Source organism: Neolamprologus multifasciatus, chromosome 3 (assembly GCF_963576455.1).
Source record: "Neolamprologus multifasciatus chromosome 3, fNeoMul1.2, whole genome shotgun sequence".
NCBI lineage: Eukaryota > Metazoa > Chordata > Actinopteri > Cichliformes > Cichlidae > Neolamprologus > Neolamprologus multifasciatus.
Window position 1 is genome coordinate 34,797,629 of NC_140441.1, and position 111,425 is coordinate 34,909,053.

Sequence of the window (111,425 nt, forward strand, 5' to 3'; positions counted from 1 at the left end):
AAGTGGTTCGAACTTTGCCGCGAGCTATGACAGAGATATAAACCCCTCAGACTTCATTAAAAATGTGGGTGTTTGATGGAGAGTTGCGGTTAGTGAGAGTTTGGAGACAGTTTGGAGGTTTATGACAGTGAGGAGAGAAAGTCAGGAGAGAATGGAGCCAGCTAAGAAGAGGAGGATGTCCTCCCCTGTGTGGGAACATTTTGATCTTATTCCTCCCAACAAGGTGTGTAAATTTCTACAGAAGATGCATTTTCATAATACTGATGGTGCAATACAATTTATGTTAAGCTGTCTTTACTTTTGTACAAGGTGAAGTGTTTGCTATGTGCCAGGGAGCTGGGATATAACAACAACACCTCATCCATGCTTAGGCACTACAGAGCTTTGCATGAGAATAAGGGGAACACCGATTGTAGAGCAAGACCAGGTGAGCCATCAAATGCCATGATAATATAGCATGCAGTAATGTAACTAAATGATATAACAATATTATACAAGTGCAATAAGTTACGTGTGTGATATTTATATTTGTGCTTTGTCTTTATTGTCTTTCCTCAGGAGAACAATCTCAAATAAATGAAGACCTGGTTAGCATGGTGATTGAGGACTCCCAGCCATTTAGCATTGTGGAGGACAAAGGATTTAAAAGATTTGTTAAATCATTAGCTATGTTCTCCCCACTAAAAAGGCCATAAAAGCAGTGAAAATTTAGTTTTTACTGAATAAAATGTGAACAGGCAGGACTGAGGCCTCAGTCTGTAGCTGTCTATACCTCAACGTTACAAAAGCACAACCACTGTCCATACCCCAACCACACCTCATCTCATGGTAAATGATCATTTCCATTTTAAGCATTTCCAAATAATCATTTTCCATACTGCCAGTATAAATATACACAGTATACTGTCGTTGCTTCCAAATTGGCATTTGATGCGTCCTTCCCCTGAATGTGGACCAGCCATCCTTCAAATTCAGGAAAAGGACGCATTTGTCGCCACATTTGAAGGACTCTTTGAATTCCGACAGCCCTTCGCTGCAGGTGAGCCCATCTCCCCTGCACGACACTGCAGACTGTGCACCACAATCATCCTTAGATTAAAAAAAAAAATCAGATATAATTAATTTAAACTGTAAATACCATCTATCCATCCTCTACTTCTTATTCTTTTCAAGGTTGTGTGGGAGCTTATCCCAGCTACCACAAGGTAAGAAATACAAAGAGTTTACAAAGAACAGAGATGACAAAGTTCAAAGGTAACTGAGAATATTTTGGTATGTATGTTTATGCAGAAGTGTTTGATTTTAATGTTATTAGTGCACAATGCTAAGTAGATTTATTCAAAAGTCAAATAACATACCAACATTGGCTTTGATGGTCTGATGTTTGGGGCTTTCCATTTCTAAATGTTACAGATGAGATTTGCATCCAGCTCCTGTCCTGCACACAGTTTGGACAAAATCACCCCATGAAACCATCAGAAACTCCAGGCTGGAAAACAGTTAAGTTATAAACTTTTTAAAAACAAAAACAAAACAAAGAAAAAAAAAGCAAAAATGTAATAAATGCAATTTTTAAGAGCGTTACGCAGAGAGATGTGGTGTGGAACACATCAGACATCACTCAGTCTAAACTGAAGTAATTGGTACTTAGTTTATTGGACAACTCTTACACATACAAACAGCAACTTCCCAAAATGCCCCCCTATCTTCTTCTTCTGTCATTTTTAACGACAGCTTGCATCCATGCATCATGACTTAACTGATTAACCACCTTTTCAAACGTTAGTTCCATTACACCACCCATTTCTACCCTCAACACTCTCTTACATACTTCCTACAACTAATAAGCACATGTTCAACCGTCCCCATAGCATTACACCAATCACACAATCCAGTCGGATGTTTCCCCATCCTAAAAAGAGTACCATTTAGAAAGCAATGACCTGTTTGTATTCTACTTATAATAACCTAGAATATCCTGTCTATTTAATCCACTATGGCTCTTAACTTCTATTGTGTTTTGTATCCTATATAAATGTCTCCCTTTTACTTCATTATCCCATGCCATTTTCCAGAAATTCTTACTTTCTGTCCAAACTGTATTTTTCCCTTGCTTTGCTGTGTAGTAGAATTGTCTTGAACGTTCCAGCGAATAGGTTTATGCTACGAACCTATCAATGTATTTACAAGTTACACTTGTGTTTGAATCCTGCAGCTTATCACACATTTGATTTCCATGTGTGACAACTGCAAGTGTCCAGAGTGAGGACAGACTGAGGGACCCACTGCTGCACATCATCTGTGAGGCTTTGCACCCCTGATGATCCACCAGGACAAACTCAGCAGTGTGTGAGGAAGAGGAGGAGGAAGAGCCAGCAGCAGCTGACAGATGGAGAGAATAGACAGACTGTTCCCTGTTTGTGAAGGACTGCTAGGAAAGTTTAGAATAACTAATTGTCTGTCCTGAATCAGTCTTATTAGGTAATGTTCAAATAATTTTATCATTCCAGTGTTTTCAGTGTGGGAGAAAGTACTCAGGGCCTTCAAGTTAAACACTATGAAAGGCAGCAACAAGTTTAATATTCAGAAACCTAAAGTATGTATCAGCAGCAGAATGGAGCTAAAAATGGTGGCCCCTAGAAACAAAGCACGTACAAACTCCAAAACACATTTCTAGCGTTAACTGAACTTCCAAAACAGCTACCTAGATCACTTAAATTACACAATTGAAAGCATATGTGTATTGTTTGTGTATTTATACACAAGCACTCATATATATTCAAATAATTTTTAAAAAAGTTCTTTTACCTGTTACTACCACACACCTAATCTAGTCGTTGGTATTTGCTGGCTTGTGTAGCCACTAGACAACAAAAGCTCAACGCTGTGCCTAGCATTCTGGAGCACTTCTGTTGTCTTTTGTACGTGTTTTGGAGTTTTTACGTGCCTCTGAGTTTGTATGTGCTTTGTCTGTAGGGGCCACCGTAAATACCCTTTCATTTATTCACTCCACATAAAATGTAATAAATAAATCATATTATACAAAAACCAACTGCTGATACAAAATATATTTATTTGACATTTTAGTCAGAATAACAAAGAAATAAACAGTTGGTGAGGTCATGTAAATGCTGCTTCTGCTGTAAGTCACAGACCTATAAATGTATAAATGCTCCACGATTCTCATTTCTATCCATCATCTTGAACACTGACTATAAATGTGTTCACTTCATTATTGTGTGATTTGGTTTCTTCACGTGTCTCCTTCAGTGCAAATAAAGGACTGTTAGAGTGTGTGCTGTGTGTTTTTCTGAAGCATAACAATCCTTTCCAACAAGTATTTCCAGCTGTTTGTCTCCCCTCTGCACTTTAGTCTTTCTTCCAGTCATGTCTGTGTTTGTCCACCAGGTGTCTCCCTCAGCTCATTTTCTTCAAATCAGAAGCATCAGATTAATGGAGACGCTCTGCCTGCCAGACACAGCTCAGGGCAATGAAACATGTTTAACCGACACAATGTACAGGCCTGTGTTATTTAGTATTTATTTTTCAATGTATAAATGATCGAGTGTGATCAAACTTTACATCCCAAAAAATAGCATTAAATGTCATCACTCTAGACACAATAATAATGCAATATCAAAAACCTCAAGGATTCAAATCTTACTACATTGGAACATTTAAAAACTCAAAGACATTACGTTTACAGTCATATATGATCAAGGAAATCAACAATCTTCACATTTCAGAAACTGGAACCAGCTTTAAATGTGACTAAAATAATGATAAAACAATAAATTCTCTAATCATTGACTAACTGATGAATCACTGCAGCTCCAATATATTGTTGCATTTGACAACCCACTACAGCAACTACAGAATAAAACCACTAACCAGACTGATGACAGATTTTAAACATGCTGAATATGAAGAGTAGTATCATTTAAACTCACATGATTATCAGCCATAAGAACAAATTCAGATTTATATTGATGTAAGGTACATAAATGTAAGTACAGTTTGAATCAGTGCAATATTATTTTCACACATCAATGGACCACTGAACTTCTCAGCTTCTAAAATGTAAAGCCTCATTTAGAAACTACACAAGTACATATAATGGTCAGGGATCAACATGAACCTGTCTTCTCTATTTGACTTTAATGAACTCTGCAGTGTCTCCATCTAACCAAAACCGAAATCCAGCATAGAGCGGCTGAGTGAATGTGGTCTGGACTCTGTGGAGGAGAGTCATGGTTTCAGAGACGCTGTAGAAAGACAGAATACCTGCTCTGTGATCCAGGTACACTCCTACTCTGGAGGACTGAGGACCTGAGAGGACAGTTTGGACTTTGTTGTGAAAGAATTGAAAACTGTTAGTGTCACAATGTAATACCCAAGATTTGTCATTGTTTCCAAATAAACGTTCTTTACCCCAACCAGCTCTGCTGATATTCTTGTATGCAACCGCTACACGAATGCCTACACCTCTCCACTCCACCTCCCAGTAACAACGTCCAGTCAGACTCTCTCTACTCAAGACCTGATACCACACAGTGAATCTGTCTGGATGATCAGAGAAAGATTGTTGTTCTTTCATTACTTTTACTTTTCTGTTGCCCTTGGTTAATAACAGATATTTGTGCGCTGTGTTTGGATCCAGTGTGATTCCACATGAATATTTTAAGAATCCAGCTCTGGTCTTTGGCTCTGGTGGTGACAGTAAAACATCCACTTCAGTGACTGTCAGTGAGATGTTTGTCCATTCCTCTCTCAGAATGTCCTGTAGTTTATCTCTGGTCTCTGACACAGCTGCTGTCACATCCTCAAAGTACCTCAGAGGACGAATATTGATGCTGGATGAGTGTGTAGACTCACTGAGTGCTGACAGTGAGGGGTAGTTGTGTAGAAACTGGTTGTGATCCTCTGTGTGTGAGAGCTGCTCCAGCTCGCTGTCTTTCCTCTTCAGCTCAGCGATCTCCTGCTCCAGCTTCTCCTGAAGCTCTTTGACTTGACTCACTTCAGTTTCCTGCTGAGATCTGACCTGCTGCTTCACATCAGAGCTTCTTTTCTGGATGAGACGGATCAGCTCAGTGAACATCTTCTCACTGTCCTCCACTGCTTTATCAGCAGAGCCATTGATGGCCTCCACCTCCTGTTGAAGCAGCTTCACATCTTTCTCTCGCTCCTGGATTCTCTGCTGGATGTTTAGTCGTCTCACCTCGAGCTCCTTCTGCTTCTCAGTCCTTTCTGCTGCAGCTGGGACTGTTTCATGGCCTTTATGTTCATCCACTGTGCAGAGATAACAGATACTCTGCTGATCAGTACGACAGAAAATCTTCATCACCTCATCATGACGAGAGCAGATGTTCTCCTGGAGCTTCTTGGAGGGGGCCACCAGCTTGTGTTTCTTTAATGAAGGTGAATCATAGTGATGTTGAAGGTGTTTCTCACAATAAGAAACTAAACAGAATAAACAGGACTTGATAGCTTTTCGCTTCCTCCTAGTGCAGACATCACAGGCCACATCTTCAGGTCCAGTATTGCAGTGATCAGCTGGAGCAGCTTGGAGTCCAGTCTTCTTCAGCTGCTCCACTAAAGCTGCTAAAATAACATTTTTTTCCAGGACAGGCCTTGGTGTGAAAGTCTTCCTGCACTGAGGGCAGCTGTGGATTCCCTTCCTGTCCTCTTCATCAAAGTGGGTTTTAATACAGTTCATGCAGTAGCTGTGTCCACAGGGAATAGTCACCGGATCCTTCAGTAGATCCAAACAGATGGAACAAGGGAAGTTTTCTCGGTCCAGCTGAACTCCTTTCTGTGCCATTTCTCCTCTCAGTGTCAGTGACTGTGTGAGTTTCTCTTCCTTATAACTGAAACTAGTCTGAGCTCTGATCTCAACAACCTGTATTTCTGCAGTGAATGGAGCCTGTCGGCTCTTACATGTCACCACATGTTGGTTACACAAAGTGCAGATCTGAAGAGGAGGGAACGAGGAAACTCGTGGACAGATTGGAAGTGCTGTGTTTAAGAGCAGGAAGAAGCTGTTTTGAGAGTAATACTGTGTCTTTAACCCTTTTTTATTTACTGCTCACCTCAACTTTTAAGCTTATTAACCCTTTCTTCTATATAAATACACATAATTGTTGTAATATGTCAGAGTTCTTACTGGTGCAAAAAACAGTCTGTCATGGTCCGGGTGAGTGGCTGTGTTTTTCTACATTGCTGTGGTCTCCTGCTCTGGGCAGAGTCCTAATGATCCTATCCATTGTCCACACCTCAGTGGGCTGTACTTAAGACCAACACACACAACTAGTCTTTGCCAGATTGCCTGCTAACGTATGTTGGTGTTTGGCCATCTGTGTCTCCTGTGAATCATTGTGCTTGTTTCACTTATCTTGTGTTCTAATCCTTCCACGGATCATCTACACACCCTCACTGTAATATTCACGCTTACCTGGATGCCAAACTATTCAGTGAGGCACTCTTTTCGATCATCACTCTCACGCATGAAAATAAGTTGTCACTCTCAGGTATAAAAATAAATTGTCAATATCAAGTATGGAAATAAAGTAACTTGGATAGCCAGTAGTTTGAAACTCGTAGCTCTAAACTTAAATGTCTCGGTGTAAACGTAGTCTGTACCTTAAGTGACGTAGATGATATCCTCGTCCTCTATGGAATCAGCGTATACTGTCCTCTTGTCGTGTCAATTCACTGCCATAGTGTAGCTCGTGACAGATGCTCCATCTCCGGTCCCAAATCCGTTGGATCTGCTCCTGGCAGCTGCACGGTGTATCCTCTTTTTCTCAACTCAAGCGCAGCTTTCCATGGGCTGCCATAGATGCGTACACCTGTATCCCAGTGGATACAAATTTTGTAGAGTGGTGTTTGCATCTGACGCCTTTTTCTTTCAATGCTCTTTTGATGCTTCCGTCCCGACGCTTCTGGGCCACCTCTGTGGCATAGTCATGGTCGAATGATATATGCTGACCTTCGTACACAACTTTACCAGCCCAGGCTCTTTTTAAGATGTCCTCCTTGCGTATATATTCCTGGTAGTTTATTATTATTGACCTGGGTGGTGCGTTGTGACGCGGTTTTCCCGTCAAAGCTCTGTGGGCTCGGTGTATCCGTAGGCACATATCATGTGGCAGTGAAAGGGCTTTTTATGTGACGCACACCCTCCCCAACAAATACAGGATGGGCTATTTGCTTCCCTTCCCAGCAGCTCTCTCCTCAATCGTTTGTCCAGGAACAACCTAAGACCATCTAGCTTAGAAGTCCCATGAATCCCATCACTGCCCAGAGGCTGCTGGGTAATGTAGTTCACACTAACACAGGCTTTTCTACAGTCACCCCTGTATTTGTGCAACAAATACACATCATTGCAAAAAGTCTGTGTTGTGTACTATGCGGAGGTCCCTTCCCCTGGCATCTGAGGCAGGGTGACCAGCTTAACAATTGGTTGTATGTAAGTATGATCCTTTACTTGCACCTCAGCTGATCGCACTATACCATCTGCTCCGGGAAACACCTTTGAAATCTTCCCAACTGGCCGCATGGCCCTGGAAAGTTGCGAGTCCACAATCATGACGACCTGACCTACAGCGAGGTTGGATGTCAGATCCCGCCATTTTTGTCTGAGCTAAAGACCTGGGAGGTACCTCCGAATGAACTGGCTCCAGAAGTGGTCAACAATTACCTGGCTTTGTTTCCATTTTCAACTGGTGATAAAATGACCTGGTCCGTAAACCACCTACAGCAGTGAAGCGTCCTGCCGCCCCATGAGCAGGAGATTTGGGGTGATGGGGTCAGGATCAGCAATATCCGAGGATGCGTAACCAAGAGGTTTTGCATTAAGGATCCCTTCTACCTCAAGGAGAGCCGTGTGGAGGACTTCTTCCATCACAATCTGATCCTTCAGGATGACCTGGAGTGCCCCCCTTAACCGACCTTATCTCCCTTTCCAATTCCAGTTTTCAACAATGGCTGCAGCTACTTAGTTTTAATATTACTCTTATTACTCTTTCTGGGCCACAAAATAAAGTTTTCAGATATTTTCAGGCGAGAATGTAGCTGTGTAAACTTCAAATATCTGCTCGGTTTATCAAGACATCACATATTTGCAAAAGTGCTCCGACGTTTTCGGAGACGTCTGTTACCCACCAGCTCGATAGCTAGCCAGGGGTTCAAGGCTCACTAGAGCCGGTGAAAAACACCAGACTCCCAGCACATTGTCTTCAGATCCCCCGCGGTCTTTTCCTACTCAGGTTAAACATGATAAATAAGTCACTTAGATACCTTAAACATGTTATTGTTTGGCTGTTTTCAGTGTTTTATTTGTTCCTGACTAATTCTGTTTGGCTAAGAATAAAGTTATAGTTTTCACACAGTTAAATAAACATCAAACAGAAAACTGATTAAACAGAAGTGTGAGATGGTTGAGTTTACTCCAGTGTTCTGTTATATATTAGACAGCAAGGAGCAGACGGCTGAGTTTATTAAACTCCACCGAGACAATCTTCAAATTTTCTTAAAAGTTTAATAAACTGTCATCTTATCTTTATTTTTAGTTAGCACACACACCTTAAACACTTCAAGCTTTAAGCTGATGATAGTTATATAACAGCAGATGTATGCCGGTGCAATAAACTGTACGTTTTATATCCAATGGATGCACGATCTGACTAGTCGACTATTAAAATAATCGTTTGTGGCACCCCAGGCCTTTCTCGCCTCCATTGCCACTATGTGCCCCCTTTACATTTCTATCTGCCCCCTCATATATGCCTGTCTAGAACCGGCCCAGTTCCCTACTGTTTTCTTTTTGCCTGATATTTTTCAGCAGGTCGTCAATCACATTTTCTGTGTCTTTTCTCTCTCTTTCCCTCTCCTTCTGCTATCTTCCCAACTTCTGTTTTCTTCTTCCTTCTTTCCTCTCCACCAGTCCTGTCCGTTCTGATTTTAATATCAAATATAATAAACTATGACAATCAAGTGGACTAGTATAGCAAAAGCCATAATAGTCAACTTGGGGAAAATACATCTGTTGGACGTAGGTATAAATCCCCTTTTTAAATAAAGCTAAAATTATGGCGTGGTGGAGGTTTTAAACTGTGAAATTGCAGAATCAGCAAGTAACATGGACATGTGAAAATTTGACAGAACAAACAGAAAGAAATCAAATAAACATAAATCTAGTTAAAACAAAGAAAATAAAGTCGGGATCAGCTGGCTCAGACCTCAGAGACAAACCTATTACACTCACTAAGACCAGTGAGTGGGTTCATTTCTCCCTCCATTTTGTTTTAAACAAGAAATCTTTCTTCAAACGGTTTGTTAAAGTGCTCACCTGACCTTGGTTCTCTTAGTGAGAGACTATCTCTCCACACCGTTACATATTCCCCATATGTACGAGGTACGACCCCCCTTGGTCGTGGCGTGTGGATTTTTTTTATTAAGACACTCCGGCATGCTACACTCCACAGCTCACGTATAAAACAGCTGTGCAGACGTGACACCGGTGATAGTTTGATCGGAACGCGTCTCCGAGCGGCCTGATGGTGGAGAGACTGTCTCTCACTAAGAGAACCAAGGTTACACCGTAACACCGTAACCATACGTTCTCTAGCATTTCGAGACTATCTGTCCACACTGTTACATATTCCATATGTACAGGGTAACTGTGTAAGACACCCCGCAAGGAGACTGTGCAACCGAACTGCCGAGAGTCAAGGTGCCAGGAGTCAGTGACAAAGCACCAATAGAGACACCACCCTGGTCAGGGCTTCGCAATGCGAAGGCCGAGCCAGGGGGTGGAGGTAGCAGTCTGCAGATGCCAGAGTGGCGGAGGTAGCAGTCTGCAGATGCCAGAGTGGCCTGAACCAGTTGTGCAGGACTCAGGACTGCAAGTGAGTGGCTGCTCGAGGTCAGCCCGGGAACCGCGAGGCAGACCGCCAGAGAACGCAGCACACCGAGCTGCCAACTAGCATCCCGCTGGTCGTATAGGCCTACGACATGCGGGCAATGCCAGACAGAGAGTCGGCGCTACAGGCTGGAGAACTCTCACTCGCCACAGCGAGGTCTGACTGGCGTGTAGGCCGGCGAGGTGGGCAACACGCCAGGGGAACACAGCCAGCAACCGCTCAAAGCCGAAGCCACCCCGAGCTGTTCACAGACTGGGAAGGGGGGGCTGGCAGCCTAGCCTGTGTAAGTGGAGGGCTGAGGAAGGCGATGACCTGAAGGTCCACCCCCAGCACCATCACCACGTGCATGTCCGCAGACAGCCTCAAGAATCAACTCGCAATGAGACACTTGAGGTCAGACACAAAGTCCTAGCTACTGTGACACACAAGCAAGCACCAACAGGGAGCCAGCAGGCTGGGGACCTCTCACTCATTGGCCGAAATGTCAGACACAGCAAGGTCTGACAACCGCCACCCGTGGCATGTGTTTGGAGCGACGGAATGCCAGAAGCATGGGCGGTCGGCTTGGACGAGCCTATGCGTATGCCCCCTAAGGATTTCCAGCTGGGGCCTTCGGTGCCCAGGGCCCGAACCTGGAATCCCAGGAATAGAGAGAGGAAAGGGGAGCCGCAAGAGTGAACTCGAGGATGAGACACTTGAGTACATCCGGCGACGCAGGCTGGAACACAACACACTCGCTGGCAGGCGTATCAGACACAACGAGGCCCGGCTAACGTGTAACGGATGAACCGCCTGAAGGGAGCCTGGTGCTGCAGGTTGGAGAACACTCACTTACTGGCTGAGCATCAGACACAGCGAGGTCCAGCTGGCGCGTAAACCAGTGAAGCGCGGGCAATACGCCAGGGGAACACAGCCTGCAGCTGCAGCAGTAGCAGCAGCAGTGGTGGCGGCGGCTTAAGCTGCAGTCAGAGCCGAGAAGCCGCCCCACTCAAGGAATGACAGGAGTCCTGCTGGCCATGTGAACCACGTACTGCGGGCAACACACCAGACAGAACAGGCTACACTAGGCTGGAGAATCCCACTCGCCGCAACAAGGTGAGACTGGCGTGTAAGCCGGCGAATGTGGGCAAACGCCAAGGGAACACAGCCTACCAAGACACTCGAGCACAGCAGTTACTACCGCTGTGACAGAATCCGGGATTTGCAGGTGACGCTCCAGACGGGAAGACAGAGCCGCCAGCTGGAGAAGTCAAGTCACAACAGATCCCCACCTGACACTAGGCAGTGACACCGTGCCAGGGAGAGAGAGCCTTTTGCAGCAGCTCGGCCACTCAGTGGATGGCCGAGGTAGGACAAGGCCCTGGGCCTGTCCCAGGAGCACCCACGACACAGGGGCAACCCACTAGACAGAGAGCCAGCGCTGCGTGCTGGAGAACACTCAGACTCACTGTACTCACAGTACAGCTGCAAAGACGCAGGGTCAAGGCAGGGATGCAACCTGTTGGGTCCATCTAACCACGGAGCTGCCCAGCCGTTCAGAGATGGGGGAGCTGGCAGTCTAGCCCGCTGAAGCCAAGTGGGGACTTAACCCGAAGGTCTGCCCCAGGGCTGAGCAGTCGCTAGCGCTGTCCGCAGACAGGGGAGCAGCAAGAGTGAACTTCGAAAACACTCATGACACTCATGCACAGCGCCGCAGGCCGGAAAACACCCACTCGCCAGCCGAAGAAGCAGACACAGTGAGGCCTGGGTGGCGTGTAAGCCGGCGAATGCGGGCAATATGCCAGGGGAAGACAGCCTGGAGCTGCAGCCAGGGACGTGACTCGCCGGGGGTGTCAGCTCACTGAGCAGGCCCTGCCGGCCACGTAAGCCCGCAACATTTGGGCAGTGTGCCAGACAGAGAGCCAGCGCCGCAGGCCGGAGAAATGTCAACTGCTGGCCGAGCCGTCAGACGCAGCAAGGTATGACTGGTGTATGAAACCGGCGAAGCACATGCAATAGGCCAGGGAAACACAGCCTGCAGCAGAGCTGGCCACTAGGCCCAACTCAAAGGATGTCAGGAGGGAGGAGAGCGGCTGGAGGACAGCTGAGCCTAGGGTCCGAGTCCTCCCCACCTCAACTGAACACGGCCGTCTCTGCATGCCTGCATAGGCCCCTCAGCTTCTTCATAGCGAGGTGGTTGCAGGGCAAACAGGCAGTTCCATCAAGCAACCCTAGTCGTCTGACCGGAGCCAACCGTCAGAGACATCAACCTCCTGATAATCAAACCCCCACCAGCCCAGGCCTCAAGGAGGCGGGGCCATGGGAGGGAACGCTGTGGGAGGGTCCCGGAATTAGGCGACCCAAACATGGGTACACCCGTCCGGGCCCCACTCCAGTGGTAACCAGAGGGGATGGAAGTTCTTCAACATCCACCTCACGATGATCAACCTCCACCGGCCTGGGCCTCGCAGAGGCCTCTCCACGCCCAGCCCGCCTGCAGCTGTCATGTCAAGCTCCATCCATAGATGGAGCAAGAAAATGGCCACCAGCAGGGCATAAGTAACCCTCACGCCCCTGTTAGGGCATGCTGCCCTGCCCAGGGAAGGCCCGAAGGGGCAACTAGGGACCAGGGGGGGCTAACGGGGGAGGGGCCAAAGGCAGCTACTCCCGTGATGCCCAGCAGCAACCAACTGCAAGCAGGGGACCATAAACGCCAGGAGGCAGGGCACACACGGCCTGCAACCAGGCCAACCAGGCAGCAGTGGCACCTTAGGCAATAGGTGCTAAGGCTGCGTGATAGCAACAACCTTGAGGTCCACTCTACTAGATGGGACCTCAGGAAGGGCTAATTCCCACACCCGGCATGCTCCAATCAAGAGGTGAAGGGACCCATCTCGCCCGACACTGTTCCCGGGGACCAGCAGGGGGCAGCCCAGGGACAGGTGGGCAACACCAGAGGAGAGGATGGAAGCTTCTTCGACATCTGCCACCTGGCAGTCAACCTCCACAAGCTCCGGCCTCACAGAGGCGGAGCCATGGCAGGGATGCTGGGGGAGGGGCCAGCAGTAAATCAGCAACAGGTGTGTGTGTGTGTGGGGGGGTATCCAGCCCATGGCCTGCCTTACTGGTGTCACAGCAGTGGCAGACATGCTCCCCATAGTAGCCTGCTCTCTCATTTTCTGAGGCAGGAGAAGGGGGAGGGGCGGTCCATTTAATGCTTTTAAAACCAAGCACGGTCTGTCTAGTCGTGCTGGCAACATATCAGTGCATGCAAGCATCAGCTACTTCAGCCAGCACAGCATGCTCTAGGCTGCTTTCATGTTAGTCATTTATTTGTGTCACGGTCTGGCTGGCAGACCGTGGGGATGAGGAAAGTAGGACCCAAAACGCAGGACTCTGCGATGCCACAGTGCGCTTTATTTACAGTGAATAGACAGGTAAGTCCAACAATTAACTCAGAGATGTAATTTGCCAATGGTGCTCATCCCTTGCTCCCAGTGCATCCCATGCTGTAGCTCCCTTAGTTTGTGTGCTCCCCAACTCGCTTCTTCGCGCACGACTTTCCTGGAGGAAGAAGGAAAAACCACAATTAGCCACACACGCTAGCCGACTACCAAGACCACACGCCTAGCACAGACTATACCGGTCAAGAGTAATAATCCCACGTCGACTGTCGCCGCGAGTCCAGGTTAAATACCTCTTCCTAGCCGGGAGGGATGATTACCACCAGCTGGTCAGGTAATCAGCTGCAACAGCAAAGAGGGACTCCTGATGACGACAGTCGCCCGGACACACCTCTCCCACGACGTGCGCTTCCGTTAACAGCCCCGAGGACACACGCACTCTACATACAAACGTGGACAGAACAGTAGACGACACAGACCCCAAATAATAGTCGTAATAATAATAATAACAATAACAATGATAATAACCACTGCTCACGGACCCTGAGTCCTCCAGAGCCGGGTCCGTGACAGTACCCCCCCTCTAAGGGTCGACTCCCGACGACCCCAAAACAAAACACACACACACACACACAAAAAAAAACAAAAACACAAAACAAAACACTGGAAAACCAACCCAGGGCAGGCGGCACAGGACGGTGGGCCAGACCCAATCCCTAAATAAACAGGACACCTGAGTCCTCCAGAGCCGGGTCCGTGACAATTTGCCCTTTTTCACCCAGGCACAGCCACACTACTCGTGCCTATCGTAAAAAGGCAAAAATGCCATACACAGACATGTTTGGGAGTGTGGGCTGCCATACTTCTGCTACCAAGCAGAGGGGCGGGGCCACACGCTAACCAGGAAGTGCTAACAGGCAGCCAGCAGTAGCCGCCACCTGAATTCCCCTTTCACTGTTTATTAGCTCCTGTATCACATTGCTAACACATTGCATATGCTTGGAACTCTGACACATTTCCCCAATGTAGCTGAGCTACGAGCGGAGCCCTACTGGCCGCGTTAACCTGCGAGCTGCGGGCAACACGCCAGACAGGCTAACCGGCTAGAAGAAATATCCACACGCCACGACCAAGGGGGGTCGTACCCCGTACACATAGAATATGTAATGGTGTGGAGAGATAGTCTCGATATGCTAGAGAACTTCTGTTAATAATATGTAAAGTTAAGGTCAACATCACAGCTTCTGCAGGTCTGTTAGCCATGACACATTATCAGGTCACTCCATAGTGAGAATGTCTCTGACATTTACCAGTGAAATTTAAAGTGCACATATGTGACCAAATTTTTGGGCATCAATGCAGATGGCTGTTTAGTTCTGGCTTACTAGCAAAGTTCATCTTCATATGTGGATGTCTGTAATGCTGTATGTGTATGACATGTAAAGATGTTGGTGAACTGTTGTTAAATATCTGGAATTGGTACAGTTCTAAAGCATGCTGTTCAAATTTAGCATCCCTGCTAGCAGACACACAGACAATAGTTGCTCTGTCCCTTTCATTTCTGCGATGTCAGGTGACTTCCGTGTCATGAGGCTTAAGGGCAAGTTTAATACAGAAGATCTGTAATCGCATAACCGCCTGCTTTCAGGTATGGTGCTGGTCCTATGGTGCTGAGTTGCATCAAAAGAACACCATACCGCTGTGAAGCAGAGGATGGAAACATCATGCTTTGGGGCTGTTTTTCTGCAAAGGGATCAGGACGACTGATTCATGTAAAGGAAAGACTGAATGGGGCCATGTATTGTGACATTTTGAGTGAAAAACTCCTTCCCTCACCAAGGGCATTGAAGATGAATTGTGGCTGGGTCTTTCAGCATGACAATGATCCCAAATACAGCACCCGGGTAACGAAGATGTGGCATCATAAAAAGCATTTCAAGGTCCTGGAGTGGCCTAGCCAGTCTCCAGATCTCAACCTCATAGAAAGTCTTTGGAGGGAGTTGAAAGTCTGTGTTGCCCAGCGATGGGCCCAAAACATCACTGCTCTAGAGGAGATCTGCATAGGAATGGGCCAAAATACCAGCAACAGTGTGTGAAAAACTTGAGACTTAGAGAAGACTTTGAGAAAACATTTGACCTCTGTCATTGCCAACAAATGGTATAAAACAAAGTATTGAGATAAACTTTTGTTATTGAACAAATACTAATTTTCCACCATAATTTGCAAATAAATTCTTTAAAAATTCGATTATGTGATTTTCTGGATTTTTTTTTTCTCATTTTGTCTCTCACAGTTGAGTAATATCCATGATGAAAATTACAAGCCTCTCTTATCTTTTTAATTGGGAGAACTTGTACAACTGGTGGCTGACTAAAAACAAGTTACTGAAAAAGTATTCATGCTTAAAGTGCTTCACTGAGCTGAAATTTAAACTTAAAACATCAAGATATATAAAATAAAAGGAAAATCAAAATTAAAAGGACCTCAAAGGCTTCAAACTGAACATCTCAATATCTGAATAGCTTGATATATTATGGACTATACTCCATTGCAGTCACATGCCTCTCCAGTCACATACCCCTTGAAGTCATGTTAAGGAGAGACACGACGATCAGCAGTGTGGCTTCATGTTGAGAAAAAGCACTACAGATGTGATGTGGAAATGTGTTTATATTAATGAAAACTCAAAATCAAACCAAAGAGATAAATTCATGCTGCTTATCACAGTTGGACCATCAATTCGTCAAATGTAACTTTGAGCTCCTATATGTGTCATATTCATTGTTAAGTCATAGTTTCACATCAAAGTTTTAAATACCTATACTATGTAACTTTATCTCAGGTTTACAGAAGGTCTCAAACACGTTGACACACATTTGATGACTCCAGATGATAATGCCTTGAGCCTTGTGCTTGAGTAAAAGCTGATCTCCCTCCTCACTGCTGCATAGTTCCTCCTGTTCCTCTGTAATCTGTGGAGGCTCTGGGTCCTCCTGGTCCAGACTGAAGTTTCTTGCCTGGTTACAGACCATCCAGATCCTCCTCTTCCTTACAGTCCTGTTGTTGTGGGAGATCTTGAGGAACAAAAAAACACAGGAATGTGATGAAACAAGAACACACATTCAACCGTACAGAGTTAAAAACACGTCCATACCTATGATGTGTGAGTTTCGGTTTCCGGCTGATATCCAGCAGTCTGTGCTGACGGTTGATCTCCTCCTCATACTGGACGATGGTTTTTTGAACCTCTGAGAAGATTTTTTCACAAACAGCAGTTAGTCTCTCCTTGATGAACTCTCTCAGATACTGAACTGAACTCATCGCTGCTTCAGCTCAGGCTGGACGGATCGATACAAGCATCGATACAAGCATCGATAGAAGCGATATCGATGTTGGTGTTGGTACCAGATCCACACTGACATGGAGGGATCGCTACTTTAATTTGTGTCTCTCTTTTAAGTTCAGTCCACTTTATCAAACAGCAGCCATGTCTGCTCCATTAACACAGTCACTCTTTGCTCCTCTCCGTCCTCACGTCTTCTCAGCTTGATGGCAGTTGCCAAACCAGCTTACAGATGCATTACTGTCACCTATTAGACTGGATGGTAGACAGAGAGAATAGCAGGGGAAAAAAAACTATATTCTTTCCAATAATTCTATAATTTGAAGAAACTGAAATAACAGACTGTAAACTTTCTGTGTTTCCATCCTTAACAAATTCCCCAGTGTCACATAGACAGCCACAGACAGCCAAAAGTCCTGTGCTGTCATTTATATTTGATATGAATGCCACAAATAATAAAGGACTTCAAGGTGATAGGTATACATCAGGGGTCTCAAACTCACGGCCCGGGGACCACTTGCAGCGCTCGTCATGCATACATTTATATCGACGTGAACAAATATAATGAAATTTGGCCATTGAAGTTACTTTTGTGTTAGGGAGGATTTGTTTGTTGTTGAGTGCAATGTTAAAATAAGTTCTTTAAAAAGCAAAAAAAAAAGATTTAATATGAAGGCAATATGAGCAGAGAGTACAAACAAGTTGAGGAATTGGCTGTGTTAGTGCAGTGAGAGAGTTATTCGTAAAGAAAACAGTTTTCACTAGCGGTCAAAAACACTTACACCTGTATTTTTATTTTGGTAGATAGGAACAAAACGATAGCAGAAGTGCTGCCATGTGTTTGGCCCAAAAAAGAGGACCAATTAGCTTATTTGGTAGTTGAATAAAGGGCTTCAATTAGTTAAGAGTGAGGGAAAAAAATAGTTTTATGTTTGAAGTTTTGTCGTGGTATACAATATTTGAAATGTTAAAAAACAAGCAAAACACTATATTTTCAGAAATATTAGTGAGTGTTTCCTTGTTTGTTTGTTTTTGTTCACTAAAGTGGCCCTCTCATCACCTCAAATTTCTTGGGACCTCGGCCGAGTACGTACTAAAAAGTACCTGGTACCAGGTATTACCAACTAATGGTTAACCCTTAAAATTAAGTCAGGTCAAGTAGATACTAGTGGAAAAAGGCTACCATTCTCTTCTTTCTCCCTCATCCTTGCTAAAGATGATCAGTGCATGTTTAACAGTTTCTGGTGCATTACCATAAAAGCTGAGACCTATGGGGAGGTTTTCCATGCAGTGTATGAGAGTTCCTTGTTCCAGTTCTTGCCCTGCATTCTGTTCAAACCTACACACTTTTAGATACTGTGTAGACATATTCCTGTGTGAACTGTGTCTTAATATTCCTGCCAAATTTCTACATATGATTCTTAATGATAGTCTAAGGAGCTGGGAAAGAAAAGCATCTGGACTTCTTTAAGTTGCTTGAGGACGTTTCACCTCTCACTCGAGAAGCTTCTTCAGTTTCAGGGTCAAATGGTGGAGAGTCCTCCCCCCCCTGAGAGGGACAAAGGACCCCCTGTTGATCCTCTACGTAATCACATGAGCCAAGGTGTAAAAACGGGTGTGGATCACAAACAGCCAGGGTTTCAGTTGAGCTCATTGTGAAACCTGGCCCCACCCTATCATGTGATTTCCTGAGGTCAAGTGGCCCAGGGTGTGAGTGGGCGTTAACACGTCTGGGAAGGGATCTTAAAACTGGATTATAGATGGCAGACAGTTGGTGTTGTAAGCCACCACCCCTGTTCAAAGATGGTCGCTCACAGTGGAAGTAAATGAATTCTTTCACTCCTCTTTCAAACCATCTGTCCTCTCTGTCCAAAATGTGAACATTGGCATCCTTGAAAGAGTGACCTTTATCCTTATCTCTTACTGTCCACATCATTTGAGGAAAGATGTGGACACTTCCATAAGGCAGGTTTATCTTAAAAACATAAATAGATGTTACCCTGTCAATCAATTCTTCTAACTTTATTAAGAAAGATACGTTTGGACTGCTCATTCTGTGAAATTCATCCAGAGACCTTGATGCACGTGGTTTAGTAGTGTCCCTACTCGTGCACCTTCTGGAATGATCTAGCATGACTCATTATTGAAAATATTGACTAACTTTTCTTTGTGCTGGAATAATGTATTGTTTGCTTTCCACAATGATAAAAAATAACAACCGGAGAGAATTAAATTTAAACAACCTATTAATAATCCTAGGTAACTCTCACTGTTGAAGTCAGGGAAGCAATTCCACCCTCTTGAGCCCAACACAGAGAGAATTAGGAGGAGCTTTTTCTCCCAGGCTATTAAGGCCCTGAACCAGGTGTAGGACTGGACTCTCTACATATCTCTACTCACCATTGCACATGCACTTAATAACAACAACAATGATGTACTTCTGATGTGGTCTGTCTCATATCACATCAGTGTACATGCATTTAATAACAAAATAATGTACCTCAATGACACACCTCATAACTGTTTTTGACTGTTCACTGTGAATCTAAAAACACTGCTGCTGATTTGCACACCTTGTTAATTTTGATTTTTTAACATTCATTTTATACTTGATTTTTAAAAGATAAAATGGTCTCGCACACTTAACACTTAAAAATAACACGAAACTGATTGAAACATTTAAGGTGTACTATTCCCCAATCACATATTTTGTATGTAAAATCTAAACAAATAAACAAACAAAACAAAAAACACACACACATGAAATTTGGGCAAAAGCCATCATGGTGCACACATGCAGAGGGACAGTAAGCATCTTCATCATGGAACCTTAACATTTAACCTTGATAATGACCTAAAGCGGGGTAACATTTGCAGTGAGTTTAAAAACCAATACTGAGAGCATTCATTTCATTGAAAATAAAGTGAACCTTTGCAAAATTACCTTCTGATTTTCCTTCTTGGTCTCAATCTGCAGATACAGCCTTACTGTGTGGGGACCTAAAGACAGCTGGTCTTAAGAATCAGAATACTTTATTAATCCCTAAGGAAATTTTGTGCATTACAGTTTCTCCAAGACAGTAACAGTAACAGACTAAAATATTTAAACGATACAATACAATTCTGAATATGCCTGTTCACAGGGGTGAAAACGAGAAAAGGGCTCATATGCACTCACACACAAAACAGAAAAGGTAATATAAATTTAACTTGAAAAATGACCCAGCGATTTTACTGGCACATCAACGCCCTCATCCTGTTTCAGTGAACTGCTGGAAGATCACCTGATTTTTCTCCAACACAAGCAAAGTACAGTTTATAAAGTTCATGTTTATTCAAGGCTTTGCCAGTAAAGAAATGTAATCCATTTATGTTTGAATATGGGAGATGATCTAACACCAGCCCTGCCATGAACAAAGAAACGTTATTGTTTAATCCTGAGGTGTCTAAGTCATCATTGGTGATGCCCTTAATCCTGACCTCTAAGAAAATGCAAAATCTATTTTCAGTTGTTCCCCAGTATTGTAGTAATCAGGTTGCATGGGGAGCTGTCATTCTAAATGATTATTTAAAAGTATTTACATAAAAAAAACCCATAGAGTTAGGGTTTTGATCTAGGTTGAAGTCTTCATGACATCAGGGCAAAAACTAAAGTAGTTCAGTAAAGACGGATTAGCTATAACTTTCCAACGTCATGACTGTGTGACTACCTAACAGAAAATGACAATTACTTCACACGTCCACATCTATATCTTTACAACTGCTCGACTCAGCCACAGTAATTAGCTACATACATCCCTGAACATGGACAAATGTCAGCGGGTATTTTTTTTAAAGTAAGGGAGAATTTAAATTAAAAAGAGATGTAAAGAAAAAAACTTAAAGGTAGTTTAAAAAATGGACACACCAGTTATGTCTTTTGTGTTTATCATGTCTTTAATTGCTGAATCAATGTTATCCCACTAGACTTCACGTTCTACCTTTAGATGGAGCATAACACTCAGGAGGAATGCAAAGCTCCTTTGAGAATGAGGGTTTCTACAAAAAAATTTTTTTTCCATGGGCTTCCCGGTGTCACCTATTGTAGTCAATCTTTACATCCAGGAAGTGGGAAGTCAGGCTGATTTGAAAGTCCACTATTATGTCCACTATGAACGACTACCCTTGAACAGAGGAGGTGGTTTATGACACCAAATGTCTGCCATCTATAATCCAGTTTTGAGATCCCTTCCCAAACACTTTAATGCCCACTCACATCTTGTATAAGATGATCTCAATAAGTCGAGTCTTCAAGAAGTCCAGTCACTTTTCTTTTCAAACTCCTTACATTATGATGACCTGAATGACTGAAAACTACACAGTCACAGTAATTGAGACCACTATGGTTGTTGCATTAGAAATTATCTGTACTCAAATCTAATGATTATTCAGCTTGAACATCACCTATTTGCTCTTTTTATTTATTTTACTGACTTTCTGAGAACTTGTTTAACCCATCAAGAAGAGTATATTTCAAAATAGAAAACCATTTGCAATGAGCTGTTTCATGCTGAATTCGAAATACTTTAAAGCAAATTTTTTCTGTGAAATGAAAATTTGAATAGTTTGCCCTTACAAAAGCTCCTTTTTTCTTCTATTTCGTTTTATGCTATGCAGAGTACATCCATGTCTGAGACATAAATTATTTGCTGTTTTAAAGGAGTGGTGTTGCCACCATCGTTGACATCGTTGGCAGGCAAAGGACAAAGGTGGACAATAGAAAGAGAAAGAGGACTTTAAGTGCAGCAAAGGAAATGTTTACATATCAGCTAACTGTAGGACAATAGTAGACAAGCAAATAAGTGAATGAGTCTTAGCTATATACTTTATGAAAAAGGAAAGTTTTAAGCCTAATCTTAGAATTAGAGAGGGCCTTCGTCTCCAAACTCAAAAGTGAAAGCTTTTCCGATATAACAGGGGCCTGAAAGCTGAAGGCTCTGCTTCACATTCTACTTTTAAATATTCTAGATACCACAGGTATACCACAAGCTCTATTAGAGTGATATGGTATTATGAGATCTTTAAGATAAGATGGGGCCTGATTATTCAAGACCTTATATGTGATTAGAAGGATTTTAAACTAGATTTTGAACTTAAAATTAAATTTAACAGGCAAAAAAGAGACGCCAATATAGGATATGGGATTCTCTCTCTTTCTAGTCCCTATCAGTACTCTTGGATAAACCAAATGCATTTAATGCATTTTAATGCCTTTTTAGGGCAGACTGATAATACAAATTAGTCAAGATGAAAAGAAAACAAGTCCATCACTGAAGTAATAACTAAGACATAAAAAGCTATTTTTTCAGCATGACCCTAAAGTGAAGATGCTTTTTTTATAGACATTGCATAAATGGAAGAAAGCAGTCATACATATTTGTTTAATATATGCATTGAGGTCAAAACAAATAAAGTGTAGTATGAAGTTTGTATTCCTGTTTAGGTCTGGCTATGTTACAGTATGGCACACAGCACATTTAAAAAATATGTTTCATTTCCAGTAGGTGGCAGCAGTGTGAAAAATGTGCATAGAAACTCTGCAACCAATTTTTATGGATTGTTTTCCTGCTGCTCTTTATTTGATAACACATAAAATTTACTTAAATTAAATCAAAACCTGCTGAGAAAAAATGCAAAAATGAATAAATCTTCTGGCTGCTAAGCATGCATGTTCTGGATGCCACAGTTAAGCAGCATCTGGGGCAAGTTCTTTTTTTGATTTTACTTACTGTCAGTTTATGAAAAATGCACCACCACCTAAGTTTGAAGGCAACTTACTGCACTAGATTTGTTCGCAAACTCAAAATCTCAATTTTAGAAGACAAATACTGATAACTGTGGCAAATAATTGATTATCTTAATGACCTTGTAGTACCATATCACCCTATTAGAGCACTTCGCTCTCGCTCTGCAGGCCTACTTGTTGTTCCTAGAGTATTTAAAAGTAGAATGGGAGGGAGAGCCTTCAGTTTTCAGGCCCCTCTTCTGTGGAACCAGCTTCCAGTTTGGATTCGGGAGACAGACACTATCTCTACTTTTAAGATTAGGCTTAAAACTTTCCTTTTTGCTAAAGCATATAGTTAGGGCTGGACCAGGTGACCCTGAATCCTCCCTTAGTTATGCTGCAATAGATGTAGGCTGCCGGGGGATTCCCATGATGCATTGAGTTTTTCCTTTCCAGTCACCTTTCTCACTCACTATGTATTAACAGACCTCTCTGTATTGAATCGTATCTGTTATTAATCTCTGTCTCTCTTCCACAGCATGTCTTTTATCCTGTCTTCCTTCTCTCACCCCAACCGGTCGCAGCAGATGGCCGCCCCTCCCTGAGCCTGGTTCTGCCGGAGGTTTCTTCCTGTTAAAAGGGAGTTTTTCCTTCCCACTGTCGCCAAAGTGCTTGCTCATAGGGGGTCATATGATTGTTGGGTTTTTCTCTGTATCTATGAAGCGCCTTGAGGCGACATTTGTTGTGATTTGGCGCTATACAAATAAAATTGAATTGAATTGAATTATAGTATGTTGCATTGTTTTGTTTTTTTTGCTTGTTTTCTATTCTTTTTCTCTCAACAGGTGATCCCGGAGATATTTTTTCTTCCCCCTTTCTCACTGTCCCTCTCCCCTTCTGTTTTTCTTTTCCTTCCTCTTTCTTTCTCCCTTTCCTATCCCTCACTCATGTCTGTCCCGTCTGTAACAACTGAAAATAAAATAAATAATAAAAACAAAGGTCGATCAAATGGACCAATACGGCAATGCCATGATGATCCATTTGGCAAAATAAATCCATTGGGTATCCTTGTTGGTCTTCAGACAACAATTCTGACGGCTAAAGAACCAAATGGGACAGGCAAAAAGAAAAAAAAAGAAAAAAAAAAAAAGAGTGATATGGTATTATGAGATCTTTAAGATAAGATGGGGCCTGATTATTCAAGACCTTATATATGATTAGAAGGATTTTAAACTAGATTTTGAACTTAAAATTAAATTTAACAGGCAAAAAAGAGACGCCAATTTAGGATATGGGATTCTCTCTCTTTCTAGTCCCTATCAGTACTCTTGGATAAACCAAATGCATTTAATGCATTTTAATGCATTTTTAGGGCAGACTGATAATACAAATTAGTCAAGATGAAAAGAAAACAAGTCCATCACTGAAGTAATAACTAAGACATAAAAAGCTATTTTTTCAGCATGACCCTAAAGTGAAGATGCTTTTATTTATAGACATTGCATAAATGGAAGAAAGCAGTCCTACATATTTGTTTAATATATGCATTGAGGTCAAAACAAATAAAGTGTAGTATGAAGTTTGTATTCCTGGTCTGGCTATGTTACAGTATGGCACACAGCACATTTAAAAAATATGTTTCATTTCCAGCAGGTGGCAGCAGTGTGAAAAATGTGCATAGAAACTCTGCAACCAATTTTTATGGATTGTTTTCCTGCTGCTCTTTATTTGATAACACATAAAATTTACTTAAAATAAATAAAAACCCTGCTGAGAAAAAATGCAAAAATGAATAAATATTCTGGCTGCTAAGCATGCATGTTCTGGATGCCACAGTTAAGCAGCATCTGGGGCAAGTTCTTTTTTTGATTTTACTTACTGTCAGTTTATGAAAAATGCACCACCACCTAAGTTTGAAGGCAACTTACTGCACTAGATTTGTTCGCAAACTCAAAATCTCAATTTTAGAAGACAAATACTGATAACTGTGGCAAATAATTGATTATTAATAAGTTTTTCCTTCAGATGCCAAAAAAATAAGCAGACCCCCCTGTCTGAGAAGATTTACCACAGTAGCTAATCAGTTTAAACTCTTGTTTGCTGTGTTCCTCCATGCTTTATGTGTTTGCTCATACAGCACTGGCAGAGATTCCCTACCCCCAGCTAAACATCCAAACACTGTTAGTATGCAAATGACCCATGTCAGGTTTCATCAAAGTCAGCAACTGGTGAGATTACTAACAGGATAAAGGAGAGTGGAGCTGTTTAGTTGCAAACAAGGAGTTTAGTTCCTCGCAAAACAAACAAGCTTAAAACAAGACAAAAAAGAAATAACTTAAAATGTTCTGTTCTCAATCCGTTGTGTTTGGCTATGTTGAGAGGTCTTATTTTAGTCTTACTTTATTTTGCAAATTTATTTGAGAGTTAGTCAATCCAATGAAAATACATTTTGTCATTATTATTATTATTATTATTATTATTATTATTATTATTATTATTATTATTATTATTATTATTATTATTTTGTTATTATGATCCTTTGTTCTAGTTTATGCTGACTGTGTGTTTGGGTTTACACCCTTTGGTTCTTAGGGTTTTTGGGTCTGTGTTCCCTCTGTTCTGTCTGTACCGCATCTCTGAGTCCAGTCTGTGCATTTCCTGTTTTATTTTGCAGGTCTGTGTCTTACGTCAGTGTATTCAATTGTATTTCTCCCTGTCTCGTTAGCCCTTATTTCTCCCAGCTGTGTCTCCCTCCTGTTTCCCATTCCCTGATTAGGTCTCTGTGTATATAAGCCCTGTGTGTTCCTTTGCTCGCTGTCTCACTGTTAACGTTTACTCACCTGCAAACTATTCTGTGGGTTCGGTTTACCTGTTTTTCTTGCCTCTTAGTTTATTTTCCCCCAGTATAGTTAGTCTCCTCAATCTGCAACCTGCAACAAAGCTGTTTATTTCGAGTTCACCTTTGCCTTAGTGAGTCCTGCATTTTTTTCGTCCTGCACACAGCCATGACAACTTTTATGTTGATGGTTGTAAAGATCTGGATGGATATTTTGGGGGGTTGTTTTATTCAATTTTTTCAGTTTTATTTTTCAAGACTTGGTGAATTTACTTTTTTTTCATAACTTGGCCTACCCTTCTTAGTTTCGTTAATATTGGCAACAGTGGGAAGTGTATTGTTGGGTTTGAAAATATTTTATAAAGGCCAGCCAATCAAGGTACATGTCATGTTTTTAGTTGTTATAATTTTCGAGAAATTGTTTTATTTTTCAGTTTTCCCCCTGAGGAATTACCACCTCAGCGTGGTCAGGGGGGTTGTGTGGCTCAGTGTCCCTAAGAGCTAGATCGGCAGAAGCTTAGGGCCAAGCTGGTCAGGTCTTAGAGTAGAGGCCTGACAAAGTGCAATCCGATTACACAACAAAAGCAGTTTTCCAGAGCACCCCACCACCACCTCTTTCCTGCCTCTGTTACCACCATGTGTCCCCATTACATTTCTGTCTGCCTCCTCATACATGCCTGTCTGTATTAATCTTTAAATAACAATGTTATTGTCAGAGGCTGGGTCTGAGACCCAGTGTGTGTGTATATATATATATATATATATATATATATATATATATGTGTGTGTATATATGTATATGTATGTGTGTATATATATATATATATATATATATACAGTCTGCTTGCCTCCACCCCGGAGGGAAGGGTAACATCTCTTGGGTCTGGGTGCCGTTTCCCCCTCTGGGGGCGAGGGTACCTGGACCCGGGGTATAGAGTATGTTTGGGGAGTGTGATTGTGTGTACATGTCCATTTACGTTTATCCCTACGTTGGGTGAGTGCTGAGTGTTTGTATATGTGTGCATGGGGGTGGGAATGCATGTCTGTGTCTGTGTGTGCCTGTTTGTCTGTGTCTATATGTCAGGTCGGGTCTTAGACTCCACCTCTCTGGGAACTCCCAGGCCCTCCAAAGTGTGGAGGCCTATCTCCCCTCACCACACTCCCTGCCGGTGACTGCTGCCCTCAGGGGTCGGTGCATTGGTGGTTCTTGGTGTCCGGGGCTGGGCGCTCAGGTATGTACCAGCTCACTCCCGGTGGCTACTTGGCGGTGCCTGGCGCCTGTTGCTCGGTCAGGCCTCTTCCGGGGCGCCTCCGGCCTCTGTGCCTGTGGCTCGGTTCAGTCTGGCACAGCTGGCTGCTGGCAGAGCCGGCGGGCACACCGGTGCAGCCCCCTCTAGCTTCTGCCCGGTGGCTACTGGGTGACCCCTCGTCTGGGGATCCTCAGCCCTTCCCATGAAGGTGGCACGGATGCCCCTCCGGTGGTCTTCCTTGGGCTCTTGCACTCTGGGGCCTCTGGATGTCTGGGGCCTGGATCTCCTCCATGCCTGCTTCATGCCCTGGGGGACGGGGCTATGGCTCTCTACATCCTCTTGCAGACCATTACATGGGGAAACCATTTGAATACAAGCGCGCCGATCCACACAGGTGTGCACACGGGTGTTCACTGTTCGTAGACTTAAATCACACCTTTCTTGGCTGCTACTTCAAAGCACATTGTGTGCTGTCTGTCCTGCGTGCTGCACAACAACATTCAATATTTAGTATTTACCGCTGTTTACACTTAGCTAGATTAATGCGATGGTGTTGTGTTTAGTATGTTGCTTTGTTTTTTTTTGCTTGTTTTCTATTCTTTTTCTCTCAACAGGTGATCGCGGAGATATTTTTTCCCCCCCTTTCTCACTGTCCCTCTCCCCTTCTGTTTTTCTTTTCCTTCCTCTTTCTTTCTCCCTTTCCTATCCCTCACTCATGTCTGTCCCGTCGGTAACAACTGAAAATAAAATAAAATAAATAATAAAAACAAAGGTCGATCAAATGGACCAATATGGCAATGCCATGATGATCCATTTGGCAAAATAAATCCATTGGGTATCCTTGTTGGTCTTCAGCTCCGGCGACACAACAGCCAGGACCCAAGCCCCCAAGGCCCAGCCAGCACCCCAGATCAGGGGGCGGAGCACCCCGAGACCCCCAAGCCTCCACGCCACGTAAATATTATTTACTTTTAAGAAAACTGCCTCTCTAAGTTACTATTATTATAGAATATATCATGTTATTACCCTGTTGCCAATTAATCCAATTAGCTGCCAGCTGTTTTTTGCAGTATCACTGACTTTTCAAGCTAGATGTGTTGCTATTAAATTTAAGACGAGTTGTTGTTTTTCATATAATGTTAAGTTTTCTCAGTTCAAGCATTTTTGTATGTTTCCTGTGCTTTGTTATGCATAAAATCTGTTTTCATGAGTTTGGAAATCATTCAATTATTGCATTATGTGTATTTATTTATATAATCACATTTTTTCTGTCATTAAACTTCCTTGGAACTGGGGCTGTCTAGACAAATGTCTAGACAATGTTGTTTTGTAACTTCTGTTTTGTTGGACAAAAGGAATTTCATCATAGATTTCATCATAGTTTTTTTTTTCAAAAGTTCTGCTTTTTACTTGAAAGTTTTATTAATTCTTCTATGACAAGAAAAATGTAGTTCTCTTACTTATCATGTTCTCACATCTTAAATAACATTAAAAGTGAAATAACAAGCTATGAAATCAAAATTCAACATATTAAAAACAACTTCAGATATTCTGTCTGGTTCACTTTCATGAATAAATAAGGGAGTAGGCCTCATCTGGCCATTAAACTGCTTTTAAGGTAATTGTCCAATGAAATATGAACATGGGAGAAAATGGGAGACTGTGTATAAAAATGACCGACTGTGATTGTGCTTTATCTCTTGAGTTAAAGCTGAAAGTCTGTACTTCAGTCACATATTGATTTTTTGATGTACAATCCACTGTGGTAGTGTGCAGAGGCATAATGACAAGTGTTAAGTTTGTGTCTCTGTACCTACGCTTCGTGTTGTCTCTTTTGCTCTTTTGTTTATAGTTTAGTGTGCTTAGGTTGTGTGCCTAGCTTTGCTTCCTTTGTCTCGTCCTGCCTAATTAGGCCCAACTGTGTTTCCCTTCTGTCTCCTATTTTCTCATAACTCTGCTGTGTAATTTAGCCCTCTGTCATCACCTGCTTATTATCGTGTCGTACCCTTACATTAGTGAGAGTACAACAAGCATTATGTGTTTCCTCCATGCTCCTGGTTCAAAGTGTAACTTGTTAGTTTCTTAGTCTCCAGTCTCTTAGTTCTCTGTTTCCAAGTTTAGTTTCCTTGTTTCCAGTTATTATGTTCTGTTGCCTGTATTTTGGCATCTGAGTTTTCACAGCACAATAGAAACTGCCTCTTCTTGTTCATCCCTCTTTTTTCCCAAGTCTTGCGTTTGGGTCTTTTATTGCAGTGAATCATGACACTTTCAGCTCCTGTGCAGAGCTGGTTTTTAAATTTAAATTTGTCTCTTGCCACATCTGCAAGGACAGAAACACCAAATTAAAAGACGCGCTTGCACTTCAGTAACCCCTCATTGATAATGAACTACACATTAAAGTAGCAAAGTCCAATATTTATGTGCTAAAACCAATTACGGCCGTTTGGCAGCTTAAGTTAAAATTTATGGTTAAGTTTTCCACTGGCGATTTTTTTAGCAGACTCTTTATATTTGTTTTGTTGTTGTTGTTGTTTTTTTCCTGAGTTTGTTTAAAATGTTCAGGCTAAAAAACAGTCTAATTATTGTTAACTGTTCACAAAGTTACATGAACAGTACTCTGTACAACTTACATCCTTCAAGAGAAATAATTTAAAGCGTTAATATTTGCTGTCAAATACCCAAGCAGCACAAACACTAGTTATGACACCTATGTTGGTGACCATGATGCAGCAGCAGATTGAGCCAGGACTGGAAACTTTTTCCTTCATCTCATCTTTGCAGATCTCCATTTAAAAAGCACCAATTACTCAAAGATAAATATTAGCCTGGATAATCTCATAGTATATAAGGTTTTTTTGAAGTAACAGGTAATGTCAGCTGTCAGCAGAACTGAAGAGCTGAAAAACATGTAAGAGTAAAACTTCAGATCCTGATGTGTGTGAGGACATGGAAGGATTAGCTCTATTTCAGATTTGAGAGACACACTTTATATTTCATAGCTTGTGATGATTCTGTTCTCTTTGTTATTACAGAAGCTGGTCTCAGATTCAGACCTCAGGACTACCTAGTGACAACAGTAACTGCAGCTGTTTTACTGATAAAGTTAAAGACAAACAGTCAAAGCGATTAAGCATCCATGTAACTGTGACTATATATCAGCAATAGTAGTTCAAACAGTATCTCAGTTTGGTGTTTCAGAAAGCTGCTGATCTCATATCTTCACGGCTTGTTTTAAATACTTCATGCCTGTGGAGATGGCCACAGGCATGAAGAAGACACAATGTTCTCGCTAGCAGCATTAAATAAAACTTTATTTAGGTCAAAGGTCTTCACATGTATGTTGAACTAAAAACTATAATCTGGAATTATTTCACACGTTTTTTTGCCAATAGTGTGTTATTTACCGTAACGTAATTCAGAGTCATTCATACCAGAATAACCAGAGAGGATAATATATATTGCATATATATCTTTCTGCAGGACTGAATCCTCTGAGGATTATCTGAGTACTTCTGAAATTACAAAGAGGATAGGTCTCTATCATGCTGTTCATGAAATCTTGGGTTATTCATCTTCTGGGGCAGGTCTTCAGTGGAGCTTTGGTGAGTTCCCAGTAAGGGAGTTGGTGGTGAAGATCTTGAGTCCTGTATGATGCCTGCGATAAACTTCAGGCTTTCCTGATGTTTCTGAAACAATGCCTCTCTTAATGGGTCAACATGACAGCTGTGATGAAAGAAAGGGAGGAAGTTTCTCCAAAGCTCTAGACTCAAGAATCACGGCTTGGTCTTAATGGTCTCTCTCACTAGTTTTCCCCCATAGTGGATATAGCTGTTGGTAATCAGAATCAGAATACTTTATTGATCCCTAGGGGAAATTATTTTGGTTACAGTGCTCCAGTATAAACAGTAACACAGACAGACAATACACTAAGTAAGGAATAGCACAATATATAAAATGTATGCATGCATATATGTATACACATGTAAGTCACTTATTGATAAATAGCTGAATAAGAAAGAAGAGCATGTGCAAAAGGGTGTAGCTATTGTAATATACAGTGTTTTAAGTGGATGAGTTGTAGAGGGAGATGGCCACAGGCAGGAATGATTTTCTGTGTTGTTCAGTGGAGCTTTTCGGTACTCTCAGTCTCTCACTGAACATGCTCCTGTGACTGACCAGCATGTCGTGGAGTGGGTGGAAGGTATTATCCCACATTGTCTTTATCTTGGACAACATCCGCCTCTCCGACACCACCTTAAGGGAGTCCAGCTCCATCCTCACAACATTACTGGCCTTACGGATCAGTTTATTGAGTCTGTTGGCATCTGCTACCCTCAGCCTGCTCCCCCAGCATGCAACAGCATAGAAAATCTCATAGAAAATCCTGAGCATTCTCCAGCAGATGATGAAGGACCTCAGTCGCCTCAAAAAATAGAGACGACTCTGGTCCTTTCTGTAAAGTGCTGTGGTGTTTTTAGCCCAGTCCAGTTTATTGTCAATGTGTACTCCAAGGTATTTATAGTCCTCCACAATGTCCACATTGACCCCCTGGATTGAAACAGGGGTCAAGTGTTTCCTGGTCTTCCTAAAGTCCACTATCAATTCCTTGGTCTTTGCCACGTTGAGCTGCAGATGATTCTGCTCACACCACGTGACAAAGGAGTCGACCACAGCCCGGTACTCTGTCTCATCATCCCTGCTAATGCATCCAACCACCGCAGAGTCATCAGAAAACTTCTGAAGATGGCAGGTCTGTGTGCAGTGGCTGAATTCTGAAGTGTAGAGGGTGAAGAGGAAGGGGGAGAAGACAGTCCCTTGTGGTGCCCCTGTGTTGCTGATTACCTGGTCAGACACACACTGTGGGAGACGTACATATTGTGGTCTTCCTGTCAGGTAATCAACAACCCAGGACACCAGAGAAGCATCCACCTGCATCGCTGTTAACTTATCTCCCAGGGGGATCGGCCTGATGGTGTTGAAAGCACTGGAAAAGTAAAAAAAAACATGACCCTCACAGTGCTCACTGGTCCAGATGGGTGTAGACACGATTGAGGTGTCAGGACTCTCACAAGAGACAACAGCGCTATGTGAAGAGAGAGGGAGGTACAGTGGTGTTGTTCTGGATTCCAGGCTGACTACAGGTGAGGTTGTGGGGGGGTGAGCTGTCACTGCAGTGTCGAATCTGTTCAAGAACAAATTCAACTCATTAGCTCTATTCTCACCTCCCTTACCTCCCCTGCTGTTGGTTGGCCTGAATCCAGTGATGGTCTTCATGCCATTCAACACCTCTCTCATGCTGTTCTGCTGGAGTTTCCACTCCAGCTTCCTCCTGTAATTGTCCTTAGCCTCTCTGATCTTGTCCTTTAGTAACACCTGAACCCTTCTCACCTCTTTACCTTAACGTGTTATTTGGGAAACAATGGACAGTCTGTGCTGGAACAATGGAGTCTGTGCAAAAAGTTATGTAGTCTGTGATACACTCAGTAAGCCCATTGATGTCCTCGGCGTGAGGCTCACAGAGTGTTTCCCAGTCGGTCACCTCGAAACAGCCCTGTAGTTCCGCTAAGGCCTCCTCTGACCACCTCCTAATGCTCCTCGTGGTGACAGGTTCCCTCCTCACCATTGGCACAGTAGGTCTAAGATTCTCTCCCCCCTGGTGGGACAGTCCACATATTGTTTAAATGCTGGTAATGTATTGTCCATGTAACATGGTTGAAGTCACCTGAGATCAGAATGAAGGCACTTGGGTGCTGAGTGGGTAGTGTCACATACAGCTGTGGGGTTAGCAGAGGGAGGAACATAAACAGCCAGCAAGATGACATGAGTAAATTCCCTGGGCAAATGATACGGCCCGAGTCCAATAGCACACAGTTCAATGTCCGGGCAACAAAACCTTTCTTTTATTGTTATGTGTAACAAAAACAGCAAGCCCACCTCCTTTCTTCTTACCACTACTGATGCTGTCCCTGTCTGCCCGAACAGTATGGAAGCCTTCCAAGGATGTGTTATCGTTGGGAATGTCCATGATTTAGTGAAAGAGATAAGACTACACTCCCGGCATTCCCTCTGACTCCATACCAGCGCTGAGAGCTCATCATTTTATTTATTAACGATTGCACATTTCCCGTTACGATAGACGGCAGACACGGTTTATACCTCCTCCTCGCTTCGAGCCTCCACTGTCTCACCGTCTCCTTCTTTCTTCTCTTCTGTCCTTGACCTCTGCATCCCCGATGTGTTTTTCTCCAAATTTCAGCTGGTACGTCTGCAGGTCTGGCCAGAGAACCTACTGGCATCAGGGCGATCAGCTGATCTCTGGAGTAAACAGTCCTTGCAGTATGTAGGTGTTGTCTCGTTCCTCGACAAAAGTAGCACTTCTGCGGCCACCAGCAGAACAGAAACTCTCTCAATCCACATGATTGGGGGAAAGATAATAAACAGATAAAAGTACAAGTAAGGAAAAAAAGCTAAACTAATGAGAAAAAGCAGGACTAACTGTAACAGGCTACATGCTGGTTGGCGCATGCACACTATTATACTATAGTATAATAGACCTTACTACTATAATAATATGGACTCTATTATTAAATGAAAAAAAATAAATTACACATCTATGAAACCTGCAGCTACTGTCTTTATTTAAAGTTGTAAGTATTTATAGTCCATGTTACCGGGCTGTAGAGTTCTCTGTTAGCGTAATGGCTTTAAAACTGTTTAAATCTTCAATTTTATCTCAAAGGACAACATGATATTTCTTCCAGTTTATATTTAACTAACTGCAACAATATTTTCAGTCACAATTACGTTATCAAGGGGTGGCAATACATTCTTAACTTTTAGAATAGGAGGAAGACGTTATGCATTGTATCTTTTTAAATACTAATTACAATGTATTTTAATATCCTTGATCCTTGTACTCTTTGAAACCTCTCTGTTGACTATCAGTAAATATCTGAAACCAAGTCAGCATGAAATCAAATTAGGGATGAAGCAATTGGGTTTTTGTTTGTTTGGTTGTTGTTTTTTTTGGTTAAGAAATAAGTTATTTCCTGATTTTGCAAGTATACAAATGTAAGAGTATATAAACACTAGTCTCAGAGCTTTTCATCACCTCTATGGTGGGAGACTGAAGCTACTGGCTCACACTGAAAAGAAAAAAGACCTTCTACAAAAGGTCTGGTACAAACTCTTACATTATCTTATCTCCTTTATTTAAAGAATTGACAGTAGTTATTGTCTTCTGTTTTTTCACAGAGACACCATGAAGCTCCTGGTTCTGGCTGCACTTCTTTGTGGATTGATGGTTCTGACCACTGCTAGTGAGTATTGCAGTATAATGTAAAGTATGTAAATATATGTCAGTATGTACGTGTTTAAATAATTCGTCACCATCTAATGTTTTAATTTGTTCATTTCTGCCACATGAAGATGTCGGCAGTGGTGCAGGAGGTTTAATTCCAACAGGTCAGTGGACATTTCCAGATTTTCACCAAAGTTAATCACATTTATAAACAAAAAGGAAAGCAATTGTGTTATGCATGATGAGTTTATAATAAGGAGGATATCTCTTAAGGAAACGCAGGTCAACAAAAAGATATTTTAAAATATATAATTATATATAACACAGCAAGAGAGAGGAAGAGATATTATGAAATTTAAATTGCACATAGAAATAGAGTCCCAAAAAAAGAAAATAAAAACAGTCACAAGCCAGTTCAAAGACCTTTTAGATACATTAAAGTTGTTCATTTAGTATAAGTTGTATAACTATAAATACCATATTGGTTTGTCATTTTTCGGTTTAACAATTGCCTAAGTTTGAGCACAAGTCACATACCAGAAATGCCAGCCTAATATCAGCCTCATATCAGCCCTTCTGGCTATCAAAAAGTTGAAAGTTTAAATCCAAAGGTGACCATACTTTGCCACCATGCCCCCTCAGCTTTACCAGGACCAGAGATACTAGCAGATTCAGTTGCTAAAACACATTTCCATTGACTTTTTCTAAGTGATCATGTTTTGTTCTGTTCAGTTCTCTTTGTTATTGATTTTATGATTATTCCTATATTTATAATTTTTGATGAAACTTTGTGTTTGGAAATTTTACTGCCTATTACTAGAGTGAAAAGATTAATAACTACTAAACGAAGATTGCAGCTGCATACATATAATTACAATTTATAACTGTAAGGGAATCAAAATGCCCTGTACATTTTCAGTCACTTAAACTACATAACATTTAATTGTCGAGATGGTATTTGTGTGTTTGTTTTTTTCAATATTGCATATGTCATGATTGAAAATAAAAAATATATAATATCAGCTGGAGACACATGTACATACAGCTATTTATTTGTCACTAGCAAGGAGTTACCGGTTCAACATGTCCTCTGGTTGTCTTCATGGTTGGTCTCCTTTCAATCATCGCTGTTTTATCTACGTTCCAAGATACATGAGATGGGGTCTAGCTGAGGTAAGTTTCTATGATTTGTATTGTCTTCAAAACTTGATTAAAACACATCTAGCCTAGTTGTGACTTTGAAAAACCTCTCTGTGTAACTCTTTACTGAAGAGAAACTGCAAGTCAATGGGTGGACACCTTGCATCTGTGCACAGCCCCAAAGAGTACCGTTTCATTCAAACGCTCACTAGTGATCATGACTACAAGGAAACTTGGATTGGAGGAACTCATGAATTCGAGGTACCTTTTTTTTTTTATCATTACCTTTCTGTTTCTCTTAATGAAAATACAGAAGCCACTGACAGATAAAAGCAGCTTAAATAATATTATGAATAATATGGGAGATTTGCCAGCTGGTTACATTCGTTATGTCAATTAAATAAAGCTGATTTGACAAGACTTTGGCTAGGCATGATCTTTAGGCTCGCCTGAACTGATGCTATCAATCTCTGTCTTCTAGGAAAAAGTTTGGCTGTGGAGTGATGGGAGCTCTTTTGACTATACACACTGGTGCCCAGGAGAGCCTACTGGTGGCAACCAGAATTGTCTCCAGATAAATTATACCCGTAATTCAGAGCTTAATATTTAACATGAATACTTAATATGTGAATGATTTTAAATGAATTTACTAATTTCTGTTTTTGAACTTTGCAGCTTCCAAGTGTTGGGATGATCTGGAGTGTGGCATACATCGGCCATCTGTCTGTGCCATGAAAAAAATCAAAAAATCAACACTCCTCGGCTGACACTGAAGCATGAAACTCCTATAAAAACACAAACTGGTGTATAATAGTGTTTGTGTTATGCTTGCTCCTACTTCTTTCATTTTCTAGTTACATTTTTTTTCCTTTCTTGGTAGCACCCAATCTAAAAATCCAAATGACAAATCAACAAAAACTGTATTGTCTTTTAGGCCTTGTGTCTTTAACAAGAGCAGACTGATTGTGTTACCACAGCATTGATCTTACAAAACTGTTGCTTCTTCTGTTTATCTCTTTATTTTTGCTCTTTTATGCAACATTAAAGCTATCAGTCAAGCATCTATCTGTGTTACATCTCTTGTGTTAAGGCATATACATATTCAGCAGTCATAATATGCATGTATTAAAACTGGGGAATTTAATATTTATCTGCATTTGCTGGTTCTATTATCAGTCTTAATTAGATGTCCTTCTACTCGAAGACTTTGGACAATTAAAAAAATATGTTTACATGGGCATGACAGTTTGATCACCTTTTTGACTACTTTGTGGCTTCAGTATTCCTAATAGAACAGCCACTTTTTAGGTGTCTCTGTACAGTTGAAGTAAGGTGAAACAAATATGAGTCTCTTCCTCTCTCTCTTCAAAAAAAAAAAAATCCTCTTGCTTCTGTGGATGGTCTTTATCCTTCAAGCTCGGGTTCTCTACCAGATGCCTGGGAGCTTGAGAGTATCTCAGCTGTTCCTAGGAATGGGCTCTTCTGGACAGAGATTTCTGATGTTGTTCCTGGGATTTGCTGGAGCCACTTGGCTAGTTTGGAAGTCATTGCTCCGAGTGCTCCGATTACCACTGGGACCACTGTTACCTTCACCCTCCACATCTTCTTGAGCTCTTGGTATTTCTCCAGCTTCTCATATTCCTTCATCTTGATGTCTGTGTCATTCGATTCACTACATCGATCACTACGGCTGTCTTCTTCTGTTCGTCTACCACCACTATATCCGGTTGGTTAGCCATCACCATTTTGTCCATCTCTATCTGGAAGTCTCACAGGATCTTAGCTCGGTCATTCTCAACCACCCTAGGGCGCGTCTCCCATTTTGACCTCGGGACTTCAAGGCCCTACTGTAGCCACGCCACTAGGGTTTACTATGCTGGCCATTTGGTTATGACGTTCCATGTATGCCCTGCCTGCTAGCATCTTGTATCCTGCTGTTATGTGCTCCATTGTCTCAGGGGCATCTCTGTCTCTCTCTCTCTGTGCAAGCTTCAATATCTGTGAGCACACCCCACTTTTCAGTTATTTATTTGTAAAAAATGTTTGGAATCATGTATGATTTTCATTCCACTTCTCACGTGTACACCACTTTGTACGACTTTGGTCGTTCACGTGGAATTCCAGTACAATTGATTAATGTTTGTGGCTGTAATGTGACAAAATGTGGAAAAGTTCAAGGGGGCCGAATACTTTTGCAAGCCACTGTGTGTGTGTGTGTGTGTGTGTGTGTGTGTGTGTGTGTGTGTGTGTGTGTGTGTGTGTGTGTGTGTGCGTGTGTGTGTATGCATGTGCACACGAGTGCGTGTGTTTGTGTTTGGGGGTGTATTTGTGTGACCTCCTGCTCACCAAAAGGGTAATGAAGGCAGGAAGTTTACTAAACAAGAAAACAGAACCTTCACATAGGATGTACCTATAATAAAACACTACAGCCTCTCCCACCATTCAACAGGTTGGGGAGGGGAACAGCAAAATCTTAAAATAAAGTAAAAGAGTTTCTACGTTGACGTTGTGGAAGACTACAGGAGTGTACGACTTGCTCTGCTCCTAATCTACAGCTGTATTGGAACAGAAATCGAGGGATGGAGAGAGCGTACCAAGCTCCAACGGTGACAGCGCAAAGGGAGACCAGCGTTGGAATTATGACTCTGTAAACGGCACAGACACCAGGAGCCATGACCGTGACTGAGAATGACCACCAAATGCTGCTTCACTTTGCCATGCAAAGTACTTTGACACTCTGGAGAAAGCCTTTCCTCTGTATCAGTGTTGTTGCATTTGCATGTGAGAGCTTAGATTGTGGGGATGATTAAAGATGAACAAAGAGTGGTGGGAGAACAGTGAAGTGAGAATACACAGTGTGAAACTCCTTTAAGTGTACAATAATGTTGATGTGACATACAGAATGTCAGGGAAGAAATTCTGTTTTTAATGTGATTCTTTGATTTAAGAATCAAAGGGTGGGATTGTATAGGAATTTCTTTTACTTATGTATTAATCACATTATTTTATTGTATAATGCCTTGGTGCCACTGGATTTTTCACTTTATTCTAAATTCCGTCTACACCCACAGATAAGCTACAAAGCCCTTGTTTTACTTTATTATCTTCTGTGCTATGTTCTACGCTCAGAGTTAAGTTTACTCTTTATTTTAGTTAGTTGATTATTTAGTTGTGTGAAGGGAACCTGCAAAGTAAGAATTTCATTGCTCTGCATCACCACTTGTGTTTTGCAGTGTATATGACAATAAACTTCTTGAATCTAGCAGTTTTTTTTCTTTTTTTTTGATGGGGGTTGGGGGGTAGACTTAGCACCAAAAGTTATCTGCAAACAGTGGTGCTTATGTTTAGCTTCCTCTCCTCTGCAAAACTCAGCAAAAGCAGACACACCCATATAATCACTCCAGGACCAGGAAGGATCCTGTTAAAGCAAAATTTAAAAAAAATTGCTAATTCATATTAATTAAAAATGCAATTGTTTCATAAACTGCTAGACACCATGCTATTTACCGCTGGAGTATTATGGCCTCCAACCCAAAACTGTCGATAGCCACGTCCAGCACGCTGCACCTCCTTTTGAATCTCGTTAGCTTGACTGGCACTATACACAGATGCAAGCTGTCCTCCACGATTCTGACAGTTTCTCTACAGCGCAGACAAACAGACAGAATTAAGTGACCAAGAAATTTTACATCATTAATGTACTCCAAGCTTTCATAGTATACTTAGTGTAAAAATCAATATCTTTGTTACTTGAGCCTCAGCCCAGGTCATGTATCTTGGAACAAAGAGGAGGCACTGTTGACTGTGCATACTCCATCCATCAGGGCAATATGGAAACCTGCCACCAAAAGGGTCCTCTGAGGACAAATGGACAAGAAATGTTGATATTGAGCTGCCAGTGAATAGTTAATCTGTTGTCACTCTTCATTTTTGGGCTTTTACGGGAAAAACTAAAATAAATAAATATTGTTATATTGCATCTGTTGTAAATGGTTTCATTCACCAAATGTCTGCATCTGCATGGGCTGAAAATTTTCTTGGTTGCAGTTACTAATGTAGAGCATGTGCTGTTCTAATTTTTTTACAGGTTTTTTATCGAGATATTCATCCTAAAATAACCATCTTACATTCACCTGGTACAGGAAGAGCATCTGTCAAGGGTATATTACTGTAAACTGGAACAGTTGCAGGCACAGCTTCAGCCACAGACAAGAAATAAACAAGAGAGTTAACACAGTATCATAAATTCAGTACCACAAAGATAAAATGCTCATGAACAATTAACACTTAAAAAAATCAGACTGATTGAAACATCTAAAATCTGCTATTCTTCAATCACGTTTTGTATGTAAAATCTAAAAATATCTACACATTTGCCTTTAAATACTCACAAGAAACTTGGGCAAGAGCCATCATGGTGCACACAAGCAGAGGCACAGTAAGCACCTTCATCATGGAGCTTTAACCTCTCATAAAGACCTAAAGGGGGTTTCATTTGCATTGGGTTTACAAACCAGTGGTGAGAACATTCATTTTAATGAAAAGAAAAAACTTTTGCAATGTTACCTTCTGTTCTTCTTTCTTGGTCTCAGTCTGCAGATACAGCCTTCTTGTGTGGGGAGCTGAAGACTGCTGGTCTTAAATATGCCTATTCACAGGGGGGGAAACAAGAAAAGAGGTCATACATACTCATAACACACAAAGAAAGAAAAGCAAATATAAATTTAGCATGAAAAATGAACCGGGGCTTTTACTGGCACATAAACACCCTCATCCTGTGTCAATGAACTGCCGGAAGATCACCTGATTTTTCTCCAGCACAAGCAAAGTTCAGTTTATAATGTTCATGTTTATTCAAGGATTTATCAGTAAAGAAATGTGATAGATTTGTGTTTGAATATGAGACATGACCCAGCACCAGCCCTACCATCCACAAAGAGGCTTTATTATTTAATCCTGTGATGTCTGTAACTCTTTGTTAAAAAAGCAGCAGTTAGACACCCTGCGTATCTGTTTACTTTATCTTTGACCTTTTCCTCCAACTCCATTCTTTTAAATGTTTTCTCCCTCTTTTCTATTTCTACCCTGTCTTTCGCTAGTCCGGCTTATTATTGCAATCAACTAGAAAACCACTCTGATAACAGTGCACATCAAAAACAATCTATGAGCATGTACTGTGTATTTCTCTCCTCTGTGAATTACACACAATGTTTGTAGCCAATGCTTATAATAACAGACGTCACAGTCATGACTTGCATGTGTTTAAGGTCCCTGTTTTGCATAAACTGTACTTGGCAGCTTTTCTGAGTACCCTGTGTCACCCTACCCAGAAAAACTTCCCCACCCATATTTGCATATCCAGTATTTGATATGAGGGTGTCTGTTGGTCAGTGTAGCAGGATGCAGCAACAGTGCCAAACAGCATTATAGTAAACAGTTACCCTCCAAACTGCAGATGATCTTTGGCGGAATGATTTGAAAAAGATTATTTAATTGTTTTGAGGTTTAATTCACCGTGTTGGTTAAAGTTGATTTTTAGAAATAACATCTGACGATTACTCCCATTAAAATATAATCTCTTAGAGTAGAGTTATCTACTGTGAAAAGCAACTCCTTACCTTGCATTATCAAAAATAAACATGTCTTTGCATTTAGGTTGTGAACACTGATTAGGTTCAGCAGAATATGTGTAACCTATGACACATTTGGAAATCATTTAAATAAACTGAACCAGAGAGTAAAACTTGTAAAATAAATGACCTTGAGGATGTTACTATTTACAACAGATGTGTATACACGAATATTTATTTATTTTAGAACATCCTGTTCCCAGTCGCGCCAGCACCAGGTTTCTTTTTCTGTTCTTGGAAACACAAGCAAAGGAACTCTGTCACTGCCACGTATTACTGGAGCAAACACAGCATCTCACATTTTCACTCTCTACCACACACACACAGTAAGCACAGAATGATTAAAGACCCCAGTTGTGTGTGTAGAGCCTGGAAATAACTAATTTTCAGTTCAAACATGCAATATTCTTATACTCAGTCTTCAAATCTTAATGGATATGTATGAACATAGGGTTATATATGCTTCTAAAAGTATGTACTTTTTAGTACATATCAGTATGTTTATATATTGTATTTTTATTGTATTTATGTCAGTAAATGTCAGTGTTAAATGTTAGCTAGATGTCAGTAAAGTGCAGATAACAGGTCAGATTTCTTAGCCCTCCAGATTAAAAGTGTAAAGTCCTAGTTATAGTGGCTGCTATAAAACATATGTGTTTTAGTCAGCCAAGAGACACAAAAACAGTCCTGTGTGATACTACAGATTTTAGTATTGATCTGATACCAAGAAAATACAGAGGCAGTATTGTTGATGCCAGTACCAATACTGATACTCTTAACCAAAAAAAAAAGAAAGGCAGCTTGTACAGGAGAGCACTGTGTCATGATTTTTATTTCTATTTGGAAATTATGAACATATTTTAATGGTCACTAAAATCCTTCATTTTGAATTACAAGCTTCCAGGCAAACGTGGTCTGGTAGTTTGTGGCTGTAGTAGGAACAGTGTTGAGCATCTGTGAGTAATGATGTCACTAGAGGGAAGCAAAATATCAGAGTGACAACAGCCTGCTCTTCAGTGACTTACCGTAACAAAGTAGAAATTGCGATATAACCACACAAAGGTTCTTTCTCTAACTTTGAGTGGTTTAAATTCCTTCAATCTTACTACACTCTTGGTGTCTTCTCTCAGTATAGCAATCAACAATTGATTCTGTTAAGGAGATCAGGTTGCCTTAATCTTACTACATTCTTAAAATAATTTAAGATGTTTATGTTTTTTTGGCATTCTTGTTTTCTTTAATGTTCTTAAACAAAAGTTAAAAAGAAAAGGTTTGCATCATGTTTGAGGTTGATGTCTTAAAATATCATATCAATAATGCAAAAATAAGGCTCTGGCAAGACAACAGGGCTCTAACTGTTTAAGCCTTCAAAAAAAAAAAGAAAAGAAAAAGAAATCATCCGTAACAGTAAACCTGAGAGTCTGATTTACTCATATTAATGTTCAAACTAGAAACAAAAAACAAACAAACAAACCCTCCCCCACAAATTTTACATTATGTGGCCTTGTAGCAACCAGCAAAACATGTGTTAAATATGTACTAAAGCGTCACCTTGTGGAAAAACTGGAAATAATTAAATCAGAAGCGAGCCCATTTAAGTTGTACTGATGTGTGACCGTACTGAAGGTTTATTAGCAAGAAAAGTCCCAATAGGCCAGTATAAGATGATCTAGGATTGGCAGGAAGCCAAGGTATAAACATCAATAAGGAAGGACCACACCAGGGTAAACAGTGCACAAATTGTTATATTTGACTATATCAGCTGCAAATAAATGTACTTAAAACAATAAAATAAAATGCTAAATATCCCCCCCCCCCCCCCAAAAAAAAAAGAGAAAAGAATAACAAACTAAATTAAAGTGCGCACATACAGCTTTTCTCTGAGTCATATGTATGAATAAATAATGTCTGATGACTGATGGATCATTGGGACCTGTTCTGTTTATTTAACTGTTGTCCTACCGCTGAAAAAAGAAAGTTTGTAGTCTTGCAGGTATCTGAAACTTTGATGGGAACGAAGCTCTGGATCCAATAAAACCTCAGCAAATCCTATCCACTTTTGAACAATAAGTATCAGTGTAACTTTTATTTTAATACAATAACTATAATATTGGCCATATCATGTTTACACTGACTTTAGTCTCATGAACAACATTAACTAATTGTTATTTACTAGCTAATCTTAAATGACTGTTCAGTACAGAAATGAAGCCCAACAATCATATTTTACAGTCCTGTGGTCTCAGCCTCAGATACTTATTAAATCACACAAAGCTTGTGTAGAAACAAACAAACAAACGAACAAAATATGTACTCCTTCATTTCTGTCAACCACAGCTATCATGGTTGCTAGGCGACCTGGGCAGCACAACGGAGGCTAGACCGTCCCATTTCACAAGCCTCGCACTTTAGGCCTTAGCGGTCTTTGAGTATGCGGCCCTTGAGGACCGTTGAGGCTGCGTACTTTAAGGCTGCAGACCCTGAATTGGGATACAGCCTGTGTCTGAACTTCTCTGTGCCATAATGGTTCTGAGAACTACTCACATTTCTGTTATGGTGAACAGAAGAAAAGCACCTCAGTGTCCTTTATGATGTCCAGCTAAATTTGTAGCAAAACAGTTATGTATTTTATATCTGAAGTGAACTGAACAAACAAAAACAAATATTGAATCACTCCAAAGAAGTGAGGCATCAGCCACTTCCGGCCTCATGTCGGTCCGCCTTCCTGTATGGAAAGGAGTATGCCAGGAATCACAGGTGATTGGCTGGCCAGGGACCTATGCCCACCAAACTTCATGCAGATTGGAGTGTGCCAGTCCACACACACCATTGGCTGCTGCTGCATCCTCGGACGCAGTGGACCAATGATGTGGCTGCCTGCTTTTACCTGGTGTAACAACCCTTATTGTGTTATAGCACCACTAGGGAGGGAGTCTCCTAGGGGTGTGTGTGAGTATAGTGTGGCAGCCATTACATCCTGCTCGTGTTCTGTTCTCAGGATAGACCTCACCATTGTAACGGCCTGGCGCTGGCGACTAACGATCCCCGCAGATGTATGTACGGACAGTGTAGAGCCGTGGAGACCTGGCTTGTATGGTCTTATGTTGCTGACAAGGAATAAAGGTCTGTTGTTTAATTTAACTGACTGGCTTTGAGTTATCCAGCTAACCTCCACACCACATGCCCGCGGGACCTGCTAGCCGCTCCTTCCTCGCCAGACTGCTGTTACACGGGGAGTACAAAAAGCTGAGGATTCTTCAGTTGTGGAGGAATCTTTGGTTTGAACAGACTGTGTAGGTTGTCCCTCCTGCCTCTGCCTTTGTGCCGGTGCCTTTTGAATCTCTGTTTTTGAGTTGCTGCCTGTGAGATGATTAGTGTTCTATTAGTGTTCTTGTGTTATTTGAATATATTAGTTGTTTGTTTTTTTGTTTATTTAAATTGCCTCATTGCCTAGTGCAGACCTTCCCAAAGTGTGATACCTGCCCCTTAGGGGGACGCAGAGCCATGACAGGGGGGGCGCATGATTAAAGGGGAGGGGGGGGAGGTGGAACAAAAAGGCTTGGACACTGCTAGCACAGGGCGCCTACAGAAACGCAAGATGAAGCATCGCTGAATATGTTTCAAAACCAACTTCATTCCAAGCCAAAGACTAGAAAATATGGTGAAGCAAATCTTCCCTTTGGTTTCACCTGCACAAGTGTCGAGGTAGGTCTCCCCTGCAAAATTGGTTTTCCCTTCCTTTCCCTGCATCGAGAGCACGCGCTGGGCTCTTCAACTCACAGACAAACAGTATCCCACATTCTTGATTTTTAGTTCACAAACACTTGTCGTAATGACAAACTACTCCTGACATTTTGGAAAAGGGACGGGGATAAAGGGCAAAAAAACAAAAACCAACTAAATAAGCAGACAAAAAAATACATATATCAATCACTTGGATCACCTGTTGAGAAAGAAAAAGTAAAACAAGCAGAAGAAAATGAGAGCAATACAATAAGCAACATCACGATGATATATGGGAATATGACAGTAAATACTAAATATTAAACATTATTGTGCAGCATGTAATATCGACAGCACACAGTGTGCTTTGAGGTAGGAGCCAAAAAGGGTGTAGTTTGTGTGTGTGAGCACCCGTGTGTACACCTATGAGCATGAACGCGCTTGTTTTTAAAAGGTTCCTTCATGTAATGATCTGCTAGAGGGTGTGGGGAGCCACAGCCCCGTCCTCCAGGGCATGAAGCAGGTATGGAGGAGATCAAGACTCCAGACATCCAAAGGCCCCCAGAACACAAGAGACCAAGGAAGACCAACAGAGGGGCAGCCGTGCCACTATCCCAGAAAGAGCTGAGGAGAGTCCCAGATCAGGGGTCACTCAGCAGCCGCGGAGCAGAAGCCGGGGGGGGGTTGCAGTGACGTGCCCGTGAGCTCCGCCGACAGCCAGCTGTGCCAGAGTGACCGAGCCCCAGGCCGAGAGGCCGAGGGCACCCCACCCACGATAGAACGGGGGGGGTGTGAAGACTCCAAACCTCCCTCGGCTCGCTCATATGTAGTGTTGAAGCATGTGTGTTCTAAGGTGCATTTAAAATCCAGGAGGGCATGGAGCTACCTGCCAGAGAGCAGCAGGTAAGCGCATAGCCCCTCCTGATAGCCCTCGATGTCTACATGTATTTAAAATTGAGAGGTGGGCAACGACACCAGGGGTGAGGTCGTACACCCTGATGGTCTTTTGGGTACAGTGTAGCGTGCCCACCCCCAAGATCCTATATGTATGTGTAGTGAGAGTGTGAGTAATGTGAATGTCCAAGTTGTGGGATAAAATTGAGGCACAAGCAGCCAGAAGGGGACAGAGGAGGGGATGTGTGGGTGATTGTGGTGGAGCGGGAGAAGGGAGGCAGCTGGAGATGGGGAGGGACGGAAGGGAGGGGCAAGTGACCCCTCCCTGTGGCCAGCTCCCCCGCTGACCCCAGTAGGCACCCCCATACTCTGCAACCCGCCAGGGAAAGGGGGGCCCTAGTTCGGCAGCGCCGCCTGGCCCCGCAGAGCCCAGGACAGCCCATCCGACCCCACCACAGAGAAAACTGCACCCACCCCGTCATCCACTCATCTTCCAGACTACACAAGACAATAGACGCCCAGGCTGAGATCTTCCTCCACCTCTCCTGTATCTCCCCCTCCTGCAGAGTGAGTTCCTGAAGAGAGGAGACCTCCTGCAAGGCCTTGTGTGGTTGATGAAGAGAATGTGCATTAAAGAATACGCTGTGGAATTGCCAGTACCAGTATGATCGTGTATCCTTCCTACTATCCTGCTAAGGTTTCTACCGACTATTCTCAACCACTGAACACAACCCAACATTACAAGTGGCAAGAGGGACTCTCCCTCTCAGATCATTTCATACACCTTAATGAGCAACATCTTATGCTTCCATCATAGCTAAATGAGCCCTCGTTAATTTGGTCATATTTGATTCATGTCCTGAGATTCATCTATTCAACAAAAGATGCAAAACCAAAAAATGTTCTAGATGTAGTAATCTCTAAATAATTTGTCAAACAGAGCAACCTCAGCCTCATTTCAAATAATACGTTTAAAAGACATTATCAAGCATTTTTAAGTAGAAATAACTTTATCTTTCTTCATTACAAGCTAGCTCGTGTTGTCTGTAAAAAAAGGCCTTTAATCAGTAAGTAAAGTTCTAGAATATACCAGTAAAGTGTAATTATCAAAAATAACCCAGTGATTTTTAGAGTGTTGGAATTCACTTTTTGCTTACCATGTTTTATTTCATAGTAGAGGAGAAATCAGTGATATCAGATCAGGTCGTAGTCTAGTTGAAAATGGCAGTTTCAGAAGAATAATGTGGCTTCTTCTGAAGCGTATCTTCTACACAAACAATTGGGTAAAATTTTGGCCCAATATTTGATCAAAGCTAGCAAACCTATGACCCAATAGAATTATTCAAGCCAGGGAGTTAATTAAAGAACCCAGCACATCGCCAACCCAACTCTTGAGTCACGACTTTTAAACCAACATTTAAACTAACAAACCTACGGCTTTTACCCAGAAGTTGTTATAAAAGTAACCCAGCATGGTTTTATTATGTATTTGCAGAGGTTTTGTGAAAAAAAGTTCAGTTTGTGTTTAGAGGTTTGTGAAAAGGGTGCAAGGTTGTATCTTAGCAATTATGACAATGTACAAAAGCTTTAGCAAAATATTTGGTTATTTCTGAAATTTAGCACTATTAGGTGAAATTAAAATTTTGGGAAGAGGGAAGCAAAGGAGGGGAGACTTGTTTATTTTTTTTTGTGTGTGTGTGTGTGTGTCTCTAATTGTATGCTCGTGTGTACTCATGCCATCAAAAGCAGGAATTAGATGGAGGACACAGAAGCAAACAGCATCAGATTAAAAATATTAAAATAATTTCAAGAGAAAATAATGTAGTTTCAAGCAGATTTATACGTGGGTTAATCTATCAGTGAGTTAATCTAATCAGTGAGTGTTTAAAAACTGAACTGAAAGCTTACATAACCTTACACAAAAACACAGATACTCACAGACCAGTTTGATTCAATGCTTAATAGTTTAATGATGCAGAAGAGAAAAAAAGTTTTGTTTTTAAATTTTTGGTAAAAGCATTCTTTCCATTACACATTTCAATTGCTCCTTTTACAAGACACAATCACACTATTTTATGTCACTTGTCGCTTCATTCCTTATGCATCGTTACAGCAAAAGAGAAAGGTAAAGATGTGAAAACAGATATTTTGAGTGATATATGTGAAGATTTCTTTCTTTTTCAGATGACGTGCCTTCATGTCAGCCCAGGAATCATCACTTACTCTTAATGCAGACAGAAGGGAATCGGTCCTGGCAAGACTGATCATTCATACACAGGTGTCCTGTAAGCACCAAAAATCAACTTTAACCAAAATTTTTGTTGCATGGACACAAAAATATAGAATATATGAGAAAAACGTTTTGGTTTTTTTGGTTTTATGTATAATGACAATAGCACTTGTATATATTATGTACAATATTATACCTGAAAAATTCATTTCCATGCAATGCTCGTTGTCCCTCCAGTTGTTAGGCTCCCCCCGACACCAGTTTGCGTTTTGGAAACGTGTTCCATCGATCCAAAACCAATAACCCTCCTACAGAACAGAAAAAAGTTTAAAATAAGAAATTGTTTTTTAACGAAACTACACTTTAACATTATACATCGACTACCAAGTTTGGACACACGTTCTCATTTATTGGTTTGTCTTTACTTTCACTACTACCGACAATGTAGAAACAAACTGAAGATATCAAATATATGAAACATGATATATCATATGGCAATCAAACAAAAAAAGATAAGAGTGAAAAATAAGTAAAATATCCAATGGATAGATTTATGTTTTAACTGGAAGACTGGCATACCCTTTGAAAATCAGAACCACCAATCCATGTTCGTCCATTAGCTCTACTCCCATTAAATATCACCCTCTGAATCAGCTCGTATTCCCCAGGGCACTGTACAGATGCAAGGTTTGCACTCATGGACTGACAGTGTCTCTACAGTAAACAAAGAGACAGAAGAGTTACAGAAGATTTATAAAACAAGCTTCATGATTACACCACCACAAACATACAAATAATAATAAAACATACTAAGAAATATTTATATTGACTGACAAAATTATTGATTTTAATTATCTGACCTTTTATTAATAGCTTACCATTCAACAAGTAATAAAAAGTAACGTTTTTTAATAATTATTATATTGAAAGGACTAATGATTAATACATTTACAATCATTTATCATTCAGAATTATTTCATGCAGTTATTGTTGGTGGCTTAAACCATTTACTGCAATAATTAGCATTATTTTTATAAATTAAAAAAATAATATTTGCTATTATAAGCTTGGATGCATATTTCACAGTACATATAAGAACTGGTTTTAATCGAAGCAAAAATTGACAGGTGATTTATCCATGGCATAAATTGTAGTAACGGAGAAGGAAGGAGGAACTGGAGACTTTAGTTTGTTTGCTTCTTTGTTTGTATTTCTTGTTTACTAATATATTGTTACTGTTTACTTGTTAAAAAGTAAAGCCATATATGACATACATACATATGAGAACAAATGATAGCATTATTAAAATTCAATAAATGATAACATTAACAATGATCAATACATACTATTATAATTTTAGACAAATTTTAACAGTACATTGGCTTTGATAAAATTTTAATAATTGTCAATTTATTTGACAAAATATTATTAAAAATGTTTAATATAATATTAAAAAAATATTATTATAAGGTCTTATCCAAATATTAACCCTTTAAGACCTACCATAGAACCAAGTCCGCCAGAGCTTATATTATATTTTTACATGCTGTAGAGCCATTTTTGGGAGCATTTCAAGTTGCTATACATCAATACAACCATTACAGCCTAGATTTTAATAATATGTAGGAATTAAGTGCATAGTGATTACATAAATTGCAAAAAAGTGCAATAAACTACAAAAAAATTGAAAATCGTTTTTGTTTTTTTAACATATATTTCTAGTTAGAGAAATTTAAGAGGCTTATCCCTCAAAACTGTAAATACAAAAAAGTTGCACAAAATAGTTTCCCACCACAGGAAATTTATTTTGAGTGTCTTCATAGTTTTATTTTTGAAATACACCAATTTTTATACACTGCAGGAAAAACGAAAATAAATATTATAGTGCAAATTTGCAAAAAAGCAGCATATGCATCAAAATAAACTATTTCCAGCAGTGCAATATGAGTCCTAAGCATCCCAGAAACGACACAGAAAGTCATAAAGTCAAACATAACTTTTAAAAACACCAGTATAGGCTCATTGAGGCCCGGACCGTAGAAAACTACATTTCCGCGAAATGACGTCACTTCCTGTTTCGGGCAGGTCATGGCGGACATGCGATAGTTCGCGCTGCCGTCTAATCCAATGTAGGAAGTGTTACAAACAGCTGATCGGATCGGCAAAGCCTGTTTCTGGAATATTATGTTTTTGTTGCTGCAAGCGCTTTTTATGCAGTTTTTGCAAAGCTATATGTGGAAGGAAACTGTGACCGAGGACAAGCTGATGGCATAAGATGTAAGTACAACTCCTCAGGTTTCATATGCAAAAAAAAAATATTGCGCTAGCTCACGTGGTTGCAGAGCTACCGGGATTTAAAAATAGTTACGCAAAACAGAGCGTGCCCGCTCCGACCGGTTTTAAAGGGTTAAAGAATCAAAGAAACACAGTCACAGTAACTGGTGAGTCCTGATGTTATTACCTGAGCATCACCCCAGGGTAAGGGTGTAGAAACATAGAAGTAACATTTGTTGTTGTACTCAGTCCAACCAGCGGGACATGATGAGGGCCTCTTGAGAACATAGCACTCATCTGAAGACAAAGCAAACATATTGTGTGACAAAATGCTGACTCAATTCCCCCTTTACTGGAATAATTATAATTATGGTCATTAACTTGTGTTTTATTGGTAATAGTTTTACTTTTCAACAAATTTCAACTGGAAAATGTGTCATTTTCTTCCTTTAGATTTCTATTTTTGAAAACATGTATTTAAAAATAGATCTTATTATTTGGACAGCTGTATATAGCCCATTGACATGCACAACATTCAGTATGATACTAGTAACATACTTTTATACTTACCCTGAGCAGCGGTCAGAGCCATCATTGCACAGAGAAGTGCAGATGCAGTCAGCAGCTTCATGATGATATTTAGTGTCTCTGTAAGAAACACATTAACAAAAGTGATTAGCAGTTTGATATAGAAAGGATAGAAGATCCTCAGCGTATTTGTAACATACCTGTCTGTAGAATGTCTTCTCCTCTTTCAAGTGTCAGCCTGTAGTTTAACCTCTCCAGTGTAGAGATGAGCACTTATATACACTTTCTTATATTTACATTTCAATACCAGGAAGAAATGCACTAGAAATACAGAGTATGTTTTGATTCCATGCTTCACTACCCCTGTCTTTACCAACCTCATGCAATTCTCTCCACCCAGCTTGAATTTCATGGATGTTTAATTTCATTTATTGACTGCTGGTCAACAAAGATGTCACGCTCCTGGGTCTTTGGCCCAGTGTAAATGTGTTTGGACTTTTGATTCTGGGTTGTTTAAGGTTCTGTTCCTCGTTTTGGTTTACAGTTGTGATCCCTCTGTTTATATTTGTTTTCTTAGGTCTTCTTAGTTTTGTTTTCTAGTCTGTAGGTTTCTGTTATCATGGAGCACAGAACAGGGGAGTTTCCATGCCCCATGTTTAGTCAGCCTTATCCCTTCCATTTAGTCTTGTCTCTGCATTCGGTGTTCTCTTTCTATCTCCCAGTCAGTCTTGTTCCCATGTATGTTTCTCCACTGGTCTCAGTGTCACACCCAAGTGCTTCATGGTAATATCGGAGTATTTCTATAAAAAACAAAATACCTAAAATGGGTAACAGATCAATAAAGAACTTTGGACAGCCATAAAATAGACAGTTTAAAAAAAAGGAAATGAACAAATCAGATTTGATACGATTTGATTTGACAAAGTTTCATTGCAGCAACTCAAAGAAACGTTTGGCAGTGAATTGCGTTTCAAAAGGAAACTGAGCGCAACACTAAAAAGCTATTTAGACCTTCCACCTGTGCCTAGTTCTTTTTATGTTTTTGTATAATAATCTCTCCATGGCTCTGTTCTACCTATGAGCAACTATCAATGAAAATTATGGGAAAATCTAAATGGGTAAAAGCGTATGCCTGCTGAGCGGCACGGGGGAAATGGCTTTCCAACAAACAAATAAACCAAACAATTAACCACGCTTGACAAAAAGCCATACATGTGACTCTCTTATGGATCAGGCAGCATGTTATAGAGTCGTGTGTCTTTAACTTGCTGAACCACATCCCTACAAACACTCATCAGAGATCCGTTTCTCTGTATTTTAGCACTCTTAATCTCTCTGCAGGCTTATGTATCGCTGTTGTAGCTGAATCTGGTTCCACTCAGTGAACCACGGTCCGTTTTAAGATGATTTTATGATCGCTTTAAATCCGTCCTCGTGTCTCGTTTTCATGGTTACACTGCGCTCACTGTCCTTTTTCTCCACATTACAGACTTAATTTCACGACGGCTCATTTATTTATTATTTATTTTTCCGTCGTCGCCTAATGTTTGATTTTCATTCAGCTCTATCATAGCCTTCATCCTCTCTCCTGCCATCAACTTCTGCTCTTATTTCACTTCCTGATAAGTCACTTCCCTCTGCTGTCTCCTGTCCAGTCACAGTCCAGTGGGCTAAACTTCACGCCAAACTCTCGCCGACCCTCCCCCTGCTCCTTTGCTCTTCTGTGGTTTATTTATGATCACAGGTCATCCATGAATTCTTCTGCACTATATCATTAAATAAGGAATGAGCAGGAGAGACAATAGCATAATGAATTGTACTCACTACCGTTCAAAAGTTTTAGAAAACACCAATTATTCTAGTTAGCAATTAAAGTTTCATGTCAAATGTTAAAGTACAATGAAAAGATTGAAAAGGTACAAATGTAAGTGATGAACTGCAAGAGGTTAAAAAAGGTAAGGTTATAATAATAATAATAATAATAATAATAATAACAATAATTAAAACTTTATTTATTTCAAACTCTTCACAAGAACCACAACATGCTTCACAATAATATAAAACAGATGTATATAAAACAATACAACTGCTCATACAGCACAACTCTAGTTAAAAGCCAGTCTAAATAAATGAGTCTTTAGGGTTAACCCCATAAATCACATGTTTATTCTTGTGGAAAAAAATGAAATGTGTTACAGACATACATTGCATACATTAAAATACATTAAATGCATTAAAAACATTAAATATATTAAAATACATTAAAATCACTAGTGTCTTATAATTCTTGTCAAAAACATTCCTGATGACATGATACACAGTAATATGTGTTTAATACACTGTTAATGTTCTGATTTGATGACAGATTTCACCAGGTGCAGGACAGACACATTTCTGAAATTCTGATGCAGATTGCCATGATTAATGACACAATGCACTTTATTATTTAAGCTTAAATCAGCCTTTAAAACATAGCAGAATGCAAAACATGTGGACAGGCTGAGCTGAGCTACCTTAACTTCCACTCCATCCCTTTTAGCAGGGTGAAGGCACATCTCTAGTGTTATTAATCAGATTTCAGGTTCATCGTGACTTGCTGAGCACAGAAATGCATTATTAAAGTCCATTTGTCAATTTTATGGTCAAGGTCAGTTTTGGGATTTTTATGGTCATTCCATTGTATAATTCTATCACATGTTTGCTACACATTTTACTTTTGTATCTTCCCTCATTTCAAACACCACAAAGTCAAAAGCTACTATTTCCACGCAGAAAGAGTCAAAATTGTGTGAGTGCACAATAAATATTTCCATACAGCCAAACATTCCAACTTTTAAAACAGAAACTGTTCAAACTTAACCCACTCTGTCTCTGTACAGCAGCTGCACATTCAGTCAGATTAAACTGAGGACTCAGCTTAGGGCAAATAAACATTTCTATTCTCCACAATATACAGGTCCGTATTATTTGTTTTTATATTTAAAAAGTTTAAATGTACTGTTTACATTATATAGTTTCCCTTACACAGTATGATTCGGAGGCATGTCATATATTTTCATCGCTATGCAGATGTAACCCATCTTTATCTATCCACAGCACTAGATGGCAAAAACAATTAATTAACTGCAGGAATGCCTCAAAGACATGGATGACCTTGAATTTCTTGGTTCTGAATTGAGATGAAACAGATGTGGCACAATGTCTCAAGTTCATTGGAATTGAGGTTGTGCCGTGGTTATCAGCCATAAGAACAAATTCAGATTTATATTGATGTAAGGTATATAAATGTAAGTACAGTTTGAATCAGTGCAATATTATTTTCACACATCAATGGACCACTGAACTTCTCAGCTTCTAAAATGTAAAGCCTCATTTAGAAACTACACAAGTATGTATAATGGTCAGGGATCAACATGAACCTGTCTTCTCTATTTGACTTTAATCAACTCTGCAGTGTCTCCATCAGAGTGACAAAACCGAAGTCCAGCATAGAGCGGCTGAGTGAATGTGGTCTGGACTCTGTGGAGGAGAGTCATGGTTTCAGAGACGCTGTAGAAAGACAGAATACCTGCTCTGTGATCCAGGTACACTCCTACTCTGGAGGACCGAGGACCTGAGAGGACAGTTTGGACTTTGTTGTGCCAAAATTTATAGCTGTTTGTGTCACAACGTAATGCCCAAGATTTGTCATTGTATCCAAGAAAACATTCATTTAGGCCTGTTTTTCTGCTGATATTCTTCAATGTGACTGCTACACAAACTCCTCTCCCTCTCCACTCCACCTCCCAGTAACAACATTCAGTCAGACTCTGTCTACTCAAAACCTGATAACATCCAGTGAATCTGTCTGGATGATCAAAATAAAATTGTTGTTGGTTCATAAATGTTGCTTTTCTGTTCCCCTCAGATAATAACAGATGTGTGTATGCTGTGTTTGGATCCAGTGTGATTTCATGTGAATATTTTAAGAATCCAGCTCTGGTCTTTGGCTCTGGTGGTGACAGTAAAACGTCCACTTCAGTGACTGTCAGTGAGATGTTTGTCCATTCCTGACTCAGAATGTCCTGTAGTTTATCTCTGGTCTCTGACACAGCTGCTGTCACATCCTCAAAGTATCTCAGAGGACGAATATTGATGCTGGATGAGTGTGTAGACTCACTGAGTGCTGACAGTGAGGGGTAGTTGTGTAAAAACTGGTTGTGATCCTCTGTGTGTGAGAGCTGCTCCAGCTCGCCGTCTTTCCTCTTCAGCTCAGCGATCTCCTGCTCCAGCTTCTCCTGAAGCTCTTTGACTCGACTCACTTCAGTTTCCTGCTGGGATCTGACCTGCTGCTTCACATCAGAGCTTCTTTTCTGGAGGAGACGGATCAGCTCAGTGAACATCTTCTCACTGTCCTCCACTGCTTTATCAGCAGAGCCATTGATGGCCTCCACCTCCTGTTGAAGCAGCTTCACATCTTTCTCTCGCTCCTGGATTCTCTGCTGGATGTTTAGTCGTCTCACCTCGAGCTCCTTCTGCTTCTCAGTCCTTTCTGCTGCAGCTGGGACTGTTTCATGGCCTTTATGTTCATCAATTGTGCAGAGATAACAGATACTCTGCTGATCAGTACGACAGAAAATCTTCATCACCTCATCATGACGAGAGCAGATGTTCTCCTGGAGCTTCTTGGAGGGGGCCACCAGCTTGTGTTTCTTTAATGGAGCTGCATCATAGTGAGGTTGGAGGTGTTTCTCACAGTACGAGATAACACAGACTAAACAGGACTTCATGGCTTTCAACTTCCTCCCAGTGCAGACATCACAGGCCACATCTTCAGGTCCAGCATAGCAGAGATCAGCTGGAGCAGCTTGGTGTCCAGTCTTCTTCAGCTCCTCCACCAACTCAGCTAACATGATGTTTTTCTCCAGGACAGGCCTCGGTGTGAAAGTCTTCCTGCACTGAGGGCAGCTGTGGATTCCCTTCCTGTCCTCTTCATCAAAGTGGGCTTTAATACAGTTCATGCAGTAGCTGTGTCCACAGGGAATAGTCACCGGATCCTTCAGTAGATCCAAACAGATGGAACAAGAGAAGGTTTCTTGGTCCAGCTGAACTCCTTTCTGTGCCATTTCTCCTCTCAGTGTCAGTGACTGTGTGAGTTTCTGTTCTGTAGAAGTGAAACTAGTCTGAGCTCTGATCTCAACAACACGTGTTTCTGTAGTGAATGGAGCCTGTGTGAGCTTTTACACGTCACCACATGTTGGTTACACCCATCTTCAAAGTGCAGATCTGAAGGGGAGGGAACAAGGAAACACGTGGACAGAGAGGAGGTGCTGTGTTTAAGAGCAGGAAGAAGAGGGAGGGTTATCAGGCTGTGCTTCACTCCAGGAAGAGGAGCAGTTTGAGAGCGATACTGATACTGTTTGTTTAACCCTTTAGTTTCTGCTCACTCCAACTTTTCAGCTTGTTAACACTTTCTTCTATATAAATAAACTTCACTTTAGAAATATCAGAGTTCTCACCGAAGTTAACAAACTGTGCTTCAGTTTTAGTCAATGCAGGAGGATAATGATCCTAAACATACTGACATGATGCTTGTTTATGTTCATTTCAATTGTTTCTCTCCCTCAAACACCATCAGAGGTGAGAGGGTGCAGCAGGTGTAGTAGTTGGTATATGAGACAGTAAACAAATTAAAGGTTTTTCAAACACATTCATCTCCACAAAAATGTGATAAATGTTTGACAGGAATAATAAAAAGAAACCCTGACTCCTTCTTTAAAAATAGTTTTCTGTTGTTACAGTCGAGTTGATCACAACTTCTACAATCATTTTTAACAGGAACGTGGCTAAATACAGGTATGTGAGAACCAGTCAAAAGTGGAAAAAGTCTGTAGTTAAGCAGAAGTACAGACACTAGTGTTAAAAAAAACTTTACTAAAATAAAAGTTGAAGTACTGGTTCAACTTTTTTACTCAAGTAAAAGTAATTAAGTATAGGCTTTGAAATGTACTCAAAGTCAAAAAAGTAAAAAGCAGTTCTTTGCAGGATGTTTCTCTCACCTATTTTTTTATAAACCTAATTGAACCTTGTGCTATAGTAATGTAATTACTGTACATAATAATTACTGTAATGTAATAATTCTAATCGTACTCAACTTGAGTCAGAAGAAAAAGAAGGAAATTTTTTTCTAAATCGCAAATTTTTTTAATGCCATTATTGTACAAAGTGCCTTTGCCTCTTAACAGGAAAATGAGCACAGTCAGAGGTTAAAGTGAGATTCAGCAGGTGGAGAAACCAAAAAATTAGTTTTAATCGCTCAGTGGTGGGGAAAAAAATCACAAGTTTGCCCGGCCCATTGGAGCCATCCGTGGAGAGGAAGCAACGATCGCACCGCCGGCCCGGCACTCCACAGACAGATGTTTGGACTAGTTTACAACTGTTGAGAATAGATTCCTTAATATAGATCAGAGTTAAAGAGAATATATTTGGGGATTGGTTGTAATATTACAATATGGCGGTTAATGGGAATACAAAATAGAAAATGGGCCTGAGATGGGAACAAAGAACTCAGGTGCAGGCCAGGAGGACAATCAACACCCACCCCCAGGGCAGAAAGCAAGAGTTACTGAGGGTGAGGGGCAGACAAAGGGCAAAAGGGACACTACCTTAAAAGGAGATGGGGGTCAGGGTGTCAGCACCCTTGGCCACTGTACTAGTGTATTTCCATTGTGGGGGTGTTTACTGTAGGGGGGAGGAGACCAGAGGTTATAACTGTAACTGTTTTGTGGAGTTCTTTAGATCAGCCTTTAGCATAGGATGCAGTGTGCTGATCTCCAGATGCATCTGTAAGAATAATGGGTAATAAAAGGATTGTATGAAACATGGAAACATCTCAGTGTGATCTCTACCAGGACCAAAAGAATCGCAGAGACCGGTGTTGTCGCAACACAACAGCTTAGTAGCTTGAATAGTGCCTTTGCAAAAACAGCATTTGCATACACTCAAGTGAACAAATACACACCCAAGAGCATTTAAGCTACATAACATAATGTGATCAGAACTCACCTTCTGGCAATCACACACAGCAACAAACCAAGGGAATAAATATTGCCGGTGTTACAGACTAACTGGTGTTACAGATTAACTGGTGATGGTCAAACAGATGTGTGGTAGACTTGCTTTTCAGGAGCCGCTGCCAACAAACGAGGAAAAGGCATCATTTAAGAAAACACCAGGAACACTGAAGCCCATCGCATTGATCAAGCAGGACTCATGATTTTCACCAGCAGCTCCCTCACAGGGAAATCTTCAGCACTCCTCCGTAGGCCCGCCCCAGGAGATGGATAAACCCAGCATTTCATGAACACTGTGATGAGACCTTTGGTTTGTGTAATGTTATAAATACTCAGATACTCCTCAGAGGCTCCGGACTTTTACATAAACATAATATATTCAGTCCTGTAGAAAGTTATATATTTAAAAATATATGATCCTCTCAGGTTACTCTGGTATGAATAACTAAATAACACACTATCTGCAAAAAACTGTGAAAGAATTCCAGATGACAAATTTGTAGTTCAACATAGGGCTGCTCAATTAATCGAATTTTAATCTCGATTACGATCTGGGCTTCCAACGATCATTAAAAATGACTGAGCCGATATTTAGCCCCTCCCTCGTGCTTTACTCTCGCGCTGCTCCGTGTGGCAAATCGAGCGCACCTCTCAAACTCAAATATAAATTTTATCCCTCAAAATTGAAATAAAGCTGATTCTTCTGTCCTCACACACTCAGGATCTGAAGTTCTTCTCTTACATTTTTTTCTGTATTACAGTACACTACAGTACTTTAATCCATAGTTCCTGATTAATGAGGAGTTACTTGTCAGGGGTTGCTGAGTGGATGAGAAGGAGGACCCAAACGCTGGACTCACAGGTAGGTAGGTGAAGGTTGGTGTTTATTGCGATGGAGTGAACAAACAGAACAGAGGTAGGAAATGGCAGGCTGGTCGACTGACTGCCTGAATGGCTGGCTGGCTGACTGAATGGCTGGCTGACTGAACGCAGGCGGAAACGACAACATAACATCAATGACACAACGGCTGAAGGGAAGAGAGGGCTTAAATACATGACTAACAATGACAACGATTGGAGACAGGTGAGTGAACAGCTGAACATAATGAACTAATGATAAATGGGAAGAGGACTGAACATAATGCACACAGACTTACGGTGTGTTCACACCGAACGCGATGGACGCGAATAGAGCGTCAGGTTTACATGTAAAGTCAATGGAAAAGCGCGATGACGCGCGATTGCGGGTCCCGCGAAAATTCGGAAGCAGATTTGCGTCGCGAAAACGCCAAAACGCCAAAACGCGTGAAACGCGCGTCAGTGTAGCGCGTCTGGTGCGTTTGACTCGCGAATAAAACCACGCGCGTGAGTTTTTGTGTTGCATTTTGTGCATACGCGCGTTTCGCGTCTACCGCTCGAGTTGGAAAAATCTGAACTCCAGCGTCAAATCGCGCCGCGACAACCAATCAGGAGCCTGGTGACGTGGCTCTGACCTAGGTCAAAGGGGCAGATCCAGCCAAAGCCCTTCATTCTTCATTCAGTATGGAGGAAAAGCTCATCAGTGCCGTGGCTAATCACCCGGAGCTGTACGATGCTAGCTACTACTTTTACCGAGACAGGAATAAAAAGGACCTAGCTTGGAGACACATAAGTGAGGAGATCGGGCAACCTGGTAAGTTCATTCCTTCTTTTTAATTTTCAGACTGACCCGATGAACCCGCGCAAAAGCTAGCAAGCCCGCCTACTGTCCCGCTATTTTCCCACTGATGTACAAATACCTTTCCGCTAACAAGATAATGCGTTTATTCAGAGGACATCTGCAGGAGAAAGTGGAAGAGCCTCAGGGACACTTATAATAAGGAGAAGAAGGCAGAGAAGGAGAAGAGGAGTGGGTCTGCAGCAGGATCGGGGAGAAGATGGAAGTTCTTCGCGGTCATGGGGTTTCTGGACCCCTTCCTCACCCCGCGGGAGACAAGCGGCAATATGGTGCGGACCGTGGAGAACTTCTCCCCCGAGGACCAGGGACAGCCCGAAGAGGCAGCAGGGGAGTGTCAGTCAGAAGGTATGTTTACATTGAGTTAATGTAGGCAGTTAATTTATGCGTGTTGTCCTACAGGAACATATTTTGTTTATTAATAAACAGTATACAGTAGTCCCGCTGTTCATCCGTCACTGCCTCGCCTTTTCGCTGATTTTTTTTATTGCACCGTACAGCTTTCAACAATGCGCATTGCATTCTGCAGCCCAAATGACAAATCTCCTCCATGTCGTGTCTCCTGCGCTTGCCAAACTTATCATGTTTGGTTTTGATAACCATCACGTCCAATAGAAAAAAACAGCACAAAAACACTCATAACTATGAGCCTCATTCGGAAATACACACCTGCACCGGGAGCAAAAAAGGCGCACAAAAGTGGCGCCGCAGACGGAGAAAAAGCGCGGCATAATACTTTTACGTTTTAAAATCGACAAAGGTTTTCACTTTGAGAATCAACTTGTGAGAACTGTGACTACTGTTCATGTGCTGCAATAAATGAGAGACCACTGTATATAATAATAATAATAAGTATATAATAATATAATATTCTCTATGACTATTGTCTTCAACCTATATTAACATTAATAATAATATTAACATTTAATATTGTCTTCATAGAGTCAAGTAATCATGCAGCAGAGTCCTCAGCTGTCTCTTCTCCTGGCTCTCCAGTCCCTGGTCCCTCAGCTCCTGCTGCTGCACCCACAGGTATGAACATCAAGCACTGACAGCTTTTTACTTGCTTGGATTCCCTTGTGATCACCTTTACTAAATATCTACAACCAATCAGTTTATATCCTGGTTTTTTTTTTCAATTTTGAAAATGAAAATCTAGTAGCAGCCTTCTCATTACTTTGTGTTGTTTTGTGCTGTGTTTTACAGGCCCACAGCGGAGGACAGCTCGAAGGCGGGCGAGGGACGGGTCCCAGGACGGTCCATCGGCGGTGGAGCTGGCCATCCTGGAGTCCCTAAAGAGGCCACGCCCGTCTCCAACTGAACATTTCCTCCTCGGCCTTGTTCCTGCTCTGGAGAGCATGCCGCCTCAGACACGAGAATTCGTGAAATTTCAAATTTATAAATTAGTTTTTGAAAACAGCACAGCTGTGTTAAATTTGGAAACATTGGACCCTAATGATCAGTAGTTTTCTGATGAGGCAGCAGCTCTCCAGGGCAGAAACAATGTTCTTATTTTTCTCCTCCTTCTCCCTGAGGCTCTTCCACTCCAAGCTGGGTCCTTTTTATTCCTGTCTCTCTGTAAATAGTTAAATTTCATATATTTATGATAAATGTTTTTGTTAATGAATTTATATTTTTTCAAATAAACATTTATAATGACAAAATGTCTCTGTTCTACTACACAGCAAATATTGGCACCCGACTTGACACAAGTAGAATTTATTTCATATTATACTAATGACAAAACATACTAATACAGTGGGATGCAAAAGTTTGGGCAACATTGTGAAAAGTAATTATTTTCTTGTACAAATCACTGGTTGTCACAATAAAAATAGTCAGTTAAATATCATATAGGAGACACACACAGTGATATTTGAGAAGTGAAATGCAGTTTACAGAAAGTGTGCAATAACTGTTTAAATCAAGCAGGTGCATAAATTGGCAACACAAAAAAAGAGAAATGAAATAAATATTTAGTGTATATCAATGTGTGTGTCTCCTATATGATATATGTAAGTGACATTTTTCATTGTAACAGCGATTCATACAGGAAAATAATGACTATTAATAAGGTTTCCCAAACTTGTGCACCACACTGTATATAGGAACATAGTGAAGACAAGTTACTTAAGAGAGTAAAAATAGGTTAGTTTATTTTGGAGTAGAGCTCCATTTATTAAGAAAAAATTAAAAGGACAGGAACACTCTTTAGAGGTTTGTGGGTGGCTCTTAAAAGAGCCGTTGTGGGGAAGTCACTCGGACTTCAAACAGGTTACTCCTTTGGTTGCCAAGACACAGCTCCCTCCGCCGAGAAGTGAGCCATGAATTTCTCCCTCACCAGGACAGCCTCTCTGGAGGAGTTGTTTGCTGCCATACGACCCAGGCCTTGCAACGGCTCCACCACAGCAGGTGCCCCTCTCTCGTCCACACAGCGCAGAAAATTGTGGAGAACACAAGTTGCCTTCACACACTTCTCCGCTCCGTCTAAATAAAAAGGAGTGAGTATCACTACAAAGGTTAACTCAGTGGTCCTAATGCTACAGTTTGATATCAGCAAACACCGAGCGCATACATTGATATGACACCACAGCTATGCTATCATTCAAACACTGATAACAGCATAAATCGAATTAAATCAGGACTTGATGAGACCTTCTGAGTATCACTAGAAATATTATAAACAGTCGTCTCCGTACCACAGTTTGCTTTCAGTAAAAACCGAGCATTCACTGTTAGCATAGCACATCCACGTTAGCAGTGTATAAATGGATAGTTTAGCATATATTAGCACAGGTATCAATAAAGGACTACCATATTAAATACTTTTACTAACCTCAGGCAGATGGACAGGCGCTCTGCAGGTGGGATTGAGCGCCTGTAGTTGGTGTCTAGGCGGGCGATTCTGGGACCGACGCGGGAAAGCAGGTCCTCAAACTGGCCGAGTGAAAGACGGTGATATCGCTGAAATCGGCCGTCATCCAGGCGCAGCTCCTGGAGCAAATGGTGAAACTCACCAAACTGCTCACGCCTCTGGAGGACCTGATGGACCCAGGTACGGCGAGGGCGTCTTTTACGCCGCTGCTCTGCTCTCCACAGTACATAGAGAAGGGAGACTCTCTCTTCAAGCGCTAACTCGACAGCTGCCATCTTGCAAAGATACCGGTCTGGCACAACTTCCTCCCACATCCCTCCCACATTTCCGGTTCACGCGCGTCCAAATATCATATTTTGAAGCGCGTTGGATTTTTCTTGGACACGCGTTGAGACGCGAATGTGCACGCGTCAAATTAGGGGCGTTTGGGGCGTTTTTGTTCGCGTCCATCGCGTTCGGTGTGAACACACCGTAAGGCTAACACAATAAAACAGGAAGTGGAACAGGCAGTAGATAAACTGTGAACGTGAACTGAAAATACTGGGTCAACGACCCAGAAACCCTGACATTACTGAAGTACAAAATTGCTTTTAAAAAAATTGTTACTGTCTTTACAGATGTGGCAAGAGACTGAAAACATGCTGTTGTTTGCACATATTTAATATTCAGCTCTGCACAGGAGCTGCAGCAGGGTGCAGCCTGTTGCTTTTACAGTATAACACTTGTAATAAAAGTACAGTAACAGTAATTAGTGACTGAGCAGCCCGGGGCGTTTCTCTTGATTTCTTTAGTAAATTCATTCCCCTGCACAGCTAAACGAACCCTGACAGCCGAGTGCTCATTTTAGCTAGCTAAGGACGGTAGTTACGGATTAGCTTACAAACACGTTTAACTTACCGAAATAGTGCGGCGGGGCCTCGGGTCCTTCTGTCGGGTAGTCCAGTTTACTGAAGAATAGTGATGTTCGATTCGTGAACGAATCGTTCAATACTCGAGAATCACTTTACTGACTCGTGAATCATAATTCACAAGCCCAACTGACTCACTGACTCATCCCTGTTTCTGTTAGCAAACTAATTCGCTTAGTAGAAATATATCTAGCTTATAATTAAAATTGTGGGGGGGAAAAAACAACAGCCAGTTTCTTAACAAAAGCATTTCTGCTCTGAACTGGAAGAAAAAACCCTGAGTAGAAGCTCACATCAAGAAAATAGCTCCTCAGTTCACAGTAGCATCGCTCTGCTAACATGCTAACAGCACATTTGAGCTACTCACCCCCTCCCTTCCTGTGCTGAATCGTAAGCGTAAGCAAATCACTCAGGACTCGCTCACCCCCTCCCTCCTGTGCTGAATCATAGAGCGAACGAATCACTCAGCACTCACTAACCCCCTTCCTCCTGTGCTGAATCGTAAGCGTAAGCGAATCACTCAGGACTCGCTCACCCCCTCCCTCCTGTGCTGAATCATAGAGCGAGCGAACGAATCACTCACTCACTCACCCCCTCCCTCCTGTGCTGAATCGTAAGCATAAGCGAATCACTCAGGACTCGCTCACCCCCTCCCTCCTGTGCTGAATCGTAAGCGTAAGCGAATCACTCAGGACTCGCTCACCCCCTCCCTCCTGTGCTGAATCATAGAGCGAGCGAACGAATCACTCACTCACCCCCTCCCTCCTGGCTCACAGCTTCTTCTTCTTCTTGGTTGGCAACCAATGTTAAGGTGCATTACCGCCCCCTGGCTCACAGCTCAGTGGACATTTAGATGAGAAAATATATATTTAACACATTTAAGGAAAATACTAATAAAATACAAATAAACAAAATAAATGTTTATTAAGCAATTTTGATAGGAAATTGCTTAATTTTAGAAATGTTTTTGCTCTTTTTTGCTCTATAAAATAGTTGTTGTTTTTTTAGAATCATTCATCTTAGCAGTGGGATTTACATGAAAAGAGAAACAAATTAAGTTTGAGTGAAAATGTAATTTTTTTGCACTCTCTGGTCAACTGACTCAGTGAATCAAATGACTCAAAAAACCCGATTCACTTTGGTGAGTGACTCATTAAAACTCGATTCAGTAAAAAGAATCAAATTTACCATCACTACTGAAGAACACCTCAGGCTGTCAGGTTAAAACACTCGGTCGTGTTTTTGTAACGTAAACGCTGGGCGTCCTCTCAGAGCCTACGCTCTATCTGCTATTCGCGAACAGAGATACGCAAGTTTCTCCGTGACTGCAGCTGTCAGTCAAAGCTGCTATGACGACATCTCACCCCAATTTAACATCACCGCGGTAGGAATTAGAATCAAACTTATGGGAAAGGAGACCCCTTGGACATAAATCAGCGTGATGAGAACTATTGATAACAAAGGAGAATAAATTTATTTTAGTCTGACCCCAGTCTCATCCGCTAACATGGAGAAGGCGGGGTTTATGACGGCGATAGAGACGTTTTGGCTTCATTTTTGGGGAGCTGTCGCGTCGTCCATGTTTTCTACAGCCTTTTGGCTGTATCCCAATTCAGGGGTCGTGTCCAAATTCATGGGCTGCATCCTCCTGAGGCCGCATTTGTAGACCGATTACGTCACAGCGACGCGCCGAAGGCTGTCCAAATTTGTAGACTCCTCCGAATGCAGCAGACAAATGCGTCCTCCTTTTCCCCGAATTTGAAGGATGGGTCGGGTGTGTCCTTCCTGGCCCACCATATCCCAGAATTCATAGCGCGGCCCAGCCAAACTCCAGTTTCCAATAATGGCGGCCGCTACTAAGTTTTAAAATTACTCTTACTAATCTTTCTGGGTCACAAAATAAACTTTTAACATATTTTCAGGCGAGAAAGTAGCTGTGTAAACATCAAATATCTGCTCGGTTTATCAAGATATTGCATATTTGCAAAAGTGCTTCGACGTTTTCGGAGCATCTGCTACCCACCAGCTCGATAGCAAGCCGGGAGCTCGAGGGTCACTGAAGCCGCCGAGAACGGCACAACTCCCGGAACATCATTTTCAGATCACCGCGGACTTTCGCTACTCAGGTTAAACGTAATATATAAGTCACTTAGACAACCTAAAAATGTTATTGTTGGGCTTTTTTCAGTGTTTTATTTGTTCGTGAGTAAATCGGTTTGGCTGAGATTAAAGTTATTAGATTAGATTAGATAAAATAAAACTTTATTAATCCCCCGGGTGGGTTCCTCTGGGATTTTCACACAGCTGAATAAACGTCAAACAGAAAACTGATTAAATAGAAGTGTGAGACGGTCGAGAATTTACGCCAGTGTCCTGTTATATTTTAGATAGCAAGGAGCAGACGGCCGAGTTTATTAAACTCCACCGAGACAGCGGTGACGCTAATCAGAAGGCTAGACCGTCCAATTTCCCCAGCCGTTTACTTCTGGCCTACCCGACCTTCTGAGGACCCGGCCCACGTAGACCGCGAAGGCCGGGTCCTCAGGAGAATGCAGCCCATGAATTTGGACACGACCAGGGCAGCCTTAAAGTACGCAGCCTCAACGGTCCTCAAGGGCCGCGTACTCAAAGACCGCTAAGGCCGGAAGTGCGAGGCTTGTGAAATGGGACGGTCTAGCCTCCATTGCGCTGCCCAGGTTGCCTAGCAACCATGATACTGACAACTGGAAACGTTTCATACAGCATTGTTTGACAGAAATGAAGGAGAAAATCCTTTGTTTGTTTGTTTGTTTGTTTCTACATGAGCTTTGATCATTCTCTGATTAAGGTCAGCTATTGAACGGCGTATATTTTAAAGTAACGGCTGTAAAACCAAGTTAGTACAAACGTCACTAATGTCACATAACTTTGCCGACATGTGGCCAACAGGAATGTTTTAATGTTCTTCGTTAGTAAACATTTGCACATAAATAAGTGACATAATATTCAGTACTTACTTAAAGTTTACTCTTCGGGCGCCCCTCATCCGCCGTTTTTTTTCGGCAAAATTATCCACACCCACCGCTGCGCTATGCATTCTGGGATATGTTGGGCCATGAAGTCTACACCACCACGTCCTTGAAATTCAGGGAAATGAAGGACGCATTTGAGGGCCGCATTTCGAGCAGCCTTCGAACTGGGACAGCCTTCGTTGCGTCGCTGTGACGTAATTGGCCTTAAAATGCGGCCTTTAAGGCTGCAGACCCTGAATTGGGATACAGCCAATGCTCAGCCCCCCCCACCTTCTCATGCTCAGCACTCACTCACCCCCTCCTTCCTGGCTCACAGCTTCTTCTTCTTCTTCTTGGTTGGCAACCAGTGTTAAGGCACATTACCGCCCCCTGGCTCAGTAGACATTTAGATGAGAAAATACATATTCGACACATTTGAGGAAAGTACTAATAAAATAAAATGAAAATAAATCAAATAAATGTTCCCTTTAGAAGTCTTAATCTTTTTGCTCTATAAAAATAGTTGGGTTTTTTTAATCACTCATCTTAGCAGTAGGATATACATGAAAAGAGAAAAAAATTAAGTTTGAGTGAAAATGTACATTTTTTGCACTCTCTGGACAACTGGCTCAGTGACTGAAATGACTCAAATCCGATTCACTTTGGTGAGTGACTCATTCAAACTCGATTCAGTAAAAAGAATCGAATTTACTATCACTAACAGACTAAACCATGCTGAGGTTTATGGTTAAACAAGTTCTCATCCTGTATAAACCACTAATAATTAGACCAGACAGTAAATAGAGACGTCCTCCTCCTGTTTCTGTACTGTTTTTGCATGCTTATATCATAAAACTTTAGCCTGTCACCTTTGTAAAGCCCAACATTTCTGCTGGATCATATATCCGGTTTCCTGTTTAGATGCTAACCCCATGTTGCTCTCCGAAGCATTCAGAGTGTGAATGCGTATGAATGTTAGACAGTAAGCACTAAACAGTTTTAAAAAAGTGCTTGTGTGAATGGGGTGTGATTGTCACGGTTCTGGGTCAGTTTGACTCAGTAATTTGAGTTCTCTTGTTTTGGTTTGATTTTGTATTTTGTATTGTATTCTGATTCTTGTGCTTTGTTGATCAACAATAGAACTCTAGATCTCTATACAGTCCATTCTCTTTTGAGTCGTTCCAACACAGTGTGTTTGTTTTGATTCGTAGACCCCGAAAATGCCGCGCTCCCACAATGCATTGCGGCGTGACGTTAACTCCAAAGTTCTATACTGGTGACTTGATTGGAATCAGGAGTGAAAGCTGATTGGAGTCTCTGCCTGAAGGTGGAGCCCAGCAGAGTGGAAAAACTCACCCGGACCATGACACATGCCTCATTCACACAAGCTTTTTTCCCTCTACTTTATTGATTTCTATCAAACATTCATAACTAGTATCAAGAATCTTTTGTATGCAGACTGGAGAAGCGAGGGATCAAACTACCAACATTTTGATTAGTAGATGTAAATTAGTAGGTTAGTGCACCCGAGTGGTAGAAGAAATCATAACTCAATGTTCTTTACAAGAGTGAAGGAAAACGAAAGCATTGATATTGTAAATAAGATACAAATCATCTACTGTTATGAAAACTGTCAAGAAGATCAGTGAAGGGATTTCAGAACCACTAACATGCATTTCGGGATTATTCAGGACGGTAGTTCCAAACTAAATGAAAAGAGTTAAAGTTCTGCTGCTGCATAAAACTGAGGATAGCCACCACTTCACAAATTATAGGCCTGTTTCTCAATTTCCAGAGTTCTCCAGAAATCTCAAAAATTTGTTCAATAATTGATGACACAGACATAAATTACTCTCTTAGAGTCAGTAGTTTCAGATCAAACAGTTCAGCATGATTGGCATTAATTAAATCGATCGAAGGATTTAGAAACGCAATAGATCAGAAAAAGGATGCAGTTAGAATATTCTTAGATTTTAAAAACCTGTACAGATATCCAGTAAACCACAATGTCATTCATGCCCATGATGATGAGTGGATGTAAGCTTTTTATCACAACTGTGCATTTAGACCAGGGGTCTCAAATTCGCGACCCGGGGGCCACTCGTGGCCCATGTCACCCCTACTTGCGGCCTGTATATTGATATGAGGAAATATATTGCAATTTGGCCCTTGAAGTTACTTTTTTGTTAGGGAGTATTTGTTTGTTGTTGAGTACAATGTCAAAATAAGTTTTTATAGATCTTATAGATCCAAAAATTATTTAATATTAAGGCAATATGAGCAGAGAGACGGATTTGGCTGTGTTATTTCAGTGAGACAGTTATTTGTAAAGAAAATAAATTTCACTCGCAGTCAAAAACTAATGTGTGCACTTATGTCTGCATTTTTATTTTGTTAAAAATGAACAAAATTATAGCACAAGTGCTGCCATGTGTCTGTCCAGAAAGAGAGTACCAATGTGTTTATTTGGTAGTCCAATGAAAAGTTTCAGTTAAGAGTGAGAGAAAAAATTGCGTTCACTTTTGCCGTTTTGTCTTGTTATACAACATTTGAAATGTTTAAAAAAACAAACAAAACACTACATTTTTGGAAATATTTGTGGGTGTTTTCTTGCTGTTTGTTTGTTTGTTTTTTGTACTACTTAAACTAAAGTGGCCCTCCAATGAGATGACAACGCCAGCAGTGACCTACAGCACATTTAAGTTTAAGACCCCTGATTTAGACCATTTGTTATCAAACATTTTTTATTGGTGTGCTCCATTTCAAAACCTCTCCCACCACCAAATTTTCATCAGTCATTAAAAAATAAGTCCAACTTCTTTCAAACAACCAACGTCTCATGATAGTGATGTAAAAATAAAATATAATACAGACTGAAGCAAGTTTATCCAAACAATCAAAACATCAATTTTTATACTTCTATAAAACATCAGAAATGAAAGAAAAAGAAAAACTTGTGTGGAAATAAAATGCATTTGAAAGCACTCTGATATGCTGCTTCCATATTTAAGAGATTACACCTGTGGGAATTCTTACATTAATTTTCAATTGTGACATCTCACTGACGCTCTCCTCACAGGTGCTACAAGGATATGCCATTTAAATCATTCTCTGCTGAGCAACGTCTGAAGCATGAAAAAACCTTCCAAAACTGTATACTGCTGTGGATTTTGCCATGAAACATTTTATGAAATAGGTCACCTGCATTTAATGGATGTGTTTTTCTAAAGTGTTTATAACACCATTTTTCTATAGAATAACTAATCTTTATAGTGGCAGAGTATGTGACTAACAGATTAGAAGGTAGAAAAAATCTAGAGCGCAGACAGAGTCAGATGCTGACCTGTTCTTTTCTCCCTGAAAGCACAGACAGTTTTTATTGAGATACTTTAATGAGTTAATAGCACAGTATTTCTCTCTCTCTCTCTGCTAATAGGAGTGAATGGAGTTCACCCACCAGTCTCTGTTTATCTCACTTTCTCTTACCTGTGTGGCCATAATCATTCTAATAAGACGTCTATATATTGTTTATATATCTATATAATATTTATTTGATTACATTTTGGATTCTGGTGTTTATATGATTGGATCATCAATATCGGTCTTCACAATCCACAGCAACAATAATAATGAGAGAGAGGATATTGCTTTCTTTTACACTTGCATGAGTAATACATAGAAGCGGTAGTTTTAAAAACATTAATTCACTAGTTACAAGTCCCAGGTCAAATCACTCTCTTTAAAAGAAAGTGTAACTCTCTGAGTCTCACACTGCCCAGTACCAGGTACGCCAGCTGCTGAAAGTGTGGTGAATTGCACCTAAACCTTGTTTAGTCATGGTCACATGACCTGGGCATTTTGAACCACGCTTTGGAGCAGTGTTTGGAAACATCTGCGCTTCAGAAGCTCCTTGTGAACACATGCATTTTGAAACTTCCAAACTCGATTTGCACACAGGGGCAACAATCCATTTCCTTTTTTTTTTGTTTTGCTGCACTGAGTTCTTCAAGCCTCCAAGACTTTCTATGTCAGTGGCTTTCATCATGCCACTTTAATCTAATCCAATAATTTGCTGAGAGCTGCCTCCTCGGAATTCAAGGTGTCATTTCTCCTACCTCCACTTGAAGAGCATAAACTGAGATGGTCTTAACTGGTCCTAGATAAAAACAAACCCACAGTTAAACCTTGACCTGATCAAGGCAACGTGTACTTGTTACTGTGAAGCCATATCAGTTCAACAACCTTCACCGCTTACACAACTGATAGCACAAATAACTGGCTCACGCCTCTTTACAAGCCCCCAGACATGATCTCTCCTATTTATCAAAATATGTATCCCTCTTTATTTAAAGTGACATGACAAAACAGGAGCATACTAAACTTAAACTGTTTTGAAAATCAACATAATTGTTTTTAGTATATACATTTTTGTGTTTTTGTCACTTCACAGCTTTAAATAATCCTGTGGGGTATAAAACTCTTAATGTTAAAAAATGTTAAGTATAAAATGAAAGAAAAGAAAAAAACACAACAAAACGTTTCAGTGTGAAGTAATTATAAAAGAATCAGTTCTCCAATTATTGACTAATGTCACAGTCCTGGGTCGATGACCCAGTGTTTTGTGTATTGTTATTGTTATTTTAGGATTTCTGTGTGGTTTGTGATTTCTAGTGTTAGTATAGGTTCAGTTCAGTGCCAGCAATAAAGCTGAGGTTCTTTGAATTTAAGTTTCCGCCTGCATGAGCCTGCATGAGCCTGCATATTGGATCTGTTTCCTGCCCGCCTGCATGCAGACCATGACAACTAACTGATGAATCACTGCAGCTCCAATATATTGTTGCATTTGACAACCCACTACAGCAACTACAGAATAAAACCACTAACCAGACTGATGACAGATTTCAAACATGCTGAATATGAAGAGTAGTATCATTTAAACTCACATGATTATCAGCCATAAGAACAAATTCAGATTTATATTGATGTAAGGTATATAAATGTAAGTACAGTTTGAATCAGTGCAATATTATTTCCAAGACTCTCTACACAAGTACATATAATGGTCAGGGATCAACATGAACCTGTCTTCTCTATTTGACTTTAATCAACTCTGCAGTGTCTCCATCAAAGGAATAAAGGCGAATTCCAGCATAGAGCGGCTGAGTGAATGTGGTCTGGACTCTGTGGAGGAGAGTCATGGTTTCAGAGACGCTGTAGAAAGACAGAATACCTGCTCTGTGATCCAGGTACACTCCTACTCTGGAGGACCGAGGACCTGAGAGGACAGTTTGGACATTGTTGTGCCAAAATTTATAGCTGTTTGTGTCACAACGTAATGCCCAAGATTTGTCATTCCACCCAAAACCACATTCATAAAACCTCCCTGCTCTTTTGATCTTCTTATATGCAGTGGCTACACGAATTCCTCTCCCTCTCCACTCCACCTCCCAGTAACAACGTCCAGTCAGACTCTCTCTACTCAGGACCTGCCGATAAAAAGTAAATCTGTCTGGATGACCAGAATAAGGCTGTTGTACTTTCATTACTGTTACTTTTCTGTTCCCCTCAGATAATAACAGATGTGTGTTTGCTGTGTTTGGATCCAGTGTGATTTCACGTGAATATTTTAAGAATTCAGCTCTGGTCTTTGGCTCTGGTGGTGACAGTAAAACACCCTCTTCAGTGACTGTCAGTGAGATGTTTGTCCATTCCTCTCTTGGTGAGGGGTAGTTGTGTAGAAACTGGTTGTGGTCCTCTTTGCTTAAGAGCTGCTCCAGCTCAACATGCATCAGCTGATCAGCAGAGCCATTGATGGCCTCCACCTCCTGTTGAAGCAGCTTCACATCTTTCTCTCGCTCCTGGATTCTCTGCTGGATGTTTAGTCGTCTCACCTCGAGCTCCTTCTGCTTCTCAGTCCTTTCTGCTGCAGCTGGGACTGTTTCATGGCCTTTATGTTCATCCATCAGGCAGAGATAACAGATACTTTGGTGATCAGTACGACAGAAAATCTTCATCACCTCATCATGACGAGAGCAGATGTTCTCCTGGAGCTTCTTGGAGGGGGCCACCAGCTTGTGTTTCTTTAATGGAGCTGCATCATAGTGAGGTTGGAGGTGTTTCTTACAGTAAGAGGCTGGACAAGATAAACAGGACTTGATGGCTTTCAGTTTCCTCCCAGTGCAGACATCACAGGCCACATCTTCAGGTCCAGCATAGCAGTGATCAGCTGGAGCAGCTTGGAGTCCAGTCTTCTTCAGCTCCTCCACTAAAGCTGCTAACATGGTGTTTTTCTCCAGGACAGGCCTCGGTATGAAAGTCTTCCTGCACTGAGGGCAGCTGTGGATTCCCTTCCTGTCCTCTTCATCCCAGAAACTTTTAATACAGTTCATGCAGTAGCTGTGTCCACAGGGAATAGCCACCGGATCCTTCAGTAAATCCAAACAGATGGAACAAGAGAAGGTTTCTGAATTCAGCTCATTTCCTCCGTGCGCCATTTCTCCTTTCTGTAACAGCTGTAATGTTTGTACTTTGAACTGTAGTGATTAGACTATTGCCTGAACTGAAAGTGCCAGTGGTGAATGTGTGTTGAGAGAAGGGAGTGGTTATCAGTCTTAGTCATACATTCGGTAGTTTGGCAGCATTCATATCTTTATTGATAGAGTTATGGACAAATTGAATTGTGTTTGCATGTTCAGTACTGCTTTGAAACAGTTCAGTTACAGAAAACAGGAAAACAAATCCCGATTGTAAGTTTCTGAATTTAGGAAGCAACACCTATTTGGAAATGTAATGTCACCCCTCTGATAGGGAAGTAACCTGAGGTAGAATGTGAGGTTGAGAAAACCTCTCCATGTAATTGGGCTGGACTAGAACTAGGACGAGTCTGCTGGAGAGGCAATGGACTCTGTTTCAGCCTAGAGTTGCCCTTGGTTAGAGGCAGTGGATATCCTAGTATCTCCTCAGCTTGCTGCCTGTACATTGGGGTTTTACTGGTGGACAAGAAGTTTTCTTCCCTGTGCCTTAAAGTGGGATAATGAGTCTTGTCTGTTTTTGCATTTACACACCAAAATGTGTAGTAAGTTCAGAGTACAATCTGATCTTTAACTTCAGGGAGGGGATGCATCCCACATCGCTATTATCTTTTGAAAATGCAACACACTCTTCATGTAGGACCTTTTTCACCTGCTCCTGCTGATCTGGGGTCAGGTGATCAACTGACACAGGTGGGTCCCATAAATCTTGGCTGCAACTGCCCACCTCCTTATACTCCCCTTTGTGCTGTTCTGGGGCGCTGGGGTGCTCCCTGTGTTTTCACTAGCACACGTCAACTTGCCCTTGTTTTCAGCACTTACTGGTCTTATGTCTACTGGGTAAATGACTTCACTTGCTGTAGTCGTCCCAACACTACATGAGGGAGGAGGGGGATGTCATGGCTGCAGAATAACCACCCTGGACAGGGTTCCCCTCTGCAGGCCAATGACAGTTTCATTCAGGTTAACCCCCTCTGGTAGTTTTGAAATGTCCTCTGGTTGAAAAAGAACCTCCTGTTTCAGGTCATCCCTGAAACAGGAGGTCATGGATGACCTGTCCTCACACTACACTTAACCTCCCTGCTTTGTCCAGCTGGAATCACTATCTTTTGTCTCCCAACTTTCACCACACCCTCTTCATCATTTTTGTGGCTTTCTAGTTGACCCCAGCCTAAATTTGAGCTCAACCCAAACTGCAAAGGGTATGGGTGTTCGCTGGTTCGCTGCTTGACTCACTAGAGCCTCATCCTCAACTAGGAATTCACTTGTGCTTCTCAGTTGGATATGTGGAAAGCAGGACTTCCTCCAGTTCTCATTAATGATAGTCACCTGTGACCCTGTATCCCACAATGCTTGTGTTTCTACCCCTTCAAAGAAACAATCCACCATACACTTCTTCCCGACCAGGGCTCTCAGCTTAGCCTGACAGTGTAGTGAGAGATGACTGGCATACGTGGCACCCACAGTTTCTTTAGCCTTGCCACTTTGCTCTAATTCTGCCTCCAGTTGTCTTATTTGATTCCAAAGCAGTTCATGCAACTTGTCATCTGCTTCTTTGTGGATGGGAATTAATGATTTGGGAGGGGCACTGGTCTGGATTGCCGCTTGAGTGCCCTCTGATCTTTCTGCTGCCCCACTTCATCCTCTCCAGCCCCTGGAGAGGTGTTCTGGCTGGCCACACTTGAAGCAGTGTTCACACCGATCATCTGTTCCCTGCTCCTGGCATGCCTTACATCCCCTCCTCCCACTGGTTCTTTGTGGGCGAGTAGGGCCTTGAGGGGTGGTGATGCTCCTCCTTAATTCAGCCATCTCCTCTCTCAGCAGCCTGACTGTTTCATGCAGCTCTGACTCGGGAAGCAGCTACAACAGATGTTCTGCGGCTCTTGGGTTTCACTACTTCAGCTCTTGAGTCCCCAACCTAGTTTCGGCTACACCCTGACCAAATTGACTGGCTTGCCTTTCCGTCTGGAGTTCATTTACTTTTACAGATTTGCTGCCTGTAGTTTTATTTTGTTTCAATTGAAACAAAATAAAACTACAATTCTAGTGTTTTGATTCAACACTAGCTGCTTCATTCATCTTATCAATGAGGGTTTCATCTGTAACCTGAGGGTCATCAAGATAGGGCTTAAGCCGAAACTTGATAAGGTCACTCAGTAGCCCAGTACTAACCGACCTCAAGAATTTCTTCTGGATGAGCTCAGGGCTGTATTGGTCATCAGACCCTGTGTCTTCCGATGCGAGCAGCAGCCTCTCTTTTAACTCAATTGCTCTGAAGAGGAAGTTTTGGGGAGACTCACGGCTGTCTTGTGTGATGTTCACTAGTCTGTGATACAAATCTGTATATGTATATATATATATATATATATATATACATAGATAGATAGATAGATAGATAGAAATATATATATATATATATATATATATATATATATATATATATATATATATATATATATATATATATATATATATATATATATATATATATATATAGAAAGAGATAGATAGATAGATAGATAGATAGATAGATAGATAGATAGATAGATAGATAGATAGATAGATAGATAGAATACAATAAAATAGTGAGGTAAAATATTCATGATTAAAGCTGATTTAATGACCAAAGGCAATGACAAAGCTTGGGAATATATTAATAGTTATTTACTATTTCATTTTCATGCAGTCTGTGAACCTGCAGTTGGACTGCATGAACATTTTGTATGTGTCTCAGTAACTAAAGCCCTGCAGCGAGGAAGGGTCCACAGAAAGAACAATACAGACTGAGGCAGTCTCTGTGGTCCTCATATGTTTTTGATCCATATCTCTCAATAATATGTTTTTCTTGAACAAATGACTGAGGTGACAATTTTCAAGAACTCTGCAGCAAGACTCCTCGCTTGCATCAAGTCTGCTCTTGATATTAAACTTTTTCTTATCCAGCTTCATTGGCTCATCATTTCCCAACATATCTGATAGGTTCGTAGCATAAACCTATTTGCTGGAACGTTCAAGACAATTCTACTACACAGCCAAAGTAAGACACAAGTAGGCAAAGTTCTTTGTGTTACTCATATATGAGGGAGAGGGCTGGACGAGCGCCGTTCCTTCGCTTGACCCCAGTCGCTCTCGTCTGCTCCCTCGTAACACTGCTCTTTTATTGAGGTTACATGAATATGCATAGGCTCACTAACATAGGTACACATGTGAACAAAGAGTACCGTCTGTGTAGGTGTGTGTGTGTGTGTGTGTGTGTGTGGGGGGGGGGGTGTCAGTCGTTTATGGGGTCAGAATGTGACCCCATAAACGACTTCTCTAAACCTGCTGGTCTGGAAGTCCAGCAGTTCATCTAAACAAAAGGCACTTAAACTAAAACAGATATAGATGTGTTTGCTATACTATATATCATATATCTATATACCATATATCAGCAAGAAAAGATATGATCTCTTCCCATGACCCTAAGATGTGCGTGTGCATGCCAGAACACTCTGGAATGCACACAAAGTCTTTGCAGACAACTAAGGATCACACATCCTATCACTACACAATCGATTATACACCTCTAAGCATATATGGTTAAATATTTCTAAGCATAAATGACAATCAACAATATAACCCTGACAATATCCAATATAAGATTCTGCTCTTCTTTGTGAAAGCACTCAATGACTTGGCACCCCCATATCTTTCAGTCCTTCTTCATACTTACAGTCCTTTCTGTGCTCAACTGCTTCAACAGCTCAGCTGCTTCAATTACTCTGCTGACCGCTTCCTCATTTTAGACTTAGATTCATTAGTGCCAGAGCCATTAGTCGTGCTACACCTTGTGTTTAGAACTTATAACCCCTTCACCTTCATCAGCTGGACTCCTTGGCACAGCTCAAAACCCCTCTTTTTTCATCAGCATATGAAACATTGTTTTACATGCGTTATAATCATATTATTCCTTGAATTTAAAAACTCTACAAGTATTGTTGTAGTTGTTAATTCTGGTTTGAAACATGACCCTGACCCTTTCCTAATATGCTTTTGGGTTGCATCTTCCTGCAACGCCCTTATCACTTTCAGTCATCAGGAACTAATAGACATCGGCCTCAGCATGAACCCTGCTTCATGTCAGATTGGACTGACAGCATCCCACCTGAGATTGTAAGGCTGTGGGTTATTGTTGGTAACAGCAAGCAACTCAGGCTGCTCAGGCAGAGGAAACAAAAGCGGCGCTGCAGAGCTTGCTATCGCGTTGAGCTGCAAAAACAACAAAACAAACCCCTGTTTCCATCCATCTTTTTCACAAATGGCAAATCCCTCGCAAACAAAATAGAGGAGCTACAATCAGAGATTTAATTCAACCGCTTTGTCAGGGAGTTTTGTCTACTGATTGTAACTGAATCCTGGCTTTTAGGGATTCTTAAAATATTCTGATTCTGATTTTGACATCCCCAATAGCACTGAGGCAAACCCTAACAAAACCCTAACAAAGACTCTGGTAAGGAAAGGGGTTGTGAGCTCTGTCTCTATGTACTTCAGGACTGGTGCTATAACATTAGAACTATAGACAGTCACTGATCACCAGACTTAGAGGCCATGTCCATTCAGTGCAGGCATTACTATCTACCTTGCAATTTACCATTGTTTACATGCCCTCCCACATGCTAACGCTAGCTCAGCACTCAATCACCTCCAACTTATCATCAGCAAACAGCAGAGAGAGCACCCAGAGGGGATCCATATTGTTCCGGGTTTGCTATTGTGCCATCACGTGATGCAAAAACAGCTGGAGATTTTTTTAATGGTATGTTGCTTTATCTCCAGTGGATCATAAATGAAGTTCACGGCGAGACCGTTAAGGCTGGTAGGCGGTGGGATGTTTATCAAATAATGGTGGACAGTCCAAGGGAAGCGGCCAAAAAATACACTTTTTAAAGTATGTGTTTCGTTGTATTCACTTATCTAACATTCCCTCAGATCCCTCTTTCTTTTAAAGCCTTTGACGGTTCAAAGGCTAAGAATATTACAGAGACTGTGGGGATTTTATAGACAGTAATAACGATCCTTAAACAATGATTAAAAACGATTCTTCGTTTAATCCTCAGCTCTGTTGCATTGCAACATTCGGCTCAAGCAGCCCCAGATTTCCAACAACACAACAGCAGCAGTGAATATGATGCTGTCATAGTTCAGCGTGGAGCCAGAGTCTGTCCACAAATGCAGAGAAACACAAAAAGGTGCTGTTACAGTGACTGCGACCTCAGATGGAAAGAAAACTTTTTTTTGTTGTTGTGTTCAAAAGCCGCCCTATATGACAGCAATATCCATTAAAATAAATTATTAACAGGTTCACCATCATAACTCTTTTTGCCCCTCCTACTAATGTAACAAAAGGTTCCAAAAAGATAGAGTGAAGGCTATTTTATTTTATGCCTTAGTTTAGGTTCTCTGTATGCCGTCTTTTATTTGACATTACTGGTAATTATTATTTCTTTTTCAAAAATGTTTTCTTTAAAAAACATATCATTTTATTATGGCACAGAAAGACAAACCATCTCATTAAACTATTAAACACTGCAATTTTTGACATTTAATCCAATGAGCAGTGCATTTTATGAGACTGTGATTTTCTTTTTTAAATATTTATTATTGCTCATTGTTAGGTTTTGTATTGTTGATTGTCATTTATGCTTAGAAATATCTACTTATATATGCTTAGAGGTGTATAATCAATTGTGTAGTGATAGGATGTGTGATCTTTAGCAGGCTGCAAAGGCTTGGTGTGGATTCCAGAGTGTTCTGGAATCCACACCTACATCCTGGGAGCATGGGAAGAGGTCGTACTTTGTTTTATTGTTTTATGGTAGGATAAAACGTGGCTATATCTGTTTTAGGCTAAGTGCCTTTTGTTTATGTGAACTGCTGGACTTTCCAGACCAGTAGGTTTAGGGAAGTCATTTATGGGGTCACACTCTGACCCCACACACACACACACACACACACATACACAATCCTTTGTTTACATGTATACCTATGTTATGATGTTATATGTTAATGAACCTATGCATATTCATGTAACCACAATAAAAGGAGTGCTATGGGGAACCTGGCTGAGAGTCTGACGGGGGTCAAGTGGTGGAACGACACTTGGCTCCAGGCAGGTCTCCCTCATGCATGAGTAACATGAAGAACTTTGCCTACTTCGTGTCTTGCTTTGCTGTGTAATTATAGTGTCTTCAACGTTCCAGCGAATAGGTTTAAGCTACAAACCTATCATTAATACACAATGCACAAGTATTTCTTATCAAATGAATCAACAAAAGAATCAATAAAAAAGCTTGAGAAGTAAAATGATTGATAGCTGCTGTCGCCGTTTGGACTCTTTCGACTTGTTTCGCTCTGAAGTTTTATGGAGAAACAAGCAGACAGTTCACTTGTTGCACTCAAAGAAAGGAGGTTTATTTACAAGAGTCAAACATTTGACCAGAGCATTCTGATAAAAAATCAACAGTTAAGTTGGAATATCCCAGTTTAATCACGTTATGCTGCAGTTTACATTTATTTAGCTGCCATCATGAACTTCAGCCCCGAATAGGAAGACAGGAGGTAAATATGAAACCTTTTATTCTCTTTCTGTGCTGTTTATGCAGTGTTGCTATAACACTGGAGTCTGTCGCTGTTGTTGAATGGCTTTGAATAAAAAGTACAAAGTTTGCACTGTGATTATAAGTTAAAATTGGGTTTAATTATGAGTTGCTGCTACTACTAAGAGTTACTAAGAGTAACTAAAGCTTTCAAACAAATATAGTGCTGCTATATATTAAAAGAAGTCTATGTGTCTCCTTCTTATATAAAGTATTTATATATTCACTTTAAAAGAAAAACATTTTTCTGAGATGAAGTTGAGCTGAGAAGATGCATGATGTGATATGAAATGGAAATAAATGTATATTAAATTTTCACTGAAGCTTACCATTTGAGTCTAGTTAAATTTCACCACTGATTATTTTTAGTAGAATATTTTTTTAATATATCCACTTATATTGTCAAAGTGAAATGAGACTAGTCTCACTGACTGCATTAGCAAAATTTATACAAAATATCAGAAAAAACATGAGAAAAAAGGTACTTTCATATACTGTATTTGAAATGAAACCTTTATTTAACCTTTAAGAACACACAATCAACATTAATAAACAGCAGAACTACTCAAAGATCCAATAAAACAACAGCATGCTTAACTTTAACCTTCCAGAAAATCAGCATGACAGTCTTTATATATACATTTCATTTCTTTTTTTAATGTATGCAACATCCCAGCTTTTATTGAAAAGGTTTTATGAAAAATGTGTTCTGTGAAAGTAGTTAAGGATCTCCATCTAAAGTGGTTTTAATGTGTAAACTCTACAGTACAAAATGATGATAAAACAATCAATTCTCTAATCATTGACTAACTGATGAATCACTGCAGCTCCAATATATTGTTGCATTTGACAACCCACTACAGCAACTACAGAATAAAACCACTAACCAGACTGATGACAGATTTCAAACATGCTGAATATGAAGAGTAGTATCATTTAAACTCACATGATTATCAGCCATAAGAACAAATTCAGATTTATATTGATGTAAGGTATATAAATGTAAGTACAGTTTGAATCAGTGCAATATTATTTTCACACATCAATGGACCACTGAACTTCTCAGCTTCTAAAATGTAAAGCCTCATTTAGAAACTACACAAGTACATATAATGGTCAGGGATCAACATGAACCTGTCTTCTCTATTTGACTTTAATCAACTCTGCAGTTGCTCCAGCTGAAAAATAAAGCCAAAATCCAGCATAGAGCGGCTGAGTGAATGTGGTCTGGACTCTGTGGAGGAGAGTCATGGTTTCAGAGACGCTGTAGAAAGACAGAATACCTGCTCTGTGATCCAGGTACACTCCTACTCTGGAGGACCGAGGACCTGAGAGGACAGTTCGTATTTTCTTGTGAAAAAATGAATAACTGTTGTTTTCACAAAGTAATGCCCAAGATTTGTTATTGTATCCAAATATACGATCAGCTGACTTTCCTACTCTTCTGATATTCTTGTATGAGACTGCTACTTCTATTCCTCTCCCTCTCCACTCCACCTCCCAGTAACAACGTCCAGTCAAACTCTCTCTACTCAGGACTTGATCATAAAAGGTGAATCTGTCTGGATGATCAGAATAAGACTGTTGTTGTTTCAACTGTGTTGCTTTTCTGTCCCCTTTAGATAATAACAGCTCTTTGTGTGCTGTGTTTGGATCCAGTGTGATTTCATGTGAATATTTTAAGAATCCAGCTCTGGTCTTTGGCTCTGGTGGTGACAGTAAAACATCCACTTCAGTGACTGTCAGTGAGATGTTTGTCCATTCCTCTCTCAGAATGTCCTGTAGTTTATCTCTGGTCTCTGACACAGCTGCTGTCACATCCTCAAAGTACCTCAGAGGACGAATATTGATGCTGGATGAGTGTGTAGACTCACTGAGTGCTGACAGTGAGGGGTAGTTGTGTAGAAACTGGTTGTGATCCTCTGTGTGTGAGAGCTGCTCCAGCTCGCCGTCTTTCCTCTTCAGCTCAGCGATCTCCTGCTCCAGCTTCTCCTGAAGCTCTTTGACTCGACTCACTTCAGTTTCCTGCTGAGATCTGACCTGCTGCTTCACATCAGAGCTTCTTTTCTGGATGAGACGGATCAGCTCAGTGAACATCTTCTCACTGTCCTCCACCGCTTTATCAGCAGAGCCATTGATGGCCTCCACCTCCTGTTGAAGCAGCTTCACATCTTTCTCTCGCTCCTGGATTCTCTGCTGGATGTTTAGTCGTCTCACCTCGAGCTCCTTCTGCTTCTCAGTCCTTTCTGCTGCAGCTGGGACTGTTTCATGGCCTTTATGTTCATCCATTGTGCAGAGATAACAGATACTCTGCTGATCAGTACGACAGAAAATCTTCATCACCTCATCATGACGAGAGCAGATGTTCTCCTGGAGCTTCTTGGAGGGGGCCACCAGCTTGTGTTTCTTTAATGGAGCTGCATCATAGTGAGGTTGGAGGTGTTTCTCACAGTAAGAAGCCGGACAAGATAAACAGGACTTGATGGCTTTCAGCTTCCTCCCAGTGCAGACATCACAGGCCACATCTTCAGGTCCAGCATAGCAGTGATCAGCTGGAGCAGCTTGGAGTCCAGTCTTCTTCAGCTGCAAGATGTTTTTCACCAGAACAGGCCTCAGTATGAAAGTCTTCCTCGTTTCTCCGTCCAGCTGAACTCCTTTCTGCGCCATTTCTCCTGTGTGTCAGTGACTGTGTAAGTTTCTCTTCCTTATAACTGAAATTAGTCTGAGCTCTGACCTCAACAACATGTGTTTTTTTTTTTTTTGCAGTGAATGGAGCCTGTCAGCTCTGACACGTGGTTACACAAATGTTCAAAGGTCAGATCAGAAGTGAAGGGAATGAGGAAAAATCTGAACAAAGGGGACTTCCCTTGTTTAAGAACAAGAAGATGAAGAACAGGGAGGATTGTATTTCACTCCAGGAAGTGGTTTGTAATTGTTATTGTGTGTTTAACCACTTTTTATTTACTGCTCACCTCAACTTGTAAGCTTTAAATAATTAATTACTGAATGAAGTAATTAAGTAATTTTAGGGTAAAATCTTGAATTTAGAATGTAATTTAGCCTAAAAGGCACATTTTAACGTTATATTATTTGAAGTTATGTGTTGCAATTCTGAAATCCCACAGGACATTAATGCACCAGATGATTTGGCTGATTTAACAAATTTAGAAACTCGAGTTGAACCAAAGTTATTTTGAGGGGAACATTACTATTTGACATTCAAAATATGAAAATAACATAACTGTCATGGTTCCTGAGGCCTCTCAGGCTGGCCTGCCTTTTCTCTCCCTCTCTCCATTGCTTTTCTGTCTTTCTTGTTTTTCTGTCAGTATTTGTATGTGTATGCTTGGGGGGGTATTTTGTTTAATTTCCTTCAGGTGCTTTCTCCGCATTCCTCCAGGTTCCTCACCCATTAGATCATATTTACCTATGGCTCATTGGCTAATCAGGCTGGTTACTTAAGACAGGACTAGATAGTTGTATGTATGGTCAAGCAAAGCACATTACATGCGTTAGTGAGTACCCTGCAGCAACACCAAAGAAAGTCTGCTTACCTTTTGTTTCCAGGTAAAGGAGGTCTGAGAGAAGTTGTTGGGGGATGACCTCAGAGACAGAAATATTGAGTTAATACAACTGTGATATACTGTGGAGCTGATCCATGCAGGGCTTTAATAAAAAAAATTTTTTAAATCCTTTGTTTTACAGGCGGCCGGGGCACCATTCCAAACAGGTTTTGTGAAAACTCTTAGTAATTAACGTTGAGATGATGAAAACAGTTTTCTGTTTCAGAAAGTGTCAGTTACCATGGTAACAGACTCTGTGAAGTCAAACTGTTCACCTGTTTTCTTCAACAAGCACCTTGCGGTGACTGTGGTTGTGATTTGACACTATATAAATAAAACTGAACTGAACAACCCTGAGGTTATGTTCTAATAGTTAGTTTTGTGTTTTGCTGATGAAGAGCTAACCCTGAGGTATCTACACAGCAGCCATAATAAGAGCTCGAGTTGGAGTTCTCTAAACACTGAGGAAAGGAGCTTCAATGCTTCAACAAACTGCAAAGATGAGATTGTGGAGATAATTGTTCACCTCACTCATAATACAAACATTATTGTAATATAACTACACTTATGTGTGGTGATACATACTAAAAAACAAATAAATTCTGCTCTGTTATTTATTATTGCACAATTGTGAATGTACTTTGAGAGTGCACCTGTACACTTTCAGCAGGTTCCTAAATAGAGGGTCAAGTCTTTCTACTAGAAGATCATATTCCGGTCAATGAATCACAGAATCATGTTACACAAGGCAATATATTTTTATTTCCACACAAAAAAAAAAAGAATAAGAGGAAAGTAAAAGGGAACCATAATATAGACTAGGGTAGACCTTCCCAAAGTGTGGGGCCGCCCCCTAGGGAGGGCGCAGAGCCATTGCAGCGGGGGCGCGATATGAAAAGGAAAAAAACAAAACGCTTGGCCACTGCTAGCACAGGGCGCCCACACAAACGCAAAGCAGGAGATGAAGCATCGCTGAATATGTTTCCAAACCAACTTCATTCTAAGCCAAAGACTAGAAAACATGGTGCAGGTGAAACCCTTTGGTTTCACCTGCCAAGGTAGGTCTCCCCTGCATAACTGCTTTTCCCTTCGTCGGGAGCAGCGCTGGGCTCTCCAAATCACAAACAGTATCCCACATTCTTGTTTTTTAGTTCACAAACACTTGTTGTAATGACTAACTACTCCTGACATTTTTGGAGAGTTAGCTCTTTATACAGTAAAGTTACAGTGGGATATAAATAATATCAGGCTGATCCTGCCATGATTTGTTCCCCCTGTCTAAATCACGGACAAACAGTATCCCACAGCTGTTTATGTTTTGAAACCCATTTTTCACAGAGAGGCATTTTTGAAAAATGTATTGATAGCAATGTTACACAGGAAAAAACAACTACACGTAAAATAATTACACCATGACGCCTCTGCCTTTGTAAATAGAGGGACAGTAACTGCATGTGTATGTGTAAGCCTGTAAAACCTGCAGATACAGACAGAATACTGTTAATCTGACTATCTGCCATTCTGCAATTCCTCTCATGTAAACAATAACGTGCGCACAGCGTGACGTGAAAAAAGGCACATACCCTTGATGTTGTGTGACGAACTCTGTATTCCTCGTCCACACATAAACGCAAAAGAGGAGTTTTAAAAAATCTCAGTTTTCGGTGATTCGAAACGCCGTTTACGTGTGGATGAAACAGCTGTGTTTTCAAAAGTAGGTGCGAACGTAGCGTAAAAGAGTTAGTAGTTTGTTTTCTTACTACCTGTAATTTTTTGCAGATTACTTGTATTTGCTCAATTGTTTACTAAATGTTTGAGGTGTGAAATAAACCGCAATGGAGCAGAATATGGGTGTGTGTGGTTGGAGGATGTGTTTGTGTGTGCGTGTGTGTGTGCGCGCGGGGGGCGGCATTTTTCTTGTAAAACAAAGGGGGGCCTAGCAAAAAAAAGTTCGGGAACCACTGGACTAGGGTACAAAGTCAAAGCACAAGTTTCTAGATTTATATAAAACAACATTAAAGAAACAAGGAAAAACGTGAATTAAGACAGAAAATGAACTTCAACCATCATGAAATGTAAGATCAGGGTTTCTCTGATACAGTTGTAAGAATTAATGCTGAGAGTTCTTCCCTGGTCAATGCCCTGTTCCAGGAAGCATGTCCAATAAACTCTGAGTTTAAAAAACAAACTCTGAGATGATTAACTCTGAGATCTGTAAGCCTGAGTTTCCTGTTCCCGAACAGTTGATCAAAGTTCAATCAACTCTGAGTTAAGAGTGTGTGTGAGAAGAGAAAGAAAGGTATGGAGCTCAGATACCATAAATCACCATGAGTAAATTAAGAGCTGAACCTCCATTTTAATGGAGTAGTTTGAAAAATACCAACACATGTCAGTGCTGATCATGATAGTTATTTTAAAATAACAGGAGAGGAGAAAATCATTTTCTTGGTCTATTCTGTCATCATCATCGGATATTGTAAAACTTCATGTAATGTATAGCTACAACTTTTTATACTTCCCATGGTCATTATTTACCCATGAATTAACATGTATTACATTAAAATGATCTGAAGTTGATTTTGAAATCTATTCAGGGGTAACCCGATAGCAGCAAAATGACAGAAACTGAAGATAAAAATCAAGATAAACAGATCAGACACAGTTTACTGATGGACGTAGCATCAGATAGCAGCACACAGAGTCAAGTCATTTTATTAAATTACGAAAAATGTTTTTGCCACAGTTTGACAATTTCATTTTTTAATGAAATCAAACATTTCAAGCCAGTATTTCATGCATTGATGGGCTGTAGCAACCTCTTTTTTTCTATTGCGATTTCCATAAAAGAAAACAGTAGAGGCAAACGTTATACACTCGTTTTTGGTGTAATTTTTGTGGTGACCAGGTAGCAGGTATACCATCATCTTAACCTCCTCCTTTTGTTGTCATTTACAAATGCCGTCACGGGAATTTAGGCCACATTGCTATAACGACCCCACCCAGAGTAGGTGGTACTCCAGTGTAATGGAAAAAACACTGAAACCAAGTCGAGTCGAGAAGAGTGGGTACAAGTGAAAAAGGGGTTATATGATACCCCAGTGAGATGGATTTGGGTTAGTTTCAATGAAAAATGTGTTTCATTTAAAGTCACAGATTACCTTTCAAAACATTGTTTGAGATTATTATATGACTGAGTCTTGTGAGTCTGTGAAATTTCAGAATGAAATGTTCAAAACACAGACAGTCTACTGTGTGCATTTCAAACCTGACTTTAAAGTATAGCTAATCCTGTGCTCTATGGGTCTAAAACTTTAAAGAGGACAATGATGTACTACAAAAATACAATAATGTACTCAAAGTTGGCTCTGCTAAGTCAGAGTTGGAAATATGGAAACTAAATTAGTATATGCTACTATATGCTCTTATTCTGAGCTCATAATATATCTGCAATAATCGTTGTCCCAATCATGACATTTTTCACTGCACAATTATAAAATCAATCACAATCACAATCAAAAACAAAGTTACAAAGCAACATCTAACTGAGAATTTGTAAAAACAAACTTCCAGCAGATTAATGTGCTTTGTTAACAACATTATGAAAGAGGAAATTAATTGGAGTGTCAGTTGGCTGGTTCAGGTGCAGCAAATGGGAGGAGTGACTATGAGTTTCTTACACAAATTCATATGTCTGTGAAGGTTCTCAGTCATCCAGGTCATTGTAGTCAAAGGAGCTTGCAAAGAAAAGCGTCTGGACTTCTTTAAGTTACTTGAAGACATTTCACCTCTCATCCGAGAAGCTTCTTCAGTTCTAAGGTCAAATGGTGGGGAGTCCCAGATATAAACCTAGTGGGAGTGTCCCCCCACAGAGGGACAAAAGGACCCCCTGATGATCCTCTAATCGCCTGAGCCAAGGTGTGGAACTGGGTGTGGGTCCCAATCAGCCAGAGTTTCGGGTGAGCTCATTGTGAAACCTGGCCCCACCTTATCATGCGAATTCCTGAGGTCAGATGGTCCAGGGTGTGAGTGGGCGTTAAGGTGTCTGGGAAGGGATCTCAAAACTGGATTATAGATGGCAGAGAGTTGGTGTCGTAAACCACCGCCTCTGTTCAAAGATGGTCGCTCACAGTGGACATAGATGGCTTCTTTCACTCCTCTTTCAAACCATCTGTCCTCTCTGTCCAAAATGTGAACATTGGCATCCTCGAAAGAGTGTCCTTTATCCTTAAGATGCAGATGGACAGCTGAGTCTTGTCCTGTGGAGGTGGCTCTTCTGTGTTGTGCCATGCGCTTGTGAAGTGGCTGTTTGGTCTCACCGATGTAGAGGTCTGGGCATTCCTCGCTGCACTGTACGGCATACACCACATTGTTAAGTCTGTGTTTTGGCGTTTTGTCTTTCGGGTGAACCAGTTTTTGTCTGAGCGTGTTGCTGGGTCTGAAGTACACCGGGATGTCATGCTTGGAGAAAACCCTCCTGAGTTTCTCTGATACACCGGCTACATAGGGGATGACAATGTTGTTGCGTCTGTCCTTCTTATCCTCCCTCGCTGGTGTCTGATCTTCTTTTCTGTGCCTCTTTGCTGACTTTAAGAACGCCCATTTAGGATAGCCGCACGTTTTGAGTGCTTCCTTTACATGTGTGTGTTCCTTCTTTTTCCCTTCAGGCTTAGAGGGAACATGTTCTGCCCGGTGGTGTAGGGTCCTAATTACTCCAAGTTTGTGTTCCAGAGGGTGATGGGAGTCAAACAGGAGGTACTGGTCCGTGTGTGTGGGCTTCCGGTAAACTTTGATGTTGAGGTTGCCATTGTCTTCAAGTAACTTAAAGAAGTCCAGACGCTTTTCTTTGCAAGCTCCTTTGACTACACAAATTCATAGTTTGTTTAAGAAAATCTGCTGAAATCTGTTAGGTTCAAAGAGTTTCTTAACCTGGTGAGTGACACAGAGTTAAAGTTAACTCTCTTTCTCTCCCTCGTGTCAGGATTAGCAAACCTGCAGTTGTTAGTTAAACCTGCTTCCTGGAATAGAACCCAAATAATACTGACCTGAATATGATTCATCTTTTCACTTCTGCTCAGTGTGAGCTCTACAACCAACACTCTATTATGACTAACAGCTGTCCCACATGTTCTAAGCTTTAAACTTTTAATCAGTATGAATTCTCATGTGCTTCTTTAAGTGTGTCCTCTGGCTAAAGGTTTTCCCACACCTGCTACAGCAATGTGGTTTCTCACCTGTGTGAGTTCTTGCATGAGACTTCATTCCTGATTTCTGATTGAATTTTTTCCCACAAGTGCTACAAGAATACGGCTTCTCGCCTGTGTGAGTTCTTACATGAGTTTCCAATGCTGATTTCTGACTGAAACTTTTTCCACAGATCCCACAAGAAAATGGTTTCTCACCTGTGTGAAATCTCATGTGTTTTATGAGTCCTGATGAGTCAGCAAATCTTTTCCCACAAGTTTTACAAAAATATGGCTTCTCACCTGTGTGAATTCTTACATGACGTTGCAGCTCTGAATTCTGATTAAATCTTTTCCCACAGGTGATACAAGGATACGGCTTTTCACCTGTATGAATTCTCACATGACGCTCCAAATGAGACTTCTGAACAAATCTTTTCCCGCAAGTGATACAAAGATATGGCTTCTCGCCTGTGTAACTTCTTAAATGATTATCCAATGCTGATTTGTGGCTGAATCTTTTCCCACAGGTGCTACAAGAATATGGTTTCTCACCTGTGTGAACTCTAAGATGTGCACTCAGGTGGGATTGGAAGTGAAATGCTTTTCCGCATGTGTCACATTTTAGAGACTTTTCCCTTGTGTCAGCAAGTCTGAGACGTCTCCTCCTCTTTAGCGCTATATTTCTAGCTGATCCTGAGACCACATGCTTGCTTTCTACTTCAGGAGAGCTGTGAGAAAGGAGCTGCTCACTGTTTGATTCCAGTTCACTGTGGTAACTTTCCTGATAAACAAGGGTGTCCATGAAGGCATCAGCCTCCTGCTTCAGTCCAAGCTGATCTCCCTCCTGACTGCTGCAGAGTTCCTCCTGTTCATCTTTAATCTGTGGAGGCTCTGGGTCGTCTTGGTCCAGACTAGAGTTCCTCTCCTGGTTACAGACCTGCTGACCTCTGACAACCTTCTCCTCATCACAGACATGCTGCTGTTGGAGGTCTGAATGGACAAATGAAGAAAAAAATAGAAAAACAAAAAGTTGAGAAGATATATTATAAGCTGAACGATTAGGAGAACTCTACATACTGAACATGTGGCTAATATAGAGCAGTGAAACTTAAAGTGAATTCACTGATTCAAATTATTTTTTAGTTTTACACCCTTCAAAGATCAGCTTCGTGGATGTTTGTGATGCTGTACATGAAATATAAAGATGCTGGTGTGTTTTCTGTTAAATGAACGCGGATGTGTGGGTACAATTGTATCCTGCTAAGTAGAGGTGAGAATCACCACAGGCCTCACAATGCTATTTTTATTTACATTTTGCAACATGAATATTGGACATTGCAATAACATGTATTGCAGTTTAACACAGTTTTTCAACTGCGATGTATGTTCTCAAACCTTTTCAGGATCCGTTTTATTCCAAATAAACTCCTCTCACTACAGCTATTATTATTATTATTATTATTATTATTATTATTATTTTCTTTCAGCAAAATGAGATTGTCAAGATTACCAACACTGTTACTAAAAGCTGTTATAAATGCTGCCAGACAAAGTGTCTGCTATCAGTCTGTGAATGAATGGCGTCAAGTTGACAATTAACTGTGATATATCATTGAAAATCACTGTCTATGCAGACAGCAATTCTTCTTATCCAGGGGAACACTGAGGCATTCTCAGGCCAGCGGTGAGATGTCATCTCTCCAGTGTGTCCTGGGTCTGCCCCAGGACCTCATTCTGGTGGGTCATGCCCAGCTCCTTTTGATGTGGAGGAGTAGCGACTCTATACTAAGCCCCTCCCGGATGGCAAAACTCCTCACCCTATCTCTAGGAGAGAGGCCAGTCACCCTTTGTAGAAAACTTATTTCTGCTTGCTTGTATTTGCAATCTCATCCTTTTTGTCAGTACCCAGAGCTCATGACCATAGGTGAGGGAGGGACTTAGAATGACTGTTTTACTGTACGTTCTGCGTTTCTTTAGTCTCCCAATCTGTCAATCTCTCGCTTCCCTCTTCCCTTATGAACAAGACCATGATATATGTATGAACTCTTCCACTTGGGCCAATAACTTGTGCTCACTCAGGCTGAGGACCATGGCCTCAGATTTGGAGGTACTAATTTTCATTCTCACAATTTCATATTTGGTTGCGACCCACTCCAGTGACAGCTGGAGACCACCATCTGATGAAGCCAACAGAACCCCATTATCTGCAAAAAGTGAGATTCTGAAGCGACCAAAGTGGAGGCCTTCAGCCAGCTGGCTCTGCTTTTAAATTGTATCCATAATAATTCTGAACAGACTCGTGACAAAGGGCAGCCCTGGTTTAGTCCAACATCTACCAGAAACGAGTCTGACTCATTACCAGGGGTACAGATAACTGGTACGCATGTGTGACAAAAATTAAGAAAGCGTAGTGACACTTGTGTTACCAAGTGCCTTTGGCGTACTTGACCATGTCATTTAACCTTACACATTTTGCTTGTCACCACCTAAATGTCCAAAAAACGACAATAAGTAGCTTCTTTGGTGTTTCGCCACCAGCTAAGAAATGCTAACCAGAGCCAGTGCTGAAGAAAATACTTTTTCAGAAAAGTTAGTCACTGTGCACTAAAATGTGGTGAACGATTTGCCTCTCTCATCTACATCTAAGAGACAAATCAGGTGCATTTTTAAAGGCCCAAAGAATTGTAACCATCCTTTGTTTGACAAATGTGAAAAGGGCAAGGAGCACATGAATGTGGTGCGAGTCATTGCTAATAAACAAGCCATCCGAGAAGATATGTGCAGTTGCCCCCTTAACAGACGGCAAGACAAGCGAAATGACGAACAGAGGTAAGCCCTGTTTAATATTTTTCTCCTCGCTTCCACAAAGTTTAACACACACACATCCCATGTCTTCATATCCTGAGGATATTTCTTTATTGAAGCAGCTAGGTGTAAACGTCGGACGTGCATGTCATTCATGTGAAGGGGGCACAAAGATCATGCAGAGCATCACTCACACTATCAGCGGGGAGTTATGAGCCAAATTGGAGTCTGAATTTGGATCTGAGGACATCACAAAAAACGAGAAGGAAATTGTTTACATTGTGTCCGTGTCCAACAACGGACACTTTCTTGGACTGACTGCACTGGGTGCTGACCAAAAGACACAGGCCATAACAGATGATTTGTGAGACTTTTCCAGGACACAGGCTTGGATGACTGGACAACAAAGTTGGTCGTTGTGTGCACAGATGGGGCTGCTGTCAACATGGGCATGTACAATAGCGTTGTGCTAAAACTCTGGCAACTTGCTGCAGTTGGGGATTCCCGTGCGCACCTTCTGTACCCGGCACACATACTGGAAAATTGCTTAAAATCAGCTGAACACAACATTCCTTACTGAGAGACATTTAATCGCTCTGTGGTCAAGCTGCTGCAGTTTTTATGCAAAAAGGTGGAGCAAAAAACAAAACTGCACTGAAGAAGCTGCGTGACAAAAATGGGATCCCCTTTGTGAAACTGGGCGAGTTTCATAATATCAGGTGGCCTGCATGGAGGCATGAAACTGTTAAAAATATTATCAATTGTTAGCCAATAAAATGCAACTGGCCACGAGTGACAACAATGATTTTTTAGCATACATGCTTAACATTGGCAGCATTTTAAAGACCACAACCATTAGGTTTCAGAGGGAAAAGCGGATCATTGGAGAATGTAAGGATGAACTCATGGTGGCCATTGGACAGTTTATCCTTCTGCTTGATAGTGATAGGCCACTATAGGGCACACACTGTTTCTAATGCTCATGCTGACAGACACAAGCAAAGTTACCCGGGGGTAAATCAGATACGACTTCCTCAAGTCATGCAATCATTTCTTAGTATTTGATCCTTCAACATGGCCTCAAGAAAGCAAATTCTCCACAGTTTCAGAAACACAACAGTTTGCAGGATTCTCAAGAAATACGAGGTCACCTTGCAGCTTGACAACAACACTACTGTAACAGAATGGATGCGATTAAGGCAGGCAGGAAAACGCATGGGAGCCTCTTCTGTGTATGACTTGGTCCATCTCTTGGTCCTCACCTGAGTAGATCACTTGAAAAGTTATCTGCACCCCTGTTTATTACCAGCTAACAGTTGTGCAGGTCCCGTACAGCTCCTAACATGGGCCATTCATCCCATATTCCTGAAGCATCCCCCTCAGGACTTTGAGCCGAGTCCCCTCAAGTGGTGCTTATTGACGACGACTCATTCAGACTGACGGCAACATGTTGGCAATCTGTCTGGAGAGTGTCTCTAAGCAATAACACAGCTTTTACTTGCAAGGGTCCTACAACCTGTGTGAGGGTGACTGCAGTTAGCTCTTGTTCAAGGTTTTCTGCATGTTCCAAAAACATCACATCTCTTTGTTTTTTTATTGATTTTTAGGAACACTGTACATCTCAACTTTGTTTCTGAAGATGCCTGAAAACAAGGAGTAAAGGCAACGTTACCCCAGTTGGGGCAGGGATAGCTACTCAGTTACCCCTTAGGTACCCTTGACTAAGGTACCGTATCTACCAATCCTTGATTCGCTGAGTGAACGGGTTAAATGCAGAGGACTAAGCAATTTCCTACAGGATTAATACAGGATACATAGATTTAGAAAAGTAACAACCCTCTCTTGCCAAACAATGTTAACTCATTATGTTTTTTGCCTTAAAAAAAGTGGATGAAATAAAAATTATTTCAACTAAATAGAGACAAAACTGAGATTCTCCTGTTTGGAAACAAAGATCCATGATTACACCTTAATTCACATCTTGAATCTAGAGGGCACTGAAGACCTCAACCTGGTTGGAAAATTTTGGTGAAATCATAGATGAGGAATTTAGTTTCACTGACTGTATCACAAGGCTGTATCATGGATATCATTTCTGTCTTTTTTCTGTTGTTTTTGGTTTTAATTTAATCTTGTAAACCAACTTGAATAACTTATTTGTATTTGAGAGGTAATATACAAATACATTTCCCATAACAGAAAGAGACGCATTCATGCCGCTTATTAAGTTGGACCTTGAGGGAGAAAGGATGCCCAGGTATAAAATCTTCATGCAGAAGAGATTTCTGTCAGAATCTGCAGATTATACAGTACAAATAAAATGTTCACGTTTCTCCAACGTTGTCTTACCAACAGTTTCACTGACATCTACACTGGATGGACAGGAAGCGTTCACGAAGTCTTCTCCGGCACTGATAATTGGCATCTGTCTCGTGTCAGTGACGTACAAGATGGATTTCATGCAACATGACCGTTCAAACAACAGTCGCTTTCTAAAACATCAGATATGTATCGGATTCACAACCACATATGAAAGTGTCCCAGATCGGATTTGAAAATATGATTGGATATGGGTCGCAGAGGGTCAGAAAAGTCGGATTTGATGTGCTTTCGCCTGCAGTGTGAACATAGCCATAGAGTTCACAGTTGGTAATTCCAGCAGAGACACCAGGGGGATCTGTTTAAAATGTGCTAAACAAATAAATTTCCCTTGACAGAAAGAGATGCATTCATGCTGCTTATTACAGTTGGACCTTCAATTCTTCCTGTGCCTCTAAAAATAAATAAATGTAACTTTAAACTCCAATTAGGATCCTACATGACTCATATTCATTATTATTACGACCATCAGTTTTACATACCTATTCTGTGTAACTTTATCTCAGGTTTGCAGATGGTCCCCAGCAGTCTAATCTGCTCTTCCCTGGACCAGACCATAATGCCTTCATCTTGCTTCAGTCCAAGCTGCTCTCCCTCCTGACTGCTGCAGAGCTCCTCCTGTTCCTCTTTAATCTGTGGAGGCTCTGGGTCCTCCTGGTCCAGACTGGAGTTCCTCTCCTCCTCTTCATTGCAGTCATGTTGTCGTGGGAAGTCTTAAGCAACAAAGAAGTACAGAGTCAAGGTCACAACTGTGATGAGTTTTCACAAATATTTTACAAATGTGTGTCAAAGCCTGAATAAATAGTGATAATTTAAACACACATTTTTACAGAGACAGTGAGCCAGGGCTCTAGACTAACTTTTTGCCATGGGCGCACCGGCACAAAAGTTAGGCGCACTCAAATTTTTCAACCGCATCACTTAACACCGCAGTTTTACATGTGCACTTTTTTGGGGGGGAAGTCCATACAGACAATATTCATTTCCAAATTATTAACTAACAGTCTTGTGCTTAAAGTGCTTTGTCAATATTGTAGAAAATGTTAAACTTAATCATCATCTTGGCCCCCTCTGACGACCTGTTTGCTGTTGCATGCTGCTGAAAGGCAGTGGGGAGAGGGGACACTTGGGCAGTGCATTTATCGCTGCATATGTGTTTCCTGGATACACTGTGTTTTTTCAGCATTCAAAGATTGATGGCACCGTGTCAGAGCTGGCTATGAATTTCAGACAGATCAGGCCTTAACTTAACAAAAAAGTTATCAATAGTTCTTTTCATCTTTTCTTATTACCCACAGCTACATCCACTTCTCTCAGGCCTAGGTTGCTCACTAGGGCTGCGTATCATCACTGATTTCTATAATCCATTCGATTCCGGTTCTCAAAGTCCTGATTTGATTCAATTTAGCCTCAGACAGTCAGAAATATTATAATTCTGATCATTTATCAGTACTGATACATATGAGACTTCATCAGAATTGTGAGCATCACAGCAGATGCTTTTGTGTGAAAGTAACTGAGAATAAAACACAGAAAAATGCCTCTCTCTATCCACCTGCACTTTCAACTGGACCACGGCCAATCAGAGAGGTCCCGCCCCTGACTATCTCTGATTGGTTTAGTCCACGATAAGGGCATAATGTGTGTCTGTTGTTGACCACACGGAGAGTTGCAGAGATTTTTTTTTTTTTGTGACAGTGCGACCAAATATTTTTTTTAATCGCACCACTGAAAAATTTGGTCGCACTCTAGAGCCCTGTGAGCTCAGATCACACCATCACTGGTGTCACAGTTATGTGTCGATCAGATTAAATAAAATGTGTAAATATTGAAACAATATATAGTTGTGTGGTTTCTAGTCAATATGATATCAAGTTTGATTCAACAAGAAGAGGTTTTAATTCACAACGGTGACCATGAACCTGCACCAGTCCAACATAGTCCATCACTGGACACTGAACCACAGCACTGATAAATACCCAGTTTAACATCTTCTAGTAAAGCCACTGTTTCTTCAATCGGACCCTGAGCACTTGTTTTCACTTAGGAGACACATTTAGACATCATACTTTGCTTCAGTGATTGTTTTCTTGCTTTTGCTGCAGATGTAAAGACATTATTTATAGAAGTATTTGTAACATGGGCAGATTTTGTTCTGATAGTTTGGAGAGTCACTGTGTGTGTTCACTTTGAGGCTCTCATGAACAATAAATGGAATAAACAGTAGATGTGGACGCTTATCTTCATCAATGTTAGTCAGCAGACAGTTTTCACCCTGTCTCATTAAGAGTGTGTGTGCTCTTCTTGATCTATCACCGTTTGCTCCTCTGAATTCATCACCAAAGTAACAGCTTCCTGCTCTCAGCTAACATCAGCTTAGAGAAATCCTGGAGAAACTGATCAACTTTCAGATTTATCAGCAATCAAACAAACACTGAAGAATCTGAGCTTGAACAGCACAGAGTTAAAAACACGTCCATACCTATGATGTGTGATTTTCTGTCGGGTTTCCGGCTGATATCCAGCAGTCTGTGCTGACGGTTGATCTCCTCCTCATACTGGACGATGGTTTTTTGAACCTCTGAGAAGATTTCCTCACAAACAGCAGTTAGTCTCTCCTTGATGAACTCTCTCAGATACTGAGCTGAACTCATTGCTGCTTCCGCTGAGGCTGAGCGGATCGATACAAGCATCGACACCGGTATCAGATGGATATTAACGTCATAAAATCAGTACTTTAGTTTGTGTTTTTCCTCTAAGTTCAATCAGCTTTATCAAACAGCGGCCATGTTGCGGACGTACTTCTCGCTCCACCCAGGTCTGCCGTGAGTTTGCGCTCGTGCGTCACGTGACTCAGGGAGCCACGCCGATTTGTTGAATAGTAATGCTGCGTTCCAGATGCCTCGGATCTCGGGAGTTACGTCACTCCTGAGTGAGAGCATTCAGATAAAACAGAATCAGTTTAGCAAGGTAGAGCCATTCCAGTGTCAATAGCAGTAAGACCTGATACTTATTTGTTGTGCTTAAAAACACATTCAGTGATAGAGCCTGATCACTTCTCTGCGTATGACTAATTGAACGAGTTGCAGAACAGTTTAAAAGTTTACAGTTCTAATTTTGTTCACATTCAGTCCCGCCTTCTTGGATTGTTAAATCGTTTATGTTGGTCTACTCTGACTTTCCAAGTGTGAAATCTGACGTAAGGGGCCCTCCACAACACATTTCCGGCAGAGAACTCGGGATTTCCGACTTCAAACCTATGCACCATGTCCATTATTATTATTTATTTATCAACAACGGCGGCTCGTGAGTTGTGTCTGCATCCTTCAAATGTCTATTTCGGAAGTGAATTATTAAGTAAGGGATTCCATGTCACTCAGTTATCTAGTATAAATGTAGTGAAGGGTAAAGCGAGGCTTTGTGAAACACTGTTTCCATTCAACATAGCACGATAAAATGTGATGATGTTAAAAACACGAAACTGTGAATGTAATGAACTGTGTGTTTCAGCAAATACTATTTTCCAATGCTGTCTTAACCTAAATGACAGCCACACACACACATACACACTTTGTGGATTTGAATGTCACCTACTTTTAGGTAGGTTAATCGTAGACCTTAGTAACCTGCTTATGCTTAGGTAAGGTGAATAACAGAAAGTTAAGTAAAAATGAATACATTTGTCATATGCAATTTTTTTTTTCAAAAACAATTTTTTGGGGTTGAGCTATTCTACAGTATCTACCTCTACAGTGACATCGGCAGTAGGGTACTCTGGGTTTGGTCTTATTGTTTGTTATTGTTACTGAAAGAACAAACAAATATATTATATATATATTCATGGTTGCAGTTTTCAAAAAGAATGTTATTATTAAGCTTCATTGCAGCACATCCGGCATGACTCATTTGCAGTAGACATTTAAAAATTTGGAACAGCTCAAGGATTCAAATTCTTGTGACATTTTTAAAGAATAGACCTCAAAGACATTGCATTTACTTTGAAGATCATAAACGTCAGAGGCAAAAAGTGGTTAAATGGGTTGATCTAGCCTTCAGATTTGTGTCACCAGATGTTTCCACCTCAACCCCACCAGATGTCCTCTTCTGTGACAGTGGGAAAACATGATGAATGCAGAAATGTTGATTATCTCTTTTTGAGGTTTTTGATACACATACAAAAATGATTTATCTCAGACTGAAAAATGACCATGTTCAGGTACATTTAAAAATACGTGTCTTGATCATTTCCCCTTCAGATCTGTGAAATGTGTGTGGATTTGTTTGAAAGTGTTCCAAACTTGAAAACTTTTTATTAGCTTATTAAAACCTTATTTACTTTTTGAATTGTATTTTAGATTTTTATAGTAGAAATTATTTGAATATAGAACTTTTTATCTTTTCACGATGAATTAGTACATTTTGAATTTTTTCTTTTTTACCAAGTGCAATAATGACAGTATTGTTTTAACATGTTTTTATCTTTTCCCTATTCACCACACTTCCTCAGTATTTTTCCTGTTTTTGATATCAATTGTATTATAAAAAATGATGATTACTCAAATTTTTGATACTTTTCAAAAGTTCAGACCTCTAAGATGTTACGTTTAGGGTCATATGTAATCAAGAAAACCAACAATCTTCCACAAGAACCTGTCTTCACTGTCTATTTGACTTTAATCAACTCTGCAGTAGCTCCAGCAGAGTAATAAAGCCAAAGTCCAGCATAGAGCGGCTGAGTGAATGTGGTCTGGACTCTGTGGAGGAGAGTTGTAGAAAGACAGAATACCTGCTCTGTGATCCAGGTACACTCCTACTCTGGAGGACCGAGGACCTGAGAGGACAGTTTGGACATTGTTGTGATAGAATGAATAACTGTTGTTTTCACAAAGTAATGCCCAAGATTTGTCATTGTATCCAAATACACATTCATTTATACTCCCTGCTCTTTTGATATTCTTGTATGAGACTGCTACTTCTATTCCTCTACCACTCCTCTCCACTCTACCTGATCATAAAAGGTGAATCTGTCTGGATGATCAGAATAAGATTGTTTTTGTTTCATAAATGTTACTTTTCTGTTCCCCTCAGATAATAACAGATGTGTGTGTGCTGTGTTTGGATCCAGTGTGATTTCACGTGAATATTTTAAGAATCCAGCTCTGGTCTTTGGCTCTGGTGGTGACAGTAAAACATCCACTTCAGTGACTGTCAGTGAGATGTTTGTCCATTCCTCTCTCAGAATGTCCTGTAGTTTATCTCTGGTCTCTGACACAGCTGCTGTCACATCCTCAAAGTACCTCAGAGGACGAATATTGATGCTGGATGAGTGTGTAGACTCACTGAGTGCTGACAGTGAGGGGTATTTGTGTAGAAACTGGTTGTGATCCTCTGTGTGTGAGAGCTGCTCCAGCTCGCCGTCTTTCCTCTTCAGCTCAGCGATCTCCTGCTCCAGCTTCTCCTGAAGCTCTTTGACTCGACTCACTTCAGTTTCCTGCTGGGATCTGACCTGCTGCTTCACATCAGAGCTTCTTTTCTGGATGAGACGGATCAGCTCAGTGAACATCTTCTCACTGTCCTCCACTGCTTTATCAGCAGAGCCATTGATGGCCTCCACCTCCTGTTGAAGCAGCTTCACATCTTTCTCTCGCTCCTGGATTCTCTGCTGGATGTTTAGTCGTCTCACCTCGGGCTCCTTCTGCTTCTCAGTCCTTTCTGCTGCAGCTGGGACTGTTTCATGGCCTTTATGTTCATCCACTGTGCAGAGATAACAGCTATAAGATAAAAGTCTAAGGAGGTCAGATCGGGAGACCTTGGGGGCCATTCAGCTGGCCAACGATGACCAATCCACTTTCCAGGAAACTGTTCATCTAGGAACGCTTGGACCTGGCACCCATAATGTGGTGGTGCACCATCTTGCTGGAAAAACTCAGGGAACGTGCCAGCTTCAGTGCATAAAGAGGGAAACACATCATCATGTAGCAATTTTAAATATACGGTGGCCTTGAGGTTTCCATTGATGAAGAATGGACCCACTATCGTTGTACCCCATATACCACACCAAACCATCACTTTTGTTGTTCCAACAGTCTTGGAGGGATCCTTCCAATGTGGGTTAGTGTCAGACCAATAGGCGGTGGTTTTGTTTGTTAACTTCACCGTTCACACAAAAGTTTGCCTCATCACTGAACAAAATCTTCTGCGTGAACTGAGGGTCCTGTTCCAATTTTTGTTTTGCCCATTCTGCAAATTTTGTGCGCCGATCTGGGTCATCCTCGTTGAGATGCTGCAGTAGCTGGAGTTTGTAAGGGTGCCATTTGTGTGTAGCTAATATCCACCGAAGTGATGTTTGACTAATGCCACTCTCCAGTGACATGCGGCGAGTGCTACGCTGTGGGCTCTTGCTGAATGAAGCTAGGACAGCCACTGATGTTTCTTCATTAGTGACAGTTTTCTTGCGTCCACATTTTGGCAAATCCAACACTGAACCAGTTTCACGAAACTTAGCAAGCAGTTTGCTAACTTTAGCATGGGAGATGGGTGGTCTCGTAGGGTGTCTTGCATAGAAATCTGCTGCAATGACCCGGTTACTGCTTTCACCAGATATCAACACAATTTCGATCCACTCCTCACGTGTTAACCTCTTCGACATGTCAATGGCTGTGAACAAAGAGAAACTTGTAAATAACTCATGAAAAAATAAAGTTACGTTGAAACCAAGCACACCATTGTTTTTCTTGTGACATTACCAATAAGTTTGATGTGTCACATGGTCCTCTTCCTATTGAAAAAACAAAAGTTGTATCCAAGATGTCCGACTTCTAAATGGCCACCATGGTCACCACCCATCTTGAGGAGTTTGCCCCCTCACATATACTAATGTAAGGGGGCCATCCCCATGTTATTACGGTGTATCCATATAAATGGCCCACCCTGTATATTCCAGATGTGCTCATGCCACATTAATCCAGAGTCAAAGTGTTTTTTCAAAGAGGAAAATCTTAACTCTCTCCAGGCTATTTCCACATAGGGTTAGGGCCCTACCTGCTTCAACTTTCTTGTCTGGCAAGAACAAGACGTTTGTTCTGTAGAAACTTTTGCTGTTTCTATAAAAAAAAAAATTAAACCTACAAAGATTAAATTGGCCCAAATGGAGGGTGAATGTAAAAGTTGTATTAGAGAACTTAATTGTTTTTGTTAGTTCAGTCATGAAGCAGATTTATTCAGGTAATTTAATTAAAACACAATTTACTTAGAAAAAGAACATTAAAACAAAACTTTTCATTGCAAGTTTACAAGGACCCCCTACCACTACTGGATCCATCATCAGGAATAAAGACAGAAATCTGTGAAAAACTCAACAATACTATGTTATGCTGTTTTCATATATTAGGTAAGAAATCCTCAAAATACATTTAATTAAATTCAATTTTATTTAATGTTAGGTTTTGTATTGTTGATTGTCATTTATGCTTAGAAATATTTAACCATATATGCTTAGAGGTGTATAATTAATTTTGTAGTGATAGGATGTGTGATCTTTAGCAGGCTGCAAAGGCTTGGTGTGGATTCCAGAACACTCTGGAATGCACACCAATCCTGGGAGCATGGGAAGAGGTCGTACCTTGTTTTATTGTTTTATGGTAGGATAAACGTAGCTATATCTGTTTTAGGCTAAGTGCCTTTTGTTTAGATGAACTGCTGGACTTCCAGACCAGCAGGTTTGGGGAAGTCATTTATGGGGTCACACTCTGACCCCACACACACACACACACACAAAGGCAAGGTACTCTTTGTGTGTATGTATACGTTGTATGTTAATGAACCTATGCATATTCATGTAACCTCAATAAAAGAGTAGTGTTACGGGGGAGCGGACGAGAGCAACTGGGGTCAAGGGAAGGAACGGCGTTTGTCCAGTTCTCTCCCGTGCACGAGAAACATGAAGAACTTTGCCTACTCGTGTATTGCTTTGCTGTGTAATTATATTGTCTTCAACGTTCCAGCGAATAGGTTTAAGCTACAAACCTATCATTTAAACAGTGCCAAATCACAACAGTTGCCTCAAGGCGCTTTATACTGCATGTATTCCTACAATAATACATGCAGATCAATGACCCCCTATGAGCAAGCACTTTGGTGACAGTGGGAAGGAAAAACTCCCTTTTAACAGGAAGAAACCTCCGGCAGAACCAGGCTCAAAGAGGGGCGGCCATCTGCTGCGACCGGTTGGGGTAAGAGAAAGAAAACAGGATAGAAGACATGCTGTGGAAGAGAGACAGAGATTAATAACGGGTATGATTTAGTGCAGAGAGGTCTATTAACACATAGTGAGTGAGAAAGGTGATTGAAGAAGACACACTCAGTGCATCATGAGAATCCCCCAGCAGCCTACACCTATTTCAGCATAACTGAGGGAGGATTCAGGGTCACCTGGTCCAGCCCTAACTATATGCTTTAGAACAAAAGGAAAGTTTTAAGCAAAATCTTGAAAGTAGAGATAGTGTTTGTCTCCTGAATCCAAACTGGAAGCTGGTTCCACAGAAGAGGGGCCTGAAAACTGAAGGCTCTGTCTTGCTGCAGCATTTTGGATTAAGGCTTTTCAGGGAGGTTTTAGAACTTCCTAATAATAATGAATTAAAGTAGTCCAGCCTAGAAGTAATAAATGCATGAACTAGTTTTTTAGCATCACTCTGAAAATTAGAGGTCCAGGTCTTTATGTCTTTAAGACATTCCTGCAGTTTAAATAATTGGTGTGTGTTATAATAATAATGCATTGGATTTATATAGCGCTTTTCAAGGCACCCAAAGCGCTTTACAATGCCACTACTCAGTCACTCTCACATTCACACACTGGTGGAGGCAGCTACGGTTGTAGCCACAGGGCAGCCACCTGGGGCAGATTGACAGAAGCGAGGCTGCCATATCGCACCATCGGCCCCTCTGGCCAACACCAGTAGGCATAGGTAAAGTGTCTTGCCCAAGGACACAACGACCAGGACAGAGAGCCCGGGGATCAAACCGGCGACCTTCCGGTTACAGATACGCTTCCCAACCCCCTGAGCCACGGTCGCCCCGTGGCATGAGTTATTTGGCTTCATGGATAGATAGAGCTGGGTGTCATCAGCATAGCAGTAAAAACGTATAAGGGAAGCATATTTAATGTTAACAGAATTGGTCCTAGCACTGAACCGTGTGGAACTCTATAATTAAGCTCAGCATGTGAAGAGGACTCTCCATTTACGTGAAGAAATTGGAGTCTATTAGATAGATATGTTACAAACCACTGCAGCGCAGTACCTGTAATACCTACAGCATGTTCTAATCACTCTAATAGGATATGCAATTATAAGAATAAGGTAATAAACTGAACAAAGAATGATGAGAGTTCTTCACTCCTCTAGACAATCCAATTTAATTCAGTTTTACTTATAAAGCACAAAATCACAATGACAGTTCTCTCAAGACGCTTTAAATTGTAAAGGACCTAAAATAGCAGAAAATACTGTCTTGAATATGAATCATCTCTCCAATCAGTTGTTGCAGTGACCTGACAGTGTAAGCATTACCACCAACACACTGCTATGACTCACAGGTGCTACGAGAATGCAGCTTCTCATCTTTGTGAGTTCTTGTATGACAGTTCAAAAGTGATTTTCGAGTGAATCTTTTCCCACAGGTGCTACAAGAATACGGCTTCTCGCCTGTGTGAGTTCTTACATGAGATTCCAATGCTGCTTTCTGACTACATCTTTTTCCACAGATCCCACATGAATATGGTTTCTCACCTGTGTGCATTCTCCTGTGTTTTTTAATTGCTGATAAGTCAGAAAATCTTTTTCCACACATGCTACAAGGATATGGTTTCTCACCTGTGTGACTTCTTTCATGACAGTCCAAAATTGATTTCTGAATAAATTTTTTTCCACAGGTGCTACAAGAATATGGCTTCTCACCAGTGTGAATTCTCTTGTGTCTTTTTAATGCTGATGAGTGAGAAAATCTTTTTCCACAGGTGTTACAAGTGTACGGTTTCTCGCCTGTGTGAACTCTCAGATGTATAGTCAGCACAAATTTATGCCGAAAGGTTTTTCCACAGATGTCACATTCTAGAGACTTTTTCCTTGAGACAGGTTTACTTTGACTCTCTGACACAGCAGTGTTGTCTAGTCTCTGTCTATGACCTCTCTTTCTGTGACGTCTCTTCTTCAGCTCTGTATTTCTAGTAGATCTTGACTCCACATGCCCATTTTCTTCATGATCTCGGCTCTCTCCTTCAGGAGAGCTGTGAGAAAGAAGCTGCTCACTGTGGTCACTTTCCTCATAAGATCGAGTCACCATGAAAGTATCAGTCTCCTGCTTCAGTCCAAGCTGCTCTCCCTCCTGACTGCTGCACACTTCCTCCTGTTCCTCTTTAATCTGTGGAGGCTGTGGGTCCTCCTGGTCCAGACTGGAGTTCCTCTCCTGGTTACAGACCTGCTGGTCTGTGAGAACACCGTCCTTTTCAGAGAGATCCTGCTGTTGGAGGTCTGAAAGCACAAATGAACAAAATGATAAAAATACATTTACTGACAGGGCTCTAGACTAACTTTTTGCCATCGTTGCACCGGCACAAAAGTTAGGCGGACTAAAATGTTTCAACCGCATCACTTAACAACGCAGTTTTACATGTGCACTTTTTTTGGGGGGAAGTTGCAGTCCATTCAGACAATATTCATTTCTAAATTATTAACTAACAATCTTATGCTTAAAGTGCTTTGTCAATATTGTAGAAAATGTTAAAGTTAATCATCATCTTGGCCTCCTTTGACGACCTGTTTGCGGCTGTCTGTTGCTGAAAGGCAGTGGGGAGAGGGGACACTTGGGCAGTGCATTTTTTGCAGCATATAATGTGTTTTCTGGATACACTGTGCTTTTTCAGCATTCAAAGATAGATGGCTCCGTGTCAGAGCTGGCTATGAACTTCAGATGGATCAGGCCTTAACTTAACAAAAAAAAGTTATCAATAGTTCTTTTCATCTTTTCTTATTACCCACAGCTACATCCACCTCTGTTAGGCCAAGGCTGCTCACTAGGGCTGCGTATCATCACTGATTTCTATAATCCATTCGATTCAGGTTCTCAAAGTCCTGATTTGATTCAATTTAGCCTCAGACAGTCAGAAATATTATAATTCTGATGATTTATCAGTACTGATACATGTGAGACTTCATCAGAATTGTGAACATCACAGCAGATGCTTTTGTGTGAAAGTAACTGAGAATAAAACACAGAAAAACATGAATGAGATTTTTCTGGCCTGGCGTTTTGTAGCAGATAACCTTAAAAATATTCTGTAATTTTGCATAGTTTTAAAAAGTTTTTCTTCAGTATTGAACAGCAGAAATTAGGCTTTCTTGTCCGAGGTCATTTAAGTGAAAAAAAGAAAAGAAAAAGACAGCGGCCGACAGCGCTGTAAACAACGGTAGACTGGTGGGTAATAAGCGAATGAATAATGCAGAAAACAGATTTGAGACGGGAAACTGTTCTTGAAGTACAGAGAGAGATAGAGAGAGAGAGAGCTGTGCATGAAGTGTGATTTTTATCGTGGCGGAAGCAAAACAGCAAAACTCAAAGGGAATTCATGACGATATTGACCAAATGTGAAGCGTAGTTTTCTGCTTCTTTTGCTGCTGGCTCTGTGAATTTTGGTTGGAGAGAGACAAAACCTGCAGCTCAGAATCAGCGCAAAAAAGACGTGAACACAGAGCTCCAACAGCATGACCGTCTACGGGCCGTCGGGTAAGAAAGCCGAGAAAGACAAAGTTGATTCTGATGCGTCGGGTCCGCTCTGTGTTTACGTCTTTGTGTGGAATCCGTGTACCTGCTCTTATTTGCTGTTTGGTGGTTGTTGAAATAGTTTTGTGAGCTTTAATCTGAGAATCTGGCGTTTCTGGTAAAACACAGTTAAATTTAAAAGTCAATTCAGGATTTAATGAATCGATATCGCTTTATTCAAGCTACTCACCTCCCACTTCCACCTGCACTTTCAACTGGACCACGGCCATTCAGAGAGGTCCCGCCCCTGACTATCTCTGATTGGTTTAGTCCACGACACGGGCATAATGTGTGTCTGTCGTTGACCACACGGAGGGTTGCAGAGATTTTTTTTTTTTTGTTACCCGAACAGTTGGTCGCACTCTGCTCAATGTTATTTTTAGTAACACTGTTATTTTTACAATGTTATTACAATGTTACTGGTGGTGGTCAGAGGGCCCGGTGGCGCCAGTGTCCGGCAGCCTCGCCTCTGTCAGTGCGCCCCAGGGCAGCTGTGACTACAATGTAGCTTGCCATCACCAGTGTGTTAATTGGGTGTGAATGGGTGAATGACTGGATGTAGTTTAAAGCGCTTTGGGGTCCTTAGGGACTGAGTAAAGCGCTATACAAATGCAGGCCATTTACCTTTTTTTTTTTTTTTTTACAATGTTATTTTTACTCATCACCTACATGGGTGATCTTCATTTTTATTAGGACATCAGAGTCTTACATACCTATTTTGTGTAACTTTATCACAGGTTTCCGGATGGTCTCCATCAGCCTGAGCTGCTCTTCATCAGTCCAGACGATAATGCCTTCAGTCTCCTGCTTCAGTACAAGCTGCTCTCCCTCCTGACTGCTGCAGAGCTCCTCCTGTTCCTCTTTAATCTGTGGAGGCTCTGGGTCCTCCTGGACCAGACTGGAGTTCCTCTCCTGGTTACAGACCTGTTGCTCATCCAGACCCTCCTCTTCCTCACAGTCATGATGATGTGGGAGGTCTTGTGGAACAAAGAAAAAAAAACAGAACAAGGTAACTAATGTGATGATACAAGAACACACACAACGCTATTTTACAAAAGCATTAATCTAAGCCTGAATAAATCGTGATCAATTGGAGACAGTGAGCTCAGATTGTAGCCTGACCGGTGCCACAGTGTGGTATTGATCATGTTAAATTAAGTGTATGAATGCAGGATGTTTTCATCAGCTGAGGCGCGTCACAGAGGCACTCTCAGGCAATGAGGTGGAATTCACAGGTGATGATGCAAAAAACGCATGAATGTTTTCCAGTTTTGAAATAATAAAGTTTAAAGTGTAAGAGTTCAAATGTGCAACTGTCATTAAAAATAAAGGCACCACTGAGCAGTGAGATATATTCATTTGTAAATGTATCAAATTAATAGTTTTCTGTTAACATTCTTTTAGCATCTTGTCATTTTTGCAGAAACAGTGTTGCACTTCGGTGTTATATTTTTCATGTTCACTGTAGAGCTTCATCACCAGGTCATGTGATAAGGTCTATCATATTAGATGGTCTGTCAAACAATATCAATAGGACCTACAACACTGACACCTGATGAACTGTGGAATCCTGTTGGAGAAAAAAAAGTTTAAAAAAATAAATAAATGCAACAAAATGCGTATTCTTTAAAAAAAAAAATAAAATTCTTTAAGCTTCTCCAAATTTTAGTGCAGAATAAACATTAGAGCACTTTGTTTAAGTATTTATTATAATCTGGTTTTGTGGAAAGATAAACTAGTTTAGATTTAGACATGTTTACAAAATGTGTGCATAAGTGTTCAAAATGTACAATTTATATTTGCAATTCAAGTTATAAAAATAATTTACTCAACATGTCTGTGTTGTTTTTTTTAAACAGTAAAAAAAATACTAGTGGGATTTTGTTTGTTGTGTGATTTCAGATCAATGAATGATGTCAATGAAAAAATAACTAAATTCAGACATGCGAGGTTGAGCTGAAAAGAATGATACCAAACAAGGCAAGGGGAAAAAAATAAAATGAAACAATTTGAAGGTGAAATACAAATGTAAAATCAAAAGGTGTCAAAATTGTCCGGTTATATTTTGGACCTCAGAGGGTTAACCCAACAAATCATGAACAATTAGGTTTACATTTTTGTTCATGACAGTGCAGATTTATGACATTTTGTGTAAATTTAAGCATGTAACAATTTGAATTTTTTCTAACGAAAACAGTGTGAAACTTAAGTTAGACTTGTGTGTGTAAATAAACCGCCCTATGTTGTGTAGCTTTCTGGATTTTATACTTATTGGGCTACATATTTATTTATTATACAGGCTATACAGTACATAGAATCAAAACTCACATGTTTTATGTAACTAAAGTGTTTAAGTATGTGGGCTACAGACAATAATTAAGTTATAGACTATATTTATATGAAAAACGTGTATACTTACTGCATTTTAATCATTGTACCACCTGCATATGTGTTTGAAAAAAAAAAGGCTTTGATTTTGCCACCCGAAGAAAATGTCTTTAGATCCGTCCCTGGTCTGCTCAGAGATGCTGCTGTCTACATTGGCTTACACTTACTCTGCTGCTACCAGGAGCTAATCTAGCAGTGACCATGGACCTGCACCAGTCCAACATAGTCCATCACTGGACACTGACCCACAGCACTGATAAATACCCAGTTTAACATCTTCTAGTAAAGTCAGTCACACTGAAGAATCTGAGCTTGAACAGCACAGAGTTAAAAACACATCCATACCTACGATGTGTGAGTTTCTGTCGGGTTTCCGGCTGATATCCAGCAGTCTGTGCTGACGGTTGATCTCCTCCTCATACTGGACGATGGTTTTTTGAACCTCTGAGAAGATTTCTGCACAAACAGCAGTTAGTCTCTCCTTGATGAACTCTCTCAGATACTGATACGATCTCATCGCTGCTTCAACTCAGGCTGGACGGATCGATACAAGCATCTATACAGACTGATCTACACTGACGTGATGGGATCGATAGTTAAGTTTCTCTCTTCCCGGAGTTCAGTCCGCTTCGTCAAACAGCAGCCATATCTGTGCACGTGACTATTCTCGCATGGACACGCCTCCTTTTACTTTGTTGCTCTGCTGTGATTTGTTGGCCTGCAGTCACGTGACGTTTTTTCTCCCTCGTTCATAACTTTATTCATATTCCAAAGAGACAGCGTAAACAGGTTCATGCTTGTTATTGATACAGTATTTATCACAGGTCCTCCATGCATTCTCCTGCTGTATATCATTAAATAAGAAAGAGGAAAAGAGGCAGTAACATAAATAATTATATTCCTACAGTCAGCTGTTATTAATGCTTCTAAACTGAAGGCTAAATCATCAACAGTATGAAGACACGTGTTGGTACAGCATCAAAAACTACAGCAGATTCTTTTGGTTTTATGGATATTTTGAATTTGCCCATATTGTATGATATCAAAAACACATTATGATGAAGCTGCTGAGAAACTATCAGGATTCAATATGTCAAAAATGAATCCTGAATTAACAAAGAGTCTTATTTTATTTATTTATTTATTTATTTGCTTGGATATGACTCATTTACATATTTGTTGTTGTTTTAATGCATATCCGTGAAAATATTTGCCTACATTTTTTTAAATGAAGCAAAGTATTTTTAGCCTGAGACCATCTTATAACGTGTTTCATAGTCCCTGTTAACACATGCCTGCTGACACATGATACACAGTAATATGTGTTTGAATACAACCTGAAACCTGTTAATGTTCTGATTTAACAGCAGATTTCTCCACATGCAGGACAGAGAAATTCCTGCCTCTGTCACACAAAAAGTGGAAAATATTTTTGTTTGACATTTTAATCAGAATAACAAAGAAATAAACTGTTGGTAAGTAAAGAGTGTTCAGTAGAAAAAGGCCAGTGAGTTCATGTCAATGCTGTATCTGCTGTAAGTCACAGACCTAAAAATGTATAAATGCTCCATGATTTTCATTTCTATCCATCATCTTGAACTCTGACTATAAATGTGTTCACTTCATTATTGTGTGATTTGGTTTCTTCACGTGTCTCCTTCAGTGCAAATAAAGGACTGTTAGAGTGTGTGCTGTGTGTTTTTCTGAAGCATGACAATCCTTTCCAACAGTATTTCCAGCTGTTTGTCTCCCCTCTGCACTTTAGTCTTTCTTCCTGTCATGTCTGTGTTTGTCCACCAGGTGTCTCCCTCAGCTCATTTTCTGTGTGTGAGTTTTCTTTCGGTCTCTGGTCATTTTAATGTTTGTTCAGTTGTGTGCAGTGTTGGGTAAGTTACTTTAAATTAGTAACTTAGTTACATTACTAGTTACTTCTATCAAAAGTAACTCAGTTACTTCAAGTTACTCGTTACTTTCAGAGTAACTAGTTACTAGGGAAAGTAACTTTGGTTTTACTCAGAATTCTCTTGTTAATGTGTTGCTTCCACAACTTTGCCAGTCTTCTAGCTTGCTTACTTGCCACAAGTGCACTGTGCCACCTACCAATAGAAAGGAAAAAATAATGTGCACATTTCCATGAGAGAAATCCCACGCCTGATTCTATCCTAGCCTGCTTTATACATCCAACACAAAAACTGCAGTCATGGTGTTTTCGATTGTACTCAGAACTCGGAAATTCTGCCTTCTGAATATGAAGATGTAGGCAACACCAGACTGCAGATGAGCTGCATACAGGGCTGGACTTTGACAAAAAAAATCGTCCCGGGCATTTTGGCTAGAGACTGGCCCACCATTATAGGAAAAATCATAAAGCCTTTGAATGAAAATAAACACTGTTGTGACAGTGATGTACACTGTTCTGATGGTATATATGTATCAATCTATCAATCGTTTGTTGTAAGACTCAGATAATTTTTTTTTTAAAAGTGAGACATTTTAAATGAGAATAAGAAAAGTATTTCCTTGTGCCCCCCTTTCCCTTTTAATGCCCTACATGGAACCCTGGCAACACTTTGCTAGAACCGCCCCTGCACAGTTACCAGCTGTCATCTCCTGGTTTCATCTTCATGTTTCCCTCTCACCACATATTCAAATCGATATCATGACCAGCAGGTTTACAGCTGTGGCTCCAGCAAACATCAGCTGATACTTAATTAATATTAAATAAATTCTAACAACAGCTGATCAAGCTTAAAAGTGCTGCTGTTGTTTACCGCGACATCCGCTGGTTTCCTCTTTCTGGCGCAAAGTGGGCGATAAATAAACAAGAGAGAAAAGCCGATCAGCTGATCATTGATCAGTTTCATGATTGAAGTAGAAACAGGAGAGGGAGGGTGAGAGGATGAGAGAAGAAGAGGCAGCTGTGCAGCGTAAACACAGAATAACTCCAACTTTGTGTCTCTTTCATTGTAGCTGAAGTCCGGGACAAATTGTGTTCCTTTTCAGCTCACCCACCCAGCTGTATAGAAACTCCGTCATGCTAGCTAGCAGGCAGTACGAAAAAGTCAGCATAACGAAAATAAACTCCACCTAAACTTGGTTCATATCTGACCCAGATGGACTGCAGGTTATAACTTCTTACCTGAAGTTCAGTTCACCTGACACTCTCGGACCAGCGGCCGCTTCGGGTCTCTCCTCTTGCCTCCCTTTTCCTTCATCCACCTGCTGGCTTCCACCACTTGCTAATGTTATTGAATCTGTGGAAGCTCCGCGATAGCCACCACACGAAGTAACGAATAACGAGCCTATCTTAATCCCAGTAACGAGTAACGCGTTCCTGGTTTTGGCATAATAACTAGTTACCGTGCGCGTTACCACAATAATAACGTAGTTACTGTAACGCGTTACTTAATAACGCGTTAGTCCCAACACTGGTTGTGTGTAATTGTTTTTTTCACATATGAACTCAAACCAAACACACTGAGCTCAACATAAACTTCCTGCTAACAGAATTTTAAATCAGTGCAAAGGCACAGTAGAAAGGACCCCACGCACACACACCGCTGTCAGTTTGCTCAGTTTGTCTATGGCAGCCGATTCTGTTGTTTTGGTGCTTTGCACGCTGGAAACAGTCACTCCAAGGCTGCTGCCACCCACTCGTCTTTCTGCTCCGCTGTCACTGAAAAAGCCAAGAATATAGCAGTGTGATCTAACTCATCCCCCCTCCTCTGCAGCAGGCCAGGGAGCACACCTCCACCGCAGGCACCAAGAAGGAAAACTGCTTCAGCTATTCATTAAAACATGTTAGTAGTCCAAAATTAAACACATTTCAGTATTCCTTATAGTTTAGATATTTTCAGGTACAGTACAGAAAAACGCTCCCATTTTAATTCAAATGAATCGTCAACACATTTCAGTGTTGTTTTAACAGTTACGTAACATCAGTGATGCGAGTTGCTCCTTAATGCTCAAATCTCCCTACTGTCCTTCTCTTTGTGTGCTTTGAACACCAGAGCCTGTCACCTTTGTTATAAAAACCATCCCTCCTAAAGGACTTTGTTAAGGTCTTTATACACTTAGTTACTTTATCTCTGTTTTTAAAAATACAAAGCATATACACATGATTATAGGGTATGATTCTTTTATTCCTGCAACTTACTGAAAGCTTATAAGATGTGTGTTAACATCCGATATTATTTTTGTTGACTGCCATATTTGACTTTCTTTGTCTTTGGACTGTGAGTGTCCAGAGTCTGCTGCAGCTCAGCTGTGGTGTCTTTGAGGGAGAGGCGATATGAAAGAGGCTGATGACACACAATTCAGAAGTGTGTGACTGATAAGAAAGTTTAAAATAACTAGTTATCTATCCTTAA

General features: G+C 41.0%; 10 protein-coding genes and 2 long non-coding RNA genes across 15 annotated transcripts; 3 read left to right on the forward strand and 9 right to left on the reverse strand.

Moving 5' to 3' along the window:
- The first annotated feature begins 128 nt into the window (after nt 1-128).
- On the forward strand, nt 129-2,486 carry LOC146522769 (uncharacterized). The gene is made up of 3 exons (XR_014872989.1): nt 129-223; nt 310-427; nt 559-2,486. It is a non-coding gene; the product is annotated as an uncharacterized LOC146522769 (long non-coding RNA).
- Nucleotides 2,487-3,038: 552 nt separating this feature from the next.
- Nucleotides 3,039-5,948, reverse strand: LOC146522770 (tripartite motif-containing protein 16-like). Its single transcript, XM_085153241.1, has one exon. The coding sequence runs from the start codon at nt 5,819-5,821 to the stop codon at nt 4,148-4,150; it is 1,674 nt and encodes a 557-aa protein (XP_085009367.1). The 5' UTR covers nt 5,822-5,948; the 3' UTR covers nt 3,039-4,147.
- A 27,656-nt stretch (nt 5,949-33,604) lies between these two features.
- Nucleotides 33,605-36,003, forward strand: LOC146522771 (type-2 ice-structuring protein-like). Of its 2 annotated transcripts, none has more exons than XM_085153392.1 (7): nt 33,605-33,674; nt 33,755-33,819; nt 33,929-33,964; nt 34,864-34,973; nt 35,073-35,201; nt 35,422-35,527; nt 35,616-36,003. In XM_085153392.1, exons 2-7 carry the CDS (start codon nt 33,762-33,764, stop codon nt 35,705-35,707), a joined length of 531 nt encoding a protein of 176 aa, XP_085009518.1. In that variant the 5' UTR covers nt 33,605-33,674; nt 33,755-33,761; the 3' UTR covers nt 35,708-36,003. The 2 variants fall into 2 exon arrangements, with proteins under 2 accessions (XP_085009518.1, XP_085009517.1); XM_085153391.1 differs by having other exon boundaries at nt 33,629-33,674; nt 33,728-33,819.
- LOC146522772 (galactose-specific lectin nattectin-like) lies at nt 35,751-39,679 on the reverse strand. The gene is made up of 6 exons (XM_085153393.1): nt 39,507-39,679; nt 39,332-39,419; nt 39,074-39,136; nt 38,691-38,797; nt 38,448-38,582; nt 35,751-38,358 (listed from the first exon to the last, which is right to left on the reverse strand). Exons 2-6 carry the CDS (start codon nt 39,393-39,395, stop codon nt 38,200-38,202), a joined length of 528 nt encoding a protein of 175 aa, XP_085009519.1. The 5' UTR covers nt 39,396-39,419; nt 39,507-39,679; the 3' UTR covers nt 35,751-38,199.
- A 7,453-nt stretch (nt 39,680-47,132) lies between these two features.
- Nucleotides 47,133-50,578, reverse strand: LOC146522773 (ladderlectin-like). The gene is made up of 6 exons (XM_085153420.1): nt 50,420-50,578; nt 50,262-50,339; nt 49,879-49,988; nt 47,997-48,131; nt 47,614-47,725; nt 47,133-47,470 (listed from the first exon to the last, which is right to left on the reverse strand). The coding sequence occupies exons 2-6, from the start codon at nt 50,320-50,322 to the stop codon at nt 47,403-47,405; spliced, it is 486 nt and encodes a 161-aa protein (XP_085009546.1). The 5' UTR covers nt 50,323-50,339; nt 50,420-50,578; the 3' UTR covers nt 47,133-47,402.
- Nucleotides 50,579-52,403: 1,825 nt separating this feature from the next.
- Nucleotides 52,404-55,339, reverse strand: LOC146522774 (tripartite motif-containing protein 16-like). Its single transcript, XM_085153114.1, has one exon. The coding sequence runs from the start codon at nt 55,322-55,324 to the stop codon at nt 53,648-53,650; it is 1,677 nt and encodes a 558-aa protein (XP_085009240.1). The 5' UTR covers nt 55,325-55,339; the 3' UTR covers nt 52,404-53,647.
- Nucleotides 55,340-58,710: 3,371 nt separating this feature from the next.
- LOC146522775 (uncharacterized) lies at nt 58,711-60,649 on the forward strand. The gene is made up of 3 exons (XM_085153413.1): nt 58,711-58,943; nt 59,082-59,333; nt 59,928-60,649. The coding sequence occupies exons 1-3, from the start codon at nt 58,814-58,816 to the stop codon at nt 60,035-60,037; spliced, it is 492 nt and encodes a 163-aa protein (XP_085009539.1). The 5' UTR covers nt 58,711-58,813; the 3' UTR covers nt 60,038-60,649.
- LOC146522776 (uncharacterized) lies at nt 60,460-62,336 on the reverse strand. Its single transcript, XR_014872985.1, has 2 exons — nt 61,822-62,336; nt 60,460-61,472 (listed from the first exon to the last, which is right to left on the reverse strand). It is a non-coding gene; the product is annotated as an uncharacterized LOC146522776 (long non-coding RNA).
- Nucleotides 62,337-64,957: 2,621 nt separating this feature from the next.
- LOC146522777 (tripartite motif-containing protein 16-like) lies at nt 64,958-73,309 on the reverse strand. The gene has a single exon (XM_085153224.1). The coding sequence runs from the start codon at nt 72,250-72,252 to the stop codon at nt 70,849-70,851; it is 1,404 nt and encodes a 467-aa protein (XP_085009350.1). The 5' UTR covers nt 72,253-73,309; the 3' UTR covers nt 64,958-70,848.
- Nucleotides 73,310-79,778: 6,469 nt separating this feature from the next.
- Nucleotides 79,779-81,893, reverse strand: LOC146522778 (tripartite motif-containing protein 16-like). The gene has a single exon (XM_085153188.1). It carries the CDS (start codon nt 81,588-81,590, stop codon nt 80,067-80,069), a length of 1,524 nt encoding a protein of 507 aa, XP_085009314.1. The 5' UTR covers nt 81,591-81,893; the 3' UTR covers nt 79,779-80,066.
- Nucleotides 81,894-85,229: 3,336 nt separating this feature from the next.
- LOC146522779 (uncharacterized) lies at nt 85,230-107,732 on the reverse strand. 3 transcript variants are annotated; one of them, XM_085153131.1, is made up of 4 exons: nt 107,401-107,706; nt 105,381-105,644; nt 102,723-103,379; nt 98,957-99,510 (listed from the first exon to the last, which is right to left on the reverse strand). In XM_085153131.1, exons 1-4 carry the CDS (start codon nt 107,570-107,572, stop codon nt 98,972-98,974), a joined length of 1,632 nt encoding a protein of 543 aa, XP_085009257.1. In that variant the 5' UTR covers nt 107,573-107,706; the 3' UTR covers nt 98,957-98,971. The 3 variants fall into 3 exon arrangements, with proteins under 3 accessions (XP_085009267.1, XP_085009257.1, XP_085009275.1); XM_085153141.1 differs by lacking the exons at nt 98,957-99,510; nt 102,723-103,379; nt 105,381-105,644; nt 107,401-107,706 and adding exons at nt 85,230-88,659; nt 93,336-93,566; nt 95,336-95,855; XM_085153149.1 differs by lacking the exon at nt 98,957-99,510 and having other exon boundaries at nt 102,250-103,379; nt 107,401-107,732.
- Nucleotides 97,814-98,689, reverse strand: LOC146522780 (tripartite motif-containing protein 16-like). Its single transcript, XM_085153375.1, has one exon. It carries the CDS (start codon nt 98,672-98,674, stop codon nt 97,829-97,831), a length of 846 nt encoding a protein of 281 aa, XP_085009501.1. The 5' UTR covers nt 98,675-98,689; the 3' UTR covers nt 97,814-97,828.
- Nucleotides 107,733-111,425: the final 3,693 nt, after the last annotated feature.

What these genes read in the sequence shown, in the direction of transcription:
- LOC146522778 (XM_085153188.1), bottom strand. Translation starts at nt 81,590, where the DNA reads ATGGCGCAGAAAGGAGTTCAGCTGGACGGAGAAACGAGGAAGACTTTC.
- LOC146522774 (XM_085153114.1), bottom strand. Translation starts at nt 55,324, where the DNA reads ATGGCACAGAAAGGAGTTCAGCTGGACCAAGAAACCTTCTCTTGTTCC.
- LOC146522772 (XM_085153393.1), bottom strand. Translation starts at nt 39,395, where the DNA reads ATGATGAAGGTGCTTACTGTGCCTCTGCTTGTGTGCACCATGATGGCT. An exon ending in TGACCTGGGCTGAGGCTCAA is followed by an intron (nt 38,583 to 38,690) that starts GTAACAAAGATA and finishes TCTGCGCTGTAG; the next exon opens with AGAAACTGTCAGAATCGTGG. An exon ending in GAGGCCATAATACTCCAGCG is followed by an intron (nt 38,359 to 38,447) that starts GTAAATAGCATG and finishes TTGCTTTAACAG; the next exon opens with GATCCTTCCTGGTCCTGGAG.
- LOC146522780 (XM_085153375.1), bottom strand. Translation starts at nt 98,674, where the DNA reads ATGGCCCCCAAGGTCTCCCGATCTGACCTCCTTAGACTTTTATCTTAT.
- LOC146522770 (XM_085153241.1), bottom strand. Translation starts at nt 5,821, where the DNA reads ATGGCACAGAAAGGAGTTCAGCTGGACCGAGAAAACTTCCCTTGTTCC.
- LOC146522777 (XM_085153224.1), bottom strand. Translation starts at nt 72,252, where the DNA reads ATGGCGCACGGAGGAAATGAGCTGAATTCAGAAACCTTCTCTTGTTCC.
- LOC146522771 (XM_085153392.1), top strand. Translation starts at nt 33,762, where the DNA reads ATGAAGCTCCTGGTTCTGGCTGCACTTCTTTGTGGATTGATGGTTCTG. An exon ending in GAGGAACTCATGAATTCGAG is followed by an intron (nt 35,202 to 35,421) that starts GTACCTTTTTTT and finishes TCTGTCTTCTAG; the next exon opens with GAAAAAGTTTGGCTGTGGAG. An exon ending in TCTCCAGATAAATTATACCC is followed by an intron (nt 35,528 to 35,615) that starts GTAATTCAGAGC and finishes TGAACTTTGCAG; the next exon opens with CTTCCAAGTGTTGGGATGAT.
- LOC146522779 (XM_085153131.1), bottom strand. Translation starts at nt 107,572, where the DNA reads ATGAGATCGTATCAGTATCTGAGAGAGTTCATCAAGGAGAGACTAACT. An exon ending in CAGAAACTCACACATCGTAG is followed by an intron (nt 105,645 to 107,400) that starts GTATGGATGTGT and finishes TTGTTCCACAAG; the next exon opens with ACCTCCCACATCATCATGAC. An exon ending in TCATGAAAGAAGTCACACAG is followed by an intron (nt 99,511 to 102,722) that starts GTGAGAAACCAT and finishes CTTTGTTCACAG; the next exon opens with CCATTGACATGTCGAAGAGG.
- LOC146522775 (XM_085153413.1), top strand. Translation starts at nt 58,814, where the DNA reads ATGGAGGAAAAGCTCATCAGTGCCGTGGCTAATCACCCGGAGCTGTAC. An exon ending in TGAGGAGATCGGGCAACCTG is followed by an intron (nt 58,944 to 59,081) that starts GTAAGTTCATTC and finishes GCGTTTATTCAG; the next exon opens with AGGACATCTGCAGGAGAAAG. An exon ending in AGGGGAGTGTCAGTCAGAAG is followed by an intron (nt 59,334 to 59,927) that starts GTATGTTTACAT and finishes TTGTCTTCATAG; the next exon opens with AGTCAAGTAATCATGCAGCA.
- LOC146522773 (XM_085153420.1), bottom strand. Translation starts at nt 50,322, where the DNA reads ATGAAGCTGCTGACTGCATCTGCACTTCTCTGTGCAATGATGGCTCTG. An exon ending in GGCTCTGACCGCTGCTCAGG is followed by an intron (nt 49,989 to 50,261) that starts GTAAGTATAAAA and finishes CTTTGTCTTCAG; the next exon opens with ATGAGTGCTATGTTCTCAAG. An exon ending in CATGGAAATGAATTTTTCAG is followed by an intron (nt 47,471 to 47,613) that starts GTATAATATTGT and finishes TGGTGCTTACAG; the next exon opens with GACACCTGTGTATGAATGAT.